Source organism: Miniopterus natalensis, chromosome 4 (assembly GCF_054644295.1).
Source record: "Miniopterus natalensis isolate mMinNat1 chromosome 4, mMinNat1.hap1, whole genome shotgun sequence".
In the NCBI taxonomy this organism is placed as follows: Eukaryota; Metazoa; Chordata; class Mammalia; order Chiroptera; family Miniopteridae; genus Miniopterus; species Miniopterus natalensis.
The window spans coordinates 99,821,669-99,940,607 of NC_142084.1; the positions used below are offsets into that span (position 1 = coordinate 99,821,669).

The 118,939-nt window shown below is 59.7% G+C and overlaps 2 protein-coding genes across 3 annotated transcripts; one reads left to right on the top strand and one right to left on the bottom strand.

Annotated features, from left to right (window-relative positions):
• Positions 1–12,307: 12,307 nt before the first annotated feature.
• DNAAF5 (dynein axonemal assembly factor 5) lies at positions 12,308–36,800 on the bottom strand. Of its 2 annotated transcripts, none has more exons than XM_087817050.1 (13): positions 36,203–36,800; positions 34,657–34,841; positions 31,825–31,949; positions 31,230–31,348; positions 26,627–26,859; positions 25,903–26,115; positions 22,324–22,467; positions 21,052–21,220; positions 17,862–18,009; positions 16,025–16,175; positions 15,175–15,331; positions 14,121–14,312; positions 12,308–13,296 (listed from the first exon to the last, which is right to left on the bottom strand). In XM_087817050.1, the coding sequence occupies exons 1-13, from the start codon at positions 36,798–36,800 to the stop codon at positions 13,160–13,162; spliced, it is 2,571 nt and encodes an 856-aa protein (XP_087673176.1). In that variant the 3' UTR covers positions 12,308–13,159. The 2 variants fall into 2 exon arrangements, with proteins under 2 accessions (XP_087673176.1, XP_087673177.1); XM_087817051.1 differs by having other exon boundaries at positions 13,179–13,315.
• A 5,172-nt stretch (positions 36,801–41,972) lies between these two features.
• On the top strand, positions 41,973–104,834 carry PRKAR1B (protein kinase cAMP-dependent type I regulatory subunit beta). The gene is made up of 10 exons (XM_087817052.1): positions 41,973–42,150; positions 54,583–54,750; positions 55,572–55,663; positions 76,542–76,603; positions 77,479–77,525; positions 84,715–84,873; positions 90,353–90,413; positions 91,574–91,695; positions 102,929–103,010; positions 103,381–104,834. The coding sequence occupies exons 1-10, from the start codon at positions 41,980–41,982 to the stop codon at positions 103,551–103,553; spliced, it is 1,137 nt and encodes a 378-aa protein (XP_087673178.1). The 5' UTR covers positions 41,973–41,979; the 3' UTR covers positions 103,554–104,834.
• The last annotated feature ends 14,105 nt before the right edge of the window (positions 104,835–118,939 follow it).

Below are 118,939 nucleotides of genomic sequence, written 5' to 3' on the forward strand. Positions count from 1 at the left end.
CGCGGGGTGCAGAGCGGCCGGCGCCCCGCCCCCAGGGGTGCGCCGCCCCGCGGAGGGACCCCGCTGCGCCCGCCCCGGGCGCCGCTCCTCCCCCGCGGTGCCCGACCCGCGCCCGTCGGAGCCTCGGGGCGCGCGGGAAGCGCCTCCGTCTCACCCGCCCCTGCGGAGCAGCCGCCGGCTCCCGTGGGCCGGGGCGCTGGCGGCCCGAGGACAGTCGCTTCTTCCCCGAGTCCCCGCCGCGCGCCCGAGAAGGACGTGCCCCCCGAGCTGTGTCCGCGGGGGGCCCGTCCTCGCCCCGCGGTCTCGGGGAGCGGGGCCGTGTCGGGGCGCCTCTTCCACCGGCCGGTGCAGGGCCGGGGGGCAGACAGGCGGGGCCGCCTCCGCGTGGCGGGGAGGGGGCGGGGGGAGGGGTCCGCGTGGCGGGGCGGAGATGGGGGAGGGGGCGGGGAGGGGGCCACGCGGCGGGGTGGGGACGGGGGGAGGGGCCCGGGGGCCCAGCCCCGCGCCGCGGGCGCACCCCCCAGCCGGTCCCCAGCCCCGGGACGCGGCCGGAGGTGGCCCTGGTCGGGAGTCACAGTTTAAGAGAAACGAAGCGGGTGACCTGGAGCGGTGCTTCCCCGGGGCTGGTTACTTCGTGACGCCCGCACGCGGCGCGGCCCGTGTCACCAGCTCGGCGCACCTGCCTCTTCCAGCGGCCCCCGGACACTGGCACCGCCCCCCGGACACTGGCACAGCCCCGGCGGGGGGCCGCCCCTCCCGACACTGCAACGTGAGCAAAGGCAGCTTCACAAACGGTCACCAAAAAATAAATAAAAATTAAAGGCTCGCCAGCCCGGCTGGTGTGGCTGCGTCGCCTGAGCGCCCTCCGCGCCCCCAAAGGTTGGATTCCCGGTCGGGGCGCCTGCGGGGGTGCAGGCTCGTCCTGGGTGGGGTGGGGGAGGCGGCCGCGGGACGTTCCTCTGCCCCCCTCCCTTCCTCTTCCTCTAGGGTCAATTTTAGAAACAAAAGCTCAGGGGCGAGTAAGGAGCACACCCACATGGCCTGAGGGCGCGGGGGCGGGGCTCTGGTGGCCCTGGAGCGGGGGACCGTAGGTGCTGGGCAATGAAGGGGAGCCCACAAAATCCTGAGGGTCCTCAAGGACAGCCCCAGCCCGGGGCGCTGGACCACCCGCCCGGGGCTCTCCTCTCGGGACCAAGTCCGCCCGGCTGGCCCGGGCTGGCCCGCGTTGGCCTCAGCTGGGACCCACCGGTTCCGACACTAACTGGACGGCACCGGCTGGGACCGCTCTGCACCCGAGTTGGTTGAAGAGCCCACCTGGTCCCTCAGCTGCTCCAGGCCCTTCGCACGGCCACAGGGACCTGGAGAGGGCCTGGTCCAGCGCCGCGGGAGGCCGGGGGGAGACAGCACTGGTCAGTGCGCGCGGCGGCCGCAGGGAACCTGGTGTCCTGCAGGTTGGTGGAGGGCTGGAGGCAGCTCCAAGGCAACGCCGCGTCTCCCCGAGGAAGGACGCGGAGCCCCACGGGGTCGTGGGGACTCGGGCATGAGCCACACTCAGGGCGGGACCAGCTGTTCCCTGGAGGAGGCAGGTGCTGTGACGCACGTGTGGGCACGGGCACGGGCAGGGGCACCGCGCGCAGACCCACAGGAGGCGCAGAGGAACCGCGCTCTGGTCCTGCCCGGGCAGGGGCGTCGCAGGTTGGTTTTCTTCTTTGCCGAGATCTGTGTTTTGCACGATAAACTCGATGACACTGTGTTCCGGGTGAGTGAACACCCCAATAAAAGGAGCACTACAGTGTGAGGGAGATACTGAAGGTGGGGAGGAGGCGTTTCTAAGTAAAACCGCAGAGGCACAAACCTTATGGCGAGGCCCTGATGGCCGGGAGAGAGAAGCATCGATGTGAGAGACGCACTGATGGGCTGCCTCCCGCACTCGCCCTACCAGGCCGGGGAACAGCCCGCAACCCAGGCACACGCCCTTGGCCAGAATCGAACCCAGGACCATTCAGTCCACAGGCCGATGCTCTGACCACTGAGCCACACCAGCCAGGGCGGTATTTGCCATGTTTATAACAGGCAAGGGGCCACCATTTAGAACATGTGAGCAGCTCCTGCAAATCGACAAGACAAAGACAGGAACACAGTAGAAAACCGGGCGGAGGGGCCAAGAGGCAGCCCACGGAAAGAAACCCCCCCGCACACCAGGAGTCCGAGGAGATCCTGAAGCCCATCAGCAATCAAAGCAACTCCTCAACTCTGCACCCCGTGGGATCAGCAACAACCGGAGTGGAGACAGCTCCGAGCACTAGTGGGCTCGTGGAGGGCACAGGGGCACGACAGACACCCGTGCCCAGTACCTCACAGACCTGCTCCGAAGCCCAAGGGAAGGGGATGTCACAGGCCCTTCTTGCCGAGGTGCCCATCCTGACTCTCTGGGAGGTAAACAGACTGGCTGCGCCCGAGTCGGGCAGCAGCGCCAGTATGTAACCAATCTTCCGAACCCAGACAGCAGTTGGATTGACCTAGGCAAAGCATGACAGACAGACAGCCTGCTGGTTAAGGTTATGTGTCAACTGGCCTGGGCCAGGGGGTGCCCAGATATTCAGACATTATTTTGGGGGTGCCCTTGAGGGTGTTTCTGGATGAGATGGACATGTGACTCAGCAGGCTGAGTCAAGCACGTGGCCCTCCCCACGAGGCTGGGCCTCGTCTGGCCACTGCAGGCCAAAGTGGAATGAAAGTCCCAGTAGGAAAGGGTTCTCTTTCTCCACCTGACTGTCTTTGACCTGGGACCTCAGTCCTCTCCTGCCCTTGGACTCGGACTCGGACTCAGACTGGAGCTTCCACTGTCAGCTCTCCTGGTCTCCGGCTCTCTGGCTGCAGATCCCAGACTTCTCAGCCTCTATAACCATGAGAGCCAACTCTTATATTGTCAATTTTATTTTATTTTTTATTTTTTTAAATATATCTTTATTGATTTCAGAGAGAGGAAAGGAGAGGGAGAGAGAGAGCTAGAAACATCAATGATGAGAGAGTCATTGATCGGCTGCAGCCCGCAACCTGGGCATGTGCCCTGACCTGGAACCGAACCCTGATCGCCCGGATCCCAGGTGGACACTCAACCGCTGGGCCATGCCCAGCCGGGCTTATATTGTCAATTTTAGATCAACACGAATTATATCTATAAAAAATGTTTGACTTACTGTGATCATATTATCTAAATATATATTACATACCCAAACAATATACATCTTATAGACATCTATATGTATCATACATAAATTGATAAATCAATCTCAATCTCTCTCTCTTCCTCTCTCAAATCAATCAGTCAATAAAAAATGTTAGGTCAAGGCAGAGAAGCAACACATTCAAACTTCCTCTACAAAGAGATTCCCTTTCACACCTTACCCCATGGGCGTGGAATAAAGTAATGGGCATAAGATGGAAGGATATATATTGTGTTATTTTCCCCAAAGGGTTAATGGGAAGAGGTGGGTTGGGGAGGCAGCCAGCTGGAGCTGTGTGACCTCGACCAGAGTCTGGGCCTCTCTGAGCCCCAACTGCCTCCCTTGTAAAACGGGTAACGGGTAACGACGCCTGCTGTGGGGGCCCCTGGGGGATTGGCGATGACGCGTTTGCAGTGCCTGTCCTCTGGGAGCACTGAGTAAACAAGAACCTTTGTTATATAACGATGACAGGACGGAACCTGCCTTCAGCTGCGCCAGGGAATGTAGGGAGGTGTCGGAGGGCAGGGGGCAGCTCTGGGAGTGGAGACCACCATCCCAGACCAAAGCCCGCCGCAGGGCCTCGGGGGCGGGGCAGGGCTCGGGTCCCCTGTGGGCTGGCTGGCTGGGCACAGGTGCGCCGGGCTAGTCCTAGGCAGAGTCCCTAAAGCTCCTGCGTAAACTAGCAGCCCAGGCCCCTGGGCTGAGGTGGCACCTCACAATTCCGGAGTCATCTGAAAATCAAACCCAAGTTCCAAAAGACACCCGGGAACGTAAGCAGGTTGTTGTGGGAACCGGTCCACACCTGCTCATAGGCGGCTCGTTGAGAGCAGCTCAGAATTGTCTTTCATGATCCATTGTGGAAACCACCAGGTCTGTCCTGGGGAGTCTGACAGATGGCTGGGCCAGCTCTGCGCGCGGAGCCTGCTGCTCCCGCTTCTCACTCGAGAAGACGGACCCTGGGCCCGTGTTCCGCAGGTGAGCAGCTGGCGGGCGGGGGCACGCTGCAATCCCAGGTGCCTGCCCCCGAGGCCCTGTCTGCTCACCGCTCCTGAGCGGACAGAGCAGCATAGGACAGCCGAGGCAGGCGTCTCACCTGCACCCGGCGGGAGTGAGGCTGGGGCAGAGCCCCCGGGCGAGCGCTCACAGGCCCGAGGCCGCAGCAGGCCAGGGCAGCACCCGCCCTGCTGAGCCCCAGGAGGCAGCAGCTCCGGGGGCTGGGTGAGCTCACACCTCCACTGGCCCTTTGGCTGTAAGCAGACTCCTGAGAGGGGAAGGAAGACTGGCTCAGAAACCCGAGCCCGGGCTCTGCGCCTCTGGATCAGCTGTCGGCGGAGACGAGGAGGCAGGGCCGGGAGTCGGGTGAAGGAAAGCACGCAGAGCAGTGCCTCAGAGGCTCAGGCATCAGCTCGACCTCTGCCCGCACTGGGTCTCCGTCAGGGAAAGGTGGCGGGAGGGCATGTGTGTCCGCAAAGAAACACCGTCTTCTGCGCCCGTGGCAGTGTCCTGTGGCCAGCAGCGAGGCTCCCAGGCCCTGGTGTGGCTTCAGACGTGTGCCCGTGGGAGTGGTAGAAGGACCATGACAGAGGGCCAGACAGTCCCGCTCTAGCCAGCGTTTTCTTTTGTTTTTATTTTTTGTCAACCCTCCCCCGAGGATATTTTTCCATTAAATTTTTTAGAGAGAGTGGAAGGGAGGAAGAGAGAGAGGCATATCGATTGGCTGCCTCTGCTTGTTGGGGCTGGGGATCGGCCTGCAACCGAGGTACGTGCCCTTGACCAGAATCAGACCCGAGCCCCTTCAGTGTGCGCCGGCCAAAGTGCTGACCACGGGGCCACACCGGCCTGGGCCCCAGTTTTTTCACAACCTAGAGGCTCCTCCTCACCCCTTCGAGGTTCTTCCTCTGATGCTGAGAGCTCAGCACCGTTCTTGGCTGTCTTATTTCTGACTACACATCATGCCTTGAACACCAGTCAAAGCTGATGACGCCCGAATTCATGTCCCCGGTCGGGAGCCATCCCTGACCTGGACACAGACGCCCTGCAGCCTCCGCCAGCCTCTCCGGGAACCCCACCAGCATCTCCAACCTCACGACCCCAAGAGGAATGCTGACCTCACCCACCTGCTCACCTCCCTCACGCCGGCCAAAGGCAACCTGCTCCTCAGTTCCTGAAGCAAAACCGGAGCCGCCGGACCCTCAGCTCCGTCCGCAGGGCTGTGGCTGAGCCTTTAAAAACAGATGCGTTGGAGCCTGTCCACCCCATCCGAGACTGGCCCCTGGCCCCTGCCCACAGCCTTTGCTCAGATGACCACAGGAGCTCCCACACTGGGCAAGGGGAGCACGGCTGGAGGGGGCCTGGGCGAGGCCTTCAACGCCTGGGGACGTGCTTCCTGGAGAGAGAAAGTGAAAGCCCGTAGGGTCTGGGGAAGGAGTTTCTGGGGGAGGCTGCACTGGGGAGTCCTGAGCAGCGACGTAAGATGTGCCCACGTCGGAGGCTGGGCGCCGGTGAGAAAGCCGCTGTCACCACAGCAGCCAGCTTTTATTTTCTGTTTCACAAGCAATACAGATGCATTGTAGGAAAAACTTGAAAAAGAAAAAAAAAGTACAGAGAGAGGAAAACTAATACCACCTTAAAACATCGTCAGAGACCCACAGAAAACCAGCTGCTTTACAGCGTTTGACTTTTTTTTAAAGAAAAATGGGTTCCGGCACGTTTCCTGTGTGACCGGCCCTTCTCGATGAAGGAACGAGTTCTCCTCGTGTTTCCCTGGGGCTGGAGGTGTTGCAGGTGGACGGGCCCACGTGTTTCCAGTTTCCGCTGTGAGCGGACACACCCGAGCCTCGCGCTTGTCCCTGACCTGCTTCCTTGACATAAATGCCTGGAAGTGGAATCGCTGGGTCAAGGGGAAGGGACCTTTGGCCGAGTGTCTGTTACAGACCATCCAGCAGAGGACACGCCCGCCCTCGGGGCCCCTGGGCAGCGAGTGGCTCCGGCTGCTGGGCCAAGACTCCCTTTGCTGCCCCAGAATTAAATGCTTTTACACTTAACTTCTAGGGTCATCGTTAGGGATGCTGTGGGCTGCTGGCTGAGTGGCTCCCGTGTGTCCTGACCTGGTGTCTCAGGACACAGGTGTTGTACAAGTAATCACTAGGCCAAAGATGACAGAACAGAAGCCAACATGGGCACCCAAACGGGCCTAGGCCACTGCCCAGACCCCAGCGGGGCGGGGATGGGGCAGCAGCTCCAGGGTGGGCCCCCTAGTGCCACATGGCAGTGTTGCCCGGGACCTGTGGGCCCCCGCTGTGGTAACAGTTACTGTGCAGACAAGACTGGAGACTGGACTGTAGTTGGGCGAGAGCCCACAATTTACGTTGTACCATGTAAGAAACTTTAAAATGGTCTACGTGGGGGGAGGGGTTGTCTGTGAAGACGAGCTTTCATTTGGGGGGTCCGATGACCACTCTGATTTGAAGAAAACAGGTCTGGGGGGTCTCGGTTGGGTCTCTGTGGAGGAATCCTGGGAAATTCCCCAGCAGCCTGTTTTCAAGCCAGTGGCTTCCAATTCCACAGTCCCTGGCCCCTCCAGCCCACCCACTTAACGTCAAATGAGACACCAGCTGAAGACCTTCCCCCCGGCTCTGGCCAGCTGTCCTCCTGAGTCAGCTCCGTGGCCTTCCCCGAGGCAGCACCGTGGTGCCGCCCCTCCTCAGAGCAGCCCCCACGGCCCCACGCGAGCCGTTGCCCCCTTCCCGTGGCTGCAGGTGCACCCCAACACCTGGAATGGGCTTAGGGGACACAGCTGGACCTGCCTGCCCTCCGCAACACCGATAAAATGTAATTACCCACATGTGTGCCATCATTTTAATGTAAAAATTAAAAATAGCTGTTCCTTTAAAACCCTGGATTATTCTGTTATTTTTCCGTTACATAAATGCTGTTATTTAAAAACAAAACAAGCATAGGACTAGTTAGTGTAAATAGTAGTAATTAATAGTAGAAATCATGAATAAAAATAACAATATTTATATAATGTTTCTGTCTGTCTTCCAATATAGCAAATTGTAAAAAGTAATAAATGGAGCCCTTAAAACGGAGCCCTCAAAACTAAGCAACATAGTGACCCAAAGAACTGTTTGCAGAGATACAAGAAAGCAGGTATGATGACTGCTGGACCGATGGCTACACAACTGAAATTAAAAACGTCGTGTACAGCCCTGGCCGGCTTGGCTCAGCGGTCAGAGTGTCACCCGAGGACAGAAAGGTCTCGGGTTCGATTCCCAGTCAAGGGCATGTACCTCGGAAGCTGTGAGGGTTCAGTCCCTGGTCCTGGTTGGGGAGCATGCCGGAGGCAATCAAGTCGATGTTTCTCTCTCTCCCCCCCTTCTACTCTCTCCACTCTCTCTAAAAAAGATCAATGGAAAAAGTATCCTCTAGTGAGGATTAAAAACAAACAAAAAATCATGTAGAATATTGTCACTACGTGGCGTCATCCGCACCAACAGAGGAGCCTTCGTGCTGTTCCTCCCCTTCTCGTGAACGCCTGCTGCCCCAGTGGCCTCCAGGGCCCAGCACAGGCCTGGCCCACACCACGGGATCAACAGTCCTGTAGAATGAGCGACTCTGTAGGCTTCTGTCCCAAGTGCCAGGCTGTTGCCCAGCCCAGCCCCGCAGGAGAGGCTGCAGGCCCCCAGGGCCTGCTCCGCGTCCTTGGCCACACTCCCTCCTGGCAGAGAGGTCTGCCAGCAGTTATTTCAGATGGTTTGAGCTTTTAGTAGCTCTTCATCAGCCTTTCATGCCACATACAGAAATTTGTTGTAGGACAAGCCAGTGGTATATAAGGAAAACTACATTTTAACCCCAGGCTTGGGACCGGGGGAATGGGCTGTTGGGTCAGGCACAGTCTCTGGCTGCGATCATGACTGTCACGCCCTCTTCATGTGTGTAAAGCACCTTGGTGATTATATCAACTACGGCAGGTAAGTGGCTGTATGTCCCTGGCATAGAGAACTGATGGGTCATTTTGGAATGGCCTCCGGAAACAACTGGTCCTGTAGCCAAGCGATGTTGGTAAATGTTCAATGCCAGCTCTTCTCAAACGAAGATCCTCACCTTTGGCAGACATTGCCCAGAATCCAGGGCAGCTCATGGGTCCTGCTACCTGGCAGCACCCTTGTGGTTACTCACCCTGGAGGGTGCCCAGGAAAGCCATTAGCCAAAGCCTGTTTGTCTTTTATCTTACAATTAACAGAGTAGCAATGGCCAGCATTTATGAGCACGGCCTCCGTGGGTCTGGCTCGGTGCTGGGCTCTGCACTTGCGGCCTCGAAGGCTCACACAGCTCTTCCATGGGAGGACACCGAGGCTGCAGGGTGAGGGGCCTACTCTGCTTGCAAGTGGGAGTTTAATACTTGAAACCCAGGTCCGTGTGAATGCCACAGCCGGAGGCTTCAGCCACTGTGCCAGCTGCCCCTCATAACCAAAGTCTAGAAAACGTGAAAGTTTAAAAAATTAAAAAACCCAGAGATTGCTTTAATCCCATCACTCAGGTCAGTTTCATGAACATTCTCACATCTGTTCCATCACTTTGCTATGCACATTTATGTATATTTTTATAAAAGGGGATACTATCTGAGCTATTTATAACCTGCTTTCTCCACCTAACAGCCCCCATGCAGACTCTTCGTGCCTCAGACAGAAACCAAGCCCTTGGTGAAGGAGTCTGCACAATGTCTTCCCTGCTCCCTCCAGGCCTTGCTGAGATTAGTGACGTACAACAAGGTAGGTGGGGAGTGGGAAGGGAGGCATCAGGAGATGAGATTTCCACAAAGTGGGAAGGAGGAAAGTGGAGGAGGTGTGGGGGAGGAGGCAGCCCCAGAATAGGCACTGGAGGTGGGGGGATGGGTGGGGCTGGCCTCAGGGGATTAGCTAAAGTGGGGTGGGGAACAACTGCTCCCTCCCACGCCCAGGCCCAGGCCCAGGCAGCTGGCAGCTGGCTTGGCTCCCTTGTCCAAAGCCAGGCAGCTCTTCTCCAAACAGAGGAGCAAACAGCTTGGGAGCGCTCCTCCAGGGGCTTGGCTTTCCCAGGGAGTCCTTCCTCAGACCGGCACCTGGGAAGGTCTCCAAGGGCCCTCCCCTTCCCTGCCTCGGGAAACAAGGCAACACCTGCGACAGGAAGCTCCGGCCAACCTTACCCTGAGGACTGGGGTCCGTCCCGGAAGCTGAGCTCCCTGGGACGTCCAGTACGTTCTGCCCACACCCCCAGATGGGGAAGGCACAGAGCACTGGGAACTCACATTTCTCTTGTGGGAACGTGAAATGGTGCAGCTGCTTTGGAAAACGGATCAGCGCGTCATCCCATACACCAAAAGGTTGAGGGTTCGATTCCTGGTCAGGGCACACACCTAGGCTGTGGGTCTGATCCCCGGTTCTGGTGCATATGAGAGGCAACCAATCAGTTTCTCACATCCATGTTTCTCTCTCCCACTCTCTCTGAAAAGCAATGGAGGCTATAAATAAGGACCTATCAATAATAACCTTAAGGACTTTAAGGGGGAGATCAACAGCAATACCATCATCGTTGTGGACTTAACACCCCACTGACTTCACTGTGTAGATCTTACAGACAAAACGTCAACACAGAAACAGTGACTAAATGACACACTAGATCAGATGGATTTGATATTTACAGACCATTTCACCCCAAAGCTGCAGAATATACATTCTTCTCAAGTGCATATGGGTCATGCTCAAAGATAGACCACAGGTTAGGACACAAAACCAGTCTCTACAAGTTTAAGAAGATTGAAATCACATCAAGCATCTCAGATCACCATGGCATGAAATTAGAAATCAACTACAATAAAAACATTCAAACACGTGGGGGATAAATAGCATGTTATTGAACAGTAAGTGGGTTAAACAATAAGATGAAGAAAGAAATCAGCCCAGCCGGGTGTGGCCCAGTGGTTGAGTGTCAACCTAGGATCCAGGCAATCGGGGTTTGATTCCGGTCAGGGCACATGCCTGGGTTGTGGGCTCGATCCCCAGTTGGGGGTGTGCGGGAGGCAGCCGATCAATGACTCTCTCATCATTGATGTTTCTATCTCTCTCCCTCTCCTTTCCTCTCTCTGAAATCAATAAAGATATATTAAAAAAAATAAAAATAAAAAAATAAAAACCTTCCTGGAAACAAATGAAAATGACACACAATAACCCAGAATCTATGGGACACAACCAAAGCAGTCCTGAGAGGCAAATTCATAGCACTCCAGGCCTACCTCAAAAAGCAAGAAAAATTTTTAGTAAACTCTCTAACCTACAACTTATAGAATGAGAAGGCTCCCCTGTGAAGCTATCTGGACCAGGGCTTGTGTGCTGGGAGTTTTTTTATTGCTGCTTCGATTTCATCAGTTGTTATTGGCCTTCTCAAGTTTCCTGATTTTTCCTGATTCAGTTTTACATGGTCTCACTCCTATGTGGAAGCTAATAAATAAAACAGACTGAGGAACAAAATAGATCCAGAGACTGAGAAGCGGGGCACAGCCTGAGGGGTCTCAGGGGGAGGGAGGGTGGGGGAGACTGAGCGCAGAGCTCATATGCACATGCGCATAACCCACCCACACAGACGATGGTGTGGGGGGCGGGGGAGGGGCCAAGGGAGAAAAGGGGGGACACCTGCAACACTTTCAACAATAAAGGTAAGCCTAAAAGAATTTAAAAAAAAATAAAAACGTATACAGGAAAACCACCGTGGGGGAAAAGCCATGAATAAAGTACCCTTGGGTGAGGATTTAAAAATCAAACCAAGGCCCAGCGCCCATCGCCCTGGCTCGGGCGAGTCACCCCGACAAGGCCGCGGGGGGCGGTGGGCTCGCGCCGGCTCGGCCGCGGAGGGGGGGCGGGGGCAGGCGGCGGTCCGTCCGTGTGTCCGTCTCCCCACCCGCCGCCTAGACACCGGCAGGAACCGTTTAAACCCCGCGGGCGGCCGGTCGGACGCGTCTTCACGCGCAGCCCCGCGCCCCCGCCCGCGGGCGTCTGTCCCCCGGCGTCGCGGGGACCGGGGCGGGCGAGCCCGGGCTCCCCGGGGCGGGGAAGGGGGCGCCCGCCGGGCGGGGTGTTCCCCGCCGCACCCGGAACGCGCCGCCACCCCCGCCCGCGGCCTCGCGGGAGCCGGCGGAGGCTGCGCATGCTTGCAAACCCGGCCCGGATTGGCCGAGCAGGGTCACGTGGCCGCGCCCTCGCCGCGAGGGCGGCTGGGAAGGGCGGCCGGGCCGTGCGCGTGCGCGGGGTGCGGCTGGGGCAGGTCCCGGCCCGCGGGGGGCGGGCGAGGCCCCCGTGGGTGCCCGCGTCGGGGGAGTGTCGCGGGCTCAGGGCGCCTCCCACGGGCTCCTCCGGGCGCCGCCCCGGCCCGTCCGCAGCGGCGCTGTTCGCGGGCACACTGCGCTGGCCACGGGACGTCGGTTGTGTCCCGCGGGGCGGAGCACGGCGCTCGGGAGCGGGCACGAGGCTGCGTCTCGCGGCGGGACCGCCTCTGCAACCCTCGCCCGGGACGCGTTCAGTGTCGGGAGGGGGGGCCACGAGCCGAGCCAGCGGGAAGCGTGTGCGCGCCGCGGGCCGTCCCCGCGGGCTCACCCCACGCCCTGGCTCCCGCGGCGCCGACGGCGGGTCGGGTGCAGACGCCGGGGCTCGGGCAGGGCCGAGGCCGGGCCCGGGCGTTGCTGGCCGGTCTCCAGGGGCCCCCGGCAAGGAAAAGGCAGAGCGTCCAGCGGGCGAAGGGCAGCCCGGGGACAGCCGCCTGCACCCCTGTCGCCACCAACCGGACAGCGGGCTCAGGAGGGCGGCGCCGGAGGGTCGGGGCTGTGCCCCCCGCACCCGCGCCCTCCGCCCGCACCCCGCCTCCCCGCCCGGCGGCCTCGCCGACTCCCTCAGTCTTCCCGTGGGAGCTCCTGCCACCTGGTGCCCAGAGAGGGCACTGCCCTCAGCGGGGCCCCTCTGCCCAGGCCCAGGGCTCTCCACGAGGTTAAAAGGAATGATCCCTGAAAATGTTAATCAATCACCAAAACACACAAAGACAAGCACGCAAAATAATCACAACAAATACTTTTAGTTAAGTCAACCACCAAAGCGTGAATGTTATTTGCTGGAAAACAGCCCTTTCCACCTGTGTTAACAGACACGGTATTTGGCCTATGGAGTAACCACTTAAAACGAAACCTTTCAGGCACTTGGGCGCACAAAGTGCTAGAGAATCAAATAAAATTATAAGAGCAGCCAGAATCGGATTAAACCTTCCGCTTCAACACTTAGCATCACTGACCTAAGATACTGATAAACTGATCCACAAAACATGTTAAGTTCCAGTATATTTTAAATGAGAAAAAGTTCCCTGTTCTTAAGATTTCAGATTCCTTTTAGATTCTTCACTGGGATATTAAGTGTCAGTAGACAGAATCCAAAGAAAGAATGAAATTTCTTTTTAATCCCTTTGGCTTTTTTTTTTTTAAATGGTCAAGAAGTTCCTTGGTGGCATTTAAGTGAGATGGAGCCAGTAGTCCCTGAGCCCAGCAGCGCATGGAGCCCTAGAAAGCGAGCAAGTGAGAATGGGTCTGGCTGCCAGTGTGCATAGCTGACATTTAGTTTTAATTTCAAATTAGCTATAGGTTTTTGGCAGACCTCTCAGTGAACTATATAAACAGGACATAAAAACATAGAACCACTCCAGGAATGTTATTTCAGAAACTGCTGGGCTTGAAAAATCGTCCCAGGAGAACACTGAGCATTCTTCCTAGGAATACATTCTTGTTGTCAGTCTTCTTGTCCATGTCCCAGGCTGTTGTGGGGTGTAAAGGCCACAAACCCCAGCCCAGGGGAGGTTGAGGGTTGGTGTTTGTGCCCACCTCCCACACTGGCACTGGCAGCCGTGCCCCTGAGCCTGGGTCACAGAGCAGGCGGTCCGGCCTGCATGTGCTGCAGGAGCAGCTCACAATGGGTGGGAGATCGGTGCTTGTGGACGACAGCCTCCATCTCTCTCACCAGGAGGTCAGGGAACAGGACACTGCCAGCTTTGAGGACCTCTGTAAAACAGCAAACACCCTGAGATGCCAGAAGTGAATATTAAACTGATACGAAGCTACAGGAATCAAAACAGCAGGCACGGGCATACGAACAGACACATGGGCCCGTGGAACAGAGCAGAGCCCAGAAATCAACCCATGTCCACAGGATTGATTAATCTGTGACAAAGGAGGTGGGAACATACAACGGGGTAAAGACAGTCTGTTCAGTAAGTGGTGCTGGGAAAACTGGACAGATATACGCAAAAAACCCATGAAATCAGACCACCCTTTTACTTCATACACAAGAACACACTCAACACGGCTTAAAGACTTAAATATAAGACCTGAAACCATAAAACTCCCAGAAGAAAACAGGCAGAAACTCTTGACATAGCTCTGAGCAATATATCTTTGGCTATGTCTCCTCTGGCGCGGGCAACAAGAGAAAAATAAACCAGTGGGGTTACATCAAACCGAAACGTGGTGCCCAGCAAAGGGAACGTGAACAGGGACACCCTTCTTGCCCAGTGTTTTGCTTTGGAAAATACATTTTTGAAAAACATGTTATGTTAACAGAGAATGGGCTTCCTGTAAATTAATGAAAATCCCCCAATTTGCTCAATTTTAATTTCCATTAAGGTAAATATCACTGGCGTCACACAAAGACCAGAATCCTTCAAGGTGTCCAGTGACTGACGGTACCAAGGGGCCCGAGCCTGGCCCGGAGGGACCCCACTGCCTTGCCTACTGCGCCTGTGTGGCCCTCCTGACGCTCGGCCATGAAGAGGGGCCAGTGCACCTAAAACGGCACAGAATCAACTGCGAGTCACCGGGATGCTCACCCAAGACTGCGTCCTGCACAGTGCTGTCGGGATCGTCCAGGTACACGAGCAGCTCCCTGTACAGGTACTGAATGTCACTCTGGTAGTATGACTTCGCATCATCATTTCTGATACACTCGAGCCAGGTGACGAGGGCGGAAGCCGCCGCCAGCCTCACTTCACTGGACACGTCATCCAGGCGTTTTAGGAGTTCTGGAGGGAGGCAGAGCAGGGGTGTGGCCCAAGTACCCGCACAGGTGCCCACCTGGGTCCCAGAGACCACATCCTGCACCTAGACCTCACGTGCAAAGTGCTGGGGGTGGCTCCGGAATCGCTAGGGTCAAAGGATGGGCACAGTGCAGCAGTGACTGGGTCCTGCCTGTGCCCAGTGTGCTGGGCCCGAGCTGCTCTGCACGTGGCTCCATACCTGCCAGGTGGCCCAGGCCCCCTCTGGCTCCTCGATGCTCAGATTCAAAGCCTGTCACCCACAGGCACCATGCCTGGCCGTCCACCCTCCCCTATGAGCAGACAGTGCAGGAGGGACATCTGCTGACCCTGCTCTCCGTGGCTCTGGGGACAGAGCCAAGGGTCACTGCTCTTCATTCCCATTTACTGCTTAGATTCTCAACTTGTTTCTTAGTGGATGCCACCCATTTACCTTTTCGAGGATCACAAACATTTTAAAAAACTCTGAGGAGGTGGATAACCTATGTTTCGCTCTGGGGTGGGATCCTGGCCCCTTCCTCCTGCTAGCTTCTGCTTCTAGGGGCCTGTGTGGCAGCCCCTCCTGCACATGCACCGAGGGCCCGGCCACAGCTCCCGCTCTGAGGGCCCCTGCTGTGCTAGGGCTGCACCCTGGCTGCTGTGGGAACCTGAGCTCCCCCTGCTTCTGCCGGCCCCCTGCCCCCCTCCTGTCTTGTTCCCTGTTTAGTTACTTGGTGAGGTTTATCTGTCACTGCCGTTTTTCACTCTTAGCACCAACTTGACCCGAAGGTAAAGTAGCATTTTCTAACTTTCCTATGAAAGAGACAGCGGTCGAATGTATGCACAGGTTTGGAAAAGGAGGAGTTCCTACCAGGATAAATCTTGGTGGCTTTATCGGGATCCATTGCACCACCAGAAGACTTTAAGAACGTGTTAATGATCCGGCAGGAAATCAGTCGTGTCATCTGAGAGTCGTCCTCCAGGGTGGTCAGAGCCTGGGGAAGCAGCGCCTCCCGCACGTCCTGCACCTGCAGCAGGGCAGACGCCACGTGATGTGTGCGCCGCGCACGGCCCCGTTCACGGGCAACGACGACGAGGCTTTGGCAGGAATGTAATGGAGTCTGGATACTATTTTGAAATTTTCTACATAAGTAGGTTTGAAGCTGGATTTTAAGATCTAAGTGATTTGAGCAGTTTTGTTTAATTTGGTCAGTTGATTTTTAAGTCGCTCTTCACAGTCTTACTGAGACCCCCCCCCCCCGCTACTCACTAGTCCGCACTGTGCCCCAGAAACCTGGGGACATTTCAACTTAAGTCACAGCCGCTCAGGGTGCCAAATGGAGCCCGCACACGAGCGAGTGCCGGGTGCGACATCATCACAGGCACAGTGAAACGACGGTTTAATACCCTTTCTGCTGCTTCCCTAATCCCCATGCTGGCCGGAGAGAGGAACAAACAGGCAGGAAGCCCGCGGCCGGTCGGGCTCAGCTGGCTCCTGCGGTTCAGTCTTTAGTCTCAGTCTTGTGAAGGGTAACATTCAATGTGTAACCCTAAAAAGCCCTCAAGATGACCCAAGGAAGCGAGCGCTGCCCGACTCTGCGTCCCACCCGCCTGTTCCCCGGCCCCTCCCCACTCCCAGGGGACCCTCAGCATGGGGCGGGTGCAGGGCCTTCACACAGCAGCCCAGGAGCCCGGGCACAGCCCCCCCCCATGAGCCTGACCTGGGTGGCCGACAGGACCTCACTGCTGACGAGGGACCAGAGGCAGGACACGGCAGCCGTGCGGATGGCGGCGGCCGTCCTCCCCGCGTGCCACTGCAGGTTGGGGACCAGGATGTCCTTTATCACGGTGTCGAGGTAGGTGTGCAGCTGCCTGGAGAGGAAGCAGGTGGCAGGTGAGGGGGCAGACAGCCTCCTGGGGGGATGCTTCACAGTGGGGAGTGGGCTGAGGGAAAAGGCCAGACAGCAGAAATGAAGCCAGATGCAGACACCCCAGGAGGAGCCCTCCGCTCCCTGGAGGAGGTGGCCCTCCCGGCCGGGCTGCAGCCCCAGGGCTCCTGCTGGCCTCTCTGGGGAGCGGCTGTGGGTCCTGAGCCCAGAGAACCTGGGACCCAAGACCCCATGTTGCTGCCAAGGGGCTGCACCTTCACTCCCCAGGCTTTAAGGAGGAGGCATGAGCTACACTAAGACGCGTCACCAGGAGCATTGACAGGCCAGCAGTCACTCCCACGTGTGACACTCCCACGGAGACAAACCGAGGTCCTGACCACGCTCCCTCCACCTCAGCAAGGACACCGCAGGTCTGACCCAGGGACCCCAGTGCAGACCCTGGGTGGGGATGGGGACTTTCAGGCCAACTCTGCTGGGACTTCCTCTCAGTGGTGGCACAGCAATGTGCCATCAAGACAGAAAACAAAAAGCACCACACCAGAGCCCCAGCCCATCTCCTGGTGGCTCAGTACTGCAGGGCGACAGTCCCCCACTCACACCACCCAGAGACAAGCCTCAGCACTGCTGGGGGGTCCTGCTGCACCCATGGGCCTCTGCTCAGAGATCAAAACCATATTTTGTTGAACACGTAACTCATTAACTTTCTCCCCAGCATTATCACAAAGCACATTTCAAAGGTGGCTCCATTCTGAGCCCAGATGCTGAGGACACCGTGGCACAGACGGGAGGTGCAGGGCCACGGCCTCCAGCAGGGGGCACTGCAGAGCCAAGGACAGAGGTAAGGGAGCAGGTCTGGGAAGTGCCTTTGGTTCAGGATGATTTACGACTGTTCAATTAGGTTTCAACGTGCTTTAATTTTTAAGCAGAGCTGCTTCCTGCAAAGCGATTCACAGGAGATGTTTCCTGGAAAGACTCAGCCCTGTGTCCTGTCCTCCAAGGTGGTCCCCTAACCTGGCTGAAGAACCTGGAGGAGGTGGCCCTCCCGGGAGAGACCAGTGTGACATCAGAGAAGGGAAGTGTGGGCGACCCCATCATCTCTGCAGGAAACGTCACATTACCTCCACACGCAGGGCTCTGCTCTGATTGCTCCCTCGGGGGATGGTCCCCACAGCCCACAGCCCACAGCGCCAACCTGAGCCAGCCGGGCCTGCAGCCCTACTCAACCCAGGTCCATGGATCTAACAAAGGGACCTATGGGCCCTGAAGGGTCCCTGCCCCGCAGCAAGATGGGCGTCTGCAGGCCCAGCCCTTTTGACGTCAGGCCTCTGGCTCCTTCCCTTCACCTCACAGCCACAGAGCCGGCAGCCCGGCTGCTGCCTGAAGCTCTTTCAGAGGCTCCCACCACCAACAAAACTCAACCATCCTTTGTTAGGGTTGAAAGGTACCCAAAGGCTTTTAAACTGAGAACAGCTAATAGATAAACCATTAATAGTTAATGTTCCCTAAAACTTTTTCACTCAATGGAATTTTAATGACCACACTAAAAGGACTGATTTAGTGCCTCACTATGCAGACCTCCCTCCGTGTGCGGGGGGAGGAGGGGGCCCCTCCCCGGGAGAGCCCGGGTGGGGTGGAGCAGGGCAGGGCAGCAGAGGTGGGGCCCGCATACCCTTGGGAGTCCAGGGTCTCCTCTGCTCTCAGCAGCGCCCTGGACAGGACCGAGAAGAGCTTCAGGCGCATCTGTGGGTCTCTGTCCGGCTGGAGGCAGCTCCGGAGGATGGGGACCAGGTGGGGCAGCGCCTCCCCGAGGGCTGGGCCTGGAACACAAGAGCGGCCGTTCCTGCCCTGTCGGAGGCGGGAGCCGGGGCACTACAGGCAGCCAGCACCACAGCTGCAGGGACCACGGACGTGATTATCAAAGAAAAGTAACCGAGACCATTTAACACCCCCCCAAACGTTCAGCTCGTAAACTTTCTATTTTCTTACATATTCCCAGATTAAAAAACTAAAGTCAAACAATGTGTTAAATATCAACCAAAATCAATTACTGAGAATCTGCAAGGTGCTTAATGTTTGCCCCGAGCCTGGCAGCCACCCTCCCTTTTCAGGCTGTTACTCGAAGAAATGATTCGATTCCCTGAGTGCCGCACCAGGATCTCACACACAGGCCACGGACTCACATCTGGGGCCTCAGATACGCACAACTCTAGCCTGCTCTTGCCGCCCCATGACTCCTTTTCCAGATGGGTAGGAAGTTGTAGAGCATGTGTGTGTGTGTGCACGCATGTGCATGGAGGTGTGTGCATGCATGTGCACGGGCGGGAGCCGTGATGGTGCACATGAGCTTCGAGTCACAGGATGCCCCCCACCCTGCGCCAGGCCCTGTGCCAACAGCTGATTTCTTTCTGGATTGAGAAAGGTCATTCTGAACCCCAGCTCAGAGTGCTTGGCTGACAGGTGATGACTCCGAGGGCAGCAGGCAAAGCGACTTAAACCCTGAGGGATGGGCATCTCCAAACCCCCAGGTCCACCAAGGGCAGAACTTTCCTATCCTCCAGGCACCTCAGCAGGGCCCAGCGGGAAGCCTAGCTAGTGGGACTCATGGAGTGGACGGTCGGGTGGGGTCCCCTGGGGACCCCATCCCTGCCCTCCCCCCACCTGGTGCCCTCCCTCCAGGTCGGCTGACCTAGAGGACCGGACCTCCCTGGAGGCCTGATGCCCAGGCAGGGCAGCCAGGTCCCGCCTGGGGGCTCCAGGACACAGGCCCCCAGCTGCAGGGCTGCACTCTCCTGGAGTCACTTCTGCCCTTTTTTTAACCTCTCTCCACATTTTAACCAACCGGAAACAGGCGTTTTCTGGCTCAAACAGAGAAGGGAATGTAACAGTCATGGTCAATGTCGTTGCTGGAGACAGAGGGGACAGGCCACCGGCCACCCGCCCATGGACGCAGGAGGGGTCTGTGGGGTGTTTGAGGTGGGCCCCTGGCATTCAGAATGTTAAAAAAACAAATCCCCCAAACTAGAGACACTTCCGGGACCCTTCCGCGTGCCCCTAGCACGGGCCCGTGGGAGGCGTGTGCCGCCCCCGCAGCCGCTTTCTGCTGCACGTCCAGCGTGTTTCCTCGGGCTGCTCTGAAGGCCGCCAGGGCGCGCACGGAGGCCACCGCAGGTTCCTGGGCCCCTTCCGATTTCTGCTACTCAACGCGCCCCACTGACTATTTCCTAGGACCTGGCTTTCCCTGCAATTAGCGTTGTTTCCTCGGGACGGGTTCTCGTGAGTGTGACACGGTTCCAACCGACAGCCTTTATCACTAAAGGCTGCATCTTTCTGCCTGCTTACCAGCGGCGCTAACTTCACGCAGCCCGGACACGGCGTCCGGCTTGTCCACGCGCTCGGGCCTCACGCCCGATCTGCTGCAAACGCCCCGTCTCCCTCCTGCTCTGCTCTGGTTGCGAACCTGCCTCTCCCCCCATCTTTTCAAAGTTTAAGAAGTTACGTTTCTCTATGTTTAAATGTTTTACAATTAAGTTGAAAGTGTTATCTTCTTACAGAACTTCTGTAAATATGGAATTGAAGGAATTTTCATAGTAAATATTTAATCCTGTTTTCTGTTCATCTCAGTACATGCTTATTACAGAAAACTTGGAAAATACAGAAAAATAAAGAATAAACAGGAAAGCAAACATCACCTACACTCCCAGAGCACGGTGTTAAGTGGTTATACTTCCTCTGAGACTACACTCCCCCCACCCGTGCACACACCTCCACACACCCGCCCACGCACACGCATGCACACACCGGCCCACACACACCTCCTCACACCCGCCTGTGCACACGCGTGTACACACCTCCATGCACACACATGCACGCACCCGCCCATGCACATGCATGTACACACCTCCACACACCTGCCCATGCACACACATGCACACACCCGCCCGTGCACATGCATGCACACACCTCCACACACCCGCCCATGCACACACCTCCATGCACACGCATGCACACACCCGCCCGTGCACATGCATGCACACACCTCCACACACCCGCCCATGCACACACATGCACACACCTCCATGCACATGCATGCACACACCCGCCCATGCACATGCATGCACACACCTCCACACACCCGCCCATGCACACATGCACACACCTCCATGCACACGCATGCACACACCCGCCCGTGCACATGCATGCACACACCTCCACACACCCGCCCATGCATACACCTCCAGCACACACATGCACACACCTGCCCATGCACACGCATGCACACACCCGCCCGTGCACATGCATGCACTCACACACACATGCTCTACAACTTCCTACCCATCTGGAAGAGGAGTCATGGGGGGGCAAGAGCAGGCTATGGCCGTGCGTATGGAAATAACACAATAACCAATAACAACAACAGGAGGGAACTGCTTCACGACTAAATCTACTTTGTGCCCACACGTGTGCATTAAGTCATCAGAACTTCTCACTGAAAACCTCTGGGTTCTGAGGTGTGCGCCCCACCTGTGACAGAGAATCAGAGCCGGCTCTGCCCATCCAGGAAAGGCCTGACTGGGAGGCCAGGGAGAACCTGCCCGAAAGGCAGGTCCCAGGCTCCTGCAGCCACTCACCTCTGACTGCTTGTGCCCAGCTCTGCAGAGCAAGAGCCATGAAAACTGCTGGGTGACTCAGCTATACTCCCACCTCCGGCCCAATGTTCTCAGTGTTTCAAAAGTTAAGGTTTTGTTCCTAAGGCAGTCCTTCCCCGAAGATGACAGTGACTGTGAGTGACGTTTAAACAGTAACCTCAGCTCAGCACAGCTCACCTGGGGCACTCTGGTTCACAGGGGAAGGGGGCTCACCTGCGTGGGTGACCAGTACGCTGAACTGCAAGAGCTCTGGGGAGTGCACGGTCCAGTCCCGCTGGGACCCGGCCAGCCACTCCAGGAGGGGGCCCACGTGCTCACGGTAGAGGTCCTGGCTGTCACCTCCACTCTCCATTGTGGCCAGCGTGTCCATGGTCTCCTGAACCTGGAAGATGCAAGTCACAGGCTGGGACCATCTCCTCCTCATGGCTCAGAGCCCCTCTCGGGCCATGTCCTGCTGGGACGACCAGCTGAACCATGGCCACGTCCTGTGAGGAGGACCAGTGTAAATTCCTGGAAGCATGTCCCAGGAACCTAGAACTGCAGGTGCCGGCTGCACCCCCGGTAATGACACAGACCAGCGTCACTCACTGCGACGCTCAGCCGGGGCCCCCTCTGTGAGAGCAGCAGGTGTCCTCCGAAGCTGTCCTCATGCTTCTGCAGGGCGGAGCTGGGGGGCACCAGGGGCTCCAGGAAACTAAACTGAACAGACTTAAACTATGTTCATGGAGCCTACCCCCTGGCATCCTCTCTGCTCAGCTGTCACCCCGACAGACCCTTGGGTGACAGTAATTGATGCCCTGGACAGGGTGAAGGAAGATGGGCGACACCACACTGCCCCTCCCGGCTCCTCCTCAGGGGGTGAGCAATCAGGATGGTCCTGGGCTCCGTGTGGCTGCTGCCAGGACTATCTGCAGACCCGTAGCTGATGGCTGTTACTAGTACTCACGGCCCCGCAGTGACAAGCTGACTGCTAACACTCGGCCTCTGAAAAGGTGGATTTTAAAAATAGAAATAAAATAGGTTTAAAGAGGCCCTGAGAAAGGAGGGGGATGGAGATGTGCCTCCTGGACATGGCATCGTGGCCTCGGCTCTTGGAGAAGCAGCACCCAGGCCTGTGGGCAACAGACGTCAGCGTTTTAAGCCTAAATGCAGGGCCAACGGGACAGCGCAGATGGCCTGCAATTGCATAGGAAAATCACGCCAGTATCTCTCTCCAGAGCTTCCGCATGTGTTTTAGCACGTTCAACCTCAGGGCTGGGTGGGACGCCTCCTTCCCACCTCTCTGCAGCTGACGCCCAGACTGTCTTCACTCTGAGATACAGAGGTAAACTGGCAGTTGCAGGGCACCTAAGGCCCTGTGTATCCAAGGCCAGCTCGGGAGGGACTCGTCTCCCGTCTTTCCGAGATTTACAGACATGGTTCCGTTCTGCTCAGGGATGGTGCCATCGCCACGTGGCCAAGCAGGAGAGTCTCCAGCAGGCTCACCTTGTCCCCAAGGCCTGCGGCACCTGTGAAGGCCATCACGGTCACCAGAACCTCCATGAGCTGCAGGCCGCAGCCTCGGCAGTCCTCGCGGCACACGGACAGCAGGGCCTGCACGCACAGCAGCAGGTTCTCCCCGTAACGGTGCTGTGAACAGAGTGAGGAGCACGTCAGCCACGGTCCTGGGCCGCTGCCCACCTCCCACACCCGGCCCCAGGCCTACATGAGGCCATGGCCACACCACCACGAGCCACAGGAACAACTCCACGGTGCCAGGCCACGGAGTCCAGCCTGTCAACCATAAGAGCCATTTTTTAGACAACTGGCAACTGCATACAGACTGAGAATAACAAGTTCAAGTTAATTTAGTTAATTGCTTAATGGCACTTTAGCTACGTTTTTAAAAGTTCTTACTGTTAGTGACACTGACTAGTGATGAAGCATTGACTAGTGAAACGACTGGGCATCTTGGATTTGCTTCAAAACACCCCAGCTTCCCCCGAACCAAGGAAAAGGCGGAAGGCAGACAGGACTGCAGGAGCGTGGGCGGCGGTCCCACAGGCCCCCTCTACTCGACTTACGTGCATTTTAGAGTAATTCTGTAATACTAGGTCTTAACAAAAATAAACAAAATTGTATGGTACAAAAACCGCTTCCTGATCAATGCGGGACACGGTGACGCGGTGCTGGGCCGATCCCGTCGTCACTGCCTGCAGGTCCTGGACGCCCCACTCCCGCGAGGAGCCACAGAGGGGTGCTGACGTTCGAATCCTGACTTTCCCTACAGCCTAATTTCTTTTAAGCCTGGACTGGTTGGTTGATTTTTTGAGGATATGATTTCTGTCTAATTTTTAAAATGACCTATAATATATATTTAAGGAGCAGCCACTGAAATAAAGAGGAATTCACTTTGTGAGAGCTGTGTGGACGCTGGCCCTCGGGAAGAGCCTCCCATGCCCATAAGCGCCACCTGCCGCGACCATGGCAGCCGCTCGGAGGGAAGGGTACAGAGTTCTCTGTGTTTAACTAGAGAACTTCCACCATCTGCCTACAGAGGCACAGAGTGAAAAAGAAAGACTCCCGGTGAGGCTGCTCCTGAAACAATGTCACCTGAGCCCCGAGGCCCGGGAAAGTGCGGGAAGTTCTCCAGTGACGCAGCTCGGAGCCTGCACGCCTGTGCCCTTTGGCTAAACAGGACGAGTGAATTACCCCGATGTTATCACAGTTTCCTCACGTCAGGTACCTGTCACTAAACAAACATTTCAAAGAGGAGGATGCTCCCTGCCTGAGCCCCAGGCGAACGCTGGCCGGGACACCTGGGGCTGCCAGTGCCAAGCCCAGACCTGCGGCTCCAGCTCCCTAGGACCCTTTGGTTCACACGGGAGCTTTCAAATTTCAGGTTGTTCTAGAAAGACATTTGTGGCCTGTTCTTACAGCTACTGAAGGTAACTGTAGAAACCATAAGCTACTTCCTAAGGACACATGCACACACGCACGCTCACACGCTCGCGTACACTCATACACACGTGCTCACACAGGTACACATGCACCCACGGCGGCACACACGCGTGTCCGGGTCAGGGCAGGGTGCCTCTGCCCACGACTGAGGTGCCGGACGTTTCAGTCTGTCCAGAGGAGTCGAATGCACGTCTCAGTTTTTTCACGCTGGCTCCCTGGCCCGCGCAGGGCTGGGCGCATCTCGAGACACTCGTGCGATGGGACTTTGTTAGAGAGGCGTCTTTCCTTCTTTTTTCTGTTAATCCTCCCCCAAGGATATTTTTCCCGTTGATTTTTCTAGGGAGAGTGGAACGGGGGGTGGGGTGGGGGCAGAGAAACATCGATGTGAGGGAGACACATCGATCGGCTGCCTCCCACGTGAGCCCTGACCAGGGCCGGGGATAGAGCCTGCGACCCAGGTACGTGCCCCAGACCAGAAACGGAACCCGTGACCCTTCAGTGCGCAGGCCGATGCTCTAACCACTGAACCACACCGGCCAGGGTGCATTTCTCTGTCTTTAAAAAGTCATGAGAACTTTCCCGGAAAACACTGACACCCGAGGGACCTATCACCCAATCTGCACTCCGGGTTAAGGGGTTAAACTCTCCTGTAACAACACTGAGACGCGAAGTTACATTTTCTTGGCTAGAGCCCGTGAGACAGTATCTAAGCAGCAACACACAGTCTCAGTTATGCCCTTCCAGGAAAAACGCTCCTGGCTTGCACATCAGCACCCAGAGGCCAGAATCATTCTCAGAACCACTTGTGAGCACAAATGCTGAACGTACGCAGGTCGGACGATTATGTCAGAAATGGGTTTGCGACAAATGGAAACGTGGTTAAAGCCCCCAGAGCAGACACGACAGCCCACCCCACCCCTTCCAAGGTGTCACCTCTACTCTGGGCTCTGGAAACTTTTACTAAAACGTTCGTCATCGACTGACCTGTGTCCTCACTCTGATGCCAGAGAAAGGGCAGCGACAGAGGACCTGATGGGCATGGACGCTGAGCGCACAGGCGCCGGCCAGAGCCTGGAGCCGCTGGTCCCCCTCCCCAGGCCCAGTTCTGTGGCCACAGCAGCCACGGTCACGTATGGAGCTGGCGCTGTCTGGACAGACCACGTGAGGCAGCTCTGCTCTCCCTACAGAAGGACCCGGAGGGCCACGCCCAGCATAGCCCAACAAAAACATCATTTTTTCTTCAATAGCAAACAATTATAAATTATTCCACACGATGAAGCCTAACTACCCAGACTGTTTCAGCTTCAGACATTACGGATTTACCGCTCAGTTGAAAGGGAAACAGATCTGTGACAGCCACACCATCAGGCCCTTGTTTCAGCGCATGAACGAAAGCCCGGGTGCTATGACGACGCCACCTGCAGGAAGCACAGTGTGGGCCGGCAGAGGGGGGCTTGCAGCTTCCCCTCAGGGCGTGGGAAGGGGCTCCGCCAAAGCTGCCCGCTGGGCGGCCCTCTCTGGGCTCGAGCACAACCATGGCAGCACTGGCCACGCGGGGCTCTTGGGCACTTAAAACGTGGCGGGTGTGACCGAGGAACTGCATTTTTAATTGATTTAAATTTAAATGGCCACCATGCTGAATGGAGCGTAATGAGACAGGAGGCACATGGGTCCCAAACAGGCCAGGATCAGGGCAGCACCCTGGCCAGCACTGCTGGTCAGATGGTCCCGGTTGGACGTGCTATAGTGACCAGTAGTTATGTTCAGACAGTAACTGGCAGTGACACGTCCATCTGATAACACAGTGATTTTCAGCTGGTGTGACGCAGGAATTTTAACACACGCAGCACCTGACTATCTAGTAAAGGGCACTGACCTCTTTCCCTTAGATTGCCAAATAAAAAAATGACAACAGCCAACATAATAGCTGTCCGGTGCAAATGAATCAAAATTATACCTTTTTTTTTTTTTTGGTCAGAGACACAACAATGGTGTTTTTCGGTGTGCCGCAGGATTTTAGTGACCCGTTCGTGTGCCGTGAGATGAACAAGGTTGGAAACTGCCAGGATAACATGACGCACTCCCCACTCGTCCCCACTTGCTCACACTTGTTCCCATGCTTACGTTCTCGGAGCCTTGACGGATGTGAGCGCTGGCCAGCTCTGTGGTGATGGCCTTCAGGTGCGGCCGGAGCGCTTCCCTCGGGCAGCCCCGGATGACCGCAGCGAGGACCAGGAGGCCAGAGGCAGAGGGTGACTTCCTCAGCATCGGCCAGATCAGCGTCAGAAAGACGTCTGGGCTGACAAAGGTCCCGATCAGCTCTGCGGACCTTGTGCACTGTGGAGAAAGTGCAGGGCTGAGGGGCTGCAGGACTCCTCCCCCCACCCGGCACCTCTGCTTCCCACCCGGAAAAGTCTCGAGAGTGTCTCTTCTGGTACATGCTCAAACCCTAGTAAATCAAAGGCTCTGGTTTCCCTCTGACCCTCCCTGAGAGAGCTGACACTATCGACTTGTAAGGCAGAGGGCCTGGCTGGTGGGAGGGCTCCGTTCTGGTGGGTCCCCGACTCAGGTGAATTGCACGCTGGGTGGCTGGTGCACAGCTGGGCGACTCCAGGCATCAGGATGTGAGAATAGCAACCCCAAAGGCCAAGATGTGGGACTCCACCTGCCTACCACTCTCAGATGGTGGCAAAGGGCGAGAGTAGATCAGGGTGGGGCTGGGGTGGGGCCGTTGGGGGACAGGAGTACCCTGGTCTCAGCTGTGGGGCAGTTCACAGACCTGCTGACCTAGAGGGTGAAATGCACGCTCTGGGCCAGAGCTCCCCGAGCATGAGGGGAAGGTACTCACACTTCTAACCACCGCCTGCTCCTCGTCTGTGCAGGCCAGGAGCAGGGTCCGGAGCAGGACCTCCAGGTGCTGCGTGATGTGGTCCTCAGCATGGAGCAGCAGCACTGCTAGTAGCTGCGCAGACTTCACCCTGGTCCCCGCCACCCAGTCGGTGATGTCGTGACAGATGGCGGGAAGGATCTTGAAGAGGTTTCTAAAGACAAGCTCCCGACAGCCCAACCCTGGGCGGTTCTCTAGATTAAAAAGATAAAAATAACCTTGAAATTCACAGGGTCAATCTGTGCCAACAGCTGTCTTTTCTAGAGATTTCACATAAATGAGCTCCTTTCACTAAGCGTGTCTTTGAGACCCATCCATGCTGTGGCGTGTATCATAACTTCATTCCTGCTATGGCCAGATAACACCTGTGCACAGAGCGACCAGCCCTCAGTGGAGGGACCCCGGGTCACTTCGGTTGGGGCTGCTGTGGACGGGCACACACATCCAGGGAGGACAGGCCTCACTCTGCCGCGTGCTGGAGGCAGTGGCTGGAGCCCACGCTAAGAGCACAGGAATGTTCTGGGAAGTTGCCGAGCTGCCTCCCGCAGCAGCTGCCCACGGAGCCTTGGTGCCGTAGGCAAGGGGGTCCTGAGTCTGCGCCTCCAGGCTCCTCTGCAGAGCTGGTCATTTTAATTTAAAAAAATATATATATATCTTTATTGATTTCAGAGAGAGAATGGGAGAGAGAGAGAGAGAAACATCAATGATGAGAGTCATTGATCAGCTGCCTCCTGCTCGCCCCCGACTGGGGATCGAGCCCGCGACCCGGGCATGTGCCCTGACTGGGAATTGAACCACAATCTCCTGGATCCTAGGTCGATGCTTAACCGCTGAGCCATGCGGGCCGGGCGAGAGCTGGTCACTTCTGATGCAGACATAAGGTGAGCTCTTTACCCGGCAGCAGATGGAGCCCTGAGAAGGTCTGAGGAGGTGCCCTGCGGTCCGAGGATGAGGACCTGCCTGTCCAGACTATAGACGGCCCTCAGGAGCCCAGGAAGCTCAGCATTACTCACAAATCTTCTCTTTGAAAACACAATGGCAGCACTTTCACAAACAAAAGCTCAAGGAGACAATTTAAGCACGTCTCCCAGCCTCTCAGATCAGGGAAAGATCAGCAGAAAATAGACAAGAGGGCCAGAAGCATTCGGAAAGCATGCAGAACACTAACTCAGCATCTTGTCTGCACGATTGGACTAAGCGTAGTTTAACCGCAAACAGAAAAACAGACCATCAATTTTTTTTTTTAACCCTCACCTGAGGATATTTTTTCCATTGCTTTTCAGAGAGAGTGAAAGGGAGGGAGGGAGGAAGGGAGGGAGAGAAACATGACTGGCTGCCTCCCACATGCACCAACTGGGGATCATCCCGCAACTGAGGTACCTGCCCTTGGCCAGAATCAAACCCGAGACTCTTAAGTCCGCCGGCCAAAGCTCTAATCACTGAGCCAAACTGGCGAGGGCAGACCATCGATTTTTTAATCTGTTTCCCCAAGTCCGCTGGCGGGTCTGCTGGGACTGGATTCGGAAGCCCTCACAGCAGGCAGGCTGGCGCTGTGCTCAGCAGGAGCTTCTGCATGTACAGAAGCAGAGCCCAGGGAGCACTTAGGGGTCGACCTACCCTCTGTGTGGGGTCGAGGGGTTGAGAGGGGGGATCACATGCTTGGACCTGAGACCTGGCCTGACTCTCTGCCAGGGACCAGCCCCTTTCCCATCTGGGCCTAGCGCTCCTGGTCAGAGACAGAGTTTGGGGCCTGTGTACATGAACCAGGCACTACGGCGGCTGCTGGATGGCAGGGGCCCTGTCCCTTTCCTGCCCGACAGTGGGCAATTACCCGTCTTCCTCACATTCGGAGCTCATACCTGCCGGGCTCCCCGCGGGGCACACCTGCCCCCCCAGCCACCTCTCCTCGGGCGCTCCCTCCTTTTCTCTGCATAGCGTAACATTTCTGACAGCTATTCAGGCCCCTTTCCTGATACCTTCCAAACACCTGGATGAAACATACAGCAAAGTGGAGCCCGTGAGCATGCGGGCAGAACCTGGGAACACAGAGGCATTATGTAGGACGCAGTCCTCTCACAATGGTACTATTCACTGGAACTCGGCTTACTTTGAAAACGGGTTAGAAAGCCAGCTCTATTCTCCTGTTAAAGGCCTGCGGCCAGTGCCCGCTGTGAGGACGGGCTTCCTTCCACTCAAGCATTTCCAAGGAAAACAGTTTTGCAGAGGACGACCTCGAGGCAGAAGAGCCCCCAGAACCTGTCACCCTCGCTCTGCTGCAGATGAGAGTGCAGACACTTGCCAAGGGTGCCCAGCATCTCCTCACAGGAGGAGCACCTGGTCAGGTGAACACCCGACTGGAAGACAGACGAGGCCCTGCCAATAGTCTCGCCTGCGGCTTCGCTTCAAAGGTGGGGGTTTATTTCAGTGTTGTAACAGGAAATTCATACCTATTTTCTTAGGAGGAGAGATCCGGCTTGGATCAGATCTGACCCAGGCATACCTGTTTGACAGGTGTGATGCTGGAGTGCAGTCTCTCAGCAGCGAGTTGTTCCCTTGTCAAAGCTCATCTGTGCTTCAGCCACACAACCAGACCATCTGTCTCACAGGTGAGAGAGGACACAGCACCCACTCGGCCGATACCTGCCGAGCTGACTCTGCACCTGGCGCACCTGTCCCAGGTGCTGAGACACAGGCACAGACTAGCCTGCCTCTTGGAGAGCAGAGGTTTTTACTCGGAAGCAGCAGGATGTCAGTGAGAGGGGAGTGAGGCAGGCGAGAGGGAGGAGAAGACACTGAGGAGGGCACAGTGCCCACCACGCCGCAAGGTGGGGACCAGCTGGGGACTAGCAGAGAAGAGCCACACGACATAGGTCTGACAAGGGACCGTGTCCAGGACGTACACAGAGTCTCGAAACTCCTTAACAGGAGAGCAAAGGACCCGACTCAAAACCCCTACGGGATCCTGCTGCACATCAAAGAAGAGGTGACACACTCACCACCCCACGAGCCATGGGAGCCGGAGGAGGCAAACGACAGTGCCTGGGACAGCTGCAGGCCCTGTAGTCACACACGGTGCAGCCAGCACCCAGCCCACCATGCCCCACCCCACCGCTCAGCACCTGCCCTGAGGACAGTCGCACAGGACCGGTGTGCAAGTGCGGACATCGGCCTCGTGGGAAATCACCAACACTGGAAACGACCAAAATGTCCTTCAAGTGGAGAGAGAGACACAGACTCGCGACGCCCACAGATGGAACACAACCACCAGCAGTGAGGAACCACACCTCACACACCGAGACCCAGACAGGAGGGCGTCTGAGAAAAGGCAGAACCACGGGGAGAAAGTGCGAGGCAGCTAGAGGGGCGCAGGGGGTGCCACAGGGCCACCTGGGGCTGCAGCAGGCGCCAGGTCACAGGGCTGTGTTTGTCAACTCTAAGAGCCCTACCAGGAAAGGGGGAATTTACTCATGTGGATACGTCATGATTTAAAAAGTCGGCCTGTTCGGAGGAATGGAGTGTAGTCTGGGGAGAAGCACGTCCCAGGGCCCAAGGGGAGAAGCTGGTGGGGTCCATGGCGAGGTTTTGAGAACGAGGCTAATATGAGCTGACATGTAAAATAGTGTTTAAAAAAAAAATCTGAAACCAGATTTAAAATTCAAATTTTAGGGAAGAAAAAATAACTTTAGGAGAAAATTTCAAAAATCTAACAAAACCTCGTGCTTCTGCACAACTGTGACTGTGACCCAGGTAAGTTTATTCTGCTCCAACTGAAACCATTTCTGAGCATCACTGTCCTCTGGGCCTCAGGGTGCACAGCCGGCCCCATGCGCACTGGCCCACCCTCTCTGTCCTTGCTGAGCTCCCTCCGAGGTCCACGTCGTCCCAGCCTGTGTCGCATGCCTGCCTCTCTGCAGCGGGACTGTTAAGGACGCTGCAGCTCCAGCGTCAGCACTGGTGAGGACACTTCATGTGGCCAAGGACACTGGACGGCCGTCTGGGACCATGTGTAGTCGGAGGGGCGACAGAGATGGGAGGATTGGACAGGAACCTCAGGCTTGTACAGACCAGCGAGGCCGCGTGGGTCTCATGTCTGAATAGCACTGTGTCCTACTCGACAGTCAGAGCCTTTGTTCTGGATGCGGAAATCACCCCAAAAAGAGGCTCTCACCTTCCCTGTGGCTTGTTTGCTCTACCTGAAGCTTACAGAAGCAGCTGTTTTGGTAAATGACAAAGTACCGCCTGTTTCCAAAATTTCTCCAGCAGCAGCAGCGGCTACTGCTGACCTTGCATTTGCACCTGGGGCCTCACCCGGGTGAGGTTCCCATGGGAGCCAGGGAGCGCCTGCCGTGGGCACCCAGACACCTGAGGGAGCCTCTTCACAACAGCGCTAGCCCTGGGGGCGGGGAGGACCCCACAGCCTTTCCTGAGGCCGAGGACATGAGTCCCCCACAGCACCTCCCGGCTCTCAGCCGCTGCAGCCTGGGCTCCACACCCATCTGCTGGAGAGACTCTCCCAGGCTGTCCACCCACGTCGCTGTCACTGTCCTGGGGAGGGTGCACCTACCTGGCGAGGGGTGATGGGCGGGAGGGGGAGAGGCGAAGTCAAGCTTGTCCTTGAGGTCTTCCCTGTTCTCCTCCTGCCACTGTAGGCCGACCTCCTCCCAGAGGCTGGCAGCCTCGTGCCTGCAGGACAGACACAGGAACATGGTCAGGGGGGCTTGCAGAGGCTGGCGGCCTCGTGCCTGCAGGACAGACAGACACAGGGAGGGCCTGGGAGGGATCTGGTGCCGAGTGTCTCCTGAGAACTGACCAATTCTGTTGGGCATCTGATCCCTTTACCAACAGGACTAGGAGCTGAATCCTATGCATGTACCCAAAGTATTAAAAAGGCAAAATTATATTTTAAAAATCACAGAGCCCTTTTATGCCAGGTGACCTCACACAGACTAAGGGCAGGGGGTGGGCTCTGTCAGGGACCCCGAGCCAAGGACAGGACTCCCGTTGTCAGTGGACTCCCATTGTCAGTGACGATTCAGGACAGGCGGGTCCCTGACCACCAGCAGCGAGGGAGCTGCACTTGCAGCAGCAGAGGGGGGCAAGGTGGGCAGCACCCGCCTCCCAGCACCGGGACAGAGGCTGGCAGCTGCTATGTCACTCACGCGATGTGCGGCATCTCGTCGTCGAAGCTGCTGAGCAGCAGTGGGATGAGCTTGTGGAAGAAGGAATAGCGGTCCCGCAGCTTCAGCAGCCAGCCCCCCACCACACGGGTCACTGCCTGTCGGACCTGCATGTGACAGAGGGCAAGGGTCACACAGGCAGGCAACACTGAGGCAAGCGTGGGGCACGGTCATGGAGCACAGCCCACCAGGTGAGCTGCCAAGCCCGGGCCCCAGAGCAGCTCCTGGGGCTCGCTTGGCTCGCAGTCCACCTCTCAGGCCTGGAGAGGAAGTGTTGGGGCCACGGTTGATGGTCCAGCCCAAGTTCTCTGGGCTCCGGCCTGATCCTCCACTGGTAAGACCAAAATCTCACGCTGCTGAGCAAAATGGGGTTTGCAAAGTCTTGTGTGGGCACCTGCTGGGATTCTTGGGGAAGCCAGCGGGGCACCTTCAGTTCTGCTGCTGGCCATCTGAAAAGGTGACGTGGGCACCTCTACCTACTTTACCTGCCACAGGGAAGAAATGAGCTTAAAAAGCACCAGGTGCCCTAGGTCTAGCTCCCTGAGGGCAGAGCCTGAGAGGGGATGTGGGTGCCCTACATTATCAGTGAAGGGAAGCAGGAGGGACAGAGATGTCGCCCGGGTGAAGCCTAGCCTGCACCTGGTCTGGGGAGCGCAGGAATGGGAGACAGCACAGCACTGTCCCACCCGAGGATGGGGCCAGTTGCTGCCCAGGGCTGTTGACGGGAGGCGATGAATATGCGGGCGTTTCCGCAAAGGGGGTCGAGCTGGCTGTGGGCCTGGGCCCCAGCAGCACCCGCTTGAATTTGGGGTGGGCTGCTCAGGGTGGCTCCAGCAGAGCCTGCTTGTTCTGGCCCCTGCAGCTCTGGGACCTGGGGGCAGAGGCCGGGGCTCTCCCTTTCAGTCTGTCTGTCCACACGTGCTAACAGAGCTGTGCAAGTTGAATGCCATGACATGTAACATACACAATGTGGCAACAAGCACATGAAAAGATGCTCAACGTCACTACTGTTACAGAAACACAAATCAAAACCATGAGACACCACCACACCAACGTGGATGACCCCAAACAAACCAACAAAACCCGGGAAACCACAGTGTGCGAGACCGTAGAGACATGAAGGGGTGCAGGGTGGTGCAGCGCTGTGGAAACCAGCCTGGCAGTTCTTCAGCGTGCTCAACAGTTACCACGGGCCAGGGCGAGACCCAAAGCACAGCAGGGATGAGAGCTGGCAGCTCCACACCCATGTCCACAGCAGGAGCATCCACAACAGCCAAAGGTGGAAACACCTGCGTCCCAGATGCCCGAGGAGACAGGCAAAGCCGTATCTGTGCCGTAGACACTCCTCAGCCTCACAGGGAAGGAAGCACTGCATGGGCCACAACACCGCTGAACCCTGAACACACGGTGCTCGTGAGAAACAGCACCCGCAGAGCACAGTGATTCCACTGCAGGGAACGTCTTCAACAGACGACTCAGAGACACCAAGACTAGTTATCAGAGGCTGGGGGCGAGGAGAGGGAGCTACTGCGTGATGGTCATAGTTTCTGTTTGGACAGTGGGGATGAACACACAACGCTGTGAATGTACTTAATGCCACTGACCTGTATGCTTAAAAGTGGTTAAAACGGCAAATTTTATGTTCCATGTATTCTACCCAAAATTTTAAAAATAATGTACTACATCAAAAACATTGAACACTTTAAATGAATTGTATGGTATGTGAGTTATAGCTTAATAAAGCTGTTTTAAAAAATAAAGCAAAGTACCCTGGCCGGTGTGGCTCAATGGCTGAGCACCAACCTATGATCCAGGAGATCGTGGTTTGATTCCTGGTCAGGGCACATGCCCAGGTCATGGGCTCGATCCCCAGTAAAGGGAGTGCAGGAGGCAGCCAATCAATGACTCTCATCATTGATGTTTCTCTCTCTTCCTCTCCTTTCCTCTCCAATTTAAAAAAAACATGCAAAGTAACTGGGAAGAACAGGCAGTGTGCCTGTGGCTGGGAGGCAGGGCAGTCCCAGAGAGTAGCCTGGTGTCACCAGGCCTGGGCCTGGAGGCTCGCTCCAGCTGGGTGACCCTGAGCGCGTCACACAAGCTCCAGACCTCAGGGCAGGGAAAGCAGCAGATGTGACAAACTTCTGTGAGTTACACGACATGGGAGCGGCCGGACGCAGTGCTCTGTGCACGTGGCTAACACTCCCACCGCCCGGGGCAGGGGCCAGGCCGCCACTCAGTGGGCATTACAGCCAATGGCAGGGGCACTTTCTCCCCACTGAGCACTCCTTCCCTTCATGTCTCCTCCCTTGGGGACACAGCCTGCCTGCTGCAGCCTTCCCTCTGCCTCTGTGACGTTTTATAAGCTAACATGCCCCGAGCTGGCTTCTGCTAACAAAAAGGCCAGTATTCCTAGCTCCACCTGCCTGTCTTTTGCTCAACCTAAAGCCCCATGTAACAAGTTACCCCGTCTCTCCGCCTCCTCCCAGGCCTGGTGCCAACCACTGTGGCTTTTCCACCAGGCCCGCCTTGGGGGGGGGCACATTAAAGATACAACTGTAAACTACGAAGACACAGCGAGATTTTTCTCCTAAAAGGTAACAGTCCTCTGGGGTTAAGAATAACAAATGTATCAATTTGGGATTAAGAATAATAAATGTATCGAGAGGACTCAGCTCTCCCCAGTTTTTCTAAGAAGTGGGAACCTGGGGCTGATGTGGGACGTTAGTTGTAACATCTTAAGAAACAGTGAGTGACACCAGCCCGCAGCACTGCTCCCTTCCTGCGGAGGAGAGGGACCCCGGGACCTCCTGTTACCTGGGGGACGTCGTCGAACAGCCGCTGGGAGAAGTGAGGAAGCACGTCGTCCACCGACTTCCCGTTGCCGAACTGGATCACCGTGCCCGTGGCCTCAATGACGGCCACCCGGACCTTCCAGTGCTGGTGGGAGATGCTCTGCATCAGGGGGCCGATCAGAGACTCAGACTGCATGTGGAAGTGGTCTGGGGGGGGGGGGGAGGCTGCCAGTTAGCAGGGCTGCTCCGTGTGCCTCAGGCCCAGCCCAGCTCATAAGTGCCCAGGATGAACCCCTGCCCCCTGGGCCTTCCTCCCTCTCCCACCAAGGTCCCGGCTGCAGGCCCAGCACTGGGAGGGGCACAGACCAGGAGCAAGGTGGGAGCCGGTCGATGGGAAAAGCATTAACAGCTGTAATTCCCAGTGGCCACCTCCAGCCCAGCCTCCTCCCCGGCTCCACTAGGACCTGCACTATTGAATCTAAACTCGACATGACGTCGCCATAAGCCCGTTCTTCCTCTGTCTCCTGTCCCCCCAAACCTCCTCTCCCTCACCCCTCACCGAATTCAACAGGAAATCCTGCCAGCTCTGCCTTCACAGCCTCCCTTCCACTCCCTCCATCCCTGATGGCGGCTGCTCCGCCCAGTCCAAGCCAGGGGCATCTAAGTCTGGACTAGCGATGGCCCCAGCTGGCTCCCGAGGCCTCTCTGTTGCCATCTCTGTGATCTGTTCTCCACCAGCACCAGACAGATCTTTTTTTGGTTAATCCTCAATCGAGGATGTTTTTTCCATTGATTTTTTTTGGGGGGGGGGGAGCAATGCGAGAGAAACACACTGATGGGTTGCCTCCTACATGGGGATCAAACCTGCAACCCAGGTACCTGCCTTCGGGAATCAAACCCCTGACCCTTCCGTCTACCAGAACCTGAGCCTGTCAGGCCCCTTCTCTGCGCCCTCCAGGCTCCCCACTGCACTTCACACTACATCCAACCCCCCTGCTTCCCTTCAGCCACCTCGGCCTCCCCTTTGCTTCTACCTGCCACGCTTATCCCTGCAGACCACCCAGCACCCACTTCCCCTTCAATGCTCCCTCCTCCAGGAAGCCTTCCCCGCAGGACTAAGCGCTTCCCCTACCACTTGGCACCCAGGCCTGGTAGGGCGAGGGGCGCCGATGGCTGCTTGGAGGAAAGGGGCCCTCGGGAGAGACTCGCGTTTCCAAAATAACGGAAAGCGGACTGGCGGGGAGCAGGAGGGACGCTCCTCCCGCCACGTGGGACAGCGGTGCCGGCGGAGGGGAAGGCGGGTGAGAACTGAGGGCGGGAGGGAGTCCAAGGCTGGAGCGGTGTTTCTCAAAGTGGGTTCCCTTAACCCCCCCACCCGAGTCACAGCCTCCCCGGTGGGCGGCAGGCCCACCCCAGGCCGGTTCTGCATTTTGAGAAACACGGGATGGGAAAGCGCCCGGGAGGAAAGGAGCGCCGGGAGGGGCCGCGCGGGGCAGGCGGGGGAGGGGCGTGGTGGGGGTCGCGCCCCCGGCCCCGCCCCCGAGCCCCCGCCCCCGGCCCCCCCGCACCTGGCGTGGCGCGCGCCAGGCGGGCGGCGCACTCGCAGCTCTCGCGGCGCACGGCGGCGAAGGGGTCGAGCAGCGCGGCCCGCAGCGCGCGCACCGCGTCGTCCAGGTGGGGCGCGAGCGCGCCGCCGCCCAGGTCCACGGCCAGGCGCAGCAGCTGCGCGAGCGCCAGGCGCAGCTCCTCGCAGGCCTCGGGCGGCGGGCGGCGCGCGGGCTCGGGGCCGGCCAGGCGCGCGGCGAGCGCGGGCAGCAGGCGCGGGAGGGCGTCGCGGGGCCGCGCGGCGCGGCGCAGGCCCAGGCCCAGCAGGTGCGCGGCCAGCGCGCGGCAGCCCTCGGCCGGGTCGCCCAGGCAGCGCAGCAGGCGCGGCAGCAGCAGGCGCGCCCAGGGGCCCTGGAAGGCGGCGGGGCGGGCGGCGGCCCCGGGCCCGGCCTCCAGGGCGCGCTGCAGCGCCTCGAGCGCGCGCCGCCGGCCCAGCTTGCTGTCGGCGTCCAGCCCGGGCAGCAGGCGGCCCAGCGCGCGGCTCAGCTCGGCCGCCTCGGCCGCCTCGGCCGCCTCGGCCGGGCCCGGAGCCGCCGCGGCCTCCGCCGCCAGCGCCGCCATCGTCCGCGTCACCGTCGCCGGGGAGACGGCGCTTTCACGACGGCGCGGCGCGGATTACGGCGCGTCTTCCGGCGCGTTTTCCGGCGCGTCCCGAGCGCGGCGCCCGCGGGGCGCACGTGGCGCTGCGGCCGGAGGAGGGGCCCCGGCGCGCGGGCTTCGGGGGAGCGGCCGTGCGTCCGCGTGGGGGCCAGGCTTGCTCTGACCTTGACCCCTGCGTGGGCGCGCTCGGCGAGGGGTGGAGCCAACGGCCACCAGTGTCTTTGAGCGCTCGTGACCCGCCCGCGCCCTCGCGGGGCCGCAGGGCCGGCAGGAGTCGCCCGGGCGCAGAGGACGCCCCTGCGGGGGAGGCTGCGGCCTGAACCGAGCCCCCGAGCCCCATCTGGAGCCCTGACCCCGGGACCTCCAAGGGGACCCCACTCCGAGCTGGGGCCTTTACAGATGACGGGGCTCAAGCTGGGTCCCGGGGGTGGGCACCGGTGTCCTTATCAAGAGGGGACACGGGTGGACCCGGAGGATACCCGTGCCCGTGGGGACGGCCGCCTGTCTGCAAACCGAGGACAGAGGCCTGGGACGGACGCCTCGCGCCCCGGGAGGCACCGCCGGGCGACCTGAGGCCTCCTGCTGGACAGGAGAGAAGTTCCCGAGTCCTCGCAGCCGGCGCTGTGCTGACCGGGGGAGGTCAGGGCCTGACCAGCAGGTTTGGGGGCGCGGGGGGGGGGGAGCCGACGGGCCTCCCCGGTCCCGGCTGCCCCCGCCTCGCCCCCCGAACCAGGTTCGCGGTTGTCATCATTTCACAGGGCTGGGCACTGTAATGACCCAGATGACGCTGGTTCACTTCTCTGGTTTTGGTTTGTTAATCCCCACGGGGGGGGGGGCATCGCTGTGAGGGAGACGTCGCTGGTCGCCTCCCGCACGCGCCCTGACGGGCTGGGCTCTAAGGCGCCGCCCAGGTGCGTGCCCTCGACGGGGAATCGAACCCGCGACCCTTCGGTGCAGGGCCGACGCTCCGACCTGGCCGCGGCTGGGTTTACAGCTTTACATTGACCCCAGAACTGGGAAATCTTTGGGTTTGATCAGAAGGTGGTGGGTCTGTCCGAGCGAGCGAGCGTCGGGCAGAGGAAGAGCCCCTTTCTCCGCGTGTTTGAACAGCAGTGAGTGCTGAGTAAGAAAAGGTGACTTCATTCTACTCCAGGTTCATCGAGCAGTGTTCGGGTTACGTGTCCTATAAAGCGTGTCATTTAAACAAGTGCAATAAACTGATTTTTAGCAAACAGCACCAGCTTGACTCATTTCACGCAACAAGTGTTTGGGTGAGGTGTGGCTTTTCGGGACATTCTGCACAGCGCTGGGGCAGATCAGTGAGTGAAAGCAGATTCCGTCCCTTCTGGAGCTGGTGCCGGGTGGGGACATAGCTAATCGAGTAACTGCAAGTAGATGCGGCTGTGACGTGAGTGACCGGGTCCGGGCAGCTTCTCAGGGAGACACCTGGGTGGGATCTGAGGTATGAGGTTCTGGGGAGCGGGGTCATCGCCCTGTGATGGGGAGGCAGCGAGGGGGATGTGGGCCGTCGCCAGGCCCTTGGCCGGCCTGAGAGTGTCCCTGGACTTGCCTTTTGAGAAGGTTGTGTGTCAGAGGGATGGTGAGGTCTGAGCGGAAGGAGGGAGGCAAGTCAGGAGGCCGCCGTGTCTGCGCTGGTTTGGCCTGAAGGATGGGGGTGATGTCTGGCACCACAGGCCCTTTCCTGGTTCCTTGATGGAGCCTCCTCGCTGTGTCCTCAGGTAGTGGAAGGGACAGGGAGCTTCCTGGGGTTTCTTATAAGGACACTAATCCCATTCATGAGGGCCCCACCCAATGAGCCCCACCTCCCAACACCATCACATTGGGGCTCAGGACTTCAAATGGGAACTTGGGGAACCTGAACCAGCCTATAGGACTCCTGGAGCTGTCTGCTTGTCTTGCACCAACCCCGACATAAGCTGGGCCTCTCCCTTGACTCCCCGTGAATTACCGGTTGCTGCCTAACAAGGAGCCGCACACACTGGTCCTCTCCCTGTGTCTGGGTCAGGGATCCAGGTGTGGCTCACCTGGGTCCTCTGAAGGCTACAGTTGGGGCCAGGCTACTCTCTCCCATGGCTGGACTGGGAGCACCTGCTTCTGAGCACACGTGAGTGCCTTGTGGCCGCCGTGGGGTGGAGGGCACATCCCCCAAACCCTTGCTAGGGTAATGCTTAAATCAGACTGACTTTTTTGTGGCAGAACTTGAAATTTCGCATCCCAGACCTGCAGTGAATAATTCCAAAGTTGAATTGTATAGAACTCTGTTCTTAAAAAGTCCTGGGGGAACTTCTCCACCATGCACTCCGGTGCCTCCCCGTCCCCTTCCTCTCCGCTCTTCCTCCTCAGCGGCCTCCCTGTGCCCCATGGTTTCTGCTCCACACCGGAGAGGACTGAGATCACTCCCCTGAGATGGCTGGGCTGTGAGAGTAACAATGATCGGCGTCCTGTCTCTGGGCTCTTACCGTGTGCTTCAAGCGCCATTCTCAGCCTGCCCCTCCCGTGCTCACCTGTAGGCTGCAGCTGAGAATATACCACCTTGATTTTAGATTTAACGGACTTTGCCCGGTACAGTTCCCACGGCTGTCCCAGAGTGAGGCCTAGTGTGTCAGTGAGCCAAGGGTTCCTGGGGAGACTCGGGTGGCACCAGGGTCTCCCCCAGAGCCCATCTCAGGTCCCACACCCCACGATCCCCAGAGTCCAGGTGCACGCACAGGGTGCCCAGCAGCCCCCAGAGGCGCCAACCTCTCCTGGAGGTGTGGGTGCCACAGGGAGGTCCCCTGCAGAAGTAACCGCCATGTAGGATCTTGGTGGGCGAACTGGAGTTGGGAGACGAATGTGGCTCTGAAGATGGATCTTTGTAAGGCTTGGCCACCAAGGTTCTAGGGGTGAAGTGAGGACCCCCAGACCTGGGGAATGTAAAGGCTGCAGGGGTGAGCTGGGGAGGCAGTTCTTAGGAGAACGCCTGAAATGGGTGCCTGAGTGGCCTCAGTCTGAAGGTGAGAGGCTGGCAGGAGCTGCCACCTTGGGGATGTGAGGATGGGGGCTGAGTACAAGTCATGGCTGAGAGAGGCCTTGGGGTCAAGCTTCTGGTGGGCTTGTGCACCCAGCTGGCCACAGCCCCCTGAACCGGGGAGGTCCTTGTCTTGCAAGGACACTGTCCAGGGTGAAGCATCCTACAGAGAGAGGGTATGCGGGTGCCTCGGGATCAGGCCATCCTCCAAGAGGGTCACCCCCATCCCAGGAAACAGCACATGGGGAGCTCCTTGCAGTCCTGAGAGCAGGAGCCCTGGAGCATCTGTGCCCCGAAGTCCATCAGATGAAACGGCCCTTTTCTGCCGCCCTGTCCCCTAGACACCCAAAGGGGCCAGGTCAATGGGAGGAGGGGGAGGGGACATGGAGAACCAGCTGTGAGCTTAGAGGCAGCCAGGGGCTGAAATTGGTGGTGGGACGAGGTCTTGATTCAGGTGAGACTGGACTCATTCCCCAAATGCTTATCCTCCTGTAGGTGTGACCAGGCCGGGCGTGAGGGGCCTGAGGCCGGACAGGGCCAGGAGGCACGCGGAGGGGGCTGGCAAGCAGAAGGGAGCCCCCGGCTTGTCCGCCTGAGTGTGGCCCGTCCCTTCACCCTCCGGGCGGGGAGGCGGCCGCCCGGCGTCCCCGTGGGCAGGCGAGTGTAGACGGACGGACGGGAGCAGGCGTCTTCCCCCGCAAGGCCTGGGCTCCCTGCTCCTGGTTTTTAGACCATTTGGGGAAAAGGTAGGGCCCCCAGGCTGAGCGACGCGAAGCTTCCGCCGCCACCCGGCAGAGCAGGGACAGAGCGGGACGCTGGGCGACAGGAGCGCGGACTCATGGAGGGGCCCTGGGCCCGCGCGCCTGCGGGCGGTGGGGAGCCTTAGGGTGCCCCCGGTTCCCACTGGGCGTCCGGGCGGAGCTGCTGCCCGCAACCCAGAGAAAGGCGTCAGCGCGCCCCCCGGGAGGTGGGAGGCGGCCCCGGGAGCGGGCACCTGCTGGGCAGACAAGTAGGTGCGACGCCCGGGTGAGCGGGGCCGGCCCTGGGCCCGGGGCGACCAGCCAGGTGGCAGTCAGGGGGTGCAGGGGCGCCGGGCAGGGAGCGGGGGTGGCCCCGGCCTGGCTGCGTGGATCTGGGGCCCTGTCGGTCCCACAGAGGCCTGTCCAAGCCCATGGGATGCGCCCCCGAATGCGGGGGGGGGTACGGGGAGGGGGAGGGGGAGGGGGGAGGGGAGGGGGGAGGGGAGGGCAGGGGCGGGGCGGGAGGCCCGGGGAAGGGGGGCTGGTCCCCGGGAGACAGGCCGCGGGCGGGAGCGGGCCGAGGGGCGGCGGGGCGCCGGGCGCCGCGGGGCGGGGAAGTCGTGACGCTGCCGCGCGCCCTCCGCCCCGCGTCCCGCGTCGTCCCCGCGGCCGCCTCCAGCCTTCGCGCCGCGCGTCCAGGTACGCGGCCGGGGACCCCCGGGATGTGGGTCTTGGGGAGCCCCGCCCCCGCGGCTGGACCCGGCGCGGTGCCCTCGCGGTCGGGGGCCCGGGGAGGGGCGCGGGGCTGGCGGGAGGCCGGGGGGCTGGGGAGGGGCGCGGGGCCCGGGGAGGGGCGCGGGGCTGGCGGGAGGCCGGGGGCCCGGGGAGGGGCGCGGGGCTTTCGGGGGAGGCCGGGGGGGGGGGGCTGAGGGGCGCGGGGAGGGGCGCGGGGCGCGGGGTCCCTGCGGCCGGGTGCGGGCGCCCGACCCGCGTCCTGCCGGGGGTTGTGACCAAGCCGGCGGCGCGGCCCAGGGCGTGCGCCCGGCCATTGTCTGCGGCCCGCCTCCCTCGTCCCCTTTCCCGTGTCTTTCTGGGGCCCCGTGGCGGGACCCCTCCATCTCACGGGCCCCGCGGCCCGAGGGGCGGGGCTCTACCTGCCGCAGGCCCCTAGAAAGGGGCGGGACGGGTGCAGGTGGGACCCCGGCTGCTGGGCGCCGGGCGTCCTCGGCCCCCCGAAAGGCGGGGTCCCCGCGCCCGGGGTCGGGTGGGAGGCGAGGCTTTGCGGTCAGCCCGTCGCGGGGTTTGGCCGCGACGCGGGGCGGGGGCTGAGCGGGAGGCGTCTCCCCGCAGGAGCCGGGACCCCGACGGCAGCATGGCCTCGCCGCCCGGCCCCCCGGAGGAGGAGAGCCTGCGGGGCTGCGAGCTGTACGTGCGCGACCACGGGGTGCAGCAGGCGCTCGAGGCCTGCGTGGTGCGCCTGTGCCTGGCCCGGCCCGAGCGCCCCGTGCGCTTCCTGCGCGAGCACTTCGAGCAGCTGGAGAAGGTCAGTGGGGCGGCGCCCGCAGGTGCCCGCAGCTCGGCCACGCCTCCGCCCTGGGGCGCGCGGACCCCCTTCTGTGGCTCCCCCCAGGGCCGCGGAGCCCCCCCAGGGCATTCAGGGCTTCAGGTTTTAGGAACAGCTGCCAGCGAGGAGAGCTTGGGGCGCTGACGGTGGCACCCAGGGCCGGAGGTGGCACCCGGCCAGGTATAGATGCCCGGGCACCGGGGAGAGAAGGAATGACCCTGAGCCACGCGACCGGGGCGTCTGAGTCTGGGCTCCCTGTTCATCTGCGTTCCTGGGGCGAAGCCGACACCGGTGGGGAAAATGCCCCTCAGATGTGTGCCTGACCCCCCACTCTGAGGGGGAGACCCCTGCTGGGTCCCAGCCGGCTGGAGAGGAGGGGACACTCGCCCTGTCCACTCATCCTGCCTTCCCTGACCCGCGGGGCCCCCCACCCTGAGCTCCCCCGGGCTACCTAAGGGAGCGGCCCTTGGCCCTGTGGCCACCGCGTAGCTGTCCCTGTCCCCGTCTCGTGGGGACTGAAGGGAACCCAGTTCAGGTTCAGGTCTGTTTTCAGCACCCGAGTCCCTGGCCCCCCACCCAGCACTGTTTTCCTTTTGACAAGGAGCCCCGGCCTAGAGGAATGAGTTTGTTTCTTCCCTGTAAAGCAATCTCTTAAAAAACACTTTAGAGCAATGCATGCCTTTTAAAGAAAATCAGAAAAGGTCAGAAGTAGAAAGAAACGAAACTCACCCGTCGCCCTCCTCGCCTGTCTCCCGCACGCGTTGTGTATTTTTGAAACACGGTTGTCATCACGTTATAGACACCATTTATGTTTCGCATTTTGTATTTATCACACGATCTTGTTCTTGTTAATCCTCCCTCCAGGATATTTTTCCCATTGATTTTTTCAGAGAGTGGAAAGGAGGGAGGCAGAGAGAAACATGGATGTGAGAGAGACACCTCGAGTGGTTGCCTCCCCTACACACCCTGACGGGGGCCTGGGATCAATCCTGCAGCCCAGGCGTCTGCCCTTGACTGGGCATCAAACCCGTGACCCTCGGGTTCGAGGGCCGATGCTCTAACCACTGGGCAGCACCAGCCGGGGCTGTAGTTCATGCTTCATAGACCTCACTTTAGGTGACGGCACAAGGTTGTGTTGAGAAGATACATTATGAGCACCTGCTGGACGATGCATCTCCCAACCTTCCCTCAGTCCCTCACGGCTGGACAGTTGGGTTGCTTCGGGGTTTTTTTGTTTTCATTTTAAGACTTTTTTTTTTAATATATTTTTATTGATTTCACAGAGAGGAAAGGAGAGGGAGAGAGAGAGAGAGAGAGAAACATCAATGATGAGAGAGTCATTGATCGGCTGCAGCCCACAACCTGGGCATGAGCCCTGACCGGGAATCGAACCCTGATCGCCTGGATCGTATGTCGATGCTCAACCGCTGAGCCACGCCTTGCCGGGCTATTTTTTTTTAAGATTTAAAGTAATGCCACACTGGCATTTGTGCTTGGCTTTTCAGAAATGGAATCCCTGGGGTTCCCACTGCAGTTCCCGGTCGGAGGGACCTGGTTGGTGCCGCTGACACCTGCCCCCACGGCGCCTCGGCCTCCGCGCTCCCTGGCCGAGCCAGCTGTGCCTGTTTTAATGTAAAAACCTGTTTTCTGATGGATTGATGAAAATGGTCATGAGCCTGACCACTCATTTGGTTACTTTTGAGGTCAGATTTGGAGGAGTTCCAGGCCCCAAGCACCAGGACCGAGGACGGGACTTGGGGGTCACCAGCCCCTGCACACTTGAAGAGGGAGAACCAGGCAGGTGACACCCTTAACCTTCCCAGACCGCGACTCGGGTAGACCTGGAGATACTTAACTTGGTTTGCTCACAGGTGACCCCAGTCGGGGCGCTAGTCTCACAGGCTGCGCCTTACGGGCCGTCCTGGGCCGGGAGCCCGACAGGAGGCTGAGGCAGGTCCAGGCCAGACTGAGCTGAGATGCTCTGTACCCTGGGGACGTGTTCAGTGGCTGGAGACATTTCGCTTGTTCCATGGGGCAGGTGTTGCCATCTAATGGTGTGTGTGTGTGTGTTGGGGAGGGGCAGAGACACACGGTCAGGTGGGCTGTTTGCTCTGGTGGGGGTGCTCCAGGTCTTGCCGGTGGACTGGGTATGGGGTGAAGAGGCCTGGACATGACTCCTGGGGTTTGATCTCAGCCCTTGAGTGAATGGGGGTGCACTTGGGAGGAAGGGGACAAGGGGAAGAGGCAGGGCTGGGGGGCCGGAATTAAGAGTGTGGCTCTGCACACGCAGGCGTGAGTCGTCAGGAGGCTGTGAGCGTGGAGCTGGGGGAGAGGCTGGGGCGGGACGGGCTGAGGGAGCTGATTGATCTTCCTTGCCTTGGGAGCTGGTCATCGCCTGAGGAGGTGGGGTGGCCCGGGTACAGTCCAGCGACCAGGAAGGCAGGTCTCAGCTCCAGTCTCTGCTCAGAAGCAAGGGGATTACGTGGGTCCTGTTTTCTAATCGGGGTCACCGTGGGACGGCCTTCGTTTGCTGGGGCTCCTGTGACCAAGTTCCACACCCTGGGGGCTGAAACCACAGGAACGTCCTCAGTCCTAGAGGTTGGGGTCGAAGGCCTCGGTGTCTCTGCTGGTTCCTTCTGGGGCGCAGGGGGAGGCTCCCCTCCAGGCCTGTCCCCTCGCAGACTGTGGTTTGCGGCAATCCTGGGTGTTCCTTTTTTTTAAAAAACTCACCAGAGGACATTTTTCCCATTGATTTTCAGCGAGAGTGGGAGGGAGGGGGGAGGAAGAGAGAGACATCGATGTGAGAGACCATCAACTGGCTGCCTCCTGCATGCACCCTGACTGGGGCCTGGGTGTCCCTTTTGTAGGGACATAGTCGCACTGGATTGGGGCCCCTGATGACCTCATGTTAATGTGATTACGCCTCATCTCCAAATACAGTCACGTGCTGAGGTGCTGGGGGTTGGGGCTCCAACAGATCTGTTTTGGGGCACAGTTCAACCCAAACAGCGGCCTCCCCAGTGTAGGCAGGGGGTGCAGAAGGCCCACACTGACCATGGCCACTGCTGATGGAAACCCTGGGGGATAGGCATTCCTGCCTCTGCTGAAGGGAATGGAGGTAACACCTGAGTGCAGAGAAAGCTTTTGACCTCGCAGTATGCCAGGGGCAAGACCACAGTCTGTTTTTGTTGCTTTTTTGTTTAAGAGCTGATAGGTGCAGGCTTCGGGGCGATTTTGTGAATTCTCTGAAATTGTATGCATGCTTTTATCAGTGGGTGCATCTTCCTGGGGAGAAAATCCGGAGTTCGCAGTGGATTCTCAGAGGATCTGCGATCCTCAGGCGTAAAGTCCCTGAGAGCCTTGCCATCGCAGGCAGGCGCCTGTGCCCTCTGTGAGGGCCTGGACACTCGGCTGCTGCGTAGTGATAAGGGGCCAGGAAATGCTCCTTCCTCCAGGAGGCTGGAGATCAGGGACTCGGGAGCAGGGGCGGAAGCCCTGTCCCAAGCAGGAAGGTGTGTGGAGCCCGAAGCTGGGAGGGCGTCGCCGGGCCCGCACAGACCAGCAGGATGGCCCAGCTCTCCGGGCACTGCCCTGGCCAGCTGAGCCCGGCCCCCGGTGCTCCGGCCTCGGTGAGTGTGTGCGTCCTCTCGGGCCAGCTGCTCTGAGGTGGAGACTTAAGGGGGTAGGATATAGGTGTCCTCTGACAAACACAGCCTTCGGAGCATCTGCAGGACACGGTCTTTCAGGAGGTCGTGTGATGATAAAGCCATTCTCCTTCCACCGTGAATTTTAAATGCCATAGGAAAGCTCTCCTGCCCCCAGCCCTGCGTGCTCCCGAGGACTTGTCTTGCTTTGCAGCACAGACACGTGTGGATGTGGGTAGTGGTGTGCATGCATTGTTTTGGTTTGGTTTTTCTTTTTATTATCATTTTTTATTGTGGTAAAAGATACGTAACATAAATTTACTGTTTTGACTATTTTTTACGTGTCCATTTCAGTGGCATTAGGTGCATTCACATTGCTCTGTGTCCTTTTAGTAGCATTTTTAGGGCCTCTTATGGCCATGAAATAGTCTGTCATGGGGACGTGGCATAGCTTTTTCTTTCCATTGCTTTGTGTTTGACGGCTTTCAGGTGTGTTTTTCTCCAGATGACATCTTTATTTGAAGGAAATGATTGAAAAGGAAACGGAGGCTGTGGCAGCTGCCTCGGGGGCACACGCTGGGCCAGGTCCCGGGGCGGGCACTAGGTCAGAGCCGCTGCACACTGGCTCTCGGACCATCTCACCAGTTCCCTGAAAAGGAGCGGAGGAGTTCACGGTGGTTTCCCGGCGTGGGTGACCCGCTGTTTTCCCAAGTCCTCACCGACAGCGGCTTCCGTGACCTGTTTTTGTCCCTTCCTGCTGGCAGGGCGCCTTCTCCTGAGTATTGGCCCAGCAGTGGGTTTTCCCTCCTCCGTTGGTGAACTAATCTGACGACCCAGGCTGACTCTTTGGTCTTTAATGAAACTCACAGGTCACGTTGTGCTCACTGTGGGATGAGCGGACACACCTGGGAAGGGAGAAGCCGGGCCGGCCCCCCCCCCCCGAGAGGCCCGTCTGGAAGCGAATTCCATACGACTCAGAGAACCGCTCCCGGAGGCCTTGGCTTGACCTGGGCTCGGGTGAGCCTGGCAGCTCCGTTTTGGAGTTCAGTGCGTGCCAGCGGGCGGCGGACAGGCATATTTCGGGTGGGCTGGTTTATTGAGCTCCCGAGGGTCTGGAGGGCAAACTCATCCACCCATCCGTCTGCCCCTCCCACCACTGCTTAGAGCATACCCGGGCCTCCTGGGTGCAGGGTGGCCACTGGGGACGCCCAGGTGGAAGCAACGAGGTCACCGACACATGGTAGGCGGTGTCCTGAGCTGTCTAAATAGAGAAACGAATGCACAAGAGTTTGTTCTGTTTTGTTTTGTTTTTAACTGAAAAGAGTGGCCTGTTGTGTGGGGAAAAGGCCTGGAGAACAGAGTGAGATGAAACCTGCCCCCGTCCTCCCCCAAGCCGCCTCCCTGCGTGTTTGCTGGGATTTTTCGGGAGCCTTACGCACGTGTGTGTGGACGTGGCTCCCTTTGGATCGCACGCTGTGAGCCTGCGCCAGGGGCCTTGCTCCTGTTCCCTCTGCCGATGCTGGGAAGAGCCGGGGCTCCAGGCGGGCGCAGGGAACCCACAGCCTCACCTTTGAACACTATCGTTGAATTTAGGTGAAGTAACATTCTCTGTCTTTGGTGTATAACTCCATGAGTTTAAATAAGTTTTGTATTGAATTTATTGGGGTGACATTGGTTACAGTTCTATATACGTCATTTGTACACTGTGTTGTGTGTTCACCACCCCAGGTCAAGTCTCCTTCCATCTCCATGTATCCCCCCCTTTACCCTCTCCACCCCCACCCCTCTTCCCTCTGGTCATCACCATACTGTTGTGTGTGAGGGTTTTTTCTTTTTTTAATCCCTGCACCTTTTTCATCCAGCCCCCCAACCCCCAACTCCATGAATTTTGACAGACGTGTATGGGCTTGTAGCCCAGGTGTATTGGCCTGTACACGGGGCCCAGGTGTGTGGCGGGCTGTACACGGGCCCGGGTGTGTGGTGGGCCGTGCACGGGGCCGGGTGTGTTGTGGGCCGTGCACGGGCCTGGGTGTGGTGGGCCGTGCACGGGCCCGGGTGTGTGGCGGGCCGTGCACGGGCCCGGGTGTGTTGTGGGCTGTGCACAGGGCCCGGGTGTGTCCAGGTGTGTGGCGGGCCGTGCACGGGCCCGGGTGTGTTGTGGGCTGTGCACAGGGCCCGGGTGTGTCCGGGTGTGTGGCGGGCCGTGCACGGGGCCGGGTGTGTTGTGGGCTGTGCACAGGGCCCGGGTGTGTCCAGGTGTGTGGCGGGCCGTGCACGGGCCCGGGTGTGTTGTGGGCCGTGCACGGGGCCGGGTGTGTTGCGGGCCGTGCACGGGGCCGGGTGTGTCCGGGTGTGTGGCAGGCTGTGCACGGGGCCGGGTGTGTCCGGGTGTGTGGCAGGCTGTGCACGGGGCCGGGTGTGTCCGGGTGTGTGGCAGGCTGTGCACGGGGCCGGGTGTGTCCGGGTGTGTTGTGGGCCGTGCACGGGCCCGGGTGTGTTGTGGGCCGTGCACAGGGCCGGGTGTGTTGCGGGCTGTGCATGGGCCCGGGTGTGTCCGGGTGTGTTGCGGGCCGTGCACGGGGCCGGGTGTGTCCGGGTGTGTTGTGGGCCGTGCACGGGGCCGGGTGTGTTGCGGGCTGTGCACAGGGCCCGGGTGTGTCCGGGTGTGTTGCGGGCCGTGCACGGGGCCGGGTGTGTCCGGGTGTGTCCAGGTGTGTGGCGGGCCGTGCATGGGGCCGGGTGTGTTGCGGGCTGTGCACAGGGCCCGGGTGTGTCCGGGTGTGTGGTGGGCCGTGCACGGGGCCGGGTGTGTGGCGAGCTGTGCACGGGCCCGGGTGTGTCCGGGTGTGTGGCGGGCTGTGCACGGGCCCGGGTGTGTCCGGGTGTGTGGCGGGCTGTGCACGGGCCCGGGTGTGTCCGGGTGTGTTGCGGGCTGTGCACGGGCCCGCTGTGCCGGGCTGTCCCGTTTAGCTGTGTGCAGGTGCCTCTCTGAGGTCGCACAGCGCCAGCATCGCCTCACCGCGCCCTTCTCAGAACAGGCTCCACTGTGAGCAGCCGACGCCTGTAGCGGGATTTCAAGTGGTTTCGTTTTGCGTTTCGCGGCGACGTGGCGGCCGAGCGTGGTTCCATGCACTTCTCTGCCGTGGGCTTCCCTCTCCCGTGCACTGTCTGTTCACGTCTCCTGTCCTTTCCCACTCGGTCGTTTCTGACTGCTGAGCGTGAAGGTCGCCTGTGTCCTGGGCTTGTGCCCTTTCCGGCCCGGACGCCGTCCTGTCAGGCGCGCTTTGCAGACATCGCCCCGCCGTGGCTGGTCACCTCTTCCCGACAGCGTCTTCCACAGAGCAGGCCTTTTACTGTGGAAGTCCAGTTTGTCAAATACATTTTAAGTAGCTCGTGCTTCTGTGTTTCAGGTTTGTCTAAGGGCTCTCCCCCGAGTTAGGTGCGCCTTTGCCACCTGTCAGCGCCCACCTGTCTGCGGCCTGGCCCTGCCCTGCGGGCGGGCTCGGGCCTGTCCTGCCGGGGGCGCCACGCCATCCGAGCATCGCGTCCGTCAGTGAGTGTGTCAGGTGCTGTGTCTTCCAACCTTGTTCTTTCTCAGAATTGTGTTTTCTGCTGTGGCTTCTTTGCCTTTCCAGGCACGTGTTAGAAAGACCCTGGTGGCAGACCGGAAAGTCCCCCTGTGGCTTTGGTTGGGGCTACGTGGGGTGTCTGACCCAACCTGGGGAGAACAGACGGGTTAACAGGACAGACTCTTCTACCCTGAACTCAGAGTCTCTCTGTTTAATTAGGTCTTTCGTCAATGGAAGAAAAACACTTCTTGTGTTTTTTTTTACAGAGTTGTCGTATATGTTGTTTATTTATTACTATTTCAGTTTTTAAAATTTTAGTTTTCAGTTACAACTTACATCCCGTGTTATTTTGTGTTAGTTCCAGGTGTACAGCCTCGTGGTCAGATGATCACGTCCTTTCCGAAGTGTTCCCCCCGGTATTCCCAGCGCCCACCTGGCACCGTGCGTCGTTGCGGCATTATTGACCGTGTGCCCTGTGCTGTGCTCTGTTTCACTTCTTATTCTAAGTGGTACTTTAACAAAATACAGTCTTTACTTTCTAGAGCCATTTCAGGTTCACGTAAAAATTGAGTGTAAAGTATACAGAGAGTTCCCGTAACCCGCCGGCTCCCGCGGTTTCCTGATTATGAACGTTTGCGTTACTGTGGTGCAGTTGCTGCAAATGGTGGCGCATCGCTGTTAGCTGGAGCCCGTGGCTCACGCCCGTGCTCGCTGTGCCCTGCGCGTCTGTGGCACTGCGCCGGCGTCACGGTGTCACGTCGGTGGCTCTCCTGCCCTGAGGTCCCTGTGCGCCCTCGGGGCATCCCCGCGTCTCCCCCAAGCCCCTGCCAACCACTGATTTTTTTTTTTTAAATCCTTACCCAAGGGTATGTTTTTTACTGATTTTTAGAGAGAGGAAGGGGGGGAGAGAGAGAGAAGCTTCCGTGGCTGCTTCCTGCACGGGCCCCGGCCGGGGACTGAGCCCCCAGCCTTTGGTGTGCGGGGCGGCTCGGCTGGGGCACGGCCACTGACCCTTTTATTGTCTTTGTGATTTTCCTTTTCCAGAGTGTCGCACAGTTGGCCTCGCACGGCCCGGAGCTTCTCAGGCTGGCCTCTGTCGCGTCGTCGCGTGCAGCTCGTGTTCTCTGGGTCTTTTCACGGCTGGCAGCTCATTTCTCTTGGCTGCTGCGTAATATTCCGCCCTCTGCGGACCACAGCTTGTTTATCCATCGCCTGCGGGAGGGCGTCTGGGTGGCTTCCAGGTCCTGGCGATGAGGAACGCAGTTCCCGGGAACGTCCATGTGCAGCCTGTGGGCCCCTGCCGGGGTCGGGCACCACGGGGTGCGCCCTGGGCACCCTGACGGCCGAGAGCCACGAGGCCCGAAGCCGCAGCCTCACAGCCCTGCCCTGTGGGAGCCGCGTCCCGGGGGGGGGCGGCTGCTTGGGTGTCTGTCCCCTCAGTGCTGGGACCCCGGGTGCTGCCCTACTGTGTGGCCCCCCTCCTCCCTGTCCCCAGAGACCCTCTCTCCCGGCCCAAGGCTGGATGCTGCTCCGCTGGCAGGGACCTGCTTCTCCCAGGACACCTCCCGGTTCCTCCGCAGGTGATAAAGCCACCGGCACAGGGACGGCCAGAACCTCCAGATAGGACTTGCCAGTGTTCCTACATCGCTTTTTATTTCCAGAACGATTTTATAACTAACGTCAATAATGGAGAAGTTGCCCTGGCCGGAGTGGTTCAGTGGTTGGAGTGTTGGAGGGTCATGGGTTCGATTTCCGGTCAAGGGCACATCCCTGGGTTTCAGGTTTGATCCCCTCCCCTGGTCAGGGCTTGTGTGGAAGGCAACCAGTCGATGTGTCTCTGTCTCATCGATGTCTCTCCCCCCCTTTCCCTTCTACTCTCTCTAAAAAAAAAAAAATCAATGGAAAAAATATCCTCACTCCTCTGGGTTTGGCTTAAAAAAATGGAAAAGTCAGTTTGGAAAGAAATCTGTGCCCACACTGTGCTTTTCTCGTCGCGTTTCCATCCGTCTCACTTTTTACATACTCGTGAGTTACACGTGAGCGCGGTTCCGTGTCCGTGCCCCCCCGCGTCACACATGTGACTGCACGGAAAGTGCGTTTCCCACGAGGGGACAGGACCGCCGACCGCGGCAGCTGTCGCCTGCTGTCCACCGTGTCCCCAGCTCAGCGCACGGCCTGTCCCCTCGCCCCGGGCACAGCGGTGTCTTTATGCCGAGTGGCTCAGCTGTGAGCATCTGTCCAGACCCGAGTCTCAGGCTCGGAGTCGAGGCAGCCGCAGCTGTTCCTCCCCCGTAGACGCATTTTCGTGCGATGAGACAGCCGCCCGAGGGGCCGGGGCGCGGAGAACACGTTTTCTCAACGGGGGCTTAAAGCTTTCAGCAATGACTGAGGGATATGACGAGAGGGTGGCTCCCCCAAGCCTTAGGAAAGTAAGAAAGGACAGAAGGGGAAGAAACAGCCACGTCTCATCTAACCTCTCGAGAGCGAGTCACACCTGGTGTCCCCGGGGGTCGCCCCTTCCTGGGCTGGCTCTCCCCCCTCAGCCCCACGCGTGGGATAAAGCTGACCCACTGGATGCGCTTTTTAAATTGATAGACTATTTAGGTATTAGTTTATCTTAATCCTTACCCTAGGATATCTTTCCCGTTGCCTTTCAGGGGGCGGGGGGGGGGGCACACATCAACTGGTTGCCTCCCGCACGTGCCCTGACCAGGGCCGGGGATCGAGCCTGCGATGGAGGTTGTGCCCTTGGCCAGAATCAAACCCGGACCCTTCAGTCCACAGGCCGACGCTCCAACCACTGGGCCAAACGGCCGGGGCTAAAACGATGGACTATTTTTAGAGACGCTTTTAGGTCTGCAGACAAATTGAGCAGAAAGTACAGGGTCCCACGTTCCCCCCGCCGCCCCCGCGTTATTAATATTCCCCGTCAGCGTTGACGGTGAACCCGTCGTGAAAACCACGAGCCGGCCTCACACAGGTGGCGCCGAAAGGAGGCTTACGGTTGTTGGTATGGAAAACGGTGCAGAAACTAACAAATCACGACGCAGGAATAAGCTGTGTCTCCCGCACGCGCGGCCGAAAGCTCCCTTCGCCCACCCGCGTTGCGACCAGGCCGGGCAGCCTGTGAAGCGCGGGCCACCTGCGCAGGCCGGAGCGTCAGCACCCAGGTGCGCACGGCGGGACGTGGTGCCTGAAGGTATCCCGGGATGAGTTCAGATCGTTTTCTCAAAAACCACGTTCTTTGACCAAAATCCAATAAAGTTACAAATTATTATTAATAAGCCAGAGAGAGAGCCGGTCTCCCCGTGTTTGGAAACGGACAGTGAGCTTCGTGTTATTTGTTGGTTGAAGAAGATCGACCTTTCTCGTCTGCCTTGTTGGGCCGAGGCTCCTTCGGGACCCTCTTTCTCTGTTCCCGTCTACGCGGCCTGGCGGGCGGAAGGCGCTCAGTCAGTGACCGAGGCTGTTTCTTTCCTCACCTGCTGCTGAATGGCTGTGCGCCCCGGACATGGCCGTTGCCCTCTCTGGGCCTCAGTTTCCCCACCTCAGCCGTCCTGCCTTCCTCTCTGAGACCGACAGCTGAGAGGAAGGCTGTGGCTCCTGGGTGGGGCTGGAGAGCATCACCCCCGCCCAGACCCAGGTCCTCAGGTGTGCAGACTCCTCCTCCCGGAAGGCACCCCATGGCGTGCGAGCTGGAGCGAAGGTGCAGGATGCGTGATTAACTGCCCCCGGAGATGCCCGGAGAGGGGCAGGATGGCTGGGTCCTCACCCAGTGGGGCGGAGACCCCTCCTCCCAGGGTCTCCAGAGGGCACGCTCCGTTCCGAGTGGCCCCCCAGATCCTGCCCCTCCCCACCCAGTGTTTCCTTTCTGGGCTGCGAGCCTGTCCCCCGCCTCATGTAGGGAAATTGAGGTCAGAAGAAGACAGTGACCATGGTCCAGGGAGAGCGTGGCCCCGGGGACCAAGGGGGACAGTCCCTGGAGCTGTGCCGCCCAGTTCAGAGGCAGATGCTGGCCTCAGAGCTTTCTGGAAACGTGGTTCCCACACCATAACCGTTGTTAGGAAGACCCCCTTGGCCGGAAAACCCAGACTGACCCCCTGCCCTGACCATCCTGCCGCTCGGACAATTCATCAACTGGAAACAGGAGACAGGAAGGGGGTTTGCTAAAAATGAGAGATTTTCCTGGAATCTCGAGGGATTGGGGACGGGATGCCATCCAGAAATAACGGCATCTGCCACGCCCCGGCCCCCCACGTGGGGCCACCTGTATCCTGCCTGACTTGAATGGAAAGCCGTTTCTTTGCCAGCATAGGTGACGCTTACTGGTCCAAAATGGGGCCTGGACCTGGCTTCTGGTGGCTGCAGGGAGGTTCTGGGCCAGCCTCTCGCCTGTAAGGGAACCCTGCTGGCTCCATTCTGCGTTTCCAAGTGGCCCCGTCTGTCAGCCTTCAGAGCCCTTCCTGGGTTTCATGAGCTGCTGACAGGGCTGCTTTATTTGATCACAATCCCTTTGCTGCTAACACTCCCAGGGGCCGTCCTGCCAGAAACCCTGACTCCGCCCATGCCTCCCGCGGTGAACAGGTGATGTGGATGGCATGGCAGGCCCGTGGCTGAGTCGTGGCGCTTTCTCCGTAGGTGCTGAGGTGTGTGGGGTCAGCCCGCTTTCTCCTGCCCCGTGGTCCCTGGGACCCTGAGCTCCGACTCCCAGTAGCTGAGCGCAGCTGAGTGTGGTCTGTGGTCATGACATTTGTACAACGTGGGGACTCGGGGCTCAGAACCCTGTCTTGACTCCGTTAGGTCACCCATTTCCCTGTCCACTCCTTCCTTCCTCCGTCCACTCCTGCATTCACTCGTTGCTCTTACCAGTGCTTGTAGCTCCACACCTTGTGTGGGGGAGGCCACAGTCATGACGTGAACTCCAACAGGTATGAACGCAAATGCTTTGCAGGTGGTGGGAGGGAGGGAGAGCCGATAGGAAGGCTTCTTGTTGGAGGTGACATTGAAATGGGCCTTGAAGCGTGTGTAGGAGTTCACCAGGGATGCCCTTGGCAGGTGGGCAGTGAGGTGGAGGAAACCCTGCATCCCTATGTCCGCTCTCCCCCCAGCCCCCCTGGCTCCTGGCTCACCTGAGAGCGGACAGTCCCCCGGGCATTGCTGCCAGTGTGTCACCTCCTCTCCCTGTCTTCCCCCCACAGGAAGAGAACAGACAAATTTTGGCTCAGAAGTCAGCCTCTCAGTCCGACTCACACGACGAGGAGGCCTCCCCGACACTGCCGAACCCCGTGGTGAAAGCCCGCTGCCGCCGTGGGGGCGTGAGCGCCGAGGTGTACACAGAGGAGGATGCCGTGTCCTACGTGCGGAAGGTGGGCTCGGGGCCTGGGTGGGTGGCGGCGTCATGGCCACTGCTGCCACCGGCCAGCACCCGTGTGCCTGAGGCGCTCACGTGGGGTCTCCCTGCCCCCTGGGATCCTGCCAGGCCCAGGGAGGGGGCGGGACACTGGGCCGTGGCTGTGGGTGGAGGCCCCGCATCCTGGCTGTGTGGTTTTCGTTTTCCTGGCCTTCGAGCCCTAGAGGCTGGACCAACTCAGAGCCTGCCTGCTGGTCCCGCACCCCCACCCTGGACATCAGCACCCCCCCCCCGTTCCTCTGTGGACAGGGCTGAAGCCACCCCAGGTCACCACAGATGCCTCTCCCCTCCCTGCCCTGCCCTGCCCTGCCCTCCCCCTTCCCCCTCCCCCTCCCTCCTTTTCTGTTTATTTATTTACGTTAATTCTCACTCGAGGATATTTTTCCAGTGATTTTTTTTTTTAGAGAGAGAGTGGAAGGGAAGGCGGAAGGGGAAGGAGAGAGAAACAGTGATGTGAGAGAGACACATGGGTGGGTTGCCTCCTGCACACGCCCCAGCTGGGGTGGGGGATCGAACCTGCAACCCAGGTACGTGCCCTTGACTGGGAATCGAACCCAAGACCCTTCAGCGCCTGAGGCGATGCTCTAACCCTGAGTCACACCGGCCAGGGCTCTTTTCTGTTTTATTTTTTTAAATTATAAATGTTGCGGCACACCTAACATCGCAGGCCGTTGATCTTGACCTTGACCCGAAAACATCAGGGTGAAGGTGGAACAGTGTGGTCTGAGTCAGGGCCAGGTGCCCCCAGGAGCCTGACTGTCGGTGGCTCCCCCACAGGTCATCCCCAAGGACTACAAGACCATGACGGCGCTGGCCAAAGCCATCTCCAAGAACGTGCTGTTCGCTCACCTGGACGACAACGAGAGAAGGTAGGAACCAGGAAGGGCTGGGGCAGGACCGACGGCCCTTCCCGGGCCCCGCTGGCCACGGCCGTGAATCCCGGTGACACCCGTCTGGAGGGCACGTGTGTCACAGAGCAGAGGCAAGGTCCCGAATAAAGCACTGTGAGCACCTGGCCTCCCTCCTCAAACGCTGGGCCAGCACCTGGAGCCCCCCCACGCCTGTCCCAGGAAGGCCCCTGTCATCCCCTTTGCCCTGGTCACCGTGGGCTAATTGTCCAGCATCTTCCACATGCGAGGATCCACCTTGTCTGCCCTGAGCGCACTGCCCGTGGGGAGGTGGGGCTGAAATGCTTGTCCAGCTGCTCCTGCCCGGGGTCTTGAGGAAGGTGACTGCGCCCGAAAGTGACAGTCACATGGCCTAGAAGGGCCTTGGGAGTGGACGCGGGGCCTCTGAGCTGTGAAGGGGCAGGGAGGCTGTGCTTGGGGATTGTGACCATATCAATAACTAGAAAAACTGGAAAAATCCTGATAAGACAAAAAACAAAACATGTCCCGCATCATCCGGCTCGTAGAGATAACCGTGGGGAACACTTTAGGGCTGTCCTAAGGGTTTATTTCATGTGCGCAGCCTAACTCTTGTCTCAGGTGGAATCACGTTGTATGAGGTTTTGTCGAGCTCACTGGGTGGGAGCATCTCTGTGGGTGAAGGCGCCGAAGTGGTTTGTAGGTTTCATTTCTCTAGAGGTGCTGACGGACTGGGCATCTTTGGGGATCAGTAGCATTTTGATGACGTGACCATCCCTGTCTGCTCACCTTTGGGTACCTAAGATAAATCCCTCGGCGTGGATCGAGGGGCATATGACATTTAAAAAGTTCTTTTTTTCTCTTTTTTTTAAATCCTCACCTGGAGATATTCTTTCCATTGATTTTTAGAGAGAGTGGAAGGGAGGGGGAGAGAAACATGGATGTGAGAGAGAGACACCAGTTGGTTGCCTCCTGCAATCGCCCCAACCAGGGCCAGAGAGCAAACCTGCAACCCAGGTACATGCCTTGGACCTGTAATCGAACCCGCGACCCTTCAGTGCCTGGGCTGATGCTCTAACCACTGAGCAACACTTCCCAGGGCTCCTCTTTTTTTAAATCCTTGCTTGAGGACATGCTTAGAGATGGAGGGAGGGAGAGAGAGCGGTCAGTTGCCTCCCACGTGCTCCCTGTCCAGGGATCAAACCCACAACCTTCTGGTGCAAAGGATGACACTCTAATCAACTGAGCCACCTGGCCAGGGCTTCCTTCCTTTTTTAAGGGTGAGTAATACTCCGGCATGGATGGACCACGTGTTCATCGTTTGTCTACTGATGCACACTGGGGTGGTTTGCACCTCTTGGTTACCTGAATCTGCTGCTGTGGGCGCGTGAGTGTCTCGGACACACGCCCAGGAGTGGAGTTGCTGGGTCAGCCGGTCCTTCTTGTATAACTTTCTGAGAACTGCCAGACTCAGTTTCTCTTTTGGCCTCTCTGAGCTTTGAGCCTCCCTTCCCTGTGGAGGCCAGCTGTTCCCTCCCAGGGGCCTTCGGGGCAGTTGTGTTTAAGGCAAACTCCCTGCACCCTTTGTGGCACCTCCCCTGCCCCAAGCACTAGCTGGTTCATTAAAATTGTGGTTCAGGGCCAGCCTGGCCTGACTGCGAGCTGATGGAAACCATGTCTCTGGGCATCGAGGCCGTGTATGTCCGGGAAGGTCTGTGCTGGGGTCCTGGGCCCCAAATTTCCAGACTCACAGGCTCTCGTCGGATCAGAGAGCCAGGTGGACAAGAAGCGAGGAAACACGTGGTTGGATTAAAAATTCCTCTTTGTGAGGCTGGCTTGGAAAGAAAGCTCTCACTTGTATGTGTCTGTGATTCAGGTCTTTTGTTTTGCATGTAGGAAAACTCACTTTCCATTTCGAAACCCCACTGGGCTACTTTTTCTGGTCATGGCGGACGGTTCAGGAAACAGACTCCAGAGGGAGTGGGCAGGGGACTGTCTCTCGACCTTCCTCAGGATGTCTCCCGTGTGGCATCCAAATGGGCTCCTTCTCCCAGCTCTTTGGAGCTGGGCTGAGCAGCAATGTCTGGGCTCCGCAGCAGTTTGGCGAGCACAGCGCTGTCCTTTCCAAGTTCATGGGCGCCTGGCCCGTGGTGACTGAGAGACCGCCTGCTGCTCCCTCCGTGTCCCCACCAGGACATTCCTTGGCAGATAAACCCACGTGTGGAGTGAGGGCACGTTTCTGCTCAGTGACACCACCTGCTGAATTCAGGCTTAAGGCAAGTAACCTGTTGTCAGGCTGGTGGTTTTGCTCTTATCAGTTTGTCAGGTCTCTTCCCTTCAGGCTCTTTCCACCTTGTGCGGAGAGTCATAAGCTGGAAAGAAGGTGGAGGTGACCTTTAGGCCTCTTTCCTAAGAGGAGATAATGCCGTGTAACCCTCCCGCTACTGTGCTTTCTCTTCTAGGATGGCCATGGGGCTGTATTGATGGTGCAGGGCCTCAGTTTCCCCCTCTGTAAATAAAATGGTTGTCCCTGGCTCAAGGTCACACGGGTTGTCATAACAGAGCCAGGGTTCCAACGGGAGCCTATGGGCTCCAGACCTCCCCTCCTTCCCCGTGATGACAGACCGAGTGCACTTGGGAGGGAGGGGCAGGAGGATGGGGAGTGTGTAATCCGGGCTTTGTCCTGGGGTGTGCGGGTCCCTGGTGTCCTGGGGTGACCTGAGATTGCAGGGAGCTGGCTCTGGCTAGTGGGTCATAGAGTGAGAGAGACGACCAGGAGAACCCTGAGCACAGAGTATTAGGCTGGGGCAGCCTTAAACACACACACACACATGCACACACACGTGCACACACTCAACACACATGCACATACACACACTCACGCCACAGAACTTAAAGTGTGCTATAATCTTTGTGGGGGGGAGCCAGTTGTACATTCTTTGGGCCTTAGTTTCCTCAAGTGTCAATGAGAGTAATAAAACCTACCTTAAGGGTTGCTGTAAGGATGGAATGCAGTACTGTCCATGGTGTATCATCACCACCGTTATCACCATCACTATCACCATCATCACCACCACCATCACCATCACTGTCATCACTGTCGCCATCACCATCACCACCATCACCACCTCACCACCATCACCGTCACCATCACTGTCACCACCATCATCACTACCATCTTCGTCATCACTGTCATCACCATCACCACTGTCACCACCATTATAATCATCACCACCACCACCATCATCATCATCATCACTGTCACCATCATCACCACCCTCATCACTGTCACCGTCATCACCATCAACACCACCATCACCACCATCACCACCATCAACACCATCATCACCGTCACCATCATCACTGTCATCACCATCACTGTCACCGCCGTCATCTTTCTGGAGGCCCCTTAGCTGTGTGGATGGGGGTCGAAGTCAGTGGGCCTCTCCCTTGACGCTGCTCTGCCCTTTGATGCTGATCAGACCTCCACATGGACCAACAGCCAAGCCTCAGTGCTTGGTCTGAGGAAGCGGCTGCTGGTGTGGCCCTGAGGCCACTCCACGATGTCATTCTCTGCTCCATCTGGGTCTGAGGAAGGTGAATGGTCTGCTCTGGGGCTCAGGGCGCAGCAGGAAGGGCTCTGGGAGGCCAGCTTGTTCCTCTCCTCGTGAACAGAAGAGGATTTTAGGGCCAGCGAGGGAGGCCCCTTGCCCTTTGTTCCAGGCCAGGTAGCACATGTCTCAGCTGAGGCTGGAGTAGGGCGTCCTCGTGCCTGGGCGGCCCCTTCACAGCCCCTCTGCAGAGTTGAGTTGCTCCAGGTGAGGGGCTGGGGCGGGGCAGGTGCAGCCTTCTGCTAGGTCAGCTACTGACTAAAGACAGATCCATGTCCTTCCTGGGGACCCTGGGGCAGTTACTTTCTGGTCAGGGGCCCAGAGAGCCCCAAACGGTGCTCTGGAGCCCTGACATGTGCCATGAATCTGGCCTGGCCCTGACCGCGCATCCCAGGCCTGGTGGAGGGAGATGGGAGCCCTTGGGTTCACTCAGGCCCCTTCCGGGCTTCCCCAGCCAGGGCCCTGGAGACAAGCATCGGATGCCCCTGGGAGCTGAGACGTGAGGTGATTAGGAGGCACTGTGTGTGGTGTGGGTGGTCCCGGCAGCAGCACTGTGTGTTGGGCCCTCCACTGGGGCCTCATTACCAGGGCCGCCAGCCGGGCGGGCGGGGAGGGCACCTCACCCTGGGGCGGCCTTCCTGGCAGCCATCCCTGCTCTCTGTAGCTCTAATTAAAACAGGCCTCTGGCTGGAGCACACCGTGGCCGCAGCTGTCTCCTGTTATCTGTCGCTCTCTCTTCCTCCCACCCGCATATCTTCGCAGCCTGTTTTTCCATAAATTGGCTTGGGTCCCCAGGTGATGGGAAAAACACGCCTGGCAGCTGAATTCACAAGCAGCCGTGGGGCGGCTGGTCTCTGCCTCCTCGCGGCCCTGCCCCTTCCCTCCAGCTCAGCTGCAGCCTTGGGACCCGCGCTCCCTTCTCGGGCAGTGCTAGAAAACAAAACGGTCATTTTGGAAAACTCGAGGCCACATCCGAAGACATACTTAATGGGTTGAACATGCAAAGAGTGATTTTCATTCTGCCAGAGCCAGGCTCCCTCTGGGCAGAGACTGCGAGGTTAGCAGACCACGGGCCACGTGAACCCAGCGGAGTTGGACGCTGTGTGCAGTGGGAGGCTGGAATCTGGGCTCTGCGGCTGTGTCACATGATGTGTTCCGAGCAAGGCCCTCGCCTCACGTGCTTCCTCTTGTCAGAATCCTGCAGGCTGGTGAGGCCCCAGGTGCCACTGGGCAGATGAGGCCCAGGGCAGAGAAGCGGCTGCCCCGGGCCACCAGCTAGGACCTGGAGAAGCTGGGGTCTGACCCCCGGCGAGGATGAGGCTGCGCTGGACTGACCTGCCCAGCTCCTCACTGTGCAAGGGACAGGCCACACCTTTTAAAGAAAATAATAATTTCCCGTGTGCCCAGCATTTCCCAGTGAATCAGAAGTCCTGTGGCTCTGTGAGTAGGACTGTGCTCCGGTCCTGCTTCCCGAGGGACTCTGTTTGAAAGGGTGGCCAGGACTTGCATTATCGAGGCGCACAAGACATACATGCCCCTCTGACCACCGGATCAGGAGGAGAAAGGACCTTGGTGCTCCCCCATCCCGGGGCTGCCACGGGGCAGCCTGCAGGGGATCTGCCCGGGGCTGTGGTTGTGTGAGCCCTAGCGCTTTAAGGCTCCTTGAACTTGGTGGTGTGCAGCCTCCAGGATGCCGCAGACCCCACCATTCCCTTCTCTTACACCCACCTGTTCACCTCCTTATATAACCTGAGATGCCTGAAGCCTTCCTGTGTGCAGCACCCACCGTAGAGATGGGGACACCGAGGCCCAGAGAAGGGGCAGACGGTCCAGCTGCCCCGTTGGGTAGGGGCAGGGACTGGGGCTATTTCCTTGGAAAGAAGAATAACCCGGGACCAGGGTCCTGGAGGGATGCTAGGGCTGAGCTGGCCTCCTGCACCGCCCTCGTGGTGGTGACGGGAAGGGGGCGCCTTGGCTTGCAGACCCATTGGGCGCCTCAGTCCTGGCGTGGCTCCATTCTTGAGCCCTGGTCACTAAAAATAGCCGAGTTGCCTGCCAGCTGGGGTGTGAGGAATTCGCCAGTTGGCCGGGGGTCGGGGGCTGTAGGAACAGGCCTCATCATTGACGGCACGCAGTGGCTGAGGGTCGGGAGGGAGGAGACCAGAAGGGCCCGTGGCGTCTTCCCGTGCGGTCAGTTTCTGGTGCCTTCTTCCTGGACGTGGCCTCCTGGCCGGGCCTGCTCTGTGCCTCTCACAGACGTCTGCGCCCGTGGTCACAGGGACGGGCCTCACATTCTGAAAGGTGTGTCGGGAAGGTGGCCCTGCAGTGCCCTGTCCCCTCCCCGCCGTCCCCGCTCCCTCGGCCGCCTCACGGGGAGGTTGCAGCTGCGGGTCAGGGCGGCCGCAGGGCTTGGACCTGTGCAGTCTCAGGTCCGAGCGTGGGGGACCCTGCTCTTGGTTATGCTCAGTCTCCCCAAACCACTGAGCTCCGAACAAGGGCCCCACGGGGTCATGTTGGGGGGGTCTTGCTGGAGGGCTTAATGACTTCTTTGGGGACAGAGGTTTGGATCTGCCCCCCACCCCGATGTATCCCTCACTCGTTTTCTCAGTTGACTTGCCGTCTTTTTTCTTACTGATTTTCGTGAGTTATTTATAAGTTAACAAAATTGGGGTGTTGATTAAATACACGGCATATACGGTTTCCCAGTTAGTCGTTGGTCTTTTGACTGTCGATGAAATTCTTTTGTCACAGGGAAGTTAAAACTTTTTTTCCATAATTTTTTCCATTGTGATAAAACATACGTAAAATTCACCATTTCACCGTTATTACGCGTCCAGTTCTGTGGCATTAAACACATTCATGTTGTGCGGCCACCGCCAGGGTCCATCTCCAGAATGTTTTCTTCCCACTGACACTGTCCCCATTAAACACCCCGGCCTGCCCCCCACCCCGACACTGTCCCCAATAAACACCCCGGCCTGCCCCCCACCCCGACACTGTCCCCATTAAACACCCCGGCCTGCCCCCCACCCCGACACTGTCCCCATTAAACACCCCGGCCTGCCCCCCACCCCGACACTGTCCCCATTAAACACCCCGGCCTGCCCCCCACCCCGACACTGTCCCCAATAAACACCCCGGCCTGCCCCCCACCCCGACACTGTCCCCAATAAACACCCCGGCCCTGCCCCCCCCCACTGACACTGTCCCCAATAAACACCCCGGCCTGTCCCCCCCCATCTCTGAGTCTGACTCCTCCAGGGCCTCGCGCGAGTGGACGTGGACAGTGTCCTCCAGCGTCTGCTTGTCTCACTGCGCCCAGTGCACTCGGTGCGTCCACGTGTGTGTGTCAGTTTCCTTCTTTTTTGAGGCCGAGTAATATTCCATCGAGGGTTGGACCTCTCTGTGTTTATCCATCATCTGCTGATGGACAGGTTTTAATTTTTGCGGATTTTTCGGTCCTTACGCATCTCGTGTTCTTCTCGGGGGGCCGTCTGTGCTCCAAGACAGTAAACAGACACACCCAGGACCATTTTTAGAAGCTCCCCAGTTTGTTCTTTCAATGATTAACTCCCTGATTCATCAGGAATTTTATTTTGGTTTAAGGATGTATAAGTCCAGCTTAATCCCCCCCAAAGCCTGTCCATGTCAGCACTTCTCACTAAGTAGACCAACCCTTTCGCCCGCTGACCTGAACTGCGTCCGTTAAAAACCCAAGGTGCTGTAGATTTGGGGTCTATTTCAGGGCTCTGTGCTGTGCGTGACGCGAGGGGACTGTGCTTTCTGAAGGAGGGCCAGGCTGAGACGCGGGCCCGCGGCCCTTCTCGGGCGAGAGCAGCGCAGGCTGGGCCAGGCCGGGGTGCTGGACCTTTGAGGCGGTGGGCCAGGATTCAGCAGTTGCTGGGTGGCTGTGTGGGTGCCCTGAGGACATGGGGGTGTCACGAAGGCCCACCCAGGTTTCTGTTGTGGCTGGTGGAGGGGAGCGCAGGCGTGGGGAGCCCAGGCAGGACCTGCTGAGGTGGGGTGGGGACGGGCGACCCGGGGGTGTGGGGGTGTGGGGTGTACGTGTGTTCTTACTACCAGAGAGCTTTGTAGTCTCCTGGTGTCATGAAAAGCATTTTGGCGATTGTTTGTTAGGGAAAATGACTGCAAGGTACTATTTTAAACAATCTCCCGCCGTGGAGAATTTCAAGGGTCCCCAGCAGGAGCGGGCACAGTGTCAGGACTGCCCGGCGTCAGTGAGGCCAGCGTCTGGTCAGTGGTTTTACCTTTCTCCCCCGTCCCCCCTCACTGGACAGCTGAGGCCAGCCCAGGCGTCAGGTAGTTTCGTCCGTGCGTATTTCGGGGAGGACACGAGTCCGTTCTCGGGTGTGCGCGCGGGTCGGACGCGCAGGTTCAGGGCAGCGGGTTCCTGTCCGAGGGGCCGGCGGGAGCTGCCGCCCGCAGCTGCTTCCGGACCCGGTGGTGCCCGGCGGCCTGCGCCCCTCTGTGCAGGGCGGTGCCCTGCGTGCTCGCGCCAGGGCAGGGTGAGGAGGCCCGGCTGCGAGCGCCCAGACAGCCGGGTGTCCGTCCCGTCCTGGTCCTTACCGAGGGTCCAGTCTCCCCGGCCTTACATCTTGCGCGGGGCCAGCTGGTTCACGCTCGGCCTTCGGAAAGAGCAGCGGTTGCTGAGGGTCGGAAACAAAGATGCGCTTTGACTCCCGGGACAGCTGCCGGGGGCGGGGGGGGGGGGTGCCCGCCACGCCCGCAGCTGCCAAACTCAAACTCGCGGCCGGCGGGCCGAGCTCTTTAACCCTTCGGCGCCACCGGGCACGCCTCCCGCCCTGTTCACCCGCCCCAGTGACTTATTACTTATGTTCTGTGGTAAGAAAATGCTTTTTCCTCGACCGCAGACACACAGTCCTCGACTGAGGCTACATCGGGGCTGTTGAGGGAGAGATGAGCGTGAGTCTGTCCGTCATTCCTTCCGTTTGGGGCTGTAATGGGCACCACCACCACCATGCACGTCTCTGTGGGCCACGTGGTCCTGTCCCTTGGGGTGGATCCCCAGCGGTGGAGGTTCTGGGTCGTGTGCTCACTTTCTGTCTAACTCTAAAGAAGCCACCTGTTGTCCAAAGTGGCTGCATCACTTACACCCCCGTCTGTAGTGTGGCGTGGGGGTCCCACGTCCCCGCGTCCCGAGGGTGGCAGGGGTCCCACGTCCCCACGTCCCCGCGTCCCGAGGGTGGCGTGGGGGGGGGTCCCACGTCCCCGCGTCCCGAGGGTGGCAGGGGTCCCACGTCCCCGCGTCCCGAGGGTGGCAGGGGTCCCACGTCCCCGCGTCCCGAGGGTGGCATGGGGGTCCCACGTCCCCGCGTCCCGAGGGTGGCGTGGGAGGTTGCCGTGCCTCCGAGTCCTTGCCCGTGGTGGCACTGTCTCGATTTTAGTCACCTCCTGGACGTGGCTTTTTTGTGGGTGTGGTTTTGATTTGCGTTTCCCTGTTGACAGCTCAGACCTCGCCCCCTGTGCGTTCAGCCATTTGTACAACTTCTCCCCAAATGTCTCTCCAAGTCTTTTGCTCATTTTCGAGTCCCTGGCCTTCTGCTTGTGCAGGTTGGAGTCTGTGTGTTCTGGGTGTTTATCAGACGCCCGTGGCTTGGAGATGCTTCTCCCGCCTGCCTTCGATCTCCTCATTTTCTTATTGGCTTTCGGGGGGAAACGGTTTATCAGCTCTCTCTGTACCACGCCTTTGCTGTTACGCCTGAGGACCTGCCCGCCTCACGCCAGTGAAGACTTTCTCATACATTTCTTGTGAGCGTCTCATAGATCCAGCTCTTCCACGGAGGTCGGTGATCACGTTGAGTTTCTTTACGTGTGTGGTGGGAGGTGAGGGTCTGTGTTCATTTTTCTTCTGTGCACGTCCAGTTGTCCCGACACCATCTGTTGAAAAGACAGCTGTGTCCCCATCGAGTGGCCTTGGCCCCTTTGAGGGTCAACAGCTGTAAGTGAGGCTGGCCCGTGGCCCCTGGGGCTGTCCACTGCTCTGCGCCGTCGTCGCCCCAACCTGCGCCGCCGAGATGCCCGGAGCTTTAGGGTGAGTTTTGAAATCAGGTGTGTGACCCTCCTTTTTAAAAATGGCCTTGGTGCCCTGGCCGGTGTGGCTCCGCTGGTCGGGCGGCGTCCTGTGCGCCAGGAGGTTGCGGCCTGGTCCCCAGCTGGGGGTACAGGAGGCAGCCGGTCACTGTTCCGCTGTCACTTGCGGCTTCTCTCTCCCCCCTTCCTTTCCTCTCTCTCAAAAAGTCAATAAAATAGGTTTTAAAAAATGGTCTTGGCTATTAGGGGGCCTTTGCGTTTCCATGTGTTTCAGATCATTTTTATTTAAGAAGCCTGCACTGAGCGTGTAGATCAGTGTGATACAGAGCTGGCACCTTGTCGACACCGAGGCCTCTAAGCCGTGAGCTGGGGGCCTCTCCGTTTGCGCAGGTCCCCGTGTCTCGAGCACAGCCTCTTGCTGTCGGTGGGCGAGGCTCGCCTTTCTTCTGGTGAGTGCATCTCCCGGGGTTTCCCTCTTTCCCGTGCTGTTGTGACGCAGGCGGCCTTCCTAGCAGGTGGGTGTGGTCGTGGGAGCACCCAGGGGTGTCTGGTGGGCAGGCGGCCCCCTGCGTGGGGAGGCCCCATGTGCGTGTGCCCTGAGCCCCTCTGGGGGACAGTCTCTCTTTTTTTTAATCTTCACCCAAGGATATTTTTTCCATTGTTTTTTAAAGAGTCTAGAAGGGAGGGAGGGAGGGGGAAAGAAGTAGTAAGAGAAACATCCATGTGAAAGACACATCAATCCCATCGTCACCCCAACTGGGGCCTGGGCTCCAACCTGTAACCCAGGTACGTGCCCTTGACCAGGAGTCGAACCCTCGACCCTTTCGTGCACAGGCCGACACTCTACTGAGCCACACTGGCCAGGGCAGGGGCACAGCCTCTGGGTCACCAGCGAGCCTGTTATCTCCAGCCAGGGGCCGCGGGAGCTTCCAAACGGGTTTTTAATTGCGTGGGGGGTGTTCACAGGCTCTGCAGGACGCCTCTGGGCCAGTCAGGGGAAAGCTTTTCCTCAGCCAAGCTCTCAGCACGCCGTTACCTGGGCACAGGGATGACATTTTAATTAAAATGTGCCGTTTCTATCCAGAACGGGGGGTCCGTTCTAAGGGGTCGAGGGCCTGCCGTGTGCCCGGGGGCTGGCCGAGTGCAGGGTGGGGGATAGAGTCCGGATGGGCCTCGTCCTCTGGGGACCAGGGAGCAGGGTGGGGCTCGGGAACAGGGAGGGCGCGACGCGGGCAGACGGTCGGACCTCCGCGTATTAACCGCTTCCTCCCACGGTGAGCCCAGGAGGCCCGTGTTCGCCGCCGTGGGAGGCACTGTCTGCGGCTCTCGGCTCATTCGCTCAGCAACTCCAGCAGCGCTCGGGTGCCGTCCGGGGCATGGGTTCCGGCAGCGAACGAGATGGACAGTGGTCCTGGCCTTGATCTGTGCCTGTCCTCTGCCCTCGGGGCAGCATCAGGAGGTGGGGTCACGGCCCCGGCCCCGGCCTCTGTTTGCGGGTGGACCAACCCGCCTGTGGGCAGCAGAGCTGGGGGTTGGCCACAGGTGTCCTGGTTCTGGGTCCAGGTGCTTCACCCCAGTCATTCTGACCCATCCTGCTGCCTAACCCCCCTTCCCGACCCCCCCAAAGGAGGCAGGACCTGCCACGTCCCCCTTTTGTGTGGAGCCCGTGACCAGCTCAGGGCTTGGGAGGAGAACGTGGGGCCTGCCGCCCCCACTCTGCCTGCTTCTTGCCCCGCTGGTCCTGGCTGCCGGTGGGAGCAAGACATGCTGGTGCCCACCCCGACCAGGAGGAGAGAGGCTGGGACACAGAGACAGAGAGAGACGTGCACATAGAGACAGAGAGACTGAGAGGCTGAGAGGCTGAGACTGAGAGGCTGAGACAGGGAGAGGGGCATCTCTGCCCCGGCTGTGCTGTCCAGTAACCTCTGTGACGACCAGTCTGTGCTTTCGTCGTCGTGGTCGCCACGGGCTGGGAGGTGCTGGCCACCTGGTGTCACTGTGCTCCAGCGGTTGAGAGGGAGGGAGCTGGCTGGGATAAGGGACGTTCTGGGTGGGGAGCGAGTGAACCCAGGACCTGCCGGGCTGGCAGCAGACCCCCCACCCCGTTGGAGGAGTGTGTGCGCTGGGTGAGGACTGTCCCACTGGTACAGGGCACACGGGGTCGTGACGCTGGTGGAGCAGGTGCCACCAGCGCGGCCACTGAGCTGCTGCATCCCGGTGAGCGTGCTCTGCCAGTGGCCACGTTCACAGATGAGGGAACAGGCTCAGCCGCTGGCTGGCTGGTGAGTGACCGGCTGCGACGGGGACCCTCTTCCTGGCCCTGCAGCCCCTGAGCCTCACTCCCACTGTGCTGAACACCAGAAAACGGAGGGCCCAGGCCCCGTCCTGTCTCCTCTCTGCCTGCTGCTGTCACCGGTAGAGGGATGGGGGGGTTTCTCTGAGGCAACAGACACGTCTGAGCCTCTGGGCTCCAGGCCTGCTTCCCAGTGTCCTGGGGAGTGGCCCACGGTGGCCAGATGTGCACCTGGTGGGAGTGGACCATGGAGTCGGGGCCCAGGTGTGCCCCCACCTTTCTATCCAGGTGCCGGTCGGCCCTCCCCCAGCCTCTGGCCCGGCCCGCTGGGAGGTGAGGCCCCTCAGGTGTCCATGTGCCTCTCGCTCCCCCCGTGGGTCCTTGTCCCGTCTGTCTGCACAGTCCCACGGGCATCTCCCACTTGGAGAGCCGTGGCCTTTGGCGGCGTGCGCACGCCCAGTGGCCTGTGGCATGTCCCCTGGTGCCTTTGGCATAAAGCTGGGGTGGGGGGGAGCGTCTGTCCTCTGGAAGCAGCCTCTTCAAACGTGTGCCTTTTCTCCCAGGATGAAGGCCTAGAGCAGATTAACAACAAAACCATCTGAGTTCCCCGTGGTTCCTCCCGGTGCAGGAGCCACGGGCCCAGCAGCATCATAGAGACACCCACGGGGTGCCTGAGCCCCTCAAACGCCCACTAACTGAACATGCACCTGCCAGGATCCCGCCAGCAGGTCATGGGGCTGCCCCCAGGGTGACTTGTTTTCTCTGCTTTCACAGGAAGGTCACTGCCCGGGTCCCCTCAGGCGCCTCGCCCGGGGCTGTCACACCCGTCGCCCCTGCCCCAACCCCCGCCGCCGAAGGAGCCCAGCCCCGGTTGCGCATTCGCCCCCCGTGGCCGAGGCCTGTGCCTGGCCCTGTGCAACAGCCCGGGAGCCGCTGATCCTTTCCGCAGCCGGGGGAGGAAATGCAGCGTCCCTGGGAGCCCGGGGCGGACGTCTCCAGCATCCTCCGCCCACGAGCGGGAGCGGTCTGGTGGCCAGGACAGCACCAGCTGCCCGCATCTCGTGACTGCTCCGTGGGCCGCTGGTTTAAAATAAGCAAGGTGCCTTTACCCACAAAACATTCCATCCTGGGAGCAGCGGGAGCGAGGCCAGCAGCCAGGGCTGGCGTGGCTCCAGGCCTCCTGCCCTCCTCTCCTGACGCCGGACGCGCCTGCACGCAGGGGCCTGTGGGAGGGGTCCCTGCGCCGCCGGCGTGAGCCCCAGGGTCATGTCCACCCGTGGAGGTCGGGTGGCCGCAGTGACAGGTCAGCGGGGTTTCCCAGATGCCTCGTCCGTCTGGGATTAGCCCTGGTCAGGCAGCACAACGGCCCTGCCCTGCGGGTCCCGACACAGGCAGGGTGCAGGGGCAAACTTCAGCATTCCACAAATGAGCGTGGGGGCCAGCGGGGGGGGAATCCTGGAGGGCTCCTTGGAGAAGGTGAGGACGGTGGTTAGGGGGCAGAGATGGACGTGGGCATGGAGCTCTGCAAGCCTCTGTGCTGGTCAGGCGAGGCTGCTCCGTGTCGTACCCGAGGAATCGAAGCCTGGAGTGGACATGCCGGCCACTGTGTCCAGCCGGCCGGTGGGGAGGCCAGGCTGACCCAAGCCTGGACTGCGGGCAGGTCTGCAGTGGGCTGGCTTCCTCGGGCCCCCAGCACGTCCCTGGCTTTGCTGCCGAATCAGCTCCCGGGCAGCCCGGTGTGACCCCAGGCAGCTGGTCTCTTTCTATCCCCAAGAACGGGATTTTTGAAGATTCTTGGGAGAGAGGCCCTTGGAGGCAACTCCCCCGACCTCTGCTGACCCTGAGGAGTGGGGGGGCCGCCCACGCGCGGGGGCTTTTCCCCCGGGCGCCTGGGCACTGTTCCAGAGCCCTCGGTGCAGAGGTGGTGATGAGGTTTCCAGCCCCGAGCTCGGGCTCGGTTACAGTGTGGGAGGCAGGGGCCTGACCGGTGCCTTCGGTGCCCATCCTGTCTCTGCTCGACCGTCTGTGGAAACCATCTGCTGCTTCTGGGGTCTCCTGGCCGCCCGTCCGGGCCGAGGAAGCCACGTCACTGTGGATGGCTGTCCACGGAGCAGCGTTGGTCCCGTCTCACGGCCTTTCCGGTGCCCAGGAAGGAGATGGTTTTCTCACGCCGCTAGGAGCGCAGCTATTGCCCTGTGGTGGGGTGTGGCCGGAGGCGGCTGGCCGGGCATCTGTCCTCCGTGTGTGTGGAGTGAATGAGTGATAGCCAGAGGGCCCCACCCTCTTTGGTGTTCACCCATTTTGCTGTTGACTTGGGGCAGGGACTGCGTTTGCCTCGGTCACTGTCATCTCCTGAGGCCGAGTCGGAGCCTAGCTTGGCCCCAGCTGACCGTTGGCTGCCCACCTCCCTCCAGTGGCGCCTCCAGGTGGGCGTGAGCGGGGGATGGGGCTCTTGGTTGAGTGGCTGCTGGAGCCTCTGCTCCCCTTGGAGGGTGTTGGTTCCCGCCAAGGGCAGCCCTAGGGGTCCTCTGCGGTGGAGTCAGGGTTCCATCCTGGGGGTGCCCTAGCCAGCAAGATGTCCATCCCCACCCTCCCAGCGTCGGGGACCCTGTGGAGTATTGGTCCCTTCCATCTGGTTCGTGGTGTTTATTTTTTAACGTCCACAGGTTCTGTGGTGATGCCCCCTCACCGTTTCTGACGTTAGTTACTTGTCTTTTTTTGGGGGGGGTGTTGGGGCGTAGCCTGGCTAGATGTTTCTAGGACCTTTCCAGTCTTTTCAAAGAGCCAGATTTGGTTTCATTGACTTTCTCTATTCCCTATTTTAAATTCCATTGATTTCTAATTGTAATTTTTATTATTTACTTTCTTCTGCTTACTTTGGATTTAATTTGTGTCTACTTTTCTAGCTTCCTAAGGTGGAAGCTCAGGGCCTTGATTTTTAGAGCTTTTTTCTTTTCTAATGTAGGCACTCAGTGCTATAAATTTCCCTCTGAGCACTGCTTTTGCTGCATCCCACAAATTTTGATAAGTTGTGTTTCCATTTTCACCGAGTTTGAAATCTTTTCAGTGTCTCCTGAGGCTTCTTTGTGTCATTTAGGGCGTGTTCTTGATCTGCCAATCTTTTGGGATTTTCAAGCTCTCTCTCTGTGTTGATTTCTCGTTAATTCCACTGTGGCCTGAGAGCAGACGCTGTATGGTTTCCACTCCTGTAAGTTTGTTCAGGGGCATGTGTGGCCCAGGAGATGGGGTGTCTTGGTAAATGTTTCGTGGGAGCTTGAGAAGGACAGGGTGCCCCGTACGTGTCAGCTGGATCGGTGCTGTTCAGGTCAGTTCTGCCCCTGATTTTCGGCCCACTGGGGCTGTCTGTCTGTCTGTCTGCCCACTTCTGGTAGAGGGGTGTTGAAATCTTCCATTATAATTTGGATTTGTCTACTTGTTGTAATTTTGCCAGCCTGTGCCTGCCACCTGCTTTACGAACAGACCTATAATGAACACCGTCCACCCCACCGGGGTGTCTCTGAGACCATTTAGAGTGCCAGCCCCTGTACGCCATTCGGCAGTTTCATCAGCCGGGGCCCAGCCGTCGGGTATCTCAGATTTCCGTGACTCCTCACTGCACGTGGCCTCATCTTATGCATGGGTGGGGCAAAGTAGGTTACAGTTGTTTATACGGAAAATAACATAATAAATAACGCAAGAAAGAACTGTCCTTGGCCGGTGAGCTCAGTGGTTAGAGCATCGGCCGGTGCTCCAAGGGGTCTTGGGGTCGATTCCCAGTCAAGGGCATGTACCTGGGTTGCAGGCTCCATCCCTGGCCTCGGTCGGGGCGTCTGGGGGAGGCAGCCCGTCGACGTGTGTCTCTCTCGGATCCTTTTGTGTGTGTCTCCCTCCCTCCCGCTCTCTCTAAAAATCAGTGGAAAACATACCTGTGGGTGCCAGTTAACCAAAAAGAAAAAAGAAAGGAAAATAATAAACTGTTTTGAGTCCTCACAACTGGAAACTTACGTTTGCCTCCCCTGGACGGTTAAACTGTTTCTGAGGTGAAAACGCCAAGAGGAGTGCAGACAGCTCAGCAGGGCCCAAGGGCACGCTTGTTTTGAGAGGAGAAGCTCACCTTCACCAACCCGCACCTGCAGGTGTCCCCCTGCCCCGGGGCTCGGGGTGGCCTGGGCGTTGGGACACGGGGACCCCAGCCCGAGCGTGCACTGGGGCTCCCGGGCGGCGCAGCTCCCTGGACACCCGGGTGGCGCGGGCCTCCGTCCCGGACGCCACGATGCTCCCACCCAGAGTCCCAGCGTTCGTGTTTCTCTCTCCGACACGGCCCTTGTGGCTGAGGAACCTCCGCAGACTGGATGGCACCAGGTCCCCGAGGCCGAGGCTCCCCAGGGTCTATAAACACGTCTCATCCTCTGGAGGAGCCGGCGGCCTTGCTCCCCCCGCCGTCCCGGCCCTGCCTGAGTTATCACTGTTTATAGAGAATTATTTGGAACGTTACATCCGAGAGAGAAACGGAGCGAGCGTTCACCCAAACAGTGGAAACGCCTGAACACAAACTGGGGACGCCAAGTCTGGGGCCCCGAAACGGAGCCCCGGTCCCTCGCTGCGACGGGCCGGTGCTGTCCACTGGGGTGGCCCCGCCCAGGCCGCGTCCTTTCTCTGAACAACAGCTGCAGGTCCAAGCCAGGGACCGGGCTGTGCTTCCGAGGCAAACGCAGCCGTTTCTGAAGGAGATGGGAGGTGTGAATACACTTTCCCCTTAACTCAGACACACGTCGGCTTGCGCCTGCACTCGCTTCCCGCGTGCGGTGGGTCTTGTCTTTTTTTTAATCCTTACCTGCGGAGTGAGGATATTTTTCCATTGATTTTTTTTTTTAAATATATCTTTATTGATTTCAGAGAGAGGAAGGGAGAGGGAGAGACAGAGAGAGAAACATCAATGATGAGAGAGTCATTGATCAAGCCCGCAACCCGGGCATGTGCCCTGACCAGGAATCGAACCCCGATCGCCTGGATCCCAGGTCGATGCTCAACTGCTGAGCCCTGCCCGGCCGGGCTTCCATTGATTTTTTAGAGTGGGAGGGAGGGGGGAGGCAGAGAGAGAGAAACATCGATGTGAGAGACCTCGAGTGGTTGCCTCCCGCACACACCCGACCAGGGGGCGAGCCTGCGACCCCGGCGTGAGCCCTTGGCAGAGTCGGACCTGAGAGTCCGGCGCGCAGGCCGACGCTGTGACCACTGAGCCATGCTGGCGACGGCATGGGGTCTTCCTTTAAATGCTGTTTCCATCACTCTTCGTTCCCAGAGACCCAAATACCGACCTGAAAACTGTGTATTTAGCAGGAGGTACTTGCTGTGGACTGAACCGCGTCCCCGTAGAGCCCATGTGCTGAAGCCCTGACCCTGATGCGATGTATTTGGAGGTGGGGCTTCGGGTTGAGATTAGGGTTAGGGGGGTCACTAGGGTGGGGCCCCCAGGACGGACCCGTGTCCTCATAAGAAGAGGCCCCAGGGAGCGCTTTCTCTCCGCCCTGTGAGGCCACAGTGGGCAGGCGGCCGCCTGCCAGCACATGTCTGACCGTGGACGTCCAGGCTCCGGGCTGAGGGAAGTCCGTTCCTGTTTAAGTCGCACCTGAGCTCAGATGGTGACTCGGGAGAATGTCTCCTTACTGCCTTTGGGGAAGCGCTTTCTCACGTCGGACCCGCGCAGCACGGCCCTGGCTGATGTGGCTCAGTGGTTCGAGCGCTGGCCCGCACCCCGAAGGGCCTTGGTTCTAGTTCCGGTGGAGGGCACGCAGCTGGATTGCAGGCTCGATCCCGGGCCCGGCTGGGACACGTGTGTGAGGCAGCCCGTGGGTGTGTCTCTCTCACCTCAATTTCCCTCTCTCCCCCTTCCTCCCTCCCTTCCACTTTCTCCAGAAACAATGGAAAAAATATCCTCAGTGAGGATTAAAAATAAAAAAAATAATAATAAAAATAAAACCCACACGGCACAAACCTTAATAGCAAAACCGGGATCCGTTAAGTGAAAGATGTCAGTTTAACTGAGGACGTCATGGAAAGTGAACCCACGACGACCGACGGCAGGAGACGCGTGCAGGCAGTGCCTAAAGCCCAGAGGAGCTTCGCAGGCCAGCGCGAGGTTCCAGGCCCCACGTCGGGAGGCGGGTCGGGAGGCGGGCCGGGCGGTTTGCTGGAGAGAGAGGTGGCCGAGAAGGAACGACGGGCCTGGGGACTGTGTCCGGGGTGGAGAGACTCCGCTGGGATGTCCCGGGTGAGGGCCGTCCCGGGTGAGGGCCCTCGGGGCCACCCCGACCTTTGCAGACACATGTCCTGTCCGCCTGGCACCCCTGGGACCTCGGGCTGTGAGGCTGACGGTGGGTGCAGCCTGTCCTCAGCTCTCCCGAGAGGCTGGCATTGGCACAGCCGCTTAGCGCCTCCGGTGGCCTTCTCCGGTGGCCGCCGTCCTGGCCTCGCAAGGGGTGTGGAGGGGCGGCACCCCTTGGGTTCGGTGGGACTGGAGGCTGCCCTCCCGCTTGTTCCTCGCCTTCCCTGGACACTGGTGGGATCGGGGGGCTCTTTGGCCCCAGAACCCAGCACAGGCCCTCGTGCCTCAGGGCTGTGTCTGTGGACGGGGTGGGGAGTGGGGTCGGGTCACACGTGAGACCAACAGCAGCGGCTCCGGGGCAGCTCCCAGGTCGCTTCCAGATCAGGACAGAAAACTTCTCCTTTTCACGGGAAGAGGCAGCCGAGGCCTTCTAATGCCATGAAGTGCCGGGGGGGAGGGGTGGATTCGAGAGGGCGGAGAGGCCGGGGATGAGGGCGGCCGCTCCGAGAGGCCTGGACCGTCCGGCCTGGGCCTCGGTTGGCCGTGGCCGAGGGGTGGGGCTCGCGGGCCTTCGTGGTAAATGAGGCTGCGGCTTCCAGCTCAGGGTGGAGGTTCTGTCGGCTCCCGCCCTCGGGGCCGGGAAGGCGCACCTGGGGGACACCTGTGTGGCTGGGGAGGCCCAGCGAGGGTTGTCTGTGGCGCTGGGCTGGGGTCCAGGCAGGGCAGACGCACCTGGCGTGAGCACCGAGCCACCGGGCGGGGGCCAAGGCTTTCCAGGCCCCGGTGGGACGCGGGCCTCAGGGTGGGGGGCAGTCATACCCTCCTCCCCTTCCTGGGGCGCTGTGGCATCCCCGTGGCCGGTTTGTGACGCAGGAACGTGACCGCGGTGTGTCCAGTGGGAGGCAGGGTGGCGTTGGGGCTTCAGTGGGTTTCCCCGTCTCCACCTGGAGAGCACAGGAGGGGAGAGGTTGCTTTGGGTGGGTGGTGAAGATGCCACATCATAGCGCACCTTTCCGTGGCCCTGCCTGGGAGAGACGTGGGCACGGGCCCGGGCTGTGGCCTCAGCGGGGGCCGCACCAGCTGCGCCCAGGCAGGGGGACGGTGCGCAGGGTTCAGCCTCGTGGTGTGCGGCGTTTTGGGAAATACGACCATTGTGAGTTCAAGGGTGTTTTTTAATATGAAGGAGGAATTGCAGAGTCATTTCCTAAAGAACCTGTTCGTGTTAGGAGCCCTGGTGGTGTGGTTTTGAAGGAATTCAGTTTTAAACAGTGACCAGACCTGTCTGCAGGTGTTCCCCTGGGATGCTGGGGCTGAGAAACGGCCCGGCCAGGGGGCAGATGCCAGGGCTGGGAGGCTGGCGAGGAGGGTCCTGGGAGGGGCTCCCGCAACCCCCCGGAGCCCCTGCCCCCCACCCCTGGGTGCTGCCCTCCTCCTCTGAGAAACAGTTCTTATGTAGAGAGAGGACAGCTGCTATTTTAAGAACGACTTACTTACATTTTCTGCCCCCTGGAAACAGGAGGCGCAAGGCTGTTGGGTTCCCTGGGTTTGGTTTGCTTCCTGGGGCTCAGCCTGACCAGTGCTTCCCAGGAGCACCCCTTTAGTTAGCCGGCGGGCAGGGAGCAGGCCCCCTGAGCTCCGGGGTGCACCCCCTGCCTGTAGGCCAGCTTCACATTCCTCTTTGGGGAACCATGTGCCATGTGTGGGCACAGCATCCGAGGGTGGTCATTGCATTTTGGGGTGCCGGTGTTGACCTCTGACACTGTTCTGGCTGCAGTCCCAGAGATGAAGGGTCACGCTCCACACTGTCCACCTCTCCTGAGGGCCAGCCGGGGGATGCAGGTCTCCCCCTCGGTCCATTTCACAACTGAATTTAGGACGTTAAATGGTCCAGCCCTGTGTGTCAGCCTCGCTTGGGGAGCAGCAGGTTAGAACCCGGCTTCTGGCGCAGGGACACGACCTCGCATCTCGCTGGCACCTGCCTCTCAGGACACCTCAGACAGGAAAATGCAGAAAACGGTTGTCTGGACCGACGCCCTGTTCTGGCGGATTCTATTTGCTGGTTTGAGAAATGCTCACCGCCTGTTACTACTTTAGTTTTTTAAGTCGGAGCCCAAAGCAGCGTTTCCAGCATGATCCCATTTTCGTAAAAACCCGAATCGGGGGCAGAAGAGGACCAGGAAGGCTGTGCCGAGGGCTCGGTGCCATTCTCTGGACAGTGGGGTCACGAAGGATTTTATTTTTTATTTAACAATTTTTATGTATTGATTTTTGGAGAGGGAGGGAAAGAGAGACCCAGAGAGAGAAACACGATGTGTTGTTCCACTAACTGATTCCTTCAGTGGTCGACTCTTGTATGTGCCCTGACCGGGGGTTGAACCGGCAACGCTGGCGTCTCGGGAGGATGCTCCGGCCAAGCGAGCCGCCCGGCCAGGGTGCCAAGGGTTTAATTCCTTCTACTGAAGGGATGTGCTCATCGCCCGGGGAGCTTGACCTTCTTTCGACAAGACTGAGCCCCAGTGTGAGGGGAGGGCCGGGGGTCGGGGCCGCTGCGGGTCTCACACGCCTGTGTCTCCTTTCCAGTGACATATTCGATGCCATGTTCCCCGTCACGCACATCGCTGGGGAGACTGTTATACAGCAAGGTACGTCCCCCTCTCCTCCGGAGCCGGGGCTGGCCGGGAAAACCTAACTGCTAATGTAAAATCCTGTGTGTGTCTTCATGACTGAGAGCAACCCGCTTAACAGGCTAACCCGACATATTTCAACAATCGTGCCATTAAAAACCGACGGCCTGTGCTGAGCCCTGGGAATTGGCCAGGACCGCGGGCGTCGGGTGAGGTTTCCGCACAGGGTGTTGGTGACCGTGTGGGAGACAGGTGTTCGTTAGCTGACGACAGAGGGTCCTCTGGAAATACCCACATCGAATCACCATGTTGTACACCTGAAGTGTAGACGCTTTTAAAAAATATGTTTTATGCCCGGCCAGCGTGGCTCAGCAGTTGCGCGTCGACCTGGGATGCAGGCGATCGGGGTTCGATGCCCGGTCAGGGCGCATGCCCGGGTTGCGGGCTCGATCAATGACTCTCTCATCATTGATGTTTCTCTCTCTCTCTCCCTCTCCTTTCCTCTCTCTGAAATCAGTAAAGATATATTATAAATAAATAAGTAAATAAATAATATGTTGTATCGATTTTAGAGAGAGGAAGGGAGAGGGAGATTGAAACCTGGGTGATGAGAGTCGTTGCTCGGCCGCCTCCTGCGTGCCCCTGCTGGGCATCGAGCCGAAACCTGGGCAGGTGCCCTGACGGGAATGGAACCGGCCCCTTTCGGTACCTGGGTCGATGCTCCACCGCGTGAGCCACACGGGCTGGGCTGGACAATTTTTATTCAAAGAATTTTAAAAAACAGGTGAGGCCCAGTGCCCCTGGACTTGGCTTAGGCAGCGGCCGGGGGTGGCAGGAGGGACAGGCTGCCACTGTGTCCTTTGCCTTAACACACTGTATCTCTTGCGTTGCAGGGGACGAAGGCGATAACTTCTATGTCATTGATCAGGGGGAAGCGGATGTAAGTACCTCCTAACTCTTTGGAAAATAACGTCGCGGTCCACGCCCGGTTTAGAAGATCGGTCTCACTTTGCACAACACCGGGTCACTGGCAAGCTCAGGTTTAGGAAAACCTCCGTTTTGAGTGGCCGGTTTCTGATATGCTCGTCCCAAAGAGCAATCCATTCAACTTAACAGATCGTAGGATGGTGTCGGAAGCTTGGCCTGAAATAAGTGCTTGCTGGCGGTGCTCGCGTAGCCCACGCCTCGGCACCCCGGGTGCCCGTCTGTCGCTCTGTTTGACCAGACTCCGCCCGGTCAGCCTTCCTCAGCCCCCCTGGAGGTTAACGAGCTGTCTGTCTGTCTCTCAGAATGGTGTTTCCTCCGGTTTTCACCCCGTCTTGCTCTGGTTACTCTCACCTGTCTCAAGGGCGGGGGCCACCCTCTTTGGAGCTGCTGTCCTTCAGGCACCTGCCACCCGTCAGCCAGCCCCCTGCTGGGACGGCTGTGGCATCCCCCACCTGCCCCGCAGGCTGCCACCCACACCCCCAGCGCACCGGGCACAGCCCCCTGCAGTGACCCCAGGGCAGGGCAGGGCCTGGGTGCCACAGCCTCTTGGTTCCTGCAACCCAGCGCCCAGGGCCCCTGCCAGGACCCCCCCCCCCCCGGTGGCGTGTCAGCTCCTGCTTCCCATTTACGTCCACCCCACGCCCTTCCTCAGCCTGGGCGTCGGCAGGTGCACCTCAGGTCGTGGCTTCTTTGTGGCACCGAGCCATCCTTGGTAGGACTCAGTTTCCGGTCCTGCACGTTGGCGTGACTGTGTGTTGAGGCTCGCCCCCACGCAGACTGGAAGCCCCAGGGGCAGGCACTGAATGTGTCCTGGCATTTTGGGGGTCTGCAGCCCTGGTACACAGTCAGGACATACCTTCAAGACCCCACAGGCCGCTGCATCCCAGGCCAGCCCCCAAGTCACCCCTGGACCTCAGACACCAGCGCTGGGAATGGGGCATCTGGTGGCCTCCATACCATCCCCTTCATTGCAAACTGTGGCCCTTTGAGGTACCCCCCCTCCCCGCTGCCCAGTGATGTCACCCCGGTTGGGCTGCCCCCGCCAGGGTATTTCAGGGCTCAGCCTCTGGTCAGTCAAGCTATTCTGGGGGACATGGACTTATTTATCTCTCTGGCAGCCTGTCTGTGGCCACTGTCCTGTGTTCGGTGAACTGGGCAGGCGGCCCTCGGCTTCCGGGGTTGGTGGCAGAGGAAATGAGTCACCTCGGGGATCTCACGGTGAGGTCACTCATCGCTCGAGGGCCCTCAGCCCGCAGACGGGAGTCGGGGTTTCTGTTTGTCCCACACTCAGGCCTGGGACCAGGCAGGCCTTTGTGTCTGGGGCAGGGGTGGGGTCCTATCTCCCACCAAAAGGGGAAACTGAGGCAGGAGTGAAGGCCAAAGAGGAAGTGTGGGGGAGGGAGGATCAGACGCCACCCCAGGCGCAGACGCCAGCCACAGAACCAGCTCCTGCTGGCTTCACTTGGGTTAAAAAAAAACCAGCCCAGGAAACAGAAAAGACAGACCCGGATGCGGCCAGCGGCCCAGCTGGGCATCGTTCTTGGGTGGATGCTGGAGCTGGCTCTGCTTCAGAGGCACTGAGGGGCGGGGGCGGCCCACGGAGGTGTTTGGGGCACATTTCTGGTTCAGACCTAGGTCCCTGCACCTGGCCCTCTCTGCTCTCACCATCCCCCAGGCTCTCCCCTTCCCTTTATTTATTTCTTGCTCAAATGTTTGTTGCATAGCCCGAGAACACCCGGAGGTGGCGATGGAGGTGTGGGGGAGATGGCCAAAGAGCAGGAAATTCATAAATGAAGGTCTTGCTTCTGGGCCTGTACCCCTCCTGTCTCTCTCTGATCCCTGCTCTGCCTTGCAAACTCCTATGCATCCTTCAAAACCCTGCCCTGGCAGGCTGGCTCCTCCCAGCTGGGCCGCTGGCCACATCCCGATGTCAAAGGACCATTCTGTTCCCCATTCGATGGGAGCCCACGTAGGTTGGGACCTTGGTTCTTGCTCTGCACTGAATGAGCTCACAGTGCCTGGGGCGGGGCTGGTGGGGCTCCGAGGACATGGTCCATCTGGCCCTCGGTCCTCCTTAATTCACTTGTCCCCTCCTGTCCATCCCCTCCCACTGCCCTGCTCGGCAGACCCACATCTGTCTCGTGATGCAGAGGGGAGACCCTGAATCTGCACTATTGCCCCCAGTGCCCAAAGCCCCCCTCTGAGGACCCCACCCTGGCGTGTTAGTGGACAGGGCTTGGGGGTGGGCATCCTGAGCACCTCTCCTGTCGGCAGGGTGGACACTGCCCTCTGACCAGTGGTGCCCTAGGGCTTGGCCAGGTGACCACATGCCAGAAGAACCAGGTCCAGTTTAAGTTGTGGTTTAAATTGTGGTTTTCCAGAGACAGCAGAAGTGCCTGCCATGGTCTGTGTTGCCGAGAGCTAAATCTGCTTTCCTAAGTATAAAAATATCTTCCAGTTTGTTTTATTTGTGGAACATAGCATTTCTACCTAAAAGGACACTCAGCTGCTGACCCTTTGGGCTCAGGAAGTCGTTTTGCTTGAGGCCCGGTTCCGCCCTCGGCCTCCGGGCTCACCCACCCCAGCTCCCCGCCCCAGCTTCCCTCGGGTTCACCCGAGAAGCCCGGGAGGAGAGCCTTCCGGGCCCCAAAGGTGGGAGGGAGCCTCCGTGCAGCGTCCAGGACGGGACGCCCAGGACGTGCCGTCTGGCCCTGCTGGTCACAGTTGTTACTCAGTGTTGGCTGGGTTCTGTTTTGTTTTCTCAGTGGTAAAATACACATAAACTAACCCATAACGTAAATTTACTATGTTAATGGTTTTTAAGTGACCAGCCAGCAGCATTAAGCACATTCACAGTTGTGCAGCATCCCCCCATCATCTCCGGAGCCCTCGCGGCTTCCTAAACTGAGACTGTCCCCATTAAACACGCCCCCCCTCCCCGCCCCACCCCCCGGCACCCTCCCTCCACTCCCTGTCCCTGTCTAGGGACCTCGTATGGCTGGAATCACACCTTATTTGTCCTCGACAGGCTTATTTCACCGAGCAGAGCGCACTCGAGGCTCACCCACGTTGCAGCGTGTCAGTTTCCTTCCTGTTTAAGGCTGAGTGTGGTCCGGATGGACCACAATATGCGTATTGTTGACCCGTCAGTGGACACTGGCTGCTTCCATCGGCTGTGAACGTGGGTCTGCAGGTGTCTCTCTGCTCTCGGGGCGTCTCTGTTCATAGTCACTTGGTCAGTGGAGTGGGCGCGGCCCAGAGCTGGCTGTGAAGTTTTTCTACAGCATCTCAGTGCCTCCCGGGCCTGTCTCGCCCACTTTGTGGGGGCCTCCGCGTGCGTGGGGTTGACGGGGTAGGGCAGGGGGGACCCTGAGCCATGATGGATTTGGGGTTCCACAGGAGGGAGCCTGCCAGGCCACCTGCCTCCCCAGGAGTGGAAACAGAACCCACATGACTGTTCCACGTGGCCTGATGTCAAGGCAGGAGCTTTAGGGGGGCTGTATTTGCTAGGGATCGCACCTCAAGCAAAAAACAAACAAATCAGCCCCCAGGTGTTCTGGGCTAAAGGCCATCGAGGGGAGGAACTGGGTTGATTGACCTGGTGGGACCAGCAGGTGAGAGCAGGTGGCTTGGCCTCAGGGGACGCCCTCCAGGGCGAATTCCTGGACCCAGGTGCCCACCCACCTGCCCGGCTGCTCCCCACTCTTGGTGGTGGGCGCCTGGGAAGGCGGGAGCCTCGGATGGGCCTTTAGCTTTTTCTCAGCATCTGAGAAAGCGCAGCAGCATCCTGGTGATCTGCATGAGTGACCCCTTCACCCAGGCTGTGACCATGGTGGCAGGACCCGGGCGGGGCTGAGGCCACACGACCATGTCTGCCTTGGCTAAGTGGGTAGCTCAGGTGACTGGTTTCTCGTGTCCAGTTACCCAGACAGGTATTTCAGCCACATTTTCTTTTCTCTGGAGTCTGGGGTTGGGGGCAGGTGACGGAGCCAGGCAGCAGGTCCTGCCCCCGCCCTGGGCACCCAGCCTCTCCTGGCAACTTCCCCAGCTCCCAGCAACCCCAGATAGGCATCTGGGCACAGCCAGGTGGTCATGACCAGGTGGGCACAGCCATGTGAACCTAGCCAGGTAGGCACGGCCAGGGGGGCGATGCTTCCAGCTCCGCTCTGCACCTGAAGCCCTGAGCTGACAGAAACCCAGTGCTGCCTGTGGCCAGACTTCTGGGATTTTATTAAGCAGCACCTTCAATCAGCCATTGTCTCCACCTCCATCCCAAGTCCAGTTGGAGCTTGTCCAGCCTGAGATTTTGTCATAACCACCTGTTATGACACTGGTCGCTGGGCCCCGTCCCCAGCGTCTGACTTCCACAGGTTCCGCTGGTCCCAGGTGGCCCATTGAGTGACCTGGACGGAGGCCCCGAACCCCCTCTGCTCCCTGCAGGCTGCCCTCGGCTGCTCCCCCACAGGACCAGAGGGGGTGCAACAGGCGTAAACTGATGACGTTGCCGATGGGCCTTCTGGGCTTCCTGTGGCTTCCAGGACGTCCGTGCTCTTCCCGCCCCACTGGCATCTCCCGCCCTGGTGTGGCTGCATCCAGGACCCTGCAGATTCAGTCCTGTCCCAGGGCCTTTGCACGTCCTGTCCCTTTGCCTCAGACTCTCCCCACAAGCCTGTGCACGGCTGTCTCGCTGGACCTTCCTGAACCCTCTGCCTCCGTCCTCTCATGGCTCGTGGCTCGTTTATGAGTATGTGTCGGTACAATCACTCGCCTACGGCCTGTCTCCTGGGCGGTGGGTGCGTCCGTGAGCTGGAATCACCTGCCTTCTACCGCCGGCCCCGAGCACGCGGGGCTGCTGCGAGCACGAGGGAATGAACGAGCTAACAAATGAAGGGAGAAAGAACGGGCGAGTGGACGCAGAATGGCCAGGCGGGAGCTCTGGGTCTGGCCAGAGAAACCAGTCGATGGTGAGGGCGTAAGCGTAGCCCAGTGGGCCCTCCCACCATTTTCCTTTTAAAAGAAGAAGAAAAAACAAAAAAAATAAAACAAGAAGTAGCCCCTGTGTGTGCCAGCTGGGGCGGGGCCCAGCACTGCGCGGCCGTGTGACAGAGGCCAGTGTCCCGGGAGAGATGGCCCTTTGTGCTCTGTGGGTCCGCGTCTGGGTTCGCACAATGGTTTTCTCTGACGCCTCGGAGGCAGCGTGGAGTCCTCGCAGCCCTGTGTCCACACTCGGGGCCCCGGGGCCCTCCGTCCTGCCCTGCAGCACCAGCTGTGCCCCCCTCTTTGGGGATGGGCCCTCGGAAATGGGGGGGGCACCGAGACACCGTCCCTGCTCCCTGGTCCTGTGCTCTTTGGTGGGTGGTGGGGGTGCCCTGGCCCAGCCATTCAGGGCACTGGCTTCCTGGATCCCTGGGTGTGAGGGGGAAGCCCGCCCGCCCTGCCCGGGGCCCCTGAGCTGCGTCTCCATCGTGACTTGCCCCTGTCACGAGAGCAGGGCAGTGGGTGCTGGCAGGAGGGTCTTGGGGACAACGACTGGGAAACTAGCGAAACCGGCGTGCACCCCTGTGATGCAGCAAAAGCCACCCCGGCATTCCCCGCCTGAGAGGATGGCCTGTGAGTCCCGTACAGTGTTCCCGCCAGCATCCTGTGTCACAGCTGAACCCCAGAACCAGCCCACCGCTGCGGGAGGGGGGTCACTGCCGCGTGGCCAGGAAAGGAATAGGCTGAACCCGAGGCCCAGACACGTTGGATTTGCTGCACGGTCCCCTTAATGCATAGTGGTTCTTACGGACCTGCCCCGTCCGGGCACCAGGTTCCCGGACACCCCACACCTTGCTCTGAGCACTGAGCTGCACACTCAGGGTTTGTGCAGCTCCACAGTTGGGATTCGACACCTGGCGGTGTTTTCTGCCATCCCTGCACCCCTGAAACCCCCGGATGGCTGGCCCTCTGTCCACATGTCCTTTGTCCACGGTGACATCAGGCAGGGACCCTGCTGCCTCACGGGGAGGACAGGACAGCGTGTTGTGACTCCTGCAGGCCTTGAGTGGACGCTGGCATTTTTCCTCCCGTGCGCCTGACTCCCCTCGTGGGTGGGAGGGTGCTGTCGAGTGGGGGTGACGGGCGAGGCTGGGAGCAGGGGTAGGGTCTCTGCGTGGCCCGAGGCTCCCGGGCTGGTGGAGGCTCTGGGGATAGACGCACAGACTCCTCTGGGAAGCTTTGCCTCGCGTTTCTGGTCCTGGTTGACCAGCTCTCCGGACACTCCTGCGAGGGTGGGGAGCTATCACCTGCGTGGGGCTTTCTTCGGCCGGGCAGTTCTGGGCACCAGTTATCTCCAAGATAATGCGTCGTTGATCTCGACAAGAATGGCGTCCATGACTCATCGCAATCCATTCTCTCCGGGGCTGTGCCCATTTCACCACTGGGAACTATTCTTCAAGCCCATTGACACGCAGCGAGAACAGAGCGAGCTCTGTGCCGACTTATAGTAACCGGCTTCGCATAATCAACAATCCGCACTATTCTTGCTCGGGCGCGGAACCTGCGGTCGGTGCATAGTAGGAGCGCTGTGCGGGCGTCACCCACGCCCCTGAAAGGGAACCTTGTCCGGGGCCTCTCACGGGGCCTGGTGGGTCCCATTGACGGCAGGCCCCGGAGCTCGGGTGCTGCTGGATGGAGGACGGGCCCGGGAGAGGCTCAGGCTGGGGGTGGGGGCTTCTCGTGGGAGGAGGCAGCCGATGAATGAAGAGGCGCGGAGCCGGCCACGTGGAGCAGGGACGCCCATGGGAGTGCTCGAGGGTAGCTGGTTGGTGTGCAGTCAGGGAAACTGAGGCCCAGAGAGGCCCATCTAGAGTCGATAGGGAATTGGTGGAAGACCTGCCTGGGAGGAGGCAGGGCTGGCTGCCGCCTCTAGCCCTGGCCTGTTCCATCGGCCCTGACCACTGAGGGCCGCCTGCCCTTGAGGGTTTGACCCTGGGACTCAGAGGTGGATTGAACAGGGTGGGGGCGCCTTGGCTGGGGCTGGGCAGGGAGCATGGTGTTCTGCCCACCAGCCAAGGGCCTCAGGTGGTGGTCACGTCCCCAACTCCAGGGCCCCTTGCAGGTCACCCCACACGTCCCCTGACTTCTCTCGTGCTGTGCCCCAGGTGTACGTGAACGGAGAGTGGGTGACCAACATCAGTGAGGGCGGCAGCTTTGGGGAGCTCGCGCTCATCTATGGCACCCCCAGGGCAGCAACCGTGAAAGCCAAGACCGACCTCAAGCTCTGGGGCATTGACCGCGACAGCTACCGCCGCATCCTCATGGTGAGTGGCGCCCGCCCGCCCATGAGGGGCTTCTCCGGGGCCCAGACCTGAGCCCAGGTGGGGGTGGGGAGGCTTGGCCTTTCCAGCTCCCTGGTGGGCAGGGCCTGGGAGCTGACGGGAGTGTCGAGGGGATTCTGGGAAGCTTGTTAAAAGGCAGCAGACGCCTGGGGAAGCCCCTTTGCCTCTCTCCCCTCTCGCCTGGCTGTGTGGAACATGTCATGATGGCCGGAGCTCCAGCTGCCATCCTGGGCCATGAGGTGACTTTGAGCACGAATGCGAGCACCAGGGTGGGTGGCGAGAGGTGTGGGGAGCCTGGCTCTGGGGGGGGCAAGGAGGGCACCGTGCTGGTTGGACTGCTGGCCTCCAGATGTCCTGATGTGGGGAGTGACCCCTGGGTATTTCAGCCACTGTCAGTTTAGGTGTCCTCTCGTGCAGGTGTTGAGGGCAGTGGGGCTGATTTGGGTGCTCACAGGAGATGAGCTGGTGACTCCCCCACAGGGGAGGAGGCAGGGTCTTCCTGTGCCCACTCAGTGCCCATTCTACACACTTATGGCCAGCCTGGCATGGTTCATGGTGCTGGGTCACATCAGGGCACATCACTGGTGGCCTCTCCTGCACCCGCCCTCCCAGGGGCTGGACCTGCCCGTGCTTGCTGCCACCTGCCTCTGGGGCCTGGTTGTCTCCCGAAGGCCAGCCTGGGTGGTGTGGCTTCCAGGGAGGGGGCTACAGTTGGAGGAGGGGGAGTCTCAGGGAAAGTTCAGGAACCAGCCTTGTGAGCTCAGCCAGATGTGAGCCTGGAGGAGATGTCTGGCCCTGGGTTGCCACTCGCAGGAATGAGGGACAGGACGTCTGCTGTGGCCTGTCCTGGTCCCACTGGAGTGGCTGGTCTATCACGCTGCGAGGGGCGCGGGGTTCAGCTTGTGTTCAGGCACGAGGGGAGCTCCTCGTTCGTGCACGTGGCGAGCGACACTGAGCACCCACTGTGGCCACACCAGGAACAGCCCTGTCCCCAGGAGGGGGCCGTGGAAATGTGGTTCTCTCTCGCGTCTGGAGCCTGCTCACTTGTTCTCCCTCCGTGTGGTCAGGGTGCCCTGAGGCATCCTTCCTCCCAGAGGCGGGGAGTTCCTGCCTCCTGGATGCACCTGGCCCTGGGGTTGCATGAACCATTGTTTCCCGCCACCAGCCATGCTGAGCCTTTCTTGGCTGTGGGATTTTGTGGCTGGAACTTATATTCAGGGAAGTTCCCAAACCACTGAGGCAGCTGGCACTTCCTCTGTGTTAATTCTGGTCCCTGTGTCCTAAAAATAGCCCCAGCTGCGCCGGGCGTCTGGGAGACTCCCGGCTGGGGAGGAAAATGACAGCGTGCTGGCCCGCAGGGCGTGTCCCGCAGGACCAGTCGTTTCTACCTCAGGCCCTCATTTGGGCAATTTGATGCCATGAATGAGCGGGTCTCTGTGTGTCCACTTAGCACTAAGCTGGGACAGGCCATGGGGCCCCGGAACTGGGGGAGGCATCAGTGGTTTTTCAGGGAGAGGGCTCCCGAAATGTTAGCTCAGACTCTAGGTTCCCTAGAGCGCCCCCTCTTCCCTGCACTGCTCCCAGAGGAAGGGCCTGCCCACTATCCAGGGGCCCAGGGCTGGCCCTCCTCACGCTCGGCTGGTGCCCAGCCCTCGCCTACGACTCCTTTTAAGCTTCAAGACCCTTTGTTCACCTGAATCTTACGTGGGACCCAGGTGTTTGGAACTCAGAATTCTGTGGTAGAGGCTGGACTGGGGTGTCCAGATCCTCACCTGCCTGGGACCTTTGGAATCTGGTTCCGGGCCGCCCTCGGCTGTCATTCTGGGTGAGAGACGGATGGGCCCCTTGCACTGAGCTTTCATGTCTTGGGGCCCTAGGCAGACGTGCCTGCATTCCACCTGGTGGGCGGAACTGCTGGGGTCAGTGTGAATTATAAATTATTGTTCAAAAGAAATGCCTTTTTTATGACCGACGGGGATCTGAGATGGCTTGGGCTGGTCGGCTGGGCTGAACCTCCCTTTCTCTGATCGAGTGAAGCTGGAGGACAGTCATTCGTGGGACCGGGCTTGCACATGTGGGGTGCTGGCAGGCCCGTGCCTGCTCTTCTGGAGGAGAGAAGCTGTTTCCAGAACCTGTGGAGCTCTGTGGGCATCAGTTCTGGATCCAGACTGCCCTCTTTCAATGCTGACCCCCACTGAGCAGTTGAGTGGATGTGAGCAGATTAGGACCCCTCTCTGGGCCCCACACCTGGAAAGATCCTGAAAGGGCAGAGAAAGCAGCTGTCCCTGTGTCTCGTAGCAAGAGGAAGGCTTCACCACACTTCTTCCACTCACCTTTTCCCAGGGGCAGGCCTGTGCGTACTGACGCATGGTGAGCACCTGTTTGCAGAGCCTCTAACTCCATCTCACAGTGGGCAAGTTGATCTGAGGCTGGTCTCTGCCTCTCAGTGGGAAGCAGACCAGCAACCTTCCTGAGGTGGAGAGGCCACCGGCAGAGCTCTGGCAGCAGGTCAGGGAGAGGGAGGAGCCCATATCAAAGACACAGAGGATGTGGTGCTAGAACCATCACCCTTTTGATGGGGAAACTGAAGCCCAGAAAGGGCCAGACTGGTCTAGGAGTGTGGGGTCATGGGCAGTCTGGTATTGAACTTAGAGCATGCGGACCCTCCCGTAGTCTTCCGTCATACTCTGTGAAGTGAACACCACTACTGCCACCGCCACCATCACCATCATCACCACCATCACCATCATCACCATCATCACCACCACCCCCACCACCCCCACCATCACCACCCCCACCATCACCACCATCACCACCACCACCACCACCACCACCACCACCATCACCATCACCACCATCATCACCACCACCATCATCACCACCACCATCATCACCACCACCACCCCCACCATCACCACCCCCACCATCACCCCCACCATCACCACCACCTCCACCACCATCACCATCATCACCGTCATCACCACCACTATCACCACTACCACCCCCACCATCACCACCATCACCATCACCATCACCATCACCACCACCATCACCACCATCACCACCATCACCACCATCACCATCATCACCACCATCACCATCATCACCACCATCACCACCATCACTATCATCACCATCACCACCATCACCGCCATCACCATCACCATCACTATCATCACCATCGCAATCACCACCACCATCACCATCACCACCATCACCACCATCACCCCCACCACCCCCACCATCACCACCACCATCACCATCACCACCATCACCACCATCACCATCACCACCACCATCACCATCACCACCATCACCACCACCATCACCATCACCATCACCACCATCACCACCACCACCACCATCACCACCACCACCACCATCACCATCATCACCACCATCACCACCACCATCACCATCACCACCACCACCACCACCACCACCACCATCACCACCACCACCACCACCATCACCACCACCATCACCACCATCACCATCACCACCATCACCACCACCACCACCATCACCACCACCACCACCATCACCACCATTACCACCATCACTACCATCATCACCATCACCACCTCCACCACCATCACTATCATCACCATCACCACCACCATCACCACCACCATCACCACCACCATCACCACCATCACCACCATCACCACCACCACCACCACCACCATCACCACCACCACCACCATCACCACCATTACCACTATCACTACCATCACCACCATCACCACCTCCACCACCATCACTATCATCACCATCACCACCATCACCATCACCATCACTATCATCACCATCGCAATCACCACTACCACCTCCATCACCGCAATCATCAGCATAGGAAACAGCTGAGTCTCTCCTTGACAGTGGCTCAGTGAGGCTGGGACGTTTGTAATCGCCATTTCACTGAGGCTCAGAGATGTAGGTGGCACACCCAAACCCACACTTGTCCAGCTTGACAAGCACCCTTCTCTCTTAGATGGGCAGCCTGAGTGTCCAGTGCTGAGGCCCTGGAATGTGTGGTGGGGGGGCATCCCCAGGGCTTGATCCTGTCATGGGCTCAGTCTTCCCTCCTGGGAGGATGTGGCTCCTGTGTTTCTGGATGTTGAGGGGCACTCTGGAGACAGGTGGGGAGGCAGAGGTACTAGACACACTGCGTGCCCAGCGGCTTAGGTGGGAAAGGTCAGCCGTGCCATCCTGGAGTCCAGAACAGACATCTGTGGAAAAACCCTTGGTCCTGGGGCTAACATTCCTGCCCACACTTCACTGCTGTTGCATTTTTGTCATAGTTGTCTGGGGACAGGCATTTAGTGCCACGTGGCCTGTTCCTTGTGCCCTTTCCCTGTTTCTCTCCCTCCACCGTCTCCTACCCCTTGGGCAGGGCGGCCAGACCATGGGGTCTCCTGTTCCACCAGCCGTGCGTCTCGCCCATCCAGCGGGGGGGCGGGACAGAGGGACTGGGGGCTGTGTCTGCCCACTGTTCACACCTCCATGACCACCGGGCCACTTTTCTCTCCCTCCTGCCCCACAGTGGGGGCTCCTGCTGGCCCCATTTTCCATGTGAGAAAGGTGCCTTTTTGAGGGGACACCGTCTGACTTCCTAATCAGTCGTGGCTGCTTCAGAGTCTAGAGCCACAGCTTGAAGTCTTTGTGAGAGTGGGTGGCACTGAGAGGCGGGGGCCTGGGGACAGGCAGGGGACAGGCGGCCCCTGTGTCACCACTTGGAGGAGGTGACTCGGATGAGTTCCTTGAAGTTGCTCACTTCTCTGAGAGCTGATAGCGGAGCCGTCAATAAGCAAGACCAAAGCCCCCGAGTCCTTTCCAGTGTAGCTTCGGCAGTCTACCGGTCACTCCTTAGTGTCCTTAGTTAACCTGTTAGCCCTGCTCCCTGCAGAACCGGGAAGGGGGGGTCTGGGGCTGCGGCAGAGGCTGACAGCCACACTGGATGTGACAAATATTCAAAACGGCTTGAACCACATGGTTACTTCGCATGCTCAAGTTCTGTGGGGCCAGAGAACCAGCTTCCCTCACCTTGCACCTCTGTTCACAAAGGCCCAGGATGGCTGCGGGAGCTCCAGCCACCACCTCCATGTCCCAGCCAGCAGGACGGAATGAGGGAGGGGCTCTTCTCTTTAAGGATAGGTTTGATCGCCCCACCACTGTCGTTTATATCCCAACGGCCAGAATGTGGTCGGCAGTCCTGCAGGCGCTGGTGGGAGGCGCCTCGGGTAGCCTGTGTTTCTCGTGGTTTTCCGCTTGGGGACCAGGTGCTGGGCACTGGAAACTATAGCAGCTCCCTTGACTCCCAGTCATCGGAGGGGCTTTCGGGGTGTGGGTTGCTCAAAGGGTGTCCTCTGAAGCTTTCAGAGTCATGTCGGGAATCGGGACTTGTCGTAGGGAGTCGGGCACAAAGACCCACCTCTTCTGTTTCCCCTTCTCCGCACAGGGCAGCACGCTGCGGAAGCGCAAGATGTATGAGGAATTCCTCAGCAAGGTCTCCATCCTGGGTCAGTCTGAGCCCCTCACGCGCCCTGGGTGCCGGCAGGTTCTGTGGTCTCAGTGCTGGGCAAGTCGGGGATGGAGGGCACCCGCGCTGACCCTGGGCACCAGCCCTGACCCTGGGCACCAGCCCTGACCACAGGCACCCACGCCGACCACGGCATCCACGCCCGCCCGAGCACCCGCCCTGACCTTGGGGTTAGTTGAAAGCTTGGCTGTTGCAACGTGTGGCATCGACAGGAGTGTTAAAGCAGAGAAATCCCGGCTCCTAACCTAGATCTGAAACAGAGGCTTTGCGTTATATTTTTAGCGGCTGACCTACATAAGCAGCATCTGATAGTCCAGGCCGGGGAAATTTCTTGTGCCAAAAAAAGTTAATCAGGCAATCGTATTCCCTCTAAAAGGGAGCACATTGGGGTGGCTATTTTTTCCCTCCCGAGGGTTAGGGATGGATCGCGGCAGGAAGGGAAGGTGTGAGAAGGGTGGAAAGATGTGCCACATTTCAAAGCATTAACGATAAACTTGGCTTTGGAATCAAGGGTTTTGACCTAAAATAAGGGAGGCGCACTGTGCTCGGTGTTGCGACACCAACCAGTACGTGTCCTTTGAACGCTGACGAGTGGCGCGTCCTCAGAGCGAGGGGGCCTTGCTCCGGCCGCTCTGGATTGCTCCGGCCTGGGCAGCCCCTGGGCGGCACCCTGTGCTGTTTGCAAAGTGCAGGCGGCAATAAGGAAGGTGCTTAGTACTCAGGTAGCTCCGGCTGCAGCGACCTGTGTGAGAACAGCCCGTTCTAACACCGGCCCCTGGGGGACCTGGGCCCGCAGCTTCTGCTTGTTGTTAATTCCCACCTGAGGGTATTTTTTCCAGGGCTTTTCAGAGAGTGGAGGGGAGGGAGGGCTGAGGGGGGAGAGGGAAGCGCCCATGTGAGAGCGACGCACTGACTGGTTGCCTCCTGCACGTCCCGACCGGAGGCGGGAGCGACCCTGCGACCAGGTGCGTGCCCTTCCCTGGGATCGAAGCTGAGACCCTCGGTGTGGGGCTGGGGCTCTAACCACGGAGCAGCCAGCCAGGGCTCCTCCTTCCCTTGTGTTAGTTCCATCACCGCAGGGCCGGGGGGCGGTGTCCTCTGAGATGACATTGGGGTGACGTGCTCCTGTCCCCTCTCCAGAGTCCCTGGAGAAGTGGGAGCGCCTGACCGTGGCCGACGCCCTGGAGCCGGTGCAGTTTGAAGACGGAGAGAAGATTGTGGTCCAGGGGGAGCCTGGGGACGACTTCTACATCATCACGGAGGTGAGTCCTGCCTGAGCCTCGCCCGAGGGGCCCGCGCGAGGGCCACGTAGCCGTGAGCGTGGCTCTGGGGGGGGGCAGGCACCTGTCCGCTGCCCAGCCCACACCCTTGTCCTCCCGCAGCGGGCGCCGCCTGGGCAAGGGGAGGCCCCGCACGCCCTCACCTGCGCGGCTGCCTGAGACGGGGGTCTGCTCTGAGCACACGGAGTCCCCACGCCCGCACGTGTGATGACGCGCAGTGCACGTGACGCGGGCTCTAGGCGAGGCCAGTGGCAGCGCCCGTCAGAACCTGGGTGGGAGGGGGCACCTGGGCTTTCCCTGCGTGCGGCCATTTAGGGCCCGTGGGATCTGGCCCTGGTAGTTCTTACCGCGGCGCCTGGTCTGTAACGATCTCAGGTTAAAAGTTTGATTTTTAAAAGCGGCGCCAGCTTCTCAGCTGCACGCGCGTGACTCACTTTTCCCATCTGAGAGCCCTCGCCCAGGGCCGGCAACAGGTGGCCTGGGGCTGTAATCCGTGGCAGCCACGCTGAGCCTGTCACTGATCCGGGCAGGCAGCTGTCGTGGCCAGTGTTCCTCCCCGGGGGCTGCGCCTCCGCTGAGCCCGCAGGGGAAGGCCCTGCAGGACAGGAGCCCGGGAGGGAGGGGGTGACCTGGGACTGGGCGGCCGCCGTCCTGGATACTCAGCGGCTGGACCGTGGGAATGGTCTGGCCCATCTCCCCGCTCTGTCCTCGGGCGGGAGAGTCGCATGTCTCACGCTCATTAAACACCCGTCAGCTGTGTGCTTTGCTGTCCGGGAAGGGAGCCTCCGGCACGGCAGAGCGTGGCCTCACGCACCGTCCCTGCGGCCTGACGCCTGTCCCCGCCCACGGCACCGTGTAGAAAGCAGGCTCCATACGGTGTGAGCAATAGAGATAAAGTCCCGCGTGCTCAGGGTCTCCTTTCCGCCGCCTGCTGCGTCCCACAGGGAAGCTCTGACGGCTGTGCAGGGGGGCAGGACGGCGGGAGGGGGCACTCATCGGGGGGCATCAGAGGCTCGGGGGGGTCAGAGGGTCTTCTCGCACCACTGGAGCCTCAGGCGGTGCCCCGGTCGCCTCCCTGCCTCCCCAGCCCCCAGCCTGGACGTGTGAATGAGGGGTGAGTCCGCGCGTGAAAGTGCAGGTCATCTCCAGCCTGGAGAAGGGAGCTTGGGAAGGAGCCCCCCTCTCGGGGGGGGGGGGTAGGGAGGCCTCAGCTCGTTCGTCCTCAGAGTGGGAGCCTCATTCAACAATAATGTTTCTTAAGAAGGAAAAAGGAAGGGAGACTAAAACCACAGGCTCTCAGCTCCCCCGCCGGGCTGTGCCTTCAAAGACCTTGGTGCCAGAGGCGCTGCCTGAATCCTACCCTGGCCAGCAGCGAGGCCCCAGCTCCTACGTGCTCGGGGCCCAGCCCAGCCCCCCCAAACGCTACTTGAGGACAAAGTGACAGCTCAGAACACAGCTGAGGCTTTCGCTGCAGAGCTCGGGGACGGTGGACCCCGAAGCCCACATGTGTATCTTGTTAAGTCCCCTGCAGGTCTGGAAAGAGCCTGGGGTCTGTCTCGTGATTTTGGAAGGGGGTCGGGGGGAAAGCGACCTGTACACTCCACATGCAGCTGAGGTTGCCGGGGGTGGGGCAGGGGGGGACAGGCGGGCGGGTAGGGCGCTGTCCTCCCTCTGCGGACGGCAGGGGTCACGCTCAGCCATGCTTGGGCTGACCCGGGGACCCTCGGCCACAGGCCCCCAAGTTGCTCTGCCGACTGGGGTCTGGCCCTCTGTGATAACCGTCCGTGACCTCCCTCCATCTGCGGCCGTGGAAGTGGCCTTGGACATGACCCTGTCTCCAGGCGCCTGTGGGCCTGGCATTTCCCGGTGGAAAGAGCGAAGGTGTAGCTGAGGTGGAGGCTGGGCTGCTGCGCCGTGGCTCCGACACCTGCCCGAGTGCTTGGTTGAAGGCGGTGCAGGAAAGCGGAGGCTGGCTGCTGACGGCGCCTCAGCTCCCCCGTGAGCAGGGGACGTGGCAGTGGTGGCCGGGGGCCTCAGGCTGGTCTCCCCTCCGGGACCCTGTCCTTGGAGCCCGTGGCCCCGCTCTGAGACGACCCGGGATGAGGCTCGTTTCTAGCCTCTGGTCCTCCCGCTGCTGCCTTGGAATGCCGCCCGGCCAGCACCCGCCTGTGGCCGCAGAGAGGCCCAGCTGAGACCCGCGGGTGGAGCCAGCCCAGGACCCCGCTCGCCTCACGGAGCGTGAAGGCCGCCCTGACACACAGGGCCGGGGGCGTGTGGCCGAGAAAGGCGGACCCTCGTGTCCTCTGCCCACACTCGTCCTGGTGCTTGTGGCCCGTCCGGCCCGGGGACTCGTATCCACCTGCGCACTGTTTTTTCAACATTTGAATGAATAAACTGCCAGTATTTAAAAAACCAGAGTATTTGACGTAAAAATCTGGATCTCTGCTCCTTACAAATGTGGTACCTGGTCGCTTGGACTTGGTCCCTGCCTGGCCACAGCCAGGTGGGGCTGGGAGGCGACAGCCCCAGGGGAGGGGGCCGCCCGGCCCCCGGCCCCTCCAGCCCTGTTGCCTGGCTGGCGGCTCTGCGGCCCCCGTGAATGGTCTGGAAGCCGAGGGCCTGGGCCGCTGGCCAGTGCAGACAATTGTCGATTATTCTCTGTGGCCACGGCCTCCGTCCAGCTGGGTCCAAGGCCACGGGTGGCAACAGTGTAGAAATGTGTGTGTGAGGCGTAGATGGGCAGGGGTCCTCACAGATCACTCGGAGAGGCGGGCGTCCCCGCCCTGGGTACGCAGTCAGCCGCGATAACGGGACCTGAGCTTAGGATGTGCCAAGTGTCGCCTGAACCCCACCGCACGTGTGATCCGACTGCACCCTGTGAGGGAGGCTGGGCAGGGAGGGCTGGTCCTTTGCCCAAGGACACACACGGCAGCAAGTTACAGATCCGAGTCAGCCTGCGTCTTACTCCCATGTCCGGGTGGCTCTGCTCCTGCTCTCTTTGCTGGCAGCCCTGGCTATGTGTGTATGTGTGCACATGTGTGCATGCACATGCATGTGTGGCTTGTATGCACATGTGTGCACTATGCGCATGTGTGCACGAGTATGAGTGTGCACGTGTGCGCACCTGTGTGTGTGCATGAGTGTTCACGTGTGTGCGCTTGTGTGTGGTGTGCATGTATATGTGCGTGTGTGCATGTGTGCGCGCATGTGTGTGCATGTATGTGTGTGTGTGCATGTGTGTGCTTCTTGTCCTAGAACAGTGTACACACGTTCTGCTTCCTGTATTTCCAGTGTTTCTCCTCCCTCCCCCCCCTTTGGCTACTGATGGAGACCTGATCGTGTTTTCTTCTGGCTCTGGGTGCCGGGCATTGCTGCTGCTTGTCCATTAAAGGCTGTTAGAGTCGTTTTCATGATCATCTTCGAGGCCGTGTGGTTTTGGGCAGCAGATGCTGAGATTCCACCGGCTCTCCTGCTGCAGTGAGGCCCTGACCACCCTCTCTGGGGCTCCCGATGCCGCCTGCACAGAAGGATTGCCAGGGTTGGGCCCTGAGAGCGACTCGGTGACAGTGACCAGCCCTGGCCTCTGTGACAGGTCTCGGCTTGGTGGCAGGCCTGTCCTCCCGCCACAGACTGAGAGCATGCGGTGTGGGGGTGGGGCCAGCTCACGTCCTCGGCGTAGTGCGCAGGCCTCTGGAATGTAACCGGCCTCCGGAAGGTGTAGTTTTCACAGTGTTGTAAATGTGTTTGAAGTGGTCTCCTTGGCAACAAGGATTTTTCCCTTTTCCTCTGTGATCAACAAATTTGGTCAGTCACAGTGGGACCCGGCTTCACAGGAATCGGACACTCTCAGAACTTAATAGGCCTTTGCGACTCGGGCTGTGTGTCCCCGTGGCCAGGTGCAGTCCCGTGGCCGTCTCAGGACAGATGCATGGTGTCAGCCTGGCCACCAGCCCCGTTCTCTCCCCTTGCTTCTGTGGACCAGGTTGGAGGAGTGACTTTCGAGGGCCCATCCCATGGGGCTGCCGCCTGTGGTTCGGGAGGCTGCCTGGATGGCCCTGGGTTTGGGGACACAGCTGATCAGAGAAGCCAGGCCTGCACATCCCCCTGGACAGCCTCCGGAAAAGAGGCCATGAGTGTCACAGGTGGAGCAGAAGTTGGTGTCAAGGATGGTTTAAGGCTAACAGTCCCGCTCCCGAGGCCACGTGCGGGGTAGACACTTGTCTCAGTGACAACCTGGCTGATTGATATTTCAGTAAAGGAGAGAGCCCGCCCCAAGCATGGGGATGACCTAACGAAGGCCTTTATCCTATTAACATTATTATTTTTAAAATATGGTTTTGTTACCTTTTTTTGTTTGTTTTAGAGAAAGTGGAAGGGAGGGAGGGAGGGAGAGAGAGAGATCCATGTGAGAGAGAGACATTGATTGGTTGTCTCCTGCACATACCCAACCAGGGCTGGGGATCGAACCCGCAACCCAGGTACATGCGGGGAATCGAACCTGTGACCTTGGGCTGACCCTCTAACCACTGAGCCACACCAGCCAGAGCGGCCTTTATTCTATTAAAAGAGTTTGTGGAAAGCCTGGGATGGGCCACCCTGGTGGGAGCTGCTTTCTTCTCATAGGTTGATGGTGCGTCTCTTTGTTTTAATATCTTCTTTGCCCCTGTCCCTGTGATGCTCGTGAATCCAACTGGCCCATGGCCACTGGCCATCCACAGCACCCAGGTGTCTGGTCAGACACGAATATAGATGGTTCTGTGACGGGATTTTCTGGTGTGATGAACACAGACACCAACTTACTTTGAGCAAAGCAGATGCCCCTTCACAGCGAGGGTGGGCCTCGCCCCACCAGTTGAAGGCTTTCCTTAACAGAAAAGGGACCGAGGCCCCAGGAGGAGGGGATCCCACCTGCAGGTGGCCTTTGGACTGAGTCTCGGCGAGCTGTTCCTTGACACAGGTGTCTCCACGCACTTACCCCATTGATTCTGTTTCTCTGGAAAATCCTGCCTCCTCCGCCTGCCTCCTGGCTCTTCCAAAAAGTCAGGCCTCTGGCAGGTGGGTTGCAGGCCTCCATCTCAGGTTCCCTCTGCCACGTCCTTTGAATGGCCCTGTTTCCGTGCCCACAGGAACCTCCGTGCAGCCTGGGGGCAGCTGGACCCCAACAGTCGGTTCCCATAAAATCCTGAGAGTGAAATTCCTCTGCTCTCACGCCAGCTGCACCCGGGAGGCGTTGCCATGGAAACTCTGGATTGGATTTATCTCCTCTCAGCAAATTAATTTTATGAATGTCCACAAGTGCAGAAAAGCACATTTTGGAGCCGCGGGTGGCCCAGGAACCCCCCCTCTCGCCACATCTGCAGGGGGCGTGTTGAGAATTCACCGTCCTCTCGGAACATTTAGGCGGGAGATCCCCCGGCCCCCATGCACACATCTTCCCTCTGCACCTGCCACGTGAGGCACAGCTGCTGCTGGGTGGGGCCATGGCAGCCACTGGGCTGTTTATTTTCAGAGGAAGGAAATCCTCCAACCCACTTTCCAGAGGTTTGTCCGGTCCCACATGGAGAAGAGGCCAGGCTGAAGCAGAAGGGCCAGGGACGTGGACCCAGGAGGGAGCAGGGATCATCCCAACTGACAGGGAAGATGTGGGTGGGCAGGTGGGGCTGGGTATTGAAGGGTGAGTAGAAGTTTTCCAGATGGAGAAGGTGGGGGCAGGGCGCCCAGGTCTGGGGGGAGGGTGGGCACCAGGCCATGGTGGGGTGCAGAGACAGGCAGGAGGAGGCCTGCCAGACCATTGCTCCCCGTGCCTTGGGACAAACAATTTGGACATTCGCTCCCAGTGTCCACGGGTCAGTATCCCCACAGGGTCAGGACTGGACTTGGGCTCCGTCCAGTAGATGGTGTTGCATTTTCAAGGCTGATGCTGGACCTTCCCTGCTGGGGGAACTTACAGTGGTGCTCACTGGCCACGGGTCAGCGCTTAGGCGGCCCTCTCGGTTCAGCCTCTTTTAGCAGAAAAATAAAAACTCTCCGACTGCGCCGAGCTGGAAGGAACACTTTTCCAGATGGCCCGGCTGGGCGAGGAGTCAGACTGCGATCTGCCGCCCGGCCTGGTCACCCCCTCGGAGGAGCTCATAGAAGTGGAATCACACAGGATGCGTCCTTCTGTGTCTGGCTGGTTTCACTCCACACAGTGTACCCCAGGCTCATCCGCGTCGTAGCAGGTGTCAGTTTCCTTCCCTTCAGGGCTAAGATCCCATCGAATGGATGGACTGCATTGTGTTTATCCAGCCAAGCTAATAATGTTGGTGGCAACCACCGTGAGCACTTTCTGCACCTTCACTCTGTGTCACTCGTTTCTGTGTTTAGCCGATTGACCCTGTAAGTCCCTGAAGTAGTGACCGTTACCCTCCCAATTCACCAATGAGAAAAACCCCTGGTCCAGAGGACACCAGCCCCCTGAATCGTCACGCTCCTGACGCCTGTCATGTCGGGTCTAGCCAGAGCCTGGGCAGTAACTGGTGTCTTATTTCACAGCGGGGAAACTGAGGCTGGGAGAAGTGAGGGGCCACACCCATGGCCACCCGGCCGACCGGGGCTGAGGCCTGCCTCCGGAGCCATGGTGCCCAGGCAGCAGGGTCCCCAGGCCCTGGACACTCCGCCTGCCGTGTCCTGCTGAGTCTAGAAAAGCCCACAGTGACCAGACGGTCTAAGCAGCAATGCAGGCGAGATAAAACCCAATCCTCGGCCTGTCGGCGCCTTCGCCCGTGGCTCTGGGGCAGTGCTCTTGACCTCCGCAGCCTGGTACCCTGAGCAGAGGGCGGGGATACCCCAAAAGCTTTATGCGCCGCGTGGCCTCGGGCCTGGACAATGAGAGCAGAGCTCTGCGGGGCAGCCCTGCCCCTGGCCCGGGCAGTGGTGGCTGCAGCAGCTGCCCCTTTGGTCACCCAGCCCTGCTTCGGGCCTGAGAGACACGTCACTGCCCCGTGTACCCCGGAGGGGGTGCCAGCCCCGTTCCCAGGAGCCCGGTCACATCCCGAGGGCGGTGCCTGCCTCAGCACCGGGACACCCTGGGTTTGGAGCGGGACCCTTGCCAAGTGGGGCCTCTGCTGCCTCCCGATCTGGTGCCACCTGTTCCCGGCCTCTAGCCCTGGTGCCAGGCCCATGTCACTTGTGTTTTTTTCCCACGGAGGCTGTCGGATTGTACCCGCGCCAAGGCCTCGACCTCATGGATGATCCATTAAACGTTGGCACGAAACCGACCTTGGGCTGCTCACCAGCCGGGTGTGTTTTTGCAGTTGTTTTGACGACAGTTTGCAGCCCCGAGTGTGTGACGGACGTGCACAGCAGGGGCGGGCGGGGACTCCTGCTGAGGCCGACACGGCCCCTGGAGCAAGCGGAGGAGAAGGCTCGCAGCTGGGCCCCGACACTCAGAGGCGCAGGCAGGCAGGGCGCTCTCAGGGACGTGCCCGCCTTGGGCACAGAGGACGGACTTGGAGGGACACGACTTCCAGCGACGGTTGCGAAAGCGTCTTCCATGTGGAGAAGACAGCTTCTGTCCCAATGATCGCTTGTTTAGAAATGTGTGCACAGGGCTCATTTATGCAGAAGAGACCACAGAGCCGCCTGGGAGGTGTTCACAGGCACCCGCTATGTGGTCTGTGTGCATGTGAATGTTGCGTGTGTGCGCGCCTGTGTGTGCATGTGGAGGCCTGGTTGTGTGTGTGAGAGCGTGTGCGTGTGCACCTGTGTATCTCCTGTGGGCGTGTGCCTGTATGCATGTGTGCTGCTGGGAGTCTGTTTCTGCTTAAATACAGAAAGACGCCGGCAAATGACACATTCACCGAAAAGGCAAAGGCAAAGCAGGTGCAGTTGTGAGTTTTCCAGGCTCCAAGGGCTGTTGCCAGGGCCGGGATTTCTTGTGAATGCTGAGAACCTGGGAATCGGCATTTTGTCTCATCCACTCTTCAGATTCACGCAGAGTCTGTGCCCTCGCGGCCGTCCCGTTGGACGTGCACGAGGCTGTTTCCAGAGCCAAGGTGCTCTGACCTCCCCGGTGCTGTCACCGGCTTCGCAAACGAGGAAACAGGCTCGGGAGAGAAAGACCTTCGCCAGACTGTGGCTCGTGACCCAGGGCCCAGTGTGGGCTCCGGACCCGTGCGAGGTGCCATCCGGAGCATGGACAGGCCCCTCCTCCGTCTCGGCCGGACTGGCCGGGTTACTGCGTCTTTAACGCCTCCCCAGTACCTGCCTCCTTGCGTTTGTCTTTTCAGTTGCCTTTTAATTTATGAAAGTGATAGAATTTCCATTTATGGCTGTGATATGTAAGTAGTATTGGGGCTGGTCTCTCTGGGCTCCTTCACCCCAGGGCTGGTCTTGGGGCTCAGGTTCACCCCTTTCTGCATCCTGACGCCCACCGTAGGTGCGGACGCCGGTCCTGACTGCGCTCTGGCTGCTTGTTTCCGTCTCGGCTGTGATGACCGGTGTGGCTGATGGATGCCGATTCTGGTGCCCAGCCCTCCACGTGTCCCCGCTGGGGGTCCTCAGGACCCTGAGCCCAGTGCCTTGGGCTGGGCCAGGCCGGGCCGGAGGGGCCATCGGAGGGACCGGGGAGCCCCAGAGACCCTGCTCCATGAGCGCCCTCCACCAAGGCCCGATTGCTTTTCATTTTTGTCAGTCATGCCTGCCCACTCTAGAAAACCAGAAGGTCAGTTTTGTTTTTGATTTTATAGAAAAAATGTTTAAAAATAAAACAGATGAGCCCTGGCCAGTGTGGCTCAGTTGTTAGCGTGTCATCCTGAGCACTGCAGGGTCCCAGGTTCAATTCCTGGTCAAGGGCATGTACCTGGGTCGCGGGTTCAATGCCCAGCCCCAGTTGGGGGGCATGTGGGAGGCAACCAGTCGATGTGTCCCTCTCACATCGATGTTTTTCTCTCTCTCTCCCTTCCACTCTTTCTGGAAAGCAATGGAAAAAATATCCTTGGGTGGGGATTAAAAAAATAAAGCTAAAAAAGCTGAAAGGAAAGCGGGTCCTTTACCCGCCATCCACTAGAGCACGGCAGTAACCGCGCCCCGAGTCCTCCAGGCCGCGTCCTCGGGGCTGTGACCTGGTTTATTTTTAGAGCTGGGTTAGAATCAATAACTGAGAAATTTGGGGACTATGATCTGGAGTTTTGGCATGTGTGTTTTTCCAGCCCAAAAAATTCCAGCTCACTGTCCCCGAGGAGTCTGTGCTGCCGCTCGGCCGCCTGGGAAACGCCGCTCGGACGGGGCTGTTTCCAGGACTGAGCACGGCGGCTTCGCGGGCTTGTGTGGTCACGCCTGTCGCAGTGTCGTGGGAACTCGGCTGTGCTGCTGAGCGCCTCCCTGCTGGCCCATCTGCCCGCTTCTCTCCCCCTCACTGTCAGGCTCAGCGTCTCGGGCTGGCGTTCAGGGCAGAGCGGCCCCGGGACGGGGACATCCCAGGATGGGGACAGTGTATCTGCCAGCGAGGCAGCCTTAGCCGTGGTAACAAGCAGCCCCCCGACGAGGCGGCTGAAAGAACGTGGAGTGACCTGTGGGTCCTCGGGTGGTGGCCGCGTCCCACGTGGCCCCTCCACTGGGGGCTCTGCCACCGGATGTCCCACAACAGTCTTTGCCTTTGGCCGCCTTGGGTGGCGTTTCCGTCTTGTGGGGTTCCCACGATGCCCTCAGCCTGGATCTCGCAGAGAGGCCCTGTAGGCAGGGACCCCGAGCCCTGCCTGGTTCTCAGAGGCGAACGCAGTCCACGTGTGGGCAGAAGCTGGCCGGAGGTGGGCGGAAAGGCGTGTGTCCCGAGTGTCATGAATAAAAAGGCGTGGGGTGTATGGGGCACCCAGACCATCACACCCGCCACAGCGGCTCACTTACTGGGGGGCCGGCAGTTTCAGACGTTAGAACCCCATGGTGGCCGGAGCCCCTGTGCCCCCCTCAGCCGTCGCCCCCAGCGTGGCCCTGAGCCATAGCTGTGCCCAGGGCCTGGCTTGTGCTGGTGCTGGACCCAAACTGAGCACCCTGGGGGCTGTCCTGGTGCCTGGGGCCCAGGGCTCTGTTCCTTGAGGGGGCTTCTTGTCCTGGTGGCGGCATTCGTATTGGTGGAGACGGCGGTGGGCAGTTTCCACGGCCTGACCCATCCATCAGCTAGGGTCACGAACACCCGACGCCTGGAGCGGCGCCAGCCAGGGGGTCCCTCCTCGGGGGTGGGGGCTGTTCAGGGCACCGTGGCGCCACGGGATCCCCTGACCTGCCATCCCCCAGACGATGGCCGGTGGGCATTACACATTAACCAGGCGCGGCCAGCGGCGAGGAGGAGGCCGGGCCTGGGTGCGGGTGAACCGAGCCCACTTGGAAACAAAGTCACGTTTGCCGGTGCCGAATGGGCAGCAGCCGTGCCTGGACGTGCCCCGGCGTCCTCAGCTGTGAAGGGAACGCGGCACCGGGGAGGTGGGATGAAGGGAGCTGTGACCGACTGGGTGGCTCAGAATTAAAATTGGGAGGCGTTTGAGACCAGCCGGCGAGGGGCTCGGCCATGGGTGACACCGTGTGCGCTGGGCCGTTCGTGAAACGCCTGCCTGTCTTCACGATGGCTGGTTCCCGGTTACGGAGGACAAGGCGTCTCGGGGTCCCACCAACAAGGGCGGCCCCAGTTACGCGGCAGGCGAGGGGCCGGCGGCCTGAGTCCCCTCCACACCAGTGCCCTGCCCGGGACCTTCCTGCCCCCGGCTGCCCAGCTTCCGTCCTCCCACGGGGCAGGGGCGCTGGGGTCACGCGCTCCGGGCCCTGTCTCGTCCCCACAGCCGAGCGTTAATCATTGAGCCGGGCGAGGCCTGCAGACGCTGCGGTCGGCTCGGGAGGGGCCGCGCGCTCGCGGGTACGTGACCCTGAGGCCGGACTCTCCCGCTCTCGCCAGGCGTGACGCGTCCCCGTCCTTGGGACTTAGCAAAGGTCAGCTGCAGCGGCGTGTGGGCTCTCCCTGCCGCCATCGGGCCCGCCAGCCCCCGAGTTCCCGCGAGGACACGGGCCCCGGCCGGGAGGCACAGCAGCAAACCACGGCCAGCGCCGGGCCCTCCGGCCACGAGGAGGAAAACGGGGAATTCGGCGCAGGGGTCGCTAGAGGGAGGGGGAACCCCATCATCACATGGGACCCCCGGTGGGTGACCTCCAGCCAGCTGACCCTCGTGTGTCCCCTTGGCGTCCGCAGGGCACAGCCTCTGTCCTCCAGCGCCGGTCCCCAAATGAGGAGTATGTGGAGGTGGGGCGCCTCGGGCCCTCTGACTACTTTGGTGAGTGGGGAGCCCCCACGCTCGGGGGCCTGGGAAGGTGTGGAGATGGAGCCCTGCGGGGGCCCCGGGGGAGGCGGCCGAGCCTGGTGCGCGGCCTCTGCCGACCCACCATCCTGGCTGTGGGCTGTCCCGGGAGCTCAGGAGCACCCACGGGTGGGGGCGGACAGGGTGCTAAGTCTGAATGTCAGACTACCAAGGAAACGTGCGGGCGTGAGGAAAGCCCGAGCTCTTCGTGGGACACACTTATGCCGAACGTTTATTGGTTTGTTGGAATCATGTGACCAAGGGTCCTCGGGTTTTGGTGGCTTTTCCCAAATCCAGCAGCCGGGCCCCAGGCCAGGCCCCTGACCACACCCTCTGTCGCCCTCAGGGGAGATCGCGCTGCTGCTGAACAGGCCGCGGGCAGCCACCGTGGTGGCCCGGGGGCCCCTCAAGTGCGTGAAGCTGGACCGGCCCCGCTTCGAGCGCGTGCTGGGCCCCTGCTCCGAGATCCTCAAGCGGAACATCCAGCGTTACAACAGCTTCATCTCCCTCACCGTCTGAGCCGCCGGCCGCCCGCTGTGGCCCTCGCTTCCCTGTGGTGGCTCCTCTGTGTCCAGGGGCTGAGGGGGCTGGTGTCCCAGCAGCGTGGGGGCCGCCCCCCGGACTCCCGTCTGGAATTAAACCGTCACCTGTGTGCTTTGAGAACAAGAGCGAGTGAGAGACCACCCGGGCCGAAGAGTGGCTGCTGCCCCTCCCCACGTCCCTCCCATCTCGCTGTACCTGTGGGCTCATCCTGGGGGCCCTCCGCCCCTGCCCTCCTCTTCTGGGGCGTACAGAAGTGTACTTACCCCTGCTGCTGCTGAGGGGCTGGGCTGTGGGGGCCCAGGGGGCCCACGGGGTGAACTGGCCAGGTCTTGAGGAGCTGAGGGGAGGGCAAGGGCCAGGGCCATCTGGTCACCCTTGTCTCAGAGGCTGGCCAGGCCGCCAGGGTCTCAGGGCCCTGTGACGCCGGGTCACCAGGTCTGGAGTCTAACGTGGGTGACGACGTCCAGGGGGGTATCCCACAGGCCCCTCAGGCTTTGAGCGGGAGGTTGAGGCTGAAGAAGGAGAGATGGCCCAGGTTTCTCCCTCAGATGCTCCCCTGCCGCCCACCGGGTCCTGCTGAAGATGCTCCCAGGTCAGGAGAGCCTCAGGAGGGAGGCCGCAGGTGACCCCACCAGGTGTGCACAGGAGTCGATGGGATGCTCACCTGTCCTGGAAAGTCCACGTCAGGGGCCCTGGGACGCGCGCCAGTTTGCCAGACAGTCGGATCCTACCAGCACCCTCTGTGGGGGAGACGCCCAGGATGGGGGAAAACTGTGAGTTTAGGACTTTTCAGGACAAGTGAGCGCTGTTCCCTCGGAGCCAGGGGTCCTGGACAACGTCTACATGTCCCAAGTGTGCAAAGCAGCTTCTGGGAGACCTCGCAAGGGGTGTGGGGTTTCCTCAGACGCACTCGGTAAAGTTGTCAGAGCCGGAGTCCCGTGAAGCAGGAGGCCTGGCCCTGTGCAGTCCGTTATCTGAGCTCAGTCCCCTGCGCCCCGCACACCCCAGTCACCATCGATTAAATTCCCCTTCAGCGACAACCGAGCCAGACCGGCTGCCAGCCGTGGCAGCTTCTGGTGGCCCGAGATGCAATGGAAATAGTGCCGTAGCCCGACCTTGCTCCTGCCTGTGCCCACTGGGTGCCCGGCGCGAGGCAACCCCAGCAGTTGGCCGTGGCCGTGGGTGACTGTGATGTGTACCCGCTGTATTTATCGCGATGTTCTGTGCTGCATGTGCCATTAAATGTGCAATGAGGTACCTCCCGCCTCGTGTGGTCACTAATCACTCGCAGGAGGCTTTCCCTCTTGTTTTCATTGTAGTAAAATATTCATAACGTGGTCCTGGCCAGTGTGCTCAGTGGTTAGGACCTCAGACCGAAGGGTCCCGGGTTCAATTCCAGCCAAGGGCACGTGCCTGGGTTGCAAGCTCAATCCCTGGTCCCGGTCGGGGCGCGTGTGGGAGACAGCCCATCGGTATCTCTTCCACATCGATGTCTGCCCCCCCCATTTCCACTCTCTCTGAAAAGAAACAGAAAAAATATCCTCAGGTAAGGATTAAAAAAATATATTCGTAATATAAAACTCACCATCTCAACCATTTTAAGTGTCCGGTTCTTGGGCATTAAGTATGTTGACACTGCTGTGTGGCTGTCACCACGGTCTGTCCCCAGAACCTTCCACTGTCCAAACTGAGACTGTCCCCATGAACCACTAATTCCCTCTGCCCACTTCCAGCCCCCTGCACCCACCCTCCTACTGCCTGTCTGCAGAAACTAATTTTAATAATATATTTTATTTAACCCAATCCAAAATAGTCCCCCCTCGAGGGGTGGACCCCACCCTCCCCTGCAAACCTTGACCTGGCTGGCTTCAGTGACTGGGTCCTGGCATGGACGTGGGACCAACCTGGGCAGTGAAAGACACTTGGCCCTGTGGGCGCATTTTGGACTCTGCTCTCCAGACTGTGAGGCGATAATGACGCCTGTGCCGCTTAGAGCCGGCAGGTCTGTGCGCTTTGTTACAGCGGCCACAGGGAGCTCGTGCAGAGGCCCAGCTGGGATGAGGCGCGAGCTCTGCCGCCTGGAATGCCAGTGTGACCACCTGGGCTGCTGCTGCTGCTCTCCAGGCGCCCCGGGTGCCGGGGCTGGGGCTGGGCAGGGCGCCCCCGCAGTCCCCCTGCCTGGCTGGTGGCTGCAGGACGCCTCCTGTGCTGCCCGCGGGCGGGGCGGGGCGGGGAGGCCGTGGCTGTGGCAGCACCCTCCCCAGCTGGGCGCTGGGCCTGTTCCCTCTGGCACCAGGCGGGCACAGACCCTGTCTTGTGGGGCTTGTGAAAGCATGCTGTGTGTGCCTGAGATGACAAGCTGGGCGATTGTTCCTGCCCCCCCCCCAGGGCAGTGCCAAGGACCCTGGGAGGATCAGGCTCGGGGAAGGGGCCCACACTGGTGGGGCCACTGTCCACCCCACCTGGTGTCCTGGGGGTTGTGGCCTCCCCTCCTCTCTCTAAAGAGCCTAGAAAAGTACCCCAAATGCATCTGGAAAGGAGCACATGGTCCTCTGACCTGGGCGGGGGCGGCAGCCTGGGAGCCCTGGACACTCAGGTGGCATTTGTTCATTTGTCCCTCCTCTACAGTTCCCATGCCCTTCACACTGTCCTGGCGGGGGGGTGGCCAGGCTTCTTCAGGGACAGCATTTCCTGGAGGCTGGACTTGGCTAGAAGATTCGGAGCACAGACCTGAGCTGAGTCCAGGAGTCAGCAGGTGGCCTCCAGAGCCCTCTCGCTGTGGCCACTCCGGGCTCCATGGTGTCCCAGGGCTGCCCTGCTTTCCCTGCCCGACACAGGCCTCGTGAGTGGGCACCTCTGAGCCCCGGCTGCCCATCTGTGAAATGGGGGTGACAGGTTGCTGAATAGGCAAGAGGAGCTTGGTGGTCCAGCTGCACAGTTGTCCCTGCTGGGCAGCTGGCCTTCAGTGACAACCTTGCCAGGGATAGTCCCGGCCTCACCTCACCCGCCTGGGGTGGCTGAATCAGAGGGCGGGTGGTGACTCACTCCGAGGTTGGGCATTTCCCTCCCGGCCCCCGGCTGCTAGGCTGGGGAGATGGGCAGGCTCACTGCAGGGACCCGGGGAGGGGTGACTCCTTTGTCTGGGAGGCCCTCGGCTGTGGTGACTTGGTCTGACTTGGGGGTCCCAGGTCCTGGCTTCTGGAGCCTTCTCATGGCTGCTGCAGGCCACAGGGGCTCTGGTCCCTGGGACTGAGATCCAGACAGGCCCCGGAGTCTGCCATGGCCTCATCAGAGTGTAGCTCATCCCCACCCCCTTCCAGGAAGCCTGTCCTGATGTCACCAACCCCTCTTGGACCTCTTGCCTCCTTGGATGTGAGAAAATTAGGAAGTTGGTGACTCACTTCTCTGGCCCAGCCACACCTGGGGCAGACCCCTCTCATCTGGCCTGGTTCTAACTTGAGCTCCAAGGGCAGGGAGGCTTCCCTTAGTTTCTCAACCTGGGTGGAGAGACTAAGACCCATAGCATGACTGAGGACCACGAATGCCCTTTTCATGGGAATTTTAACAAAGGTGGATCTTGCATGTATCCAGTGGATCTTCCAGTCCATGTGTAGGACTTTCGGCCACGTGGAAGGTCACTGGGTCAGCCTCAGGGACAGAGCCCTGTGTCGTTCCACAGACCTCCCTGCCACCCTCCTTAGTCAGACTGCCCTTTCCTGCCCCAGTTGGAGAAGTCAGGCTGGGGTATTTCTGGTATGCACTGGACAGTGAGCTGGGGAGTCCCTGACCTCCCAGGTCGTGACCATGCCAGCGCCAGAGGGCACAGGACCACGGGTGTAACAGCCTGACCCACCTCGTGTCCTGGTCCCATTTCTCACCAGCTCTGTGGCATCAGCCAGCTCCTTCTCCTCCGGGCCTCAGCCGTCTCATTGGTGAAGTAGGATCATAACCCTCGCCTCCTGGGGCTGTGTGTGCGGGTGATGGGTGTCAGCACAGTGTTGGGTGCAGGTGTCGCGTGGACAGCACCAACCATATCCCACATTCACGACGCCTCCCCGACATGTCCAGTGTGCAGCCTGTGTGTCCACATCTCTTTGGCTGCAGGGTGGCCCTGCAACTGCCCCCGACCTGGAGCACCCCTCCCGCACCCCCGCCTTGGTGCTGCAGCACCCCCTCTGAACTGACACCTGGTGATGTGTCCCCTCCCCTTCTCACCGGGCTGCCCTGGGAGGATGTCAGGGGAGGGGCGCTCAGGGGCTGCCCAGGGGCCCCAGTGGTCGAGGAGACAGATGTGTCCTTGATCCATGCAGCTGGTGGGGTTTGCAATTGCTTGTAGCACTGCCGTGGAGCTAGAGGCAGAAATACCTGGCTACGGATCCTGCAGGCTGGGATGGTCTCCGCCCGAGGTGTCTAGGCCTCCGCTGGGGGACATGAGTGACCGGGGGCTCGACAGCAGGAACATCTCCATCCCTCGTCCTGGGCCCGAGTTGGGGATACAGCACAGAGCTGCAGCCTCTCTGGGTGGCGTGGGCTTCCATGCACAGTTGGATGCAGCGGACTTGGTGCCGAGGGCTCCAGGAGCAACTTCACGTCAACCAGGGCTAAGCCCCCAGCTTTGGGGTCTGGTCTCGGAAGTCGCACAGTGTCACTTTCAGCAGGATCCAGGTCGTCCCGACCCACTTGGACTCAGGGAGGGGACACGGTCCCCACAGCTTGATGGGAGAAGAGCAAAGCACTTGAAGCCCGGGCTTAAAATCACCACTCCCTCTGCTTCCAGGACCACAGTCTTGACCTAGACAGGCTTCTGTTGGGGGTCAGTGAGCACATGTCGCTGTGCTGTGTCTCTCTGGTCCCTGGGAGGGAGACCCCACCTGCAGTCATGGTCCTGCTCACGTCAGGACGGGGCTCCTCAGCACGGGGACCCTATTAGCTGTCCCCCCAGGCCCATGCACACAGTAGAGATACGAACATTTGTTGAATGAATGCATGATTGACTCCAAACCCACACAAAACCTCGCAGGGACGGCTTGGATCAGAAGAGTTGAGCTGCTGAGTTGAGGAGCCCCAGGCACTTAGCTGGGCAAGGAATCTGAGAGCTGGGGACAGAGGGGCCTTTGCCAGGCCACGGTGGGCATGCCAGAGCCGACCTGCGCCCTCTCCCACCTGCGCGCCTCTAAACCCTTCATACCACCTGAGTCAGAAGAAATTTTTATTTTGCTTTTGGTAAGACCATCATTGCTTCCAGAGTTACCGCAGCTGATTTTACCTGCCTCAGAGGAGAAAGCCCTGGTCACGCGTCCAGACTCCTGGGAATACTTGTGCTTCACATTTTCTGTAGACGAAAACTGTGATGGGAACCTCACGAATTCAGGCATCCCCGTGTGACTTCTGCACATTAGTCTGTCGTCCGTGGTATCCCACATGGCTGCTCTTCTGCAAGTGGCCGTGGCGGGGGGAGGGGGTGGTGACCCAGACAATGTCAGTGTTTACTGGCTGGGTGGGAGGGAGCGGGGAGGGTGGGGGAGATGGACCCAGGGTGCCCTGCCTAGGCTGTGGCCTCACCCTGAACACTGAAGTTTGGATGCTCTGGTCTGGGGTGGGATGTCTGAGGGCCAGTCGGGAGGTGGGGCCAGGGGGCATCAGCCAGACCAACACCCCCTGAGCTGGAGAAGGGCTTTGCCCAAGGTCACTTTCTCTCCCAGCTGTGGGCACTGGCCCAGACCAGCTCTCTCGTTCAGGGTGCCTGCCGCCCCCACATGGTTCTGTCTTTAGCTCCTGCCTCTGGCTTCCTCTGGTCACCTCCAGAGCCACCCCTTGCTGAGGGCCCCTGGGCATCTGTCACCAGTCTCCTCCTGCCTCCTGCTCCCCTCACCCCTCCCTGGAGTCCAGCCCCAGATGGGCCCTGGGAACCTGCAAACAGAGACCAGACCAGCCCTTCTGGGCCTCACCTGCCCATTTGCCCATGTTGCTACATGTCCCTCTCTTCCCGGAGCTCCGACCCCAGACCTGGGTGTCCCTGGCTCCTCCCCCTCCCCCACACCCCACCTGTGAGCCCAGGGGCCCTGTTTGTCTTCCTCCCCACTTTGCCAGGGATGGGCACACGGCAGCCACCCAGGGCGACGTGTCCAGGAGGGCCGCGTGTGGGTGGGGGGTTCCAGAGCTTCTGTGGAGGGGAGCAGCCTCCCCCTTCTCCTGGGAGGCCCCAGGACTCAGACTCCAGGATGGAGCTGTGGGAGGCCAGGAACCTTCTGGGATGCAATGCACCCACTGGTGGGTGTGGCAGCCTTCCCTTCAGTTAGGGTGATCGGCGGTCAAGAAATAGGGTCATAGCTGCTGGAGCTCCAGCGGGTCCTTGGGGTGTTGGGGAGAGGAAAGAGATGGCTGCTCTGGTCCTGGCCCAGGGTGACTTGGCCAAGACAGCTTCCATCCCAGACATCACACTCTCCCTGTGACCCGGGGGGCAGGGCGGGACCCTGCGTTTAGGACCCCTTGTTTTAGCTGGGGAGCAGAAGGGGTTCATTAACCTGGGGAAGATGCAATAGCTTGGGGTTCCAGGCCCTTAAGGGCCTTCTCCATCTGCATCTGTGTTGTGGTCACCAGGAGGTGCTTTCATTGGTTCGTTGGTTCGATAGCTCAGCAAGCCCTTGGTGAGCGCCTGGCGCCTGGCCAGGCTGAGAAGGGCTTCAGGGTGGGCCCTGCCATTCCCAGCGTCCTGCTCCAGGCCTCGCTGGCTGGTGATGGACGACGCATGGACACAGAACAGCTCCCCAACCCCTGCCCCGTGTGTTGAGACTGAGTGTGACTGGCCTGCACGGGAACCGTCAGGCCCTATGACTGGGCACCCACCCCGTAGCCCCGGGGGAGTTCAGAGAAGGGAAGTCACCTGCATATTGGTGGTGCCCGTGGGAGTCAGGCCCAGGCGAGGGTGAGGGGGCCAGGGACCCGCCCTCCCTGTTCCTGCCCAGGAGTGGTCTTTTCTTGCCAGACGCTGGGCTGGGACCTGGGCCTGCCCCTGACACCCTGGACTGTCCCTGGTCCTAAAACTTCCTGTTTATGGGCCAGGCGACCGACCCAGGCAGGCGGGCCAGGTCCCTCCTCAGAGGGCACAGTGTGGAGACACCTGCAGGCCCAGTGAAGGCCCCTGCAGAAGGGCATGGGAGGCAGTGTGGGGCAGTGGGCAGTGCCCCAGGGTCAGCTCGGATGGTGGCTCACCCTTCAGGCTCTCATGCCCTCTACTTGCCGGCCCAGTGCTGGGTTAGGAGACCTGGGCGCAGCTGACCAGCCTCTCACCTGGGCCCCCACAGCCCCTGCCCCTCAGCCCCGTGGAGACCTGTTCCTGAGGCCACTGGTCCATCCACTGCCACCTGTAGGCTGAGAATCAGGGAGAGCAGAGTGTGGCCCAAGCAGGGGCCTGGCACATGGTGGCCTGGGTTCCACTGAAAGTACTCATGGACTGTTCACGCAATTTAACCAGTGGTCACCGTGGGATCGGGGTCTCAGGGACAAACTGACAGCTGGGCCCCTGCTCCCCAACCCGCCTGGTGGGGCCCGGAGATGCACAAAGGCAGACCACTGTTGCTTCTAGAGTTACCCCAGCTGATTTTACCTGCCTCATCAGGGTGTGGGTAATGAGGGTCTCAGCCAGGGAGGGCAGGATGAGCTGGAGGTGGGAAGGGCATGAACTGTGATGTGCATGTGGGGGCCCACAGGGGAACCCCGGCCTCACCCGAGGGTAGGTGAGCCTGTGGGAGTGCTCCCCCGCACCCCCATCCCTCCCTGCCCCCCCAGAGTTCAGCGCTGCTGAGGGCCCCAGAACCAGCTCTGGGCACAGGCTGCAGAACTGACCAGGTGCCTCAGCCTCAAACAGCCACGAGGGCGGATGCCCGGCTGGGAAGCTCGGTAGGCCCCTCGCCCCGGGCTGTGCTGGCTCCAGTGGGTGCTCGCCTCCAGCTGGGAGGGGCCTTCAAGTGCAACCCAGGCCTGAGCCTTGGCCCATGTTGCAAGCTCAGATGCAGGCCCATGGGTGCTCACCAGCCTGCAGGCGTTTGAGACCCGAGGCCGTGGGGGGGTGCAGCGTGGGGGCTGTGGAGCCATCTGGGCGGACTTGGAGGGAAGGGCGGCTCTGTGCCCTCTCACCACGTCCAGGATGGCTCCTGAGACCAGCTGGGAGCGGAAAGGGAGCGGAGGCAGGTGAGAGGCCTGGGGAGGAGAGTGCACCTTGGGAAGCAGGTGGAAAGGGCAGGGCTGCTCATGGGGGAGGGAGGTGGCCTCCTGTGGACTCTGTCCTGTTCTCAACACCTGTGGGCCACACCCCGTCCAGCCCCCTGCTGGGGCCACAGCCAAGGAAAGGGAGACTGACTGTGAAAGCTGGGACCAGCCAGAGGCTTGGGGGTGCCCAGGTGGGCAGGTGGAAGGACCTGGGACCACAGAATGCTGCCCCGGACATGAGTGGGCGGGATGCCTGGGGGAGACATGCCCCCTCCTCCAAGGAGGCCACCAGGACGCATGAGGCCCTGGCTCAGTCACTTCCTGGAGCTGGAACCCCATGAAGAGAAAGGCCTTGAGGTTCAGAGGGGGTGGGGCTCTCTGGCTGCAGGGGATTGTCCCTGGCCAAGAGGAGATGCTGAGAGCTTGCCTTTCCCCTTCAGGCTGGAGAGTTTGGGGGAGGTTCTTGAGGAAACCCCACCTCAGGCTATAGGGTGCCTCCTCCCTTCTGCCCCAGGCTACTGGGTGCCGGGGAGCCCTGGAAATCCCCGGAGGAGTGGCAGCTCCGGAGTGAAGGGTTGGCACTGGGAGGGCGGGTGGGGGGGGGGCAGAGGACCAGGACTAAGACAGACGGGGGCGGAGAGGGGAAGGAAAAGGGGTGAGAGGAGGTGGGAGAGGGGGAGGGGCGGCGGAGGAATGGAAAGTGCATTCCAGACGGGTGACACAGCCCCGCGGCAAAGGCGGGGGAGGGTGAGCTGCCCTTCTCGGGAAGGCCCCTGGGACCCGCTTCCCCGAGAGGGAGATAAGACGGGTGGGGCCCAGGCTGGAAGGAAAATTCCCGGCCTGGGGAGCCCCATGCTGGCTGCCATCCTTCAAGGCTCCACTCAAAAGCCTCCTCCTCCTTGAAGCCTTCTCAGATTCCTCCTTGGCCCCTGGACCAAGAGGTGCCCTTGGGGAGCCTGGCTTCCTTCTCGTCAGTCGTGGGCAGGGTCCAGGTGGGCCTTCTCCGGTCCTGCTCTGTGGCAGCTCAGACACTAAGGCGGGCCTCGTGGGTGTCCACTCTCGCTGGCTGGGAGGCGTGGCAGGGTTTCCTCTGGGTCGGGCGGGGGAGTTCCCAGCACCTACCTGGGCGGCCTGACTTCTGAGTGGGGCTGCCAGGCTTTGCTGTGGGGAACTGACAAGCCCTGGGTATCTTGGTGGCCCCTACGCACCAGATGCCCTCTGGGTGCTGCCGTGACTTACCTGCAACACCCTTGGTGTCGTCACCCGTTTCTCAGCTGACGCAGCGGAGGCGCCGTGGGTTAGGACGTGGTGAGGCCTGGCCTGGGCTCAGCCGCAGGCTGCCTTCTGAAGGTGGAGTCTCATCCGCCCTGGCTGGTTGGGAGGAAGCCAGGTGTGCAGGGAGCTCCCTTCTCCCTGAGCTGGTAACGGGGTGGGCCGTGGGCCCTCGGAGCTGGGTGGGTAGGTGTTGGAGGGACCCTTCAGGGAAGTGATAAGTCAGGCCCCTCCGCACATCTACCACCAGAAGGGACGAGTCCCTTCACTAAAAAAGGCCCAGCCCAGGCCCCTACTCACCGATTCCTCCCCATCAGAAGACTCAGGGGCTGCTTCTTGGAGGCCGGGAGATCTTCAGGCCACAGAACTTCTCCTGAGAGGCCAGGGGGACGCCTGTGCCAAGCCTCCCCCATGGGCCCCAGTGACCTCCACTCTTGGCTGTCCCCTCCCCTGGGGAGCAAGTCTGCTCTGAGTGACAGTGGAATGCTGTGGGGACGCTGAGGACAGGCCATCAAGGACACCTTGGCTCTTGAGGAGGCCAGGTGCCCTGTTGTAAGGACAGGCAAGCAGGCCAAGTGGCACAGAGGCCTCCCTTCCACAGCTGTTGGGGAGCCACCTGGGCAGCAAGTCCCCGCTTCCTGTTGGCCTCCTCGGCTTCACCGACAAGCCACCTGGCCCAGCCGCTCCTGATTCCTGACCTTCAGAAATGGGGGGTGGTTCACTTTCATTGTGGCTTTAGTCTCTCAGTCTTGGGGTTCCTTGTCATTACCGCTGGAAACTGAGGTCCAGAGTCGTCACATGACTTTTCCATGGAACATGCTAGAAAGAAACAGAGCCTGAAGTTGGACCTGGTTGTTGGGGGCTGAACTGCCCTGGTCCAGGATCCCCCAGCCGTGCTGCTTCTGGGGTCTTTGCTAGTCATACCTTGACACCTGAGGCCTCAGTCTGGCCGCATGGACCCAGCCGCCTGGTCTCATGTGACCCTGCAGCCTGCAGAAGGAGCTCCTCGAGTGGAGGCCACTAGGGCTTTGAGAATGGGCGGCCTGACTCCAGACTCATGAGAGGCAGCTGGGCTGGGGCCAGAGCCTGAGGTTGCTAATGGAAGCGATCCTGGGCCCCAGTGGCTGCGTCTGCTTTCTGCCCACGTCAGCACTGCCATGGGAGCCTGGTGGGACACAGAATTATTGATAACCTGTTATCTGTTATCTGCCAGGAAAACGCTTTGCAATTCGGGGAGGCTCATGGCGAGGGAGGGTGCTGGGAGGAGCCTGTCTCCATCACCTGGCCGTTAGTTTCACGAGGGTGGCGCCCTTTGGGCATCTTCTGGTGGATCCCCATCCCAGAGCCATTGGGTCACTTGGGAGTAGAGGAGGACCTGGGCTGATGGACGGATCACTGTCCTGCTGAGAGCAGACTGCAGGGGAAAGGGAAAGGGTGGGGACTTTAGGGGGACAAGTCAGGGTTTGGAGACACTGAGGGGTGAGTCAACCAGGTTTCCTGCCCGACAGGAGGCACAGTATGTTGGGAGAGAGGTTCCAAGCTTGCTCTGAGATGCTGGGCCGAGTGGCCAGAGGACAAGGGGTGTCGGGGGTCCCAGGACCAGGATGCAGCATGCCGGGGGTCTGTCTTGGTCGTGTTAAGGTTGACGAGTCTGTTGGATACCAGGTCAAGGTGCTGGGTGGATGGTTGGACTCACAGAGGTCTGGGCTTGAGGTCCTGCTGCGTAATCGTCAGCCCAGAGGCCATGGCAGCTGTGAGACCAGTGCACGCACCCAGGGAGGGAGAGGGGACAGGAGGGGGCCCTGGGCTCACCAGGGTGAAGGAGCCCCATGGAGGGGAGACCGAGCAGCCTGGGAGGACTCGGAAAATCAGCAAGTGGGGATCCTGGAAGCTGGCGAATGACTGTGTCCAGGAGGAGGGTGTGACCTCTGGGTCAGATGCTGCTGTTGCGTCAGTCAGAGGCCTGAGCCTCACGAGCTCGGAGACTCTGACCATCGGCAGTGGGCTGGGCGCAGGAATGGGCAGCAGAGCTGTCCTGGTCAAGGGCAGTGTCTGAGAAAGCTTCCTTGTCTCTAGAGAAAGCCTTCGAGAGTGTTGTTTTTCCTGGCTCAGTGGGAACTGGGAAGACGAGTGGTGTCTGGCAACTGTCTTGTCACCATGAGGGAATCAGCCAAAAGAGGCTGCTATGAAGAGGAGCGTGTTGACACAGAGCAGAACCCTTAATCAGACCCCTCCTGAAGCCCTGGGCTCGCTGCATCGGCCAGTCCAGTCCCCCGAGGCCGAGAGCGCCTGGCTGAGACAGGCAGGTGAGCCCCGCTCACGTCAGCGCTGCGAGGGCAGGGTCAGTGTGGCTCATGCTGGGTCCCCCACGACGCAGTAAATGTGTGTTGTTGGATGAATGTGTCTCAGGGCCGTCAGAGCAGGAGAGAGACAGGCCCTGTGTGTGGACAACACACCAGCACTTGAGTCAGCAGGTCTAGGAATAGCCCCTGCGACCAGAGCTGGGGTCCTGGGTGCCGGGTGGTTCCACTTCGGGTTTCTCGGGGTAAGGGGCGCATTGTGACCTGGGCTGCACTCTGGGGCTTTGAGCGGAGCAACTGGTGGCCGGGGGCCAGGGTGACCCCACAGGACTGTCCCCAACCCGTCCGACAGGCGTGGCCAGGCCGCCAGGGCTGCAGGGGCTCTGCGTGCGGGTGGGCCCTGCGTGTACTGAGCACCTGCTGTGTGCGACATCCCCGCATGGAGTCCTCTCCGCAGGGGGCCAGGGAAGCGCGTCTGTACCGGCTGGGCCGGGCCCTGTGCTGAGACGTCTCAGGCAGACCTTCAGCAACCCCGTGAGAGGTGAAGCGCCTGCCAAAGCTGGCACAGCCAGCAGCGGTGGCGCTGCCCTCAAAGCCAGGACCGGCTCCCCGGGGCCTTGGGCCTGGGCTCCGTCCTGCCTACAACGTAAGGCCCCCCGATGCTCCCCGTGGGTGCGTAGTAGGCCCTCAGGAAGCCGAGGGACCCACGCACCTCTCACCTCGCACTGTCGCAGGGGGACGCTGGGCTGCGGGAGGCCTTGGCCTCCACCCCACAGCCCGAGGGTCACGGCAGGACAAGGAAAAGATTATCTGGCGCCCTTTGCTCCCTCCTGTCGAGAAAAACAGCCGCAGATGGAAACGCTTCTCCAGCAGTCGCGGGCAGGGAGGGCTGGCAAGTTCGCCCTCAGCTGGGCCCAAACCCCCTCGTCAAGGTCAAAGGGACAGATGGCGGCCCTCAGAGAGGAAGGGCACGGTCAGGAAGGGCTCTCGGGACAGCGCGAGCCCTGCATCCCAGCGCCTCCCTCTCAGTGCTGGCCGGGGCGCGGTGGTCTCTCCTGGAGGAGACCCAACAGGTCCTGGGCATTGGTCCAGCCAGGCCAGTCGGGGAGCACTGTGTCCCCTAGAGTGGGCCTGTGACACGCAGCCTTGATGCTCTGAAAAGTTCGATCCAGGAGGCCGTTGGGGGGGGGGCTGCTGGCTGCCGTCTCCCCTGTGGAGAGAGTGGAAGATGAAGTCCGAGGACTAGTCTTGAAGACATGAGTTGTGTCTTTTTAAAAATGGATTGACTTAGAGAGAGGGAGAAACATCAATTTGTTGTTCCATATATTTACACTCTCATCGGGTGATTCTTGTATGTGCCCTGACCAGGCAGGGATCAAACCCGAAACCTTGGCGTATCGGGACAACACTCTAACCAGCTGAGTACCCAGCCAGGACGTGGGCTGGGTCTTGATCCAGCCGCACCTGAAGCTGCTCACTGCAGAGCCTGGCCATTCCCTGGACCAATGCCTTCTGTTTCCTCTGGCCACTTTGAGTTGGGTTCTTGTCACAACTAAGAGTCTTAATGTCTACAGAATTGGAGGGTGGAGTGAGCTGCGACTTCTCTTCGTGACAGGGAGTGGAGGTCCTCCTTTCGGGCTCCTGACCCAGGATTTCCCTGACATGGACGCCCCACCTGAGCCCCTCCCTCTGAGCTCCCAGGCCAGGGCTGCCGTGGGCACCACTGTTGGCTCAGAGGGAACTTCAAGCCTGAAGACGGAGGGGACCTGCCACTTCCCAGCCCAGTAACATGGCTTCTGTTACCTCAACGTCGGTTTTAAAATAGAAGTGACTGAGTTTCTTAGACAAATAATAACACATCACAAACCTGGACACTGGGTGAGGAGCTGACCCGCAGCCCGATGCCCACACCCACTTCCCGTAGTGAAGACTCGGACCTGAACTCGGCCTGGGGATGCCGGGTGTGAACGAGCCTCGGTATCCACACCTAGGAAACTGTCTTTGCAGCTGTCACTCAAACGGACACAGTTCCTAACAGGACAAGGGTGAAGGGACTGTCTGTTCACACCTGGGTTTAGGTGATTTCCAACATTCTCAACTTCAAGTTGTGCTGCTCTGAACCCTTTGAGGATATGGCCATTTCTTGGGCCAGGTGCCCAGCTGTGGGACCACAGGGTGGGGTCATGGCCACCTGAATGGCTCCCAGTGGCCGCTTGCTGGCAGCTCTGACTTTGACTGGCACCAGCTCTGGGAAAGGAATGCTTACTCCAGGGCCCCTCCTCCACCTCGGGTTGTCTTTCCCCCGCCAGATGGCTTCCATCCCTCTGGAATAAAATCCAAATTCCTTCCTTTGGGCTCATGGCCTAAGTGAGCTGTCCTACTGCCTACCTCTCCCAGCTCATCGCCTCCTAACATCCCCCTCCCCTGTTCCTTGAACAAGCCAAGCAGGTTGCTGCCCCAGGGCCTTTGCTCGTGCTGCTGTTATCTCTGCCTAGAAGGCTCCATCTAAATTGTCTCGAAATTGGCTTTCTCAAAGAGGCCTCCCTGACCACCCCAATTCCTTCCCTTGAAATAGTATATACTCGGCAGCTCTGTGAAGGCACCAGATCAGTGTGGTTGCCGTCTTCGCACAGTGCCTGGCATATGCATGTCTGTTGAATGAACGAGTGAGCATTTCCGAAAGCAGTCCTCTGAGCCGGCTGTTACCCAGGTGAGGAGGCTGAGGCTCCAAAGTGCTAAACAGCTTGAGGTCACACAGCCTTGAGGCTGGGAGTTGTGAGACCTGAGCCCTGGATTCTGCTGGTCTCCAGGATTCTGCTGGCTTCTCCAAGGAGGCAGCTCAGCTCACCCCCCATACGCAGTCACCTGGGTGGCTCTACCGTGTAGATGTGAGCTCTGGGTGTCAACACTAGTACCGTCCAGTATAGAAACATTGGAGCAACATGGCATTTTAAATTCTAGTAGCCACATTAAACTAAGGAAAAACAAACAGGTGAAATTAATTGCAATCATAGTTTATTTAACTCAATATTTCAAAAGTGTTATCATTATAACAGGTGACTAATATAAACATTACTAATGAGAAATTTTACACTCTTTACTTTCAGACTAAGTCCTCTGAGGCTGTTTTGCCCGCCCAGCAAACCCCAACCTGCAGCAGCCCCATTTCACATGCTCAACGGCCACCTGCAGCTAGTGGCTCCCGTACTGGACTGTAGAGGTCCAGCCTTCATTCCTTGAACCACCAAGTGCCCGGTAACATAGGTCTTCATCTTTACAGATCGATTCTGGGCTACTCTAAGCTTCATTTATGTTTGTAAAAATATTTAACAGGGGTTAAAAACAACACTGTAAGTGGCTCCCCTGCTTGCTGGTGGGCTCCCTTTCTGGGGAGCCTGAACTGGAAAGGCCTGCTCCCTAGTCTCGGGGGCCTGGAGCACCCTGAGATAATGACTTAATTAACGCCTGCCTGGGCACTTTTGATCTTCAAGGAGCGGTGCCCACTCGGCTGAGGCTGCTCCTGGATTAATTGCCCTGAACTGAGAAAGCCTTGCCCAGAGATAAAGGGAGCCCTGGTGTTTC

Excerpts from the sequence above, each read along its gene's own strand:
- DNAAF5 (XM_087817050.1), bottom strand. The coding sequence starts at position 36,800 with ATGGCGGCGCTGGCGGCGGAGGCCGCGGCGGCTCCGGGCCCGGCCGAG. Across the intron at positions 34,842-36,202 it reads CCTGGCGCGCGCCACGCCAG|ACCACTTCCACATGCAGTCT; the intron begins GTGCGGGGGGGC and ends CCCCCCCCCCAG. Across the intron at positions 26,116-26,626 it reads AGCAGGCGGTGGTTAGAAGT|TGCACAAGGTCCGCAGAGCT; the intron begins GTGAGTACCTTC and ends CTTTCTCCACAG.
- PRKAR1B (XM_087817052.1), top strand. The coding sequence starts at position 41,980 with ATGGCCTCGCCGCCCGGCCCCCCGGAGGAGGAGAGCCTGCGGGGCTGC. Across the intron at positions 42,151-54,582 it reads ACTTCGAGCAGCTGGAGAAG|GAAGAGAACAGACAAATTTT; the intron begins GTCAGTGGGGCG and ends TTCCCCCCACAG. Across the intron at positions 76,604-77,478 it reads GGAGACTGTTATACAGCAAG|GGGACGAAGGCGATAACTTC; the intron begins GTACGTCCCCCT and ends CTTGCGTTGCAG.